At 38.4% G+C, this 117,280-nt stretch overlaps 1 protein-coding gene and 1 long non-coding RNA gene across 2 annotated transcripts in view; one reads left to right on the forward strand and one right to left on the reverse strand.

Moving 5' to 3' along the window:
- The window catches only part of LOC311192531, a 3,585-nt gene extending 2,086 nt beyond the window's left edge, over window positions 1-1,499 (forward strand). The window contains exons 2-3 of the long non-coding RNA XR_014617345.1: window positions 61-139; window positions 1,468-1,499. This is a non-coding gene — a long non-coding RNA (uncharacterized lncRNA). The remainder of the gene's footprint in view (window positions 1-60; window positions 140-1,467) is intronic.
- Window positions 1,500-17,904: 16,405 nt separating this feature from the next.
- COBLL1 (cordon-bleu WH2 repeat protein like 1) lies at window positions 17,905-97,864 on the reverse strand (the record flags this gene model as incomplete). The annotated part of the gene is made up of 14 exons (XM_084265410.1): window positions 17,905-19,427; window positions 22,273-22,455; window positions 23,687-25,308; window positions 26,592-26,677; window positions 29,182-29,440; window positions 34,089-34,157; window positions 34,757-34,901; window positions 42,604-42,843; window positions 42,970-43,064; window positions 43,969-44,007; window positions 45,575-45,803; window positions 46,699-46,900; window positions 51,951-52,130; window positions 97,821-97,864. 14 exons carry the CDS (start codon window positions 97,862-97,864, stop codon window positions 19,341-19,343), a joined length of 3,480 nt encoding a protein of 1,159 aa, XP_084121536.1. The 3' UTR covers window positions 17,905-19,340.
- Window positions 97,865-117,280: the final 19,416 nt, after the last annotated feature.

Genomic DNA, 117,280 nt, shown 5'->3' on the forward strand with positions numbered 1-117,280 from the left:
TTTCTGTTTCTCATGGTCTGTCCTGATGCTTGCTGATTTCTGTCCTTTCTATGGAAATAGCATTGTATGAGGAAATTACAGTCATTGGAAAACTGAGGCACAGAAAGGCTCATATGATTGTGAGCTTTGGAAAGCTAAGGTAAGAATTCAAAACTAAGGTTTCTCCTGGCTTACTGTCACTGCTTGCAAACAAAAAAGATTCCTTGAGCTTGGCTGAAGATATCTGAGAGCATTTGACCTGGACTTTGCTCAAGTGTACCCTCTTTTAACTCCTTCTTTGAACAAGCACAAACCCAGCAATCTCTGGACAATTAATAGTGTTGTTATTAAAAGGCTAGCAGATTTCCTTTAAGTTCTGACACCAAAATAGTTGTTGAGCTGTGATTTGACTTCCTTTTGTGATAAATACACCTAGTCTTCCTAGTTTTTTTCTGATACATGCTGTGCTTCTGCAGTACCTTGGTCCTTGTTCTAAGACTTACATTTCCCTAAATTTCTGGGCATTACTCGATCCTTAAATCAGTATTTTTTTTCTTTTTTAATTTAGTCTTTGATAGCCCTAATCAAGTCCAGGTGTTTATCAAGTGAAGTTATATATATTGAGAAAAATCTCAATGAATTCAAGCTATTCAGTATGCACCCCACTTCCAGAAAAATCAAGCTCTCCAGTTCTTAAAAGCTTGCTTGCAATTTAGAACCATGGCACTTGATTAATGTGTCAAAATTATGCCTTTAATTAGAGTAAACTTTCACCGTTATTACTGACAAAATGAAGGTTTAAAAAATCCAAACTATCTGTGATTATGTCTGAAAATGGTAGAGGGTTTTTGTTGGATTTTTTTTTATTCCACCCTTACACACACACCCCTCCTTACTTTCAGTGTGGTTTTACATGTTTAATGGCTTCATTGTAAAGAGCTGCACTATAATTCTGTCCTAAGAAATAATCCTCTTCTGAAGTACTAGCTTGAAACCATAGGAGGACCTAAAAACTAGCTCCTCCTAATATGATGTTTTCTGTGAAAGCACCCCAAAATAAATTGCATTGTAATGATACTGAGGGCTGCCTTAAAAAAAAACCCATCCCTGATTCATCCAGTAAAAAAGGCATGTCCCAAGAGACAAGCCTGCATTTGTAATTTATGTGTGTTTATTAACTCAGTGTACTTACAATATGGTGAACACATACTATGGTCCTGATAAAATGAGCTGTGCATTCTTGCTCCTTGAGCATTACAAAAGCCAATTTTTAACTTCAAAAAGTGGCCCATCTGTTTGGGCAGTACTTCATGAGAGCCGAATTTATCCACTGAGCACAAGGAGATATCACTGGCTGACTTGGCAGTAGTGCATAACTCTGAAAATTATCTGTCGTTGAATGTTTTGTGAGGACTCTTGCCTATTATTATAGCTCACATTGAATGTTAAGTTTAGAATTACTGTTAAAATGTGTATCTTCTGTTGCAGATAAGGAAAAGGTTCCAAGGGATGAAATCAGTACTGCCGTGTCAGCCATTTCCAGAAGCGGTTTTTCAACCTCATCTGAAACTCCCTCTGTGTGCACTTGCACAAACCATGGCACGGTAATACTCTGGTGTTTCCCCTGACTTAATTTTCCTTTTCTGCACTTACTAACAAGACACAGATTTGCACTGTTTTCTTTCTAGTTTAGTTTGGGCTTGGGGTTTTGCTCTTATGGAAAAGCATGAATACTTAAGCCTCGTTTTGTATGAAACTTGAGTAGGGGGATGGATTTTATTGCTAACTTTGACAAAAGTGTTTGCTATTTCAGTAGCTTCCCAGTGACAACTTTGTCCTCGGCCCAGAACATCCCCCTGCTGGAATTTTGCCTTGAACTGTAACAGAAGAAGAGAATTAAACTCTGTGCAGGGTTTTGAGAAGAGGAACAATACCTTTCAAATCAATCAAATCAAATAAAGAGTTTATGATTTCTGAAAGGTCATTGTAGCTAAAAACAAACAATTAGGTTCAGCATAGGGTTGACTTGAGTGGCATGTAGGGCTTGTGAGATGCAGGTCAGATGACGTGACATACTGACTTCTGGTCCCTCGTACTAAGGCAGCATGAAATCAATCATTCAGCAGTGTTTATAATAAACTGTGATGCACTCTGCACTGGCCAACCCTGAACTTCTATAAGGCATAAAGTTCTTTACTAGAGAGGACTGTAATAGTCCAGACTGAATATTACATATGTGTGGATTACAGCACCTAGGTCTTCATGTAATGGTTCTAAATGTACTGGACTAGATGTAATCTTCTGGGTAGTTACGGATGGATGAACTGCATAATATACTGCTGCAGTTATTTTTGGAAGTGAATTGACAAGTCTCAGGGAACTGATTTAGCAATGCCAAGCATTTGTAATGGTAGTATTGTAATGTAAGAAACATTTTTCTTGTAATACATTTATCTGTTCTTATTAATCCCTTGTAAGTATTTATGATAAATAATGCTTTATTAGTTCCTCTGAAATAACTACGGTGTGGAGTAGATGACCTTAAACATCACATGTGTGATAAAATATTTAGATAAAGAGGCAATGTTTCACAACAGCAGAGTACTGCTGGCACTTTTTACAGACCTTTTTCTGGACCTTTTTACCCACCTTCTACAAAGAAAATAATTTCTGAACTTCTGTACCACCAGAATACTGTATTGTGTAAGGAAAGGTGCAGGTGACTGTGTTATCTGGTACTCCTTGTATTTATCCAGCACAAAGAAGTTCAGTTTCCGTAACATGAGTTGTTGGGAAATGAGATTCAAGACCCTTTAACACTAGTCATTTTGTAGAGTGGGAAACAAAATACAAGCATTTAAAAAAAAAAAAAACCCAAACCAAAAAAAAACAACCCACCAAAAAAACCCATTCCAAAACCAACTCACCAAAAAAGCAAGAAGAAATGTAGAGCTAAAATTACTTTTTAGAAACAGCCACACCGCTTGTAAGTCTCAGCCATTTCTGAGCTGCTGCCAAGGACACTGATAAGAATCTGTAGATATTTGCAAAGAAGAAGGGAGATGTTGAGTTATTTTGGACAAAAAGAAACAGCGTACCTGGTGAGATTCAAGGCAGGCAGCATTCCACTTTTGTTATCAGAATACAAAGCTGATAAATTAAAGACAATATTAATTCTGTATTTTGAAAAATTGATGTGTAGAGATTTCTTTGCCAAAATGCAGGTATCTAATACGATTTAGATATACCTATTTTACCCTGTCCTAAGAAGACATAGGTTTCCTGTTCATCCTATGTCACATATAACAGCCCAGTGTGGATTTTTTAGATAAGCTCGGACATTAAATGTGGTGCCAAACACTTATATTTAGGTGCCTAAATTTTACTCATATTGTTTCTTTTCTGCTTCTGTAACATGCAGCTCACAATAGACTATCCATGACTTCAGGAAACAAAATTCAATCCAGTAACTTCAGACATATTGCATTGTGAAATTGGGTTTTGGAAGCTTTCAATAAATCTCAGGAGATTTTCCTCTTAATTCTGGTAGTGGTAAGAAATTTAAAATGTGATTGTATGCAAATCTTCTTACATGTGAGAGGAGGAGGAAATGTTCTCTTCCAATATCGCTAGAATAACTTAGTCCAGATTTGCACCCCCAAATTTGCACCAGCCCTGATTGAGCAAAGCAATTTCCAAATCAATCTACCTGTGCATGTGCAATTTAGAATGCCTTGAAAATGGGCTCTGAAACGGAAATCTCAGCTGAACCTTAATGATGGAGTCATTATGTTCCTCCCAAATGACAGAAAGTAAAACAAACAAATGCTTATCTGGCCAGCTGGAATTCCTGAGGTAGTGCCACTGTATGATAACATGCCTGCACCGTTTTAATACATCACTTTCTAGGACATTTAGTACTGTTTGGAATTAATGAATTACACAAGTTTTACACAGAGAAGGGGCATTTACTCTGTCCCAGGAGTTTTTCCAAGAAATCTATATTCAGGGAATCAGGTATTCAATAAACTTTTGAAAAAACAATTTACTGTTTATGTTTTAAAAGCATTGTGCTGACTACTTGGAAGTTATTATATTAAAAGGTTATTAATGCAAATGTCTGTAATTCAGGAACACTATCTAACAAAGGCAATCTCAGCACTTATTATGAACCTAATTATCACAACATCAGTGCACCTACCATTTTAATGTATTTATTCCTTTCATACGGATGAGTAAATGTTTGCATGTTTAAAAATTAACCCCAACTGGGTATTCAAAATACCTGACTTTATACGCTATTCCACTTTGGGCTGCGCATTTAACATAGAGGCAGAGAACTTCCATGGAGAGAAACAGAAGACTCAAGAGGTCAGCTGAAAGACACATTGGGTTTTAGTGCTGACAGCCATCCCAGAATAACTTTTTGTTTCCTCTGACTACATGGGAAACCTAGGGAGAAATGTCTTCTGACTTAAGCAGCTTAGTTAGCTGTTGAAAATTACACAATGCAATTAATTTGCTAAGTGATTTTTCTCAAGAACTAATGGAATTTGTGGCTGAGTAAGGAATGCAAACTGTGAGTACAAAATTAGTACTCTAACAATCAGGCCATCCTTTGTAACTATAATGAAGGTTTCTTGTTTCTAAAAATAAAAAATGTAAAGTGTATTAATACTTCAGTACTCCTGACAATAAGTCAGCTTTAAATCTGATCCAAAATGTGATTTTCCTCTGAGCTGGAGAAAAAGGTACCTTTTCTTTTGATTTCATGTTTGCTGAAGCTGTGCCCCCAAGTAATGAAGTAGCAACTTCATTTAAAAAGCTTTTTTTTCCTAATAGTCCTAATTTTGCTATGACAAATAGAACAGTTTCATAACACAGAATGTAAGCAACCTTCTAGTTCACTTTTGTGTATTTATGCAGACATTACATAATACATAAATAATAACATACAAGATAATTCCAGACAATTGTGTTACACACACTGGCCCTGTAAATTCTCCTTAAAAGTCAAAAAGTCTTACAAAATTTTCCTTTGGGGTACACGAGGAAATGAGAAAAATAGTAGATAGTGAGTTTATAATTTGCACCTACCTGACTTCAAAGAAATTTAACATCTGATGTATCTGAAGTATTTTGGAAGCAGGAGTACAATCTGAGAGCCCATCTAGAATTAGGAAAATTGTTACAGCCTCTCAACCCTTTTAATTTCAACCTTCAGCATTCTCCATCAGTTCCATAAATCTAGCTCAATCAATTGTACTTGTCTGGGAATTTAAATGAGAAAGCAATGCACACTTTTCTTTTTTTACATTCTTTGAACTTATTTTATGAAACAAAAGCAACAGAGTTTTAACCCACTCAAACTTTTATCTTAATCACTCAGGAAGAGCTACTGGACTAATACTGTCCCTTTTCATAAAGTCCAGGTTTTTATAAATCCAGACTAGACAAAAAAATCAGTATTTTTTTAATGGCAGATGGTTCATTCCACCTGACATCCCCATTTGACAGAACCAAGCACACAGTCACATTTTTTGTCAGATTAGCCACAGCACCTGATAAAGAATTTCTAGCAGCTCTGTGTTTCTGTGTTGACTTTCTGCAGGCTATAGGAGGCCAGGCAATACCTGATCTGGCAAAAAGCCTACTGGTAACAATTCTCATCAGAAATTTGAACTAACAGTGAGTTTGGGGATTCTCCTGCCTGTGCAAATCTGCAAAGGCCTCAAGCCCATTCTAGCACCTTGTCAAGGTGTGGCCTCAGAGCTAGTACCCTGCCTCTGACCAAGAAATCATATTAAAGCTGGAATGTGTTGCTGAAAGCGACACATGAAACTTCCTAACTGTACTTTATCCAAGTGTTAGATGGTGTCTTAACTAAATTCCAGTTTACATTCTGCCAGCCTGTATGGTTTTAGTTGGGGAAGTTACTTTGTACTGTAGCTGGAGGTACTCCCTTGACTATTGCATTCAGTCCAAGTGTAATTGTAGTTCAGCAATGGGTGAAGAGAGTTAATTGTTGCATGGGCTGTGTTTTGCTACATTGCAGCTTGCATTCTGGCAAAAAATAGCTGTACTATTTTAACAATGTTTCTACTTTCTGTGGGGAATAAGAGGCCACCATGGAAATCCAAGGCATACAAACATGCTCATTTCAAAATGGCTTTAAAAGAAAGATATATTCAAATCTCTTTTATTAGCACAGTCCCTTCAGAGCGTTTCTCCTTTTGTTTATTTGAAGGGAAACATCTACTATTAAGTGATTTGTTAAGATGTTAAAAACCTATTCCATTTTCTACAGATAGTTTGTCTGGCTCTCAGGCAAGAATGTAGGCTTCTATTACAACATATTGGGAGCTTTTAGAACCAAAGCATTTCATAATAAATTATTGAAATTGACACATTTCTAGTTACAATGTCTTCATTATTCCTTCAGAGTTATGAAACATGAATTATATCACTATAATGACAACACTAGTCAAAGAAATCTAATTTGCCATGAAGTCTGTTTGTACAGTCGTGTAGCTCAAGGCATACATTTGATTATTTTCTTGTACTCTTTCTTATGTAGATGCTATTCCAAAGGCTATAGTGGTATACAACCTCATTACATCTAATTTTAAAAAATATTCTTGCACGGCAGGCTCTAAAAATATGTAGCTACATAACAAATTGGAAATAATTACATCACTAAAATCTATTAGGCATACATTGAACAGAAGTGTATTTCAGATTATTTTATATATTTCAAACACTTTGTTTAAGTGGTACATGTATTTTATCATTGTAGCCAACAAACTACCCAATATTTTATTCAATTCAAATTAAAGTTGAACTAAATGAACACATCATAAAACTCCCAAATCATGAGACCCGAATCCTTAAAATGATCAACATAAAAAAAAAATTTCAAAGCAAAATGAAAATATTCTCCATCTTTTTTTACACTGTTTATTAAATTCTTTTAACAAGAACAAATTTAATTATAATTTAAAAACAGGAGCTGATAGCCTCTTTTACAGCTTTTTAGAATGGGAAGATTTTTTTTCTGTCTCTATTTGCTGTCAGAATTGAAAGCCTGAGCTGCAATTATTAAAGGTCTGAATTTGCATTTTTCAGCAATCCAGAGAAATGGGAGCAGCTATTGTTATGATCATTATCATTATAAAGTTCTTTGTCTGTAGATCTTTTAACAAAGTTGTTGGTCAGCTGTTTGTTAGATGCCTTGCCAGTTATCAGATAATCTCATAGTAGATCAAAAAGAACAGCAAATTAAAATGATAGCTTTGTGTACTCACAGATGGTAAATCCTCTATAAACTAAAGCAACTGGATGCAGTGCCTAGTGCTAGAAGCTAACACAGAAAATTTGCAGAAGCTAAAAATAAATTGATGGATTTGTTTGTAAATAGCTGATAGGGTTTTATCTCCAAACCAGGTTCTCTTTCCCTCAGTCCTTTTTGTTGGGACAGCTGGATTATACAACCTCTCAGAACTAAAAACTCCCCTAAGCCAAGACATCTCAAGCTTACTGTATTTTGAGTAGCTGTGTGAGGAGGAATATTAAAGAAAAAAGCCTTGATAAGACCTTGCTGGCCTGAACTACCAGAGAGAAGGATCAATTTAAGAGATACCTTCCGGAGTAGTGGAAGCAGGTATCTTCTCTGCCAAAAGTCACACAAGTTCAGATGGCTCTTTAGGTAACTGAGCTGATGGAGTGAAACAGACAACCCCAGACTTATTCTATGAATGAATCTTCATAGACCTGTCTTGGAACATCTCCAAAGCCAGCTTAAGCAGACACCCACTGAATGGTGTGTCAGGAGCTTATCTGCTAGAAGTACCTGGCAGGAAAAAGTGAAAGCCAGGCAGCTGTTTACTGTTCCTAGGGACATTTAAAATATGCGTATTTTGTTTCCAGTTTTGGAATACAGAGCAGATTTACTTGTATTAGTTTAACTGTGATCAGATATGTGCATGTCCCTGTTCTTCACGTGGGCCCAGTCTGCAAGGATGGAGTCTTTCATAGCATTCCCTGATAAATCTGTGCCTTCTTTCACTCCAAATTCTGCTGCTGCAGCAGTCACTGTGGAAGACCACAGTGGAGGACTGCAATTACAGACAGTCCTTTTGCCACTAGCAGCTTTTTACCGAGCCTTCCCCCTTATGCACACAACTGCCTATGATTTTGTGTCACAAGGTAGAAGAGGAGAGATGAAGTGAGGCAATGGGTCCCCATACTTCTGTAATACTTTGGAAGTGAGACGAGATTATAATTCTCTGCACAGGCTGTTGGGACTCACCACCATGAGAATGAGTGTTTGCTGCCTTGTCCTGCATGAGATAGGAGAACAGCTGAAAGACACTGTCTACATTTGGTGTAGGTTTCCTCACTCTCTCTTTGGCCACCTCTGACAGACTGATGGCATGGTCACTCTTCAGAAGCTCTTGTTCCACCTTGTTATGCTACGTATGCACTGCAAGTGAGTCATGGATGTGCTAGGAGGGCCTCTCAAATACACAAGAGGTGGTGTGAGACTGTGGTGAGTCAGACATTGTGGAGAACTCAGTTCTGAGTCTCCTGCATAAACGTGGACAAGATACTCTGACCTGAAAAGGTCTTCTGAACTGCTTGGCAGGACTCATAAAGAGCAGTTGAGGTATTGCCATTGTTTCCAGAGTTCAGGGAATTAATGCTTTTCCAGTGTCCGGCTGCTGCATAACTAAGGGAACAGAAATAATTTAACAGGAACTGCAATTTCTTTTCATACTAGTATTCTGTTTTTCAGGGAGTAATAGTGAGAATATATCAAATTGTTGACCCTTTGCAAGCAGGCTTCAACATAAATTAATTGTTGTGTAAAAAACTGAATTTAATGTTTACAGTGCCATTTGTCACCGAAATGGAGGCTCAATTAGAGTCTCAATGATTTACTAAAGACATTTTAAACATAATGTCCAAACAATGCTACATAAATTAAACATGATGTAATTGAGTGTAACACTAAGTGGCTCATCGCTGTTGATTCATGTGGAAATCACAGAAATTTTACTGATCATTATGCATTCATTCAGTATTAATGTAGATACCATATGTGCTTCCATAGGGATTCTACTGTTACTCAGCATTCATTAAGTTTTAATGTACCATTAAAAAGGCATCAAAAGACCCATCTAAAAATACTGCCACAAAGGTAGTTCATTTAAAGAGAGTTAAAGAAACATGTTTCACTTTAACAGTGCAATACAAAGGAAGTTAATAATGAATCAGCAGAATTAGCTGAGGAGAAAACACTGTGTTTGACTGCAAGCCAGACCACAAAGTATTTGTACTAAAGGCAATACTTTCTCCCTGTTCTAAGTTTCTGGAGAGCTACCTGCATTTGTAGGGAAGAGTGCTCATCATGCAAGTACACTGTCTTCATTCAACTCATGATTTACAGTAACCTTCTGCATAGTGATTGACTGTAGTGAAAATAACATTTTAAAAAAAGGGGCAAGAAATTATGGCCAGTTTGCCTACTGCCTTCAGTTTAATGGATGAGCACTGAAGAGGGATAAGAAAAATACAGCAGTGTTAGTAATCTGTCCACAGCTCCTTGCTTTTCCTGCTAGGCCTGATGAGCATCTACTAGCAAAGCATATTTCCAGGGGTCAACTCTAGAAGATCTTACTATTATTTTGGTGTAGCTCCTTTCATTCAGGGGCATACTTTCCATCAGAGCCAGGTATTGAGGTCCTAAGCAAATCCTCCCTTATGTTGTGGGTTTGGCTCTCTGAGCTCAGCTGAGGACAGGCCATCTGGGGACCTTGGGAAGAGCTCTTCAGACATGGCAGGGGGAAGGCTAACATCAGGGTTTTCCCTTTCCTAGAGGGCTGCTCGTGATCTGAGGCTCTAGTGCATTGTCCTCACTTGAGTTACCGTTCCTGCTGTATCCATGCACATGACCAACCACGGATCTGCTGGTCTGCACCCAGAGCCACCGACTTTCCTCCTCACTGTGGATTCGTTTGGTAATTTGGACTCTTGGCTGAGACCTTGGCTGCTGCCTCCAGGCCCTTAGGGATGGTGGGATGAGCCCCTCCTCAGCCGGGTCCCTGTGTTACAATGCTGAGCTCTGACTTGCTATCCCTTTGGGAGCAACAGCTCGTAGTGCTCAGGTGGGAGGTAGCATGAATGTTTGCTTGGCAAGTGGTTTTATGTTGTTGTTGTTGAGCTGCTTCATTTCTCATCTCACTGTTGGAGATCTTACATATTTATGCCTTGGTAATTTCCTGGGAAAATTGCTAATGGGTGAATTAGATTAGATGAGCTATTCTAATCAAACATAGTATGTTTGAAATGGATTTCAATAGCAATCTCTGACAGAAGAATGGATTGAAATCTAACATGTAAAGGTGGTACATTTTACCTGCCAATGGAATCTTACTATGTCTAATTGAAACTAACAAGTGACTCTCACACTAAACTGAGCAACCTATGTATCATATCCTGTATCTTTTAAACTTTCTTGTTCACTGATCAGAGAACTGACAAGATCATGTGTGAATCAGCTGATCACATCTGTGAATAAATAGGACTAGCAAGGTTCTGTTCAGCTGGGTACATAGTATTTCAGAAGTAGGACACACAAGCTTCTCTCAAACTCAATCGTGCACAGAAGATAGATAAATCCTGCAGGTGACTCACTATGGAAAATAGCTGCAAAAGGAGACAGATTTGAAAAATAAATCTGGCTAAGAGAAAATACCCTCTTCCCAAGATACTGAGAAGTGATGTGCAGGGCATGCTCAGACCTACATCTTTGTTTTGACAAACTTCAGTGACATCTAATGGGTAAAATGGCAAAAGTGCACAAGTTTCTGATGCCTAAGGTGCAACCCCTTGCGTTGTGTAAAGATGAGCAGCGCAGAGAGCATGAATAGGGATTGATGAGTTAATGTATTTTTCAGAAAAAAAAGAATTGGAAGGGATAAATTAAGTGGAAGTTCACAGCAAACAACAAAAAGATGGTTCTTCAGACAGTGTGTCATTAAGTCAAAGAACTTATCACACCTATCAGCACGCAAAGTTTACAGGAGTTGAAAGAATGAGTAGCCCAGTTCTTGAACAACTATCTAAGACTATTAAATATGTAGAAATCACTTAGCCATTCTCAGAGGTAAAAAACGTTGAAGGTTGAGCATACCTGTGGTATTACTTTGAACATTTTATAATCTTATGTTTTCCCCAGGCATGAATTTTTGATCATTGTCAAAAGCCAGGTAACGGGCTAAAAGAACCTTCAGTTTGACCCAGTACAGCCATTCTTCCATTATGCTCTAAAGCCAGCAGAGACTAACGCTTGAAGATAAAATGATTAATCACTTGCCTTGGTATAGCAACTTTTTTGCGTTGAAACATGGCTATGTCATCCTAATCACTTTTTTTTCTCTTACACTAAACCAACCCCATTCCTTTAATCTTTCTTGACATGTTTTCCAAAGGTCTTATAACTCTTGTTTTATTCTCTTGCTCAAATTGCCTTCCACCTTTAGATTATCAATCTAAAACATCTGCTTTTAATCACTTTTTTTTTTCTTTCTGAGACAAAATTGCTCCTGCTGGGTTGTGGCTGGATTTCTGCTATGTGTTTTCCTTACTGATGATCAGGCAACTTACATTTCACTTCAACACCAAACTGTGGTTTTAAATTAATATAATAATTAAACAAGAAAACACTCACCTACTTTCTTTCCCTGACAATATGGTCTAGCAGGTCCTTTCTTTCTCTATTCAGGCTTTTACCTTTAGTAAGCACCAAAGAATACACCTTTTACAGCTACTGAACTTCCAAGCACACCTGACAACCCAGAATATTCCATTCTTTTTTTATTTTGAAAATTATCTCTTCTTTTTTTTTTTTGGCATACATGCTGCAGGAACTTACTTGGTCGTTACATGCAGTTTGTGGCTCCCAGTGTCCCCCATTGTGATCCACATTTGTGTGGCCACATACACTTTGGTTTGCAGAAGGCAAGTGTTTGGCTTTTAGCATTTGAAAAAACGGAATAGCATCTGCTATTCCACCACACATATAGCTGTGGGAAAAATATGAAATTCTGAGTCCAACAATAGTTTATTAGTTACTTTTTCAAATAGAAATGTATTAACCATTAGTAAGTACACTAGTGGTTAATGTACACCAGCACCAGTACATGAAGTACACTAGTACTTGCAAATACCACTGTTGGCCAAATGTATTCTTTAATTGCTGTTTCATCTGCAGGTTCTGTGGACTTAATTCTGCCCTTGCCCTCAGCTGACTGTATGCTTCAATTCCTTCACTCCTCTGGATGTTCACTATCAGATATGCAAGCCCATTCTTATAACAGTCCCATTCTATTAATTATTCTGTTACTTGTGAAACTTCCCTTGTCTGTACTGTACATTAGTCTGTTCTTGTTGCTCTGGCTACAACGGTATCAAATATTACAGGCTAAGCATGGTCAGTCCTGCTCAGTACTCAGCAGGAAGACTTTAACAAATGCTATTACCCTCTCTGTGTGGCACATGAGAGGATGCTGCATTCATTGTAGCTGGTACTTTGGTTTTCGACTTAGTACCTTAGAGATTGCTAAACAGCATTAGAAAAGCCTACTGCATTAAAATTCTATTATTTATATAAAACAGGAAACAAAAGGAAGGACTGAGAGCTCTGTTCCATCACTAGACATGGTATCTTTTTAGTTAAATCTCACTATATGTAATACATCATTACATTCTATGTTTTCCCACTGCTGCTTCTGTATCAGCTTACTTCAGAATTAACAGATTTTTCCAATATGTATATTGGAGTACACTCTTTTTCCATTATTACCAGTAGTAATTCAGGTGTCTGATACCCACATTGAAATTGGGCACCATTGTGACCATCTAACCCTATGCAGTCATAATACTATTTAACCTCATGCAGTAATCTCTGCCTCAAGTCTGTAATTTGTGATCAAGTTAAATCTCAATTCATATGCAGAATGTAAATAATGGCTAAAGCTAAGTTTCTGTGGGCAGTTGCATTAGTAGTTAATTAATTTATTTCTTATTAGTAATGTTCACTTCCTTATGCAGGTTGCAAAACAGCACTTACTCTCACCTTAGTGTCGGCAGCACACAATGTTCTCATTCATAAATCAGAGCAGGCATGGATTTACATCTCAAAAATTACCAAAGACAGTTGCAAAGGAGCCATGATGACAAAAACAGGAACATCTTAATATTTTGAGAAACACTGACACAGTATTCACATCCTCAGGTGCTGTTCTAGTCCATTTACTGAGGCAACGCCTCCAATCAAAGTCACCGTATACCCTAAGTGCCAGTATTTCATTGATTAAAGTGATTAGTCCACCTAATTATATACTGTTAAACATCTGGTGATCCCTTCATGCTTAAAGGTGTTAAAACATTTTAACAATTGCACATTTGTTCAACATTTAAGTTCAGTATCAAACTCAGATGAAAAAATCCAAGAGACTTAAAACTATGAAAAGGTGATGCCCCATTGCTTTGACATGCTCTGAGCATGGCAACAGCAGAGGCAGAACCCCCAAATTGCTCTGTTTTAAAGTTTAACTTGAAACTCTGAAGACTGAGAATGTTTAATGAGCTCACTGCTCATTCTTATCTTTGCAGTAAACTGAGATACAGGAAACGCCTATGGATTTACAGTTCACATAATCTGATGCAACTAGATACCATAGCAGCATAAAAACGTGGAAAAATAATGATATTAAATCTGTGAATGCTTGATAGATGTAAATACTTTTGAATATTCCACATGGTGGTCTGTCTTCAGGTTTTGCCACTAAATAAAGGAATACGATAATGATTTCATACCCAGCACATAATTAGGTGTACTGTGAAGGATCTTGCCAATCCTATGAAATCAAAGATTAATGCTTTCAATTTTAGGTATTTCAGTGTATTCTGTCCAATAGAAGGAACACAGGAATGGTCCATCAGCAGGGTCACTATTAACATGAATAACAAAACAATGATGCTTTACATTTCATGTAAGACAAGATTAGAGTGTATTCTTCAGAAATGCCTAGTCTTCCAGTCTGATTGTGTATTCTTCAGCCCCCTCATGGATTTTACCAGTTGCTCTGAGGAACATTCAAATGACTAAGAAGGAACCTAGGAATTAGCTTCCCATCCTACCCCTGAACTCCTGTGTTAAGCATTGTTTGGGAATGCCCATGCGCTCATTGAAATCGCCAAGCAGATCATTTGTTGAAACAAAGGCAGTTGTTCTTCACATGCAGCAGCTGATACCAACAAACAGCTACTAAAAATACACTCATCATACAATCACAAACTGGCACTTACGTATAATCACATTTGCTGCAGTAAGTTATTGGCACAAGAGCATTCTCTAAGTTTGGGAAGTTCCCAGAGGAATTAACAACTTGTATCCAAAACCAACTCTTTTGGATTCTTTCTGGCACTGGAGTTGCACTTATTTCTGTTTGAGATGACACAGCCCTTAAGTTACACATGCACAGTCACAGATTACCAATAGATGTATTAAATTTTCCTAATAGTTCTAGTGTCCTTTTCAGATACAGTTGTTTCTCCCTTTCCCAATGAGAAGAGATTTGCTTTTATTGCTATATTGGCAAATGTGGAACAATGCCTGTTCTGCGTAGGACTGCATTTTCGTCATTGTACTGATTACATGAATGGGGATCACTAGTCATCACATGAGTGGGGATCACAAGGCTTTGAGAGTTAAGCTTTTAGTTCCTGGCTTGTACCCACACGTTCCAAAATGGTACAATATTTATAGAGCCCTGAAACCAAACCAGAAAACAAAATATGAAAGCCGGGGTGGGGGGGAAGCAGCACCACTTCTTGTAAGTCATTGATGAAAAATACCAAATTCATTCAACATCTTCCCCTGGAAAGCAAGTGAAGTAATTCATCAAATGATAATTTGCCTGTAGATTATTCCTTTGTGCATTAAGCAGGGGAGGGTCAGAAATAGCCTTCTGCCTGTCACCGCAGTAGCAGTGATTCGCCAGATCAAGAGAAGCAGAACTTCTTTTCCTCAACCTCATCTCCTCTTCTACGCCCAGCCATTAATTTTATTCTCTCTTAAAAGTCTTGAATAATTTAGGAATAACTAAGTCCATTAACAGTTTTAGTGGTTTTTCCAGGGTGATGGAGGGAAGCGGGAAGGAAGTGTTCATCTTCTCTTTCACTGTTAGGTAAATGTGACATTTAATATGGAGGAAACCACATCTTCTAAATCCGCTCCTTAAAGTCTACATTAAGGAACACAAGCTAACAAAAAATAATGCAACTTTATGTACAATACATTGTGATAGCTTCTTGACACACATTTCCTGTGTTAGTTGCCATGTCACACAGTTCTTGGAAGGAAAACACAACAAAATTAAGCATTTTTTGCAAGTGTAGTATCCCATTACTTGTAAATTTCTAACAAGGACACCCTTCCTCTAACAAAGCTACTCAGAAATTGTAAAGATAAAAAAAGAATCCACCCTGTGATTTTCAATTACATTATATAAAATAATCCACATAGCATCCTTTTCAATTAAAAGCTGTGAAGCATTTCCATTGATGTTGCTACAGCTTTGCTAATCATCAAAATAGACTTTGTAAGAAATTAGTCTGAAACATGTAGTGTTTCAGATTCAGCTATCCAGTCAGGAGTCAGCCTGAACAGAACATTGCAGCTTCAGAACCTCAGCCCATCCACAGCACCCAGAAACAAGTATGCCTGGACTGCAACCACCATTTCAAATTCGGCCTTGCTTTCTGTTGACACAGGCACAAAGAGTTCTGTTTGATTGGCTATCAATCCATCAATTTAGACATTTCCAGTTACCCTTCAATCTAGTTGCAGTTGTCCAACATCTGATAGGTAACATTCTGGCCAAGCATTACATTAAAGGATGCGCACTCTACTGCTCAACAGCATCTCTTCTGTCTATTTCATAGAATTCTTTCAACCACCTCCACAACTGTGTATAAAATAGGATTCTAAGCAACTCCAACTGAAACTGTTTGTTTTGGCTGGTAACAGCTGCCTGTACAAACTTAAAAACATTAGCTCCTCACATGTTACATTCTCATGTTTACCTTTTATGTGTGATCCAATGCCTCCTGGTCCACATCCATGTCATTTCAATGTTTTCCTTGCTCAAAGACATCTTCGTGTTGTATGCTACAATATGCTACAGCACAAATCACAAGTAGTTGGGAAATACTAGGGCAGTGATTACTAAATATACTTCACAAAAATGGAGACAATCCAGTGGTTTAACATCTCTCACCTGCAATCGTGAAAGCTCTTACCTTAAAAGCTCTAGTCACAATATGATCTCCAGCTACTACTGGGTGGTGCATTCCTAGCAAAATTGCTCCCTTCCCCACGTATATCTGTAGCCTTAATTCTATTCTTCCATATAATAAATAAAAATATAATCTGTAATAACTAATGAGATATAGTAAGTATCTTCTTTATTCTAGGTCTCCTTTACTTATAAAATCCTGGAGTCTGGGGTAGGGCAAGATCCCACTGTGTTACCTGGATATCTGCTGCTTCTTTAAAACACTCATGACAGTAAGTCACAGTGCACCTTTATGGGGGTCTGCTATTTTGTCTGCACACTCGACTCATATTCATTTCCTTTCCTAAGCATTTTGACTGCCATTCAAAAGCAGCAAGAGGATTGTAAGTGGTAGGGCATAACTAGCTGCCTTCTGTTGGAAGACATCTGTAGTACAGGTTGATCAGACTAAGTATTCTTATATCAAAAAGTCATCTGCTTTCCTTCATGTAAGGCATCCACAATAAAAATTTACTGCTACCTTCAGCTTGTAGTTGCTAGCGAAGTTGTCTTGTTTGAACAATGAATAAAGATGTCTAATTCATCAGCAAGAGGGGTTTTTTTCTGGTAGAATTTAATATAAGGGTATAAGGAAAAAGAAAGATGTCTTTAGATACACAATAGCAAGACTTACAAATTCCTTGTGTGTTGGAGGAAGGGGAGAGAGAAAGTTTTGCCAGCTAGCAACAGAAAATGTCATTCGAGAGTTTCACTGTGCTATTAAATGTAGACATGTCAGTTAATTATCAAGCAAGTTCAGTTACAAAGATAAGAAACCCTAAAATTCAAGCAAGGTGGTTTTAGTTTTAATCTGTTACATAAAGATGTTGTTTGCCTTCAGGAGTGCACAATAAAGGGCAACATACTTTTAACACACGAAACTGAGGAACATACAAGCAGCACAGTTCGGTAGTCAAACCCAAAGAGAACAACAATAAAGAAAGGTGATTTGATCTTTTGACCCAAACCAGAATAATTGGCCTCTAACAATTTGTTTAAAATAGGGAAATGTCATGCAAACTTATATTACTATAGTTGGCAATTAAATTAGTCCAATGAAATAATTTTAGCCATCTTGATGGAGAATACAAAGGTTTGAGAAAAACATGTGACTCCAACCCAAAGTACAAACAAGGAGACCACTTTTGCAGTGCAACCTCTTCATGGCAGTTACAGATCAGCATGTTGTACAGGACTTCAAATATCACAATGAACACAGACACTATAATCCTGGGAGAGTTATAATTTTCAAATCTGTGCCTCAAGACAGTGAAATCGAATGTAAACCCCAGTCAGAAGCTAGAAGAAAACCCTACCTCTTCTATCTCACTGCTTTGAAGTGATGGATGAAGTGTTCTTTTACAATCAGACCCTGAAACAGATCTTTTGAACTACCATGTGGGTTCCCCCTGCCCTTGATTGGAGGCAAAAACAAGGTGGGGAAGGAAGTGGTAATACACACTGACAGGGAACTAAGACGTACAAATGAAAACATAAGAGAACAGCAGTGAACAAATGTTCATCAGCTCTCTATGAATTTTTATTTACTAAAACACTCCTAGAAGGGTTTCAGCATTAACACTGTTATTTGTAATCAATAATTGACTCTGTACTAGAAAAGTAATGAGACCTCTTTGAGATTATTGCACAAAAACCTGGCAGCAAACAATTAATAATCCTTTGAAATGCACATATAGATCAGTTTCTGAAACTGAGTTACAGAATGTTTCTGAAGTACAAAATAAATATATTCTTAAAGAACAGAAACTAAATACAATTACTTTTATTTAAATCAAGTCCAGCAAGAAAATATTTTAATATGGCAAATACCCCAGCACTTGCTGCATGCATCCATGATCTAGCTGTTTCATCATGACTGTGATCATATTTCCACCCCTCTCCCCAAAATGTGTAAGTTCGACAAAAAATGAAGAATAGATAACATAAAGCATGAAGCCTTTTTTTTTAATATATATTCCCATTTTGGTATTTAATGGTTAATCTATAAATAGATGCTCTCAGACACAAGAATGCTTTGTAAATGTGTTATTGTGCTGCTTTAAGGTTAAAATATTTTACATTAATAAGTCCAAAGCAGTTCATTCTTCAGTCATGCTTCCAGTGAAAAAATTCTTCTATTACATTAAGTATCAAAACTGGAATTTGTATTTTATCAGTAAATGACTCTATGCTGATGGCTACTTTAAAATATATCTAGTTCACAAAAAGTATTGCTTATCTGAGCGCTAGGTAAATACTATATACAGGTAGTGAAAGAACAGATGAGAAACATCACATTGTGCTACTGTTAAGAAAAGTTTTTAAGCAGTACAAAAGTTTCCAATAATTTATGTCCTGATTTTTTTGTGTGCTACCAGGAAAAAATTAAAGGAGATTAAAAACAATCAAAATACTTGTCCAGCAACTCTCAGCTGCAGGAACAAAACCATCCATTTTTTAGAGACACAAAATATTGCATATAATTAAGATTTTCTACTAATTACAAATTTAATTTATCAAAGTAACACGGAGGCAGCATGTGGTAGATTTAAATTCATACAGTCTGTTAAAGGAATACACAATTGAAAATTATTGATCGAAAATTCTTAGTTTGCTTTAAACCTGCAGTTTCAGCATAGTGCTACATATTGTTCAGTCTTGAAGGCTAAAATCAAGAATTTTTGAATCTCATTCTAACATAAGCAAAGCTCATCTGCACCTTCTCTTAAATCTTTTTAGCAGCATAGTCAGCTTTATAAAGAGGAAGAGGCAAAGTATTACCATAATTTACATATGCTAATAATCTGCCCAAGGCATCAAGGGACCCAGCTTGAAATTCCTATAACAACTGACAAAAATATATTAACATATACTTGCATTTACACTTTCAAAAATTTGTAGTTAGTATTAAGTTGGCCTATAAAGCAGTAGTAAAGTGCAAAATATTTGGTATAATATCTAGTGATTAGCTTTTGCTTCTGTGGAATACAAAGGAGTAAGTCTGGCTCTTCCATTGACAGATATGGTGTGTGATGGGGGACCAACCTGGAGGCAGAGGAAAGAAAAAAAAGAAATATTAACCTAAGTTTTTACATTCCTCTCCCTGTAATATGTTACACTTCAGTACTTAAGGAAACAGAAATACAAGACTGTTGCTCAGTTGGCATTTTTCTCATCACAATGAAAGACCTCTGATAGATTTCTGAACAAAACCCGTATGCTAAAGTAGATAAATAAAAAATTACTTTAAAATATTGTATCCTGTCAAAAAATTCCATACCTATTCAAAACACAATTTTAGTCCTTCTCCACACTTTAAAGAAATACTTGAAAAAAATGTCTCTAAACCAAACACTTGATATTAAATATTCAATAGAGGTCATTTCTAACTGAATCTTGTGACACTCCTTTATACCGCAGTAATGTTTCTCCGAGCAGGAGCAAACTCTAACTCCTAGGATAGATGGCAAGACCTGATTTTCAGGGGAACTGCATGAACCAAGAACTCCAATTGGAGTTATTCAGAGCTGTGGATGTTCCACATACCACAGCACGCATTTTGCCAAACACCATGAAAACTTCCTGAAGAGAACATTTTTAAAACTAAAAAGAAAGCTGACAACCCATGTTAGGTTAGTAATCACCTTATTGAACTGAAAAAGCCGGCAACAAAAAATGTTGCAGATTTTGGCATTGGATACTCACAGTGTATTAAGTAAAATGGGAAAAAATAAAGAATTTGGCTAGTGGTGCCAGTATTTAAATGATTGACTCCCTCTTCTTTCAGCTCTGGTAGAGATGGCAAGAGGTAAAAAGAGAAGCAAGCACTGGACAGACCTTTTGCAAAATTCTAATGGATCAGGTTATTACTCCTCCCGAGCGCCGCACAATAGCAGAAGCTGAGATGAATGCACTTAAAAAGTCCTTTCCATACTGGAAACCACTTTTAGGTGCTACTAAGTTACTGATACAAAATGTCTGTTTTTCCGACTACTGCCAGTTCTACAAATTAAACGTAGAATGAGACTATGCTTTTATTAAATTTGCCAGAGGACAAAGAAATATCTCCCTGCTGTTAGACATACCTGGACTACAGCATATGTGCTCTGGGTAAGAGTGAAAAGAATAGTGTGTATAATCTTAATGTTTGGCAGTGTAACAGTGAGTTCTTCACTGCATTCTGCATGTGAGTTTCAGGGATTTTTTGAAGCCTGTTTCAGGTTTGTGTTGCAGAATACTTTTCTTCACAGTTACAGCATTTTCAGGGTTATAATTTCTCCTTAAAAGTATAGCCCTCTCCTCACTCCCAGCCTCAACAGATACTATACTGAGAAAGAGTATTTCCCACCCACAGAAGTGAAAGGAAAGGCAAAAAGTACTTGGTCATCATCTTCTTCCCCATGCCATTCTTGTACCCAGACTGATAAAGTCTATATGGGTCAAATCTAATCTAAAAAAATTTCTATTAGAAAAGTATGAATAACAACATAATGCAGTTACAATTTTGTTGCCCTTCTAGTAGAAATAGACTTTTTGAATTGTGAAAATTACATTATGAACTTTTTTTAAAACTTCTAAGCTGCTGTGCCAACAGCCATGCCTATGTATATTCCCCACAGAATCATAAAATAAAGTTCACACACCGCAAAAAAATTCATCATTATTCAGAATTTAATTATGCATTTGAGGGGGGGAAAACTTAATAAAAATATATGTAAACAAAACCCAAATAGTATTTCTGTTAGAAAGATAGATCTGACCTATAAGTGACTCTAAAGAATACAGCACTTGCTTAATCTTACTGTTTTTAAAGCTGCTGTGGTTAGTGACATGTAATTAGAAGTAATACTGTGGTGTCTTATGTGCCACTTTTACTGACTAGAGGTCAAAAACTTGAGCATGCTTGTAGCCTTTCTGGGAAACTGACTCTTCCTATTCAGCAGCCAAGTGATGGAAGGTCCACAAGTCTCAGGGAGATTGCTGCAGTACTACACTGAAACAAAACCTTACACATGAAAAGGATTGTTCTAATACCTGACCGTCCACTGAGAGATTTTGACCTTAGGGAATCAAGTACTTCCATAAAACCAAAACCATCCTCACATCCACCCATCACACATCCTTTGTTTCTTTCAAGTGGAAAAGGGAAGAGAAACAAAAACTACTGAATCTCTTTCACCTTCTGGAAGGGAAAACATTCCTCAATATAGAACACAAAATACTAATACTGGGTCAAGAAAGTTTTCTGTGAGACTATCATCAAATTGTCTGGTTACAAATTCAAAACAATGCAGATTTTAAAGTGTGCAGCGTTTTACCCAATGAGAGAAGCATACATGAATTTTATGAGAGAGAGAAAAGAAAAATTAAGCTACACTTGAGGGGTGGGAGAAGATGGTCTTACCAGAACTGTTGGCAAAACACTGAGAAATACCTGTCTGATGATACCAAGCAGTATCAGGAGGCTTGTAGTACATTTAAGGATAATTAAGGACCCAACAAACATAACCCTCAGTAGTTGTGTTATCTGCCTGCAAGCTACTGCAGATCGAGGGTGAAGCTGCTTCGCTTGTGCCTAAAACAACTTCAAACCATATAAGCACAAATAATTGAATAGGCTCCTGATTTTATTAAACAGATATGTAATTGATAACAAAGATTTCATTTCAGGAAGATTTCTGATTGTACTGTTTGAAAATACAGACAATATGCAGCTTTGCATGTGCATTCACCAGTTTATTCTGCAAAACTGAACTCCCTTTCCATTGTTAAGAGACCTCCTGGCAGCACTGCTGCCAAAGCTAACTGCCTTTAGTGTCAGGCATTAATATGGTAATTTTGAAGGAAGTACCATGAGTTCATTGTTACCAACACAGTGATGAAAACTCACCCTTTTCAATTTGGCAGCAGCTTCTCCAGAGCGGATTGCAGCCAGCAAGCTCTGGTGGATCTGTTCTGGGTCAGAGCGCTGGAACGACATCGCGGTTTGTCTCTTCGTGACAGGGGCTGGGTGGTCAGTGGAAGCACCTGACTGCGCCTGACTCTTCTGCTCACTATTCACATTGCTGCCTTTCTATAAAGGGAGGAAATGGAAGGAAAAACAAAACAAAAACCTTTAATAGGAATTAGTCATAAACAGTCGACCTGGCACAAGGCTGCATATCAAACTGCCACTGTTCCAGTGTTTGCTTCATTCAAGATTTCAGAGATCAGCCACATTTCCACTAAAGCACAGTTTCTCCCTCTGGTAATCATGCCAGCAAAAAAATTTATACCCCCATTCAAGTATGTTTGTGGCATGATCACTTGAAGTCAAACTGGTTGCTCTACTTGGAATTAAATTTGAGATATTGTCCTGGTTTGGTCAGGATGGAGTTAATTTCATTTGTAACAGCAGATGAATGCTGTGTTTGAGAGTAAAATGGGAGTACTGCTGATAACACCCTGATGTTTCTAGTTGCTGTCAGACAGTCAAGGACTTTCTCAGCTCTTCATGAGAAAGGAGGGGCGAAGCCAGGACAGGTGACCGAGCTGACCAAAGAGAGTATTCCACACCAGTTACGTCCTGCCCAGGATATTGGGGGCTGTTGGGAGGAAGGCCTGGGGCGGCTCCGGGACGCGCGGTTCTTGGGGGATGGTCGGGTTCTGGGACAGCTCTGGGTGGCACTGCCTGAGTTGTGGGTTCGGTGAGAAACTGCATTGTGTATCAACAGCTTCGTATATTCTGCTTTGAAGTCCTGTTAGTATTGTTACATTGTATCTTTCTGTTATCTTAGTAAACTATCCTTATCCCAACCCACGGGCCTCTTAATTTCTTGATCTTGGGGTTATTTGCCCCTTTCTCTTCCTTTTCCCTTCCCTTACTTCTCAACCCCATCTCTCCTTCCCTTTAACCTGCTCTTTTCCTTTAAGGAGCAGGCAGCTGCGTGGATCTTGGCCCTCAGCCGGGTGAAACCACAACAGATATCAACACATACAACCATAAAGAACAAATCCATAAGTGTTCCAAACATAAAAACAGGCCTACACAGTATAAATGGTTCTATTTCATTTACTGTTCTTCAAATGCTAGTCATGGCAAGAAATAATTATTTCCAATAATACACATAAGGTTGTTCTCATTTTCACATTCCCTGTATTCCTCAATTGCAATATGATGCTGTGCTACTGCTAGACACCACAAGGTGTTAACACTGCATGAATACAGCACTTTCTGATCAGGCACCAGTAAAGACTGGCCTCTAACCCAGTCACACTGGAAGACAGTGGATCAACGGTCATCCAGTATTAGACATAAAGCTTACCTTATCCATTAGACTATTTTGTGATCCCTCTGCTATGCTCTGTGACAAAGGTGTTTTCACTTCAGGCTGAGAGGTAGCAGAAGAGAATTCAGTTGCTGAAGCAGCAGAGGAGAGTTCAACAGGAAAGTCTTCTCTTGGTGCCTGACTAGTAGCGATTGTACGTGTCTTATTGAATGATTGTGACCTTTTGACTGCAGATGAAACAGCAAGAGCAAATGGGGATGGTCTTGAACTGGAGTATGGCTTTGGAACTGCAAAAGTTCTTAGGGTTCTTAGGTTCAGTGGTGCTGGCGGACAGGAGGGAAAACTTGAAGTGTTATTACTTTTAATGGGAGAAGTGGAAGATTCAAATTTTTTTCCATCATCAACTTTTTTTTCATCTGGTGAAGGAGTAGTACTTGTTTCATGTAAAGACAAAGAAGTTGGATCATGTGATGAGATTTGTTTCTCCACATCTGCATTTTTAGCTTCATTTTGAATGGAATTAGGAGTACAAGTGCTGCTTCTGGCAATTGCAGATGTCACGTAATGACCTGAAGCTCTTCGTTGCATCTGCAGATAAAAAGAACTAGGCTTCGTTGTAGGACTTAATGCATTTGACTTGTCTTGAGTCTGAGAAGCAGCATTATCATTGTCCAAGCTTAGTGTCAGTGGGACACGCTGTCTGAGAGACTCTGTTTCTGTGCGATTGGTCTCAGAAGTTACCTCAGCTCCAGATGTCACGTGTTGAGAAAAGCTGTTCACTCTGTGCAGCAGATCGTTTGTTACTAGAGGTTCATTTTGTGAACCAATCCTTAAGTGACCCACACTTTTTGGAAGATGAGGAATGTCAGCTTGCACTGTGAATTCTTTGAGGTCTTCCTGCTTCCCAGAGCTTTCTGAAGTAGATAGCTCTTGCTCCTTGTGATCTGATGGAATTTCTGATTCCCAGCTTTTCATTATTTCTAATGATTTTGGAGGCACTATTTTATAAGTAGTCATCCCAATTTTGGGTATATAATCTCTTGTAATTTCATTAGAGGGCTTAGGTTTAGGTTTGGTGTCCTGCCTATAAACAGGGTAACCTTTTACAGGAGAGCCATCTGGAGTTTTCACAGTAGTTTCTGCTGAAGCAAAATTACTGCCATTTATAGAAACGTGACTCTGATCTTTTAACGAAATTACTTTGTCATAGGTGACTTCTCGCCTCTCAAGGTTTTGTTCTGTTGGAGTGTCTTCATCCTTTTGTATTCTATGCATCACTTGAAGAAGGGGGTTATTTGTATCCGTATTGTGTTGAGGGACTAGTCCTTGGAACATGGATGAGTCACAAGCTTGAGGAACAATAATTTCTTTCTGTGTAGTCCTTCCAAGATCACTGTCGGATGGACCTGCCTGGATTGCAACGTCCTGAGTTTTTACTGTGTCCAAACTGGTTTGATTTGATTTCTGAACTTGCTTTTCTGGAATCAGTTGAGGGTAATTCCTATGACTTACAGAGATGTCGTTTTTACATGCTTGGCAATTTGATAGTCTGTCAACTTCAAGCTTGTTATTTTCTCTAAAATCTACTGTTTTAATTTCAGCTGTCTGAAGTTCTTCCCCTTCCTCTGTTGTTGAAAGGAGCTTTGTATCACTGTGATCTTTAAGTTAAAAAGAGATTCCAAAATTATTACACATGCCAAAGTGGTTTGCCTTCCCCCTCACATCACAAAGCCCCGCATCCAATGTATTTAACTGCAAGGACTGGCTACTTTAAAGATATATTTATCTTTGACTAATATTGCCAAATAACAGTATTCAAACTCAGGTATTCTTCCTTAATTAAACAGCTACTGGTGCCATGAATTAACTTAATAGAAAAATCTATTCTAGATTGGTTTAAAAAGTGCTAATGAATTTCAGTTGATTATATAGGCATCAGTGACTCAAGAGCTCAAGGACTATTCAATATTAAGTTAGATACAATTTTTATTTAGTTCCACACTGTTGTGGTTTCTGTTCTTTGGTTTTAACATTACAGATTTTGTCAACTATAACTTATGTATTTGTACAAGGGAACAATTGGAAAACATATGGACAAAAGCAATTTTTCAACTGTTTAGCAGTTCTGATAATTTGAGTTTCTACACCTATAGTCCTCTCCAAAACACAGGACTATTTAGGTCAAATGGTTTTAAATACAATATTGGGAAAACTTGACTTTTTTTGGTTTTTTACAAATAATCATTTGGGGTGATATTTTGAAAGAAAAAAGTCCCTATTTCAAGTATGTTACCAAATGGGAGTTAAAACTTACGTCACATACAAATAGGACTCATACAATATGTGGTTATGATTTATAAGGAGAGGTGTACTGAATACAGAAGACTATAGAAAGCCTAATTTATAAATCTGAAAATCTGTGTTGCGAAAGGGTAAAATAAATCAGTCAGGTCATTAAATCCCTGGAAAAAATTTATGATCCATTAGATGCACAGGATGTCGTCATTTCTTTTCAAATCAGCATGTCACTTTCTTCCATGTGTGTTTAAAAATATTTGCATTTTCATGCAGAAAACTCATGCTAATTTCATCAGCAAAGAGCAACTGATGGCCTCTCCTTCCCTGCTGCGGTGTAGCGCCCATGTCCAGCCTTCTCCCTCCTCAGCACTGCTCCAGCCATACCATCCTACAGCAGTGCAATACATCTTTTACTAATGCCACACAAATAGTAAAAGTATTAAAAATAAACCACAAAACCCCAAAGCCATAGTCAATTCTTGTCACCTCATCTCAAAGAGGATACACCAGAGCCAGAGAAAGCATAAAAAAATAATCTGATGATAGCAATTCAAGAGTTGACTGTATTGTATTTTTTTCCAAAGAAAGAGAAGTTCTCTTCAACCTTGTTTTGAAGTATTAAAAATGAGTGGGTACTACTCACCATCGGCTTTATTTTGATGCAAAATTCTAAGCTTCCTGTCTTTTTCAAAAGCAGCTTGCTCACTGCTTATCTTAGTCTGTAGTCCTCTGCAAGGCACAACAGTACATTAAATATGCTGGTATCATTCATTTCAGTAAACACAAAAAACAATGCAAGAGAACTGGCAATATTCTCCAAACACAGATGGACAAAATAGAATCACTCTGCCAAACATTGGAGTACTCAACAGAATATTTTTTTAAACAAGAGGAAATGCTGCTATGATATTTAACTAAAATGACATGCAGCTTCATTCTCTTCTGTGTAAGCAGATGATTGGTTTTCCTTTCCCTTCTTCCCCTCCTTTTGTTTACTTGTGCAGTTTCAACAAGCCCCTTTCCAGTAACAACTCAGCTCCAGAGAGGCCACAAAGGTGATGGTTTATCATTCGTATAACAGTGTTCTTGGTGTGAAGTGTTCTGACACCCCCAACATTTAAAACATGTCCTTGATTTTGTCCCCGACGTGATATGCAGGGAGCTGCACAAGATGCTGACTGCATATGAACTGTGTAGTACAGACTTTTCAAAATGGGATGGAAAATTTTTCTGTCCCTTTCAAGAAATATCTTGAGAACAAAGAAATAGGCATCAAACATCGTACTTGCATACCAAACACTATAAATGTATCCAATTTCTGCGCTCAGATCCATGCTGAACAACAGAACAAACGCTGAAAAAACAACCCTCTTCTTGGGGGGGGGGGGGGGGGGGGGGGGAGGAAACACTAAGTACTTGACTTAAACAGGTAAATTAAAAAGGTCAAGATAGTTAAAATTTCTCCTAAAAAAAAATATCAGAACTTTAAACTTATGTTTCTATTTAAGATGCTTTTGTTGCAAATACTGACATTATGAAGACTCCAATTCATCTGCCACATCAAATGTATTGGTTGTCAGGAATCGGTGCCGGAGTGGAGACTTCTGCTTCGAATCATTTAAGATTATAAATTCCTCAATGACCATCCATCATCATGTTGCTTGTATAGTCCAAAATATATTGTAAGCATCCAATAAACCACTAAACAGAAGCATATGCTCTCCAAATTATAGCTGGAAGAAAGTTAAAGCTGAGTGCTGCACTCTGGACTCTTGCTTATCTCCAGTCCCTTGAACACAGCTCAGGGAAGGAACTACAGATACTCATAACAGGCTGAACTGTTTTAAAACAACAAAACTTAAGAGCCACAGCACACCACAGAATATTGTGGAAATCAGTGGCTTTGACTGCAGTATTACACATATCCCGGGTTTATTTGAAAAGCCCTTCTTCAAAGTAACTAGATCTTTTATATAAGATCTGAATTATCAAAAGGTTTCCAGAAATAAGAGGACTAGGGTTTCTCTGACATTATTCTCGAATCCCTGTGACACTTCAGTAAAAGAAGGATTGCCAAACAATAGAGTGCACTGCTTACTGGATGATACTCACCAGGATTATAGGCCATGAAAGGCTATTACAAGTTAGTGGGGGTGGGGGGAAGAAACCCCCAGGACAACTGTCCCAATAACACAGCTCCAATAATTTCCAAGTTCCAGACAACTGAAAAGTAACATTTGGCTGATCCTCCTCCTTGTAGATTACCATAAAGCAGACACACCCAAGCAAGTGGGTCAGGACAGAACACTAAAGATTTTTTGTGAAACCCCATTTAGCCTTGCCCTGACAAAAATCCCTTGAAATACAAGTCAGAGCTCTCCATACCACCTTGAAAGTTCTCAGCTACTAGAGCATTCACACATTTTGGCTTCAGTACAATAATTGAAATAGTTCTTTCAATTTAAATTGGGAACAGTATCCAGTTTAGTTGCCCCAGGGAACAGCGAAATAGTGAGTTACATTAACACAATGGGACTTCTCTGGACAATCAACGTTTATTTCAAGCAGGCACTAACTCATGCTGGAAACCTGCTGAGTCAGGTAGTTTAACAAACATGCTGAAGGGCAAAGGTACATCATCACCAGAAGGGGAAAAGAGCAGTTAAGAAAACTAATGTGTTTATTCTTAAAAAAAAAAAAAAAGGAAGAATTAACTTGTTTTCCTGAGAGCAGAGGGATCAAGACAGGTCAAGACAATGGGCTAACATACAAGGAAAAGACAAAAGAAAAATTAAAACAGAAACACACACCCAAGCTATAGGTAACTGTGCCAGAACAGAAACGGCCCAGCTACCTGTTTTCCCCAAGTGTAAGAATGAATTTGTAAATTCTCATTTAACTAATCAAACCAATTTTTTTCCAGCACGCTGCTCTAGAAAACATGCTGAGTATTTTAGAGAAAGGTTCAGCTTTTCTGGGGTTCAGCTGTTTGAGTAGTAAGGAAAGGGAGGCTTAAACAAAATAGCCTGCAGCACACTTCTTTGTCATTTTTGTTGAAAAGCTTCATGAATTACTGTGCACAGAAGAGTGCTACAATGAAAGCTAAGCATATTAAGCTCATTCCTTTCTCACAATTCTCTATGCTATGCTCCACAATGAAACAGCACTCTACGTTTTATTTGCCTCCCCCATTCCCTCCCAATCCTCCTTTCTTTGTCACAAAACGTACTTACTTGCCATCTGTGCTCATATTTTCTTGTTTTTCTTCCTCAGAGCTTTGCAAGTTGTCTACAGAAACACTGCCAGGAACTGGAACTGATGAAGCAGGATCATTTTTTTCAGTTTCCAGTGGTACCTCAGCAGAGCTGAGGGCTGCAGTAACTTCTCCTGTCCTGAGAGAGGTATTTGTACTTTCACTGTCCCCTCTCTGTTGCACACTCATCTCTTCCCTTTCATCAATTTCTTCCAGGTTGTGTTCTGTGCTCCTTACACCTACACTCACAGAAAGGAGAAGGGGAAAAAAGAAGAAAACAAGAAAACAACAAAACAACAAATCTCAGTATTTCAATGCAGAGCGCAGATGCAAAGGTACTGTGAACTCAGCCTAAATAGTTTGAAAAAGGAAAACTGATGAAACTTCTCTTCTTATTCAGGAGAAAAAAAGAAAACAAAACAAACCCCGACTCATTCAGAGTTTTAACTTCACAGTATTTTCTAGTTCTTTGCACTTGTCTCTTTTTACATGTGGGAATAGTCATCACCATGCCACTGTCCAATTTCGTGCATGTAACCACTGTGTAACATTTTCATTGTTTAACAAAAGTACTGGATTAGGACAGATCAAAATATATTTAACACTATCATAATCTGAAATTCCATGGAGGTAGACAGTTTATTCTACCCAGATGTCTTAATAGTTTCATTAGCTCTCCAATGGGCTTTAAAATACATGGTTCTTATATCCGATATCTTGTATCTCTAACATATCAGATATCTTGTATCTTTATCACATGTAGGGATGTTAAGGGGACTAAAGAGCAAACCAAATCTCAGTTTTGCCCATAGTTTGAGTAAGTTTGCTCACCACTATCAAAAATTTCCTCTAATTATCCTGAGTGCTAAAAAAGCAAAGTCCATCGGAAAGTGTTAATCCAGAAATAGAGTAAAGTTTTCAGAGCACAGTTCAACTAAAAGGTTTAGTTACTGGATTAGGAGAGACATGTAATTCAGTGTGCCTTAGGTTAAACTAATAAATTCACCTATATTGATTTCTAAAGGGACTAATCATCTCTAGCTTCACTTCTCTGCCAGGAATCTTCCTACAAGAAGATGATGATTCACATTTTTCAAATATTAATAAGTAGACCATATAATTAACCTCTTGACTTTGCAACCTGTATTCTATAACACAAATAAAATAGTAATTCCCTCTATGTACTGCAATATCTTGCCACGGAAGGCAACTGGCAACAACTGACTTGTACAAACAGTGCGCTCTGCCTGACCTGACCAGGGTGTACCTGTCAGCTTCACATGCACCAGCACCTTGGGCTCTTTGGTTACAGACTTTTCAAAGCTATGCCACTAAATTTCCAAGTGTAAACCAAGACTGACAATGAAAATAAAATATTGGCTTAAAGCAAGCAATACTGGAAAGTAGCACATCCCAGAGTACAAAAAAAAAGAGATTGACTTTTTTAGGTTGACTTTTTTTTTTTGGTAGAGTGGTATCCTACACCACTTCCAGTATTTGTAGAGAAGTACACTGTTACAGGAACATAATAGAGGACTAGGTATTTGAGGAAGTCTCAGTAGAGAAACTGTTTTCTCCAATAGTCATTAGCTAAGAGTTCAGTGATGCCAAGTTACTCATTCATAGTTACAGAGCAACTACAAAAGCCAAACATTTTACTATTTAATTCTAGAGGTTTTTATTGCACTCTTGTAATAACGCTTTGTAGTTACATATTAAGCAATGTGATCGGTGCATGACATAGCACTGAATGCAGAGGTGATTTAGATCCCCAGGAAAACAGGGGCAAGACAGCAAAGTGGGGTGGGTGAGCACCTTCCAAGTGATTTAAGCACAGGTACATACAAATATACTACACTGGTATTAAAGGGACTCCTTAAGGCTTCACTATTAGTAAGGGCCTTGTCTTCCTTTCTGTCTCCTGCCAAACCCTTTCACCTTCATCTAGGGAAAAGTCATGCCAGCAGCCTCATATTTTGAGGTGATCTTATTGATAATATAGTTGTATGCGTGCAAAGAAAAATATGTATGTCATAATGCCCAAACAAAACATAACAGAATGTAGGCAAACATCAAACCTGCTGAGACTACTTCACAGCCTGTAACCTGCTCTCAAGAACACTGACTCCTTCACCGATGAGAACTATTATGCCACAGGAACAAAGACTAAGACCTTCAATCTAAATACTGTATAGAAACCTGAATTATACAGCAAAGCACAGCCAGGGCTTCTGACAAGACAAATGGAAGCATTCTGGAGTTGCTATGGCTTTATGCCCAGGCACTGCTGTCATCTCTGTCACTTCTCCTCTGGAGAGGAGTATAACAAAGGATGAGTTGTATTTATACTGATGGGATGGAAACTTAGCTTGGATTGGTAAGAGACACTGCTGACATTCCTGCTATGTGAAAGTCTGTCCTATCCTGTGCTAGGAGGACTTCTGAGCTTTGAAGTGGACTAACCTGACCTACAAATGTGTGATTCCAAACAAAACTCAACCCTCACATTTCTTCCAGAGTATTAAATTTGTCAGCACATCAGCCTTGCTTATGTTAATTCAACTTGTTCTTCATCTCTTACTGGATCTTGTTCCAGAGCTGGGCGACTACTGCCACAGCAGAATAGTCTGAATGCATTTGATATATAAACAACATTTACCAGCCATCCTTCACTTATATCATACAATTAACTCCTCAGTTTGGATTTTATGACTTGTTTCCAGACCCTCAGTTTAGAGTTTTTGCATGTAGTATACTGCTAGGAAGTATTCATGGCAATACTGACTATATACTGTTCTCTTCTCGCGTATATGTTGTAGGTAAGCCCATATGTAACAGAAATGGCATTTTTGTCTGTATCATTTATTCTCTATGAAAATGAGTCACTGAGTTTTCATTAACCCTAAAAGAACATTGTTAAAGCCTACAGGATGACACTGTGAAGACACTGCTGATGAGATGGCTGTCATACCAACTACCAGCATCCTCTGAGTCAGTAAGAACGCTCTGGATGACAGAACAGGTGCACTGTGCTCTCTGAGCCATTAGGCTTGTAAGCCTGACTATGTCATGCACACCTGCCAGTGGTTTTGCTCTGGACTCTGTAGTCCTTAAGTTTCTTGAGAGATACTGTAATCAAGAATATTCTATCAAGGGATTAGTTTGTTGGGAAATTATTCTACAATCTGTAATTTTAATATTATTTAAAAACACCATTTCACCCTCTTCCTAGGAAAAAGACTGAGCATTAGTTAAACATTGGGAAGGGGAACATAAATTGAGAAAAAAAAATGTTTCTAATACCAGATGTTCCTATTAATTCTCCTGATGTTTTTTTTTCTAGTCGATGCTTGCCTTCAAACTACTGTTGCAAAGCTACAGTCTGTTTTTACACCACAGGGAAACTTTTTGCTTATTTGCTCAAGTACAATGTGTAACAGAGCTACTTGGGAATGTCAGACACCACTGGCAAAAGCACCACTTCCCAAAGCCTGACAAATCACAGCGCTATCAATCCAAGCAGAAGAAACTACAGTTTTCTTAGTCCGATTTAGCAGTTAAGGAGATACTGAAGCATTTAAAACAATATCCAAATGTGCAGAATTGTCAGACTAGGTACAGGACAAGCATGCTGCAGGTGAATATTGGTTCTCACAGCATGATGGACTTTGCTAAAAGGACCCTTTTCACATAGGCCTCAGGACAGTTTCAGAGATGCCACCAGAGAGCAGCAGTATCCCATGAGAAAAAGAAAGAAGGCAGTGAAGCTGTGCCGTGGGACTTCTCTCTGCATTTTACAAAACGCATTAAGTTTCTAGCAAAGGACATTGCATGAAGACAGCAGCAGCAGAACTAGAGAACAAAGACTGTTGCTCACTGAAGAGGTAAATCGCAGGGCTCAACATGGACTGTTCAAAGCCCAGTGAAGACAATGGTAATTTTCTATTTCTTTCCATCACAGACTAAATTAAAATATTTAATTACAAAACTTGGATGCCTGAAGTTCAGGGCTGTTTCTCTATGCAGCACTTGGACATTTCAGTGATGGGAAACACAAATTCTGGCGTGGAACTACAATCTTAAGATAGAAACAAGGTCAAGAAAAAACAACTTCATTTTAAATCATAGTATGATAATTTTGCTCATCATCTTACACTCATCACTACGTAGACAAACATAGTTTTCAACACAGAAAGTTAAGTACTAATACACATCTTTAAGAGCCATTCACTTAGAAGTGACTACCTTCCACCTGCTACAACAGGGACAAGTTACAGCTTCAGCCTCAGACTGCACAGCATAGGTTCATACTTCCCATTTATTAAGTCACATATTATTTCTATTAAAAGCCTCTTATGCCACTTTACCTAAATTGCCCTAAACACAAAAAGAGCCCATATTTACTGATTACTCATCTTCCCCCCTCCCCACCCCACCCCCTTTGCCAGAGACCTAGGATGGCAGGTGACTTCAACTTATTGTGGTAACTTGTGTTTTATCACTCCACCCAATTTGCCTGGCATACCAAATAAAACAGCTGGAAAACTACTGAACAGTTTGTGTCAACTAGCACAGAAACTGAGTGTTCAGCCTCATATGATGCCAGTAGCATCCCACATCCTTAGTGCTCATAGATTTCATTCTTAGTGGAGAACATTTGGGGAAAACAGGGATAATATTTAGTTTATAACATATAAAGCAGACAGACCAATACAAAATCTACTGTATGGATTTCTGTAGACAGTAAAACATCTTTATTTCAGAAAGCTGTATTTGTACTTCAAATGTTAATTGATCTGAAGCATTACAATTAGTTCTACACTTATGACAGGTCTACACTACAGTAATTTATTACTATGACTTATCATAGCTTACTCTAGAACCAACCTGTTTTAGACTCCATTTCTGCAGCTCTTTCTTCCACTTTAGTAGGAGCTGATTCTGGTGACGCTGTTACTGTAAGAAGTCAAGTAACAAGTTCTTTTATTGACTTTCAATTTCTGCACCAACAAAAGTTCTAGACAAATGTTAAAATGTTAAATTAGGATCTTACAGAGTGGCAAGTTCTTCAGGAAATGCACCTTCTCTTAAGGTGCTTGCCACATTTCCCAGATATTTTAATCTCAACTCTTATACAGTTCTGAACCAAAGAGAAGTTATTGATTTTATCAAACAGAAGAATTGCAAAAGGACAATACAAATCTTTCTCTAAAATTCTTCTTTTCAGATCATTTCCTATTAAACCTGCTCAGATACATAGCAGCTGATCTTTCATACCTACCCCACGCTATCCAATTAACACAAACACAATTGCTATAGTTAACCTAACTAAAATTAGTTCAGTATTTTCTGATCTGCATTCCCTAAACATGCCTAGTTTCTCACACTACATGAGCCAATCTCATAAAGCAGCATTACCACTCCTTACAATCTGAAGATGTTTAGCACCCATGTTTTCACTTCAAGTTCTTATCTCACAAGGCGGTATTTCTTTAAAGTTCAGCCAAATTGCCATACTTTCTGCTGCCTCTCAATTAAACAGCATAAAATATTACCAGTCTCATTACTGCTTTCACTTTGATCTTCTGGTGCTCTAGAGGGTGGTGAGGGTGCTTTGCGCTTCATCCTCCGTAGAGAGGAGTTCATGGAAACAGTGTCACTGAGCGGCAGAGAACCCTTCCGTACTAATCCTGGAGGGGCCTAAGAAGGAAGACAGGGAGGAAAAAGATTATTAGCAATCAAAGAAAAAACAGCAAAATAGCTCTAATAATTATTCTCCAAAAGCATTTATAATATACATTTGGGAAACAGAGAATATATACCTATTACCAGATGTATTACGTTTCTCATCTTAATTCCTCTGAGGAGCAGTTTTCCAAAAAAAGCATTTTCTAGAGTAATTGAATATATTCACAGAGGTACAAGATACAGCAGTAAAAGAAAAAACAGTTGTTACATAGAGTATAAAGGAGAATTTGAATTCTTCTATGCCCGAAGGCTATTCTACAAAATTCTTTTCTAAGATTAGCTAAAAGTCATTGTGGAAAGAAGCTTCAACTACACTTCACTGCAATAACTTGACACAATATGTCCTTCTCCATTCCTCCAACAACAGCTCGGATTGGGCCGTGTACTTATTAGGATTTTGTTTCTCTACTTGAACTATTTGAACTTTTATAGAAATGTTCTGAATGTCGGTTTTCAAAATTTATCTTAGAAAGTACAAGTGGTCTTATAATACTAATGTTAAATTGTAATCATGCCCTCATTATTGCAGCAGAAGACCAAAACAGTGTTCTTAATGCACAAATAATAACCATTTAAAAAAGGACAAAGGCTACCTACTAAAAGACTTCATAGTTTTATGATACAGCAGAATAATTGTTTTAAATTGCTTTTAAAATACATTCTGTCTCAAAAAAAAAAATATTCGCCTGCCACTCCAAAACGCAGCTTGCCTTGTGCTGAAAAAAAACCCTTCTATTTCCACATCTATTAGAATGATAACATTCAGGATCCCAGCAACAAAGAAGTGTATTTTGGCATTAGACACAGCTGCCTATTTCTGTAGTTAGTCTGACTCCTGTCACTTGTCTACTCGACAAGATAATAAAACACAGCAGCAACATTCATTTCTCACTAGAAGGATCCACACAGCAACTGGATGTGGGGTCATCTTCAGAGAACTTCTTGGTGCTTCACTTAACGAGCCCACTTGACAAGGCAGGATATTGAGGAACAGAGATGGCATAAATACACCTACAAATATTTGCTTTCAAAAAAACCAACCAAACAAATCACTGACAGCAGAACTGTTGACCATGTCAATATCCATGGAAAAAGATGCTTATCACTTAGAAAGCTACCACTGAACAAGTACAAATCCTACAGTAAGTGGGATATTAAAGACCAAGAGCTAGAGTATTTGGTTGTACACAATCAAAACTGTAAGGAAAAGTACACACAACAAAAATACTGGCACAAGATGTCTCTAAAGCAGTATTTGGCAGCTCCTCTTGAATCTTAACAGAATGCCTGAATGAACAGACTGGGACAGTGAAAATCACCCTCTGAGCTACCCTGGGCATATTTGGTCATCTTGTTTGTCCCACCTTAATGTTGGTTATGACAGATCCCTCTGATACTTTACTGTACGGAGCAACACAGTCCGAAATGTTCACACAATTTTCCGCATCACTTCAATGCCAAAGCAAGGAACTCCAACCTTGTACAGCAAGGCAAGACTTGGGGTTTTAAGGCAGAAAAATAAAGCACGAGGTGAACCGTTCTTTTAAGAGCGGCAGATATGGACGTAGCACTCTGCACTTCATTAAAAACACTTGCATGCTGGAATAGTTTTTAAACAAGTCAGTTTCTAGATTAAAATGTCACACAACAAAAATCACTTCTGCACTCTTATAGTTCTTTATTCACAGTTCACAAACAGTTCTACAGGAAAATGAACAAATAGCATTCAGCATCTGAATTTATGCAGGAGGGGGTGTCAAATATGGTATTATTTCCCCAAATGAGACTTTTTTTTTTTTTTACTGTGAAATGATTTTCCTGCTTTCTGCTGGGCAGTTCTATTTTTCAACTCCTTGGTAGCTGCAGCCCTTCCGTTCTGCACAAAGACACTGTCTCTCTGTTTGAAGGTCTGCGCCCTCATCTGCTTCACACAGGCTCCCTCAGCTGACTTGGCTGGCAGAGTTTTCTGCGCATACTCGCTCAGCTAAACAGATGTCACCAGAGTTCCCTCCTGCACAGAAAGAGTATGTGTGTAGGGGGGAAATAATGTTCTCTGCATAAGAGCACAAATGCTACCAGAAGATTTTTATAAGCCTTTCTACTGCCCTTTGCATCCAAAGAAACAAGCGATTTGCAAAGAGAGATTTCGAGAAAGTACTAAATGTTCCAGTTAAGGTTCAAGTGTTGAACAGATTTTCTCAGGAATTATTCAACATATGAATATTAAGAGCTTTCAAATCCTAACAAAGGCTGCAATGTGAAAATAGTACTTTAAACAGATGGAAAAAAATGTTATTAAGATGTATCTGACAAAGTTTTAGAATATACATCTGGGTGTTCATGTGTCATACCAACTGCCAATAGCTACCAATGCTTTATCAGTTACACTTTAAATTTTAGTCACATTAGAATAACTAAAGTAATTAGCTATTCTTGTGCAGAAACACCAGTGAACTCTCATAAGTTCTGCAATATACAGAGTTCCAATTTTTAATTCTGTACACCTTTCTCATCCTTGAACAAGCCAGGGTGGTTATGAAGCTTTTTAGCCTCAAATGTGTACAGACAAATTTGGCATAAAACTGTCTGCCATCCCCAGCAGAGGCCAACGCTTCCCGAATTCCACCCTCTGTCAGCAGTGGCAGACACGGTGCCTGCCTCCTTTTATCCTTTCAAAAAGCACAGGAAATGGAATGAAGGGGCAGTAACTTTGCAGCTGGAACAGGAATCAAACCAAAAAATTGGCTTGGGGAAGAACACAGCGGTAGCAGAGCAGTGCAGTGTGCAGGAATACCTCACACCAAGAGTCACTGCACACACATTTTCATACCATCAGTGCCTCCCTCTTTTGCTCCATAGATAACTAGGTCTAACAGAAGACACACAGGTGACCAGGATGTCAAAGCACATGGCTAGCCATATTGCTAGCATTTCTGTTGTAGCAGGCAAAGGTATGTCCAAGGAGCAACAGGGGAAAAAACAGTATTTACTCTTACGATGACTAACGCACTCAATTGCTGTTACATGACTTCAGCTTCCCAAAATACTGAAACTCAGTTGAAGTGCTAAGTTTATATACACATACACACATACCCCCCCACTCTGACTCAGTGGAAAAAAAAAGGACACACAGGATGTATTTGGAGAAACTCAGCTGGTGTTATTCTGTCCAAACACCTGGTATTACTAGTCTCTCCTATGATTCATCTAGGACCTTGCTGGTACAGAAGTAAATACAATAAAGGGACAGGGTTATGCATTTGGTATACTGAAAGGTAGATGCAATGTCCACCACCCATTCTGAGTCATATCAGAATCCTAAATACCTCCATGAAAACACCAGCAAAAGCAAACGGGTAGTCCTGAGCACTGTCTTCCCCCAGGTAACAAGAGCTCCATTCAAGACCTCCCTGCCATTCGTAGCACTCACTGCATCACTGCTTAACTTCTCTTTTAAAAGGCTCACCATCAAGTTTTGGGCAATGCACCTCTGGTGTAATGTCTAGTTCTAGTTTATGTATGCCCCTTTACAGTAACTGAGAACAGTGTAAAGAGACACCCATTCATAGAATAAGATGAAGATATGACAGTCTAGTTTGGACACAATCAAACACTTTTGGACATAATCAAACACTTTTCTTTAAAAAAAAAAAAAAATTCCTTTAAAGAAGTGTTATTACCAGAAAATTGCATTATGCACTTTTATGAAAGCTGTGAAGATACACACACTGCATTATAAAACTGCACTTCGCAGAAACCCTTGAGAGTCCTCTCTACTTGCTAGTTCTAAACATACTTCTGGCAAGACCCATCTTAGCCAAAATTAGAACTGACAGATAAGAGAGGGATTTCAATACTGGAGACTAACATGCTCATTTCCAATCTGATTTAACAGAAAGTTACTGGACAAACATTAATTATTTAAACTTATTGGTCATCTTCCGAGTCTCATACAGAATAAACAAATTGTTCGATGTAATAACTTGTAAATCTACCCTCACATCCCTTGTACTATTTGCTCCCCTAAAAATAGTAATGTATCTGCAAAATCTAGTTCTATAACCGCTCTGAAATTGAGGCAGAAAAAATTCCAACCCTCATACCAGAATGTAGCTGCTCATATAAAGAGAAAACAGCTTCTTTTTCAAGGGAAAAGACGTGAAGAAGCTGTAGGAGGTAAACATTAAAACCCTTTTTCATACTGTGAGAAGTTGGACTACAATACACTGTGAATCTGAAGAAAGACAACAGTGAGAACACTGTTCCCTTAAAGTTGGCTCATTTCACTGCTGTCTGATGTTACTACTTTGGCATGTTTCTATCAAAACCAGGCAAACAGTTTATCCAAGCAAAACCGACATTGCACTTTGTCTTCCTTGAGACTATTACAAGAGAGATTTGTCCATAATTAGGATATACTTTTTCCCCTCTCCTAAATTTTGTAAATTAACCTAATTGCACAGTGCAGTAACAGTGAAACTCCCAGACACACTAAATATCCCAATATTTATGGTGAGTAAACAAAAAAAAAGACTTCAAATTAAACACCTTTTCAACAGTGGAGGGAAAAGAAAACAAATTCTTACATTGTTTACAATGAAATAATTGCCATCTGTTGTCACCGTCGTACCTGCTGCACTGCTGAGAACTGACTTGAATTAAATGGGTTGAGACCATAAATACACAGGATACAGATGCTGTGCAACCAAATAAAATGGACTGTATCCTACACTGATTATATGTTTCATTCAAAATTCTGTATATTTAGGTGTCAATTCTTGGAATAACAACTGATTCTTACTCCATATATATAAGCAGAGTCCAATTTCCTTTATAAAGTTGCAAATCCTCTAAATGACATTTTTATTTAAATGAAATTATTTTACATTGTCCCGCTCCGAACACCTTATGTTTTTAAAGGAACTGTCCTTTATTTTACAGTTACATGAAACCAGAAATGTCAATACTGGATATACCTTTTTATTTATTTAAAGGCTTCAGAGGAAGCTCTGAGAAACAAGCTTCCAAATTCCCTTTCCAGAATTACTCAAGCAGTGCTTGATCTCACAGTGATAACAAGGATTTGTAGGGCTTCTGTTATCGATGGAGCCCTATTATGTTTTTTGTGTTCTCCTAATTATATGCATGCAGTTTTAATTAACCCATGTGAAACAGAAAATTAAGTTGGAAGGGTCCTTTGGAGATCATTTGGTCCAACCAAGGTCTTCAATTAGGTTATTGCAGGGGCTGGTCAAGACACAGCTTGAATATTCCCAGTGGGGAAGCTTCTACCACTTCTCTTCAGCAACCTATGCCAATGTTCAATTGTTCTCACACTGACTAGTTCTCTTTTCTTTATCTGAATGGAATTTCCTCTGAAGCTACTGGTACCCGTTGGTCCTTATCCTGCCACCGTGCATCCCTGTGAAGAATATACGTCTACTTACCCTGTAACACCTTCTAGGTGTCAGAAGAATGTGATTATACCCCAACTGACCCTTCTTTTAGCTGGAACACTTATCTTCCCCAACCTTTAAACATCATGGTGGCTCTCCACTGGACTCGTCTGCTTTTTATCTCTATCTTGAACTGCAGGAACCAAATCTGGACGTAGTAGTATAGATGTGGCCTAAAAAGTACTGAGTACTCTGGATTCAAGGTGGATCACATCACCAGCCCCCAGTCTGTACTGGTGCTTGGGATTACTCCATTCTAAATACAGAATTTCAGAGGCATCTTTTTAAAATCTCATGCAGTTCCAGGCTGTCACAGTCAACAGCGGCCCTTCTGGTGTACCTACCTCTTCAAAGTTCAGTGTAAACTCCAAGTTTGCCAGGGGCACATTAAATTCCATAGTCTAGGTTATTTATAAAAATACTAACTGTATTGGCCATACTACCAACTCCTCTGGAACTTCACCTGACAACCAGTCTGGCTTTGAACTATTAACAACCACCCTATGTACTGTTTTACCAGTTTTTGTCCTACCTTTGGGTTCACCTGTCTAGTCCATACTTTAATAGCCTTTCAACAAAAAAAACTTGTGGTAGACTATGACAAAAATCTTGCTAAAATAAAGGTAGATGACCACATCCTTGGACTTGCCACTAAGTTACAAAAGCCCTTCTTGTTATTCTCGACATCCCCTGCCACTTTGAGCTCCAGGCTTGCCGTTGCATTCCCAACTGTATCTCTGTATTTCTTTTGGGGAATTTCTCTGCTCCCTTTCCATCCTTCACACATGTATTGTTGCGCTTGAACTTTCTCAGTAGCACATCTAAATGGGACTGTTGGGTTTTATGGCTACTCTTTTTCCCACTTCAGGGAAAGAACCACTCGTGCTGCAGGAAGGCTGTCTCCAAAAATATCTCAGCACTCCTCCATAGAGTAGATTTATCATTCAAGAAACTATCTCCTAGGATCCCTCCAAAGAGGCCCCCAATGAAGTCGAGCAGTATGTATTATGCGGTCTAAATTAATTCATTAGATGATATTTACTGGAAGAATATATTAAAAATACCCAATATTTTACATTCATGAAATTAAAAGCATAAATATTTGCCTATATTTAAGCCCCAAGCTCTGTATTATGATAAACCACTGCATGACCAAATCAGAGTGAAACAGAAGTCATCATAAAAAACACATCAAAGGCTTCACAGTTCTAAGGGAGCTGTACAAAGTAGAATATAAATCCAAATACAAAATAGAAAATACACACAAAAATGTAACTTCATCTGGATTTCTGTCCTTTGTCAGCTATTCAACTTCAGTCAAATAACTTTAGATGAATACGAAATGTCAGAACAAAATAATAAATCTAAGCAATTTTGTTGAGTGACAGAGCCTAGCCCAGCAGTCATACATTACTGTTAGACACAATAGGATATTAATCATTTAAAGCATGTTGACATTAATAAATTATTTTTTAGAATTTTGAGTTCAACTAAAAGACAAACATGATGAGGTAAAAAAAACAACATGTTTTTTTCCCTAAAAAGTTCCTTTTATTACAATACAGAAATAAACCTTTGTCTTCTTCAAATGACAAAGCTTTTCAGCAGGACACAATACACAAATTCAGAACTTCTGTTAAACAGTGCTCTCTTGTGGTTCTATGCATCAATGAAAGATTAAATCATTGTATAAAAATAAAGGATCTCACAGCTTTAAATTTCCTGTCTCCGACTGCAACTACAATAAAACCTTACTTCAAATCGCACAAGGATGTTAAGACTGCTTCCCAAGATACCTACCTTTTTCTTGTAACGCAATGTAGAGAAGAAGCTTTTCTTTACCACATGTAACTAACCACATTAAAAATTACTGGAAATATCAAAACATCAATTGCTAGATATGATAGACATTTAAACATATAAGCTATTTCTCAAAAAGAACACAAAGGTGCTCACAGTACCAACTTATCTGATAAGTTGGTTTTGCCTATTCCGCACGCAACAGCTACTTTGGATACAGGACAAAATTTGACAGGAACCCATCTTTCAATTTTTGTAGTTATTGTCAAATTTTTTAAAAGGATGTACTGTTCTTTTATCTCCTACTTACTTCAAGCCTCAGCAGGTATTAGCAGGGTTATCATGATTATTATGTCTAAACTTCGTGATTTAAGAGAAGTGAAGCAAATGTAACTAACCTGCTCGTTCCTACCGAAGCTGTTAGATTTCACAAGATCAGATGCCGGTGTGACCTGGGCTTGTGCAAGTTCCTGGGGAGCACTCCGAGAATTTGGCATAGGCGGCAGAGGAGCTCTCCGTTTCTTTGGCATTTCAGATGGCAGCGTGCTTGAATCATACTGCTTGCTAACAGTGTTAGATCTCGTGATAAATGTTGGCCTTGGCTTGCTCATCAACGGTGTTGCTGGGGCACTGGCAGCCTTGGGGTGTGGGGAAAGGAAAAAAAAAAGCAAGATAGTTACACTTTCTGGAAATCAACCAACAGTACTGATTGCTCAATATGAACATGATTCTAGAAGATTTGCTTATAGAAAGTTACATCTTACTTGTTCTTTTTTCTTCTTGCTTCGCTGGAAAAAGCTGAAAAATCCTTTATTTTCTTTCTCCTTCAAAACGTCTATGTTTTCAGATTGGTAGGAGTCTAGAAGAGAGAACAATACTTCTAGATATTATTTACAGCACAGATTATTTTTCCTGAATTCTTATTTCACTGTCTGTCATAAGCCTCCTAGAAGGGTAAACAAACACATCATAAATCACCTATTTTAATAGCTTTTCTAAACACTGCAAAATGAGCAGGTTTCCTACCATACATGTTCTTCCTGTCTTTTTCAGAACTTGGAATAGATGAGTTTCAGTTGCTATCAATACCCCCAGCACTTAATCCAGCCCATCTCACTTTTCCCATGTTATGATTCACATCACAGAGGCTGTATAAAAAGTGGGGGGGTGGGGGGGGTAGGGGTGGGGGCAGGAAGGAGTCTCCTCTCTAGGCCCCAATTCCTAACAGTTCAAATTCATGGCAAAAGGTGAAGTGGGACACGTCAATCACAAGCCTGCATATGGCGACAGGACCGTGAATAAAGATCACTGAAATACCTGCCAGGTGCTGCACACATAACTGCACAGCAGTTGTATTAAAGATAGTTCATTCTACTATCTTGTAGAATTTATCCTCATTCACACAGAGGAATTGTAAATCTGAAAGTTGACTCTAAGTTTTTACTAAATTGGACTTTGTTAAAGAAGTCCCATTGAACACCAATGCAGTAAGCAACAGAAATCAGTGAGGCCACTATGAGCTCTTAGTACAACTATCAAATTTACAGTCACACTGACATTAACCAATCAATCTAGGGTAAAACTATACAGAAATACTTTATCTATAGCTGCATATATCCACTTCTGTATTATCTTTTAAAATATGCATTTATGATAGGACAGAGATAATTACTCATGTGACAGTTAAGCAGATGTTATAATAGGAGCGGATGGCAATGTCACTTAGGTGCTACAGTTTCACCGCCTGTTTCAGGAAATCGTACCTTGCAAAGACGGTAAACTTAAATCAACTGGTGATGTGGCTACAGAAAGACAAAAAGAGAGACAGAAAACGTGAATCTGGATCAAGGATGCAGGTGTAAGTTACAAACACAGAAAGCCTTCAACATTAAGAAAAAGTAACTGGGTACTACCCTGAAGTTAAAGGCTGCGTATCTTTATAAGAATCTGAGCGTGAAAACATGCGAGACAGACTGCAACCTTGTAAATAAGGAGTCACGGTCCACTTACGTTTGTTAAGGAAAGAAGAAAACTAGTATATACAGTTAAAATGTAACCTTGAGTTTAGATTCTATTAACGAAAGGTACACCTCACCATTTACTTTTGTGAAGAAAGCTGAAAAATCAGAGTTTTGAAGTTGTCTGCAAAATTGAAATGCTGAACTACTGTGTGTCAAGAGAACTGAAGCATATCTAAACTTCCTAGTGGTGCACTGCCTTGTGGAGAGTGTATATGCCCTTGTATCCTCTCCTAAGCATTTGCGGCTGTTGATACAACTGAAGCACACGTCATACAGTGCAAAAGGCAGCTCTGCCAGTCTGTAAAATGAAAGTAGCCAGACAGCAAACAAGACAATGCACTATGGGTACATGTAGTCCAAGTAACATATTTAGACAAATAAAAATACATTGCTTTCCAGTGAAGAGAAAGACATTTCGTTTGTGTCTTCTCCGGGAGGAAAAGGACATATTTTTTAAATCTGTTGTTCTCCTGTTCTTCAAGATGGCTGGCCTTTGGGAAGTAGGTGAGAGAACTCTTGAAACTGTAACCACCAGAGGATAAGGTCATCTTTTTTAGGTAGAAGAGCAGAGAGCAGGGAAAAGACACAGAGAAAAATCACAGCCACACCCACTCGCTCAAGTTTTACAGCTGAAAGAAAAACAAGCAAACAGAACGGTGATCAAGCACAGGAATGAGCCAGTATTACTACATTCGACAGTTAGGTAAAACTTCCTGTGAGAAATCTCTGAAACAGAACAAACCCCACTGTATAGTGTTTTTAATCACAGCACAATAAACCCTTCATGAAAAAGACAGGCTTAAAGCTGAAGTTCAGACCAGGCATAGGAATGTCAGTACACACATAAGTTAGTTCATAGTGTACCTGTTGGGCCACGATTAAAAAGAGAATTATTCCTTCACAATCTACAGCATTAGCAAACAGCAGTAAGAATCATAAACACCATCAGAATATTGTAACACTTAAAATTTTGACTACTTTACAAACAGAACTAAATTTCTCTCATGTTTCTCTTCTTTTCATCTCATTGTGGTTCTATGCCTTTTCTATGAGCCAGGGGAAATAACAATGTTGGTTGTCTTTTGGGGGAAGGGGTGGGGGAAGAAAAGGAACGGATTGCTTTCAAGTGATGTAGTATGTAGCCACTTTTGTTGGTACCTAACACTTTGTTAGAAAATAAAACATTTACATAGCACTTCTCAAATGTACAGATAAACTTGTCCCAGTTTCAATTTTGTGGAAGGCTAGAAATTAATTTCTTAAGTAAAGACCCCAGGAAAATGTATACATTATTGAAATACTAAGCAATTACCTTTCTTTTAACTGCAATTTAGAAAAGTTATCTTACCTCGACTGATATCCATGGCATATAATTCTCTTAGTCCCAGGTCATTAAGAGATTTTGTCATATCAAGGGGTTCTTGAGATTGGTAATTCTTCAACAGTAGAGTATGTGAAGGATCAAACTCGCATTTGCTACAGATAATTGGTATGAGTTCTTGAAGCGGTGAATGTGGGCTAACTCTTACTACCGTCTTCTGTGCCTTCTTGTAGTTTATCACTACCCTCACTGTTTGCTAAAGAGAAGAAAGTTCCAATAAACACCAGCACAAATTCTGAAACAACTGGCACTTTTCCTAACAGCCTTACAGCAATCGCAGTTATAAAGTTATGGCCAACTTCACCAACACTATAGATTCAGTAACATTACAAGAGAAAGTACAGACTAATTTGTGATTCCTTCCCACTCCAGAAGAGATGACATCAAACAGTTCCCTCCACGCTTCACCTACCCAGCAGGGTACACGCCTGGAGGGAGATGCCCTGCTAGGTTACGCTAGGCAGCTGTAGAAGTCAGCCAATGAGCCACGAGTCTGTGCGTGTGCCCACATGCATGTAGGATGAAGGTAAAAGGGCAGCAGCATTGCTCCCCTGGCTTCAGATCAATTAGGAAACAGTATTTTTTTATACAGCATACAAGGCAGGAGGAAAGATTTAGGTAACAACCAGAAGTTTAGTACTTCTAAAAGCTCCTGCCTTCCTAAAGGTCTATAAAAGAGTAGAGTAATAACAAAAAAGTATGGTATGTATTAAAAGAAAATGAACATACAATCAGTAGGACATATATATCACAGTATGACAGATGGTGTGAGTTGTTGATTTTCCGTTTGTGGAAGGCTGTATTCAGCCACACTTCATCTGCAGAAGTTGTCAAAAGGACAGTAAGGCGTGGGATTTCAAACAACATTGTAATGTTTCCTTCTTTCGGCAGCAAAGATGTTCGCTGCAATGAGTTAATGTATTTGTAGGAGGAGGTTGTTAGGAACAAGAAATCAAGCATTTCACAGGGGTGCATGGTGAGAAGACGAAAGACAGCAGGAAAAGCTGAAACAAGAAGCTGAGCTTCCTATCCAACTTGTTGAATACAACACTGATTCTAATTTCTCAACGTGCTTTGATTTTAATTCTTACCTCTGGTATAACCGGAGCAGGTTTCTTCTTATCCATTTGTTTTGGCTTTAAAATCACCTTTTCCACTTCAAGCATTCCCACTGGTGTGTTTGGTTTGAATTTAATCTGGCTATTTTCTGCTGATACCAACTCTATGGTATGACTCGATGGATTTAAATGGTACTGTGCACAGAGAAAGATCAGCAAGTCCATCATGGGCTTCCTGTAAAAGAGAAATGGAACTGTCACAACAGATGACAATTAAAAGCAGGGTACGACAAACGCACTGCTAAACATTTAACCCAAGTTATCCTTTCCTTCCCATAAGCAATTATTGCTAGACACCAACTTTAAATATCTTCAACATAAAAAAAGCCAACCCAAAAAACACCGCTAAAAAGAAAACGAAAACAGCTTGCACAAAATATGCCAAGTGCTTGAGCAAAAGAGGGAAATTTTTGCTTGTGTGAAGTGAGGTCAGCAGGGAGATGTGGATTAGCCACCTTCTTTGACATTTAATGGGAACTGTAGCAGTGATGATAAATGCCTGCTATACATTAAGAACAGTTTCCTCCCAAAGCTTGAAATTTTTACATCCATTCTGAGGTTACAAGGAACTTCATTTTCAGAAAGTCTGGGCATGACCCATTTGGAGGAAGTAGGAGAAACAAAGTTCGACGAAATTCCCTTTCTAGAAGGTCTTGCATTCAGGATCCCAAAACAAGAGCAAGAGGGTAAGAAGCTAAATGGCAATGGAATAGTTGAATGCAATTTCTTTAGACACTCCCTGTGATGCAACAGATGTGCTTTTCCCAGTGAATTATGGCAAATGGAATTTTTCATACACAGTCAGTAACTGTATGGCCCTGTTCTCTCAGTGCTCAATGAAGAACATGCGCCACTGTATTAAGATAGGCTGAACATTCCCAGTTGCTACTGCAATTAATTTATTAAAGTTGTACTTTAAATAGAAACATCACATAAGTTTGAATAGACCAAAGGTGAGGACAGTATCCTAACTTTGCACGTACAGCAATGGAATAAGGTTATAGTACTATCAGGTCACTGGAACTGGTTATTCCTCAATAATTTTTGAGAGTTGGGTAATAATCTGTAAGGAGCATTACATTTTGACACCCTCTGCATCTTCCATAGCTACAAACATCACATGCTCTGTCTCACAGGGATATTATGAAAATAATTTAAAAGTCTGTGAAGCAATCAAATGCTATGTTGAAAAGAACATGGATATCTCTAAGAGAAAATTAATACAGGGTTTGGCTGCTATGGCTTTATCAGAAATCTTAAATTCTAGATGTAATCTCATAACAGATGCCAGTATTCTGGCAGTACAGCCAAATGAGGAAATAGATAGCCTATACAGTCATCAAACTAAACAAAATTCTAGATAATGTAAAGATTGTGAATACATGTATTAAGTAGGAAGTTAAAACAGATTTTTCATAAGATACAGTTCTGTAAAAAGAATTAGGAATGATTCATGTTAGAAATTGCTGTGAACACTTCCCCTTCCCCTCTAATTAGCAGAAACAGTTTGAAAGCTGACATGTACAATTACTACAGGCCTGTTCTTTCCCCCCACCCCAGAGGAAAGATTCTGCCTGCTTAAGTGGCAGGAGAATACTTGCCTTGGGAGACAAAAGTAGAAGGAACAATAAAAGCAAAAAAAACCCATACAGAAATAATGCTCCAAGGTGTCAAAAAGCAGCTATCAGATGGTCTGAAGAGGTATAGAAAAACGTAACATACTCCTGTGCCTTCATCTAGCTGATATTTACTAGCCTGAGGAATACCATGAGAAATGCATTGAGCATTCACATAGCTAAACCAGAGAGTTTATTTCAATTCTTCTCTCACACACATCACAATCTGCTCCTGTTAGATGAAAGAAGGAGGAACTACAGTATTGCTTGTACTGCTAACCCATAATAGAACAAGTACCTCCATCTCACCCTAGTAAGGGGAGAGCTGCAAATGCAAATCCTGTCATTGGTGGCAGGGAGGGGGAGCCAGAGAAGACAGCAGAGGCTGCTTCTGTAGTGACCTTTCTGGTTATCAGCTTATCTAATGAGTTACCCATTGCTTTTTTTATGGCACATTTTTATACACTGACCAGCTTTAAAAGCTGCTCTTCCTCTGGCCTCCAGTTACTGGAGAAGGGCAAGAACACTGAAGATGACCAGGACAAGAATTCACAAGCAAAGATCACAGAAAGCCATCTACAGAAATGCACCACCATGACAGGGGCAAGCCCTCATGTTAACTAGAGTCACGAGAAGTGACAGAATGATAAGTGAGAAACATAGCTGCTCACAGACAGGTACATGCAAATTAGTACATGAAAACAGTGATTCACTGCAAATTTGCTTTCCATTAGTACTTCCAGAAATTACTTGCTTGACTGGAAGATGCTAGACTTCAAGTCACCCCCTCCACTGGAGGCCAAGACACCTTTGACAACTGCTTTAGACAGATATCCCTGCAGTGATACAAAAAAACCAATCTTTTTTGTAATCACATCCTCCAAAACTTGTAAAGCTTTTTTTCCTAAAGCCTTCAAAGATGGGAGGTAGAAGTATATGTATGACAGTAAATTTAACTACTTCCATAAATAATACTTAGTACAAGTGCAGGCATCAGCTGCCTCAGAGCCCATCATCAGCTTGCCCTCCTTTATCGAATTTCAGTAAAATCTGCATTTACTACTAGTTTAACTTCATTACATAACTTAGTTTTCTGCAAATCTCTGATCATAAATTTATTAACCTTTTCCTGCACCCCTTCATCCTTCACCTACTTTGCTCTGGTTATTCCTACCTGACCAAATAACACACCAAAAAAAGAAGCTAATAGCAGCCTCTCAGGTTACCACAAGCGACAGTTAAATGAGAACCTTCACCTAGAATGTGTCACACCATAGTATGTTTGAAACCAACAGAAAAAGGTGTCACTTCAAACATGGAATCACTTAAAGGAGGAATGCATCAAGTTTCTGTAACACTCTTCTCCAAAAAGGAGGGCCAGAAACTTGCTACTTAGCAGAGACTTGTAAAAGAAACTTTAATGTTCAAACTTCAGGAACAAGGGCTTCCACTCCTGAGACTCACAACAAACACCACTGAACAAGCTGGGGAGGGGGGAAAAGAAGAGTATAAGTGGAAAAAGATGAAAGGAAACTTATACCCAGTTTGCCTTCTTATAGATCTCTGATTCCTTAGGCCTATAGCTCCACGGCCTTTCTAGCAAAAAAATTTACTAATCCTAGTCTTTGAAGAGAAGACGACATTTGTTTTCACAGAGGACAACAACAAAAAAAAAGCCACAAAAAAAAACCTCTCTGAATGCGTTACTAACAAACAGAAGTACAATAGGTTTTGAAAAGTAGGGCAACACCACAAAGCTGGTTATTCACTAGCCAGCTATACGGAGTAAACCAACAGTTTATTAAGAATACCCTAATGACTGAAAATACTCAAGAAGGGATCAAATGGAAGCTCACAAAGGACTCTAAGAAAACAAAACTCCGCAAAGCTAAGGTCTCTCTGAAAGGCATCTGAAACTGAAGCCCTAAGCATGCTACCCTGCAAAACCAGTTGTTTGACACACCATTCCCAAATAAAATACACATCACTGGATCACACTAGAGACTTGAAATCTGCAAGTCGATTTACTGATCCACACCACTGAAACTAACTACTCAATTTCAAGACAACCTTGTCAAACTCTGCATTTCTTACTTGCAGGGAAACAAAAATCTAACTTAAAATGGTAAGGCTGCTACAATAAAATCATTGCCGTTACTTTTTATTCTCCTTTGGCTTCATTCATTCCTTCCTCTGAACAGTGCGCTTTCGCATCCTACTGCTCATTGTTCTCACCACAGATTTTTGAGGTGCTTGTTAGTTTTTAAATAAATGTTTGCCCAGCAGAAACCATAGTGATGGGAGAGTGTGAATGCCACCATCACATTCTGACCAGATGAGCTGAATTGCTGTCCCAAACTACTACAAAATACAGACTAGTATCTAGGCTTAAACAAGAGAATTCCCGCTTCCTTGCCTCACTCTCAAGTTTTTCACTTTCATTGCCCGTAGAACAATAAAAAATTATTCTCTTGTAATGTTTTCCTCTAAACCCTCTTTTGGATTTCATTCTGATCCTTTTCTGCCTATTTCTACTCACTCAGGGTATTATATCTATGTAACAACATGCTTTGGTCTACACTGTTCTTGCTATCCAATATGCCCAAGAAGGGATCAAACAAAACTAACTTCATCTGAGAGCAGTAACAACACTTCTTCTAGTGGACTACGGCATTTGAGTCAGCTCTGCTTTTCCTAATAACACATATAAAAAGGTATTCTCTCCTTGAGATCTTTGAAACAACTCATCTCTGATTATGAATGGAAAAGAGACAAATTAACTATTTACCTGTTTATGTAAACTTCTAGCAAGATATTGCCTATTAGTCCACAAAATCCAACTACCAAGACACTGCAAAACTAGAAGGAAAAATAGTTTGAAGTATGTTTCACAGTGGAATGCGGGCCCTGCAAAGCATCTCTCCTCATTCTGAGTGAGCCTTGCAGTGCTGATACAGGTGTGTGTTTGCCAAAGAGCCATTTATGAAATAAATCACATACAGCATCTTGATTGGAAAAAAAAAAAAAAAAAAAAAAAAAGAAAGAACAGTAACTATGGGGTAATAAAACTGATTGGGAAATGCATGTGCTTCCTGATAAGCCAGTGAGGCCTGTCTTGAAAACTGAGTAATTATAGATAATACAATTTCCCTGAGTAAAGATATACGGAGTATTCTTTTCTGGCCTGTTGTTCTGAGCAGAGCAGGGTAGACAGACAAACAGTACTCCTAATTCTGGACAAAGGGAGGGAAAAGAAGGAAGAGAAGTGCCTGAAAGCATATGCATGGAGTCTCAGAGGAAGGGACCATATTTACAGACAATAATACTTCTTGCCATAAGCATGCTAGCAAGAACACAACAAAGCATCATAGTTGTCACCAATTATTTCAGGGAAATTTCTTCTGAGAAGCATAACCTCAGATTTACATTCTCCATCACATGGAGACGGGGCAGGTAAAAGTATAAAATATATGTTTCCAAACCTACACTAAAACATTTGGGCTTACACAACTCAGGTATTTTACTGAGAGATTAAATCCTGAATGAAGGCTGAACTAAACTAGGGCAAGAAAATAAGATTAAAGAAAAATGACATTCTGCATAACTTACCTCCCGTTAACTGTAGTATACTTGATCACATCTCCTGGCAGGACCACTGCTAGTTCAATGTCTTTATCAATTACATTCTCTTTCTGTTCCATGATGAGGCTGGCCGATGTTGTGTCATCAACTGGAGAAACAGCAACAGGTTTCGTTCCAGATGGAGGAGGTGGCGCTTTAGATTTTCTTCTGAAATAAACGGATAAAAATTACAAGTTAACTATGTATTTATGTATAAGATTTCTAACTGGCAAACTAACAAGCCTCAGAACAGAAAGGAACCACACTTAATTCTTTCCACTCAGTGTGTTATGTGCAAGGAAGAGATTAGAGAATATTTCAAACACATCATCAGCGGTGATGGAAGATACAACAGACTAAGATACCCACCATATAAAAGAAAAGCAAAACCACACAGCAAAAAACAATCAAGCCCTAAACAAAATGGTTTTTTTAATATAAAATTTTTAAGTAAATTAACTGCTGCATAACCCCCTACCTTTGCCCTCTCCAGATTTACTGAATTAATCTAAAAGAAATACTGTACCATGCAGTTATGAAGCCAAATTGCACTGAGAGTATGGCTAATATATAGGATAGATAGGTGAGGGAATTATAACATTTTTCCTCCCCAAGTTTTTCTTTTATCAAAATCCTTCAACAAATCCTGCCAACTCTAGTGTATTTACCTCCATAAAATTATAAAATAGCAGTATATTCAATACAACTGTGTTGCATTATTTCTTGACACTTCAGTCACAATATGCTTTTATATTTTCCCTCACCTATGCCGATTTCCTATTTGAAATTTCTTGCTGTTCTTACCCATTTAGTGACAAGCCAATGTGCTCTTGAACACAGAGCGATCACTAAAGTTTTACTTATTTCACTTAAAAAAAAGAAAGTCCAAAATGAACTCTCTACATCTTAAATATATTTGTGTTACAGTAAATTCTGAAGGCAAGACACTCACATCCTACAATATACAGTCCAGCACCCCCTTTTATTCAAAAAACTTTCCACAGCTCACCAATATCATTCACAAGTAAAGAGAATACTATGACAGATTTCACCATTAGAAACAAAACCAAAACACACTGTGGAGACGCATTACCTCATGAGAAATTTCCACTTTCATATAAACATACTTTTAAAAAGCCTGGATGGAGCCACATTCACAGAAATTTAACACACATGTAAAACATACTACATAAAGGTTCCAGAAATATGCTTGCAATTTAGATTCTGGAGCTGTACCAAAATTTGTTTACTTTAAATGTAACCAAAGAAATTAACTTCTATAATTGTCCTACGGAATTGAAACAAAAGATCTTGCATATGACAATTAGAAACATGCATCTTTCTTGGGAAAACAAAGTTTAAAGTCACTCACAGTGAAAAGCAAACAAGGTCCAGAGCAGCATTGCAAAAGACGACTGTGTAATGAGACTTCACATGACCGATCTGATGCTGAAAGTGCTTAGCGTTGAACTTCAGAACTCTGTGCTGAATAATTAACTATTCAGAGCCTCTCAGAGCTGAACAGGAGTACTCACAGACCTCCAAACACGCTGAAGGAGGATTCACCATCAAAATTTATGCCGCCTCCCTGTTAACGTTTTAAATTAGTTTTGGCACACCCTGGGTACAATTTGAGATGCGTGGCGTTAGCTGCAAATTTAACCTCAGTCTCTACAGCAACTCGCCTGGGTTGTTTCTGGGTTACATGAACATTGCAAAATCTATGAATCAAACTCCTTCGTACTCCTCCCCTGCTTTTTTTTCCCCATGACTTTTAGCTTTGATGTAACTGTCAAAAAGAAATTATTAGCCAATACAGAACATCAACATAACTATATTAAAAAACACACAAAACACCCCTAAAAACTCACCCTATGAAATGTTATTAGTCTTTTTTTTTTTAAACCAAGCCTAGAGCCAAGCAGTACTGCTTTTCCCCTCCTATACTCATTCTTGCATCTTTAAGTGACTTCACATGAACATTTATCACAGCAACTCACAATTTAGATCTTGAAGGCTACATGCCACAAAGCTTTGTTTGCAAATGTGAGTTGATGCAATTTTCCATTAAGCAGACAACTGCAACTGAACTCCTGGAACTCTACTATCACTAGAGAGAGAGATCAATCACACACAGCAATTAACGCATGGCCACATCAGTAAAATACGGCTTTATTTACACAGTGTCAAACTTACACTGTAGAGAGCTAGAACTGATAAAATACTCTTGTCAAAACTTGTGTGCAACAGCTGGATGGAGGAGAGCCATGTATTTACAAAGAACACCCACACCCACATGCGGGGTCAGGGAACCTAGCGAGGTTGGCTGAACCCCCACATGCGCCACTGCAGAGCTATGTACCCGACCTGTCTCTGGCACATCAGCATGTTCTTTATAGTTAGCTATGCTAACACTCCCCGCCCCACACAAAGGAGGAGATGTCTCCAAGTACACTTTCTCCAAAGTTATGCTGAGGTTTTGGCAACCTCTTCTTAAACAACAGGGATCCAAATACTTTCATTTTCTGTTTCCAGATGTTATGTCTCTTCATTTTTAAACTAGCTTCTTCATCTCCCACTCTTAGCCCAAAACATTAACACTTGATCTTACAGCTTTTTCATTTCTCGAGTCTGTGCTCTGCCACAGAAGAGGCTGCCTGAGAGGTAACAGAAGACCTGCATGCCCAGCGTCCCAGAGCTGATATTGGGCACCAAGAACAATTCCAGTTACCACGATTACACAGAATCATACATCTACAGGTCCAAGTCAGAAGCAGCAAGGGACAGATGGTGGAAGTACAGTTGTGGGGTACTTTTAACCTACAAACTCTCCCCATCTATTTTGCATTATCCAAGTAACTCCAAGTCTACACCATTATTTCAAGCAATTATCCATTGTAAAGTACAAAATCCAGTCTCTTCACCTCTACTAGGTATTCAGCAAACTGGGAAGGCTGCTGGTTGTAAAAGACAGTAGTTAAGATTTATTTTCAGGAGAAGAAACAAGCTCTTGATTTTCAGTAAGACAAAATACAACCATAACAGAAAGAATAAATTTCAATCATATAAAAATCATGAATCATTTCTGATTTCCTAGGGCAGAAAAAAGGTGTTCAGTAAATGGTCTTACTCAGAGCACCTTTCATGTTCAGATAGCTTCCAGATGAGCTAGGAGCAAAGCAGATCTATTCTCATTTTCAAGGTAAACACTAGAAGGAGTTAGAACAACCAAAAACATACTCCTTATTTTCACGGCTGCTATAGAACTAAAGGAATGCATTGGGAAGAATCGAAGTACAGCTTATTTAGCTATGACAGGAAGTTAAAAGATATATTTTAAACAATTAGGCCACAAGTAACAATTAGAACTCCTCTGGGAATTGCGCTGCAGTACCCTACACAAAGCTCAATCTTTCCTTGGCTCCACAGGTACCAGCCCCATCAACTGACTGATCTTCCCTACACCAGACTTTCAAACTGCCAAACCACTGAAGGGGTACGCTCCCCGCTGTTTATCACCAGATACCATTCCAGCTACCCATTACACCACAAGAGCTTGAATGTCATCTTCTGTTTAAACAGCTGCTTCAAAGTTGGAAAGAAAACCAAAAATCAATCAAACAAATCTGCAAATCTTTCTTCTCTGCTTCCTCCTAGCCCAGGAAATGGCAGCCAGAGGGATACTCACAAAACTCTCACAGGGTCCCACAAACAGAAACTGTGCCCAGGCCGCACCAGCTTGTATTTCCCTTGTTACCAGTGCACCTAGAGCCCACTGCTTACGCAAAGACTTGGTTAGCTCTCATCTTGTGTGGCAATATTGTTCACAGGATAAGCGATTCATAGCCCTTAGAAATTTAAATTTCTGAAGTCCCACCTGCAATTCCCACCAGTCTTTGTGTCCTGTAAATACATTAAAGAATTCTTTCAGCCAAATGCAGACTTCATTGTTTTGTTAAGAAAAACAATACATCTTTAAAAATCAAATGCAAGACTATAAAGTCAACATTTTATGTGCCTCAGGACAGAACTCTACAGAATAAAGCATCACTGCTGATCTCAACATATTTCCTGCTTGAAAAAATAAAAAAAGAAATTGTGTCAGTGAATTGAATGTGCGGAAGTCCTTCTTAAAATAAAGGTCAGATACAATAAATAAAGTATTTATCTATTTGATTTTCAAAAAATTCCTGTTAGAAAGTTACAAGGAGTGTATTTTTAACTATCAGTAACTAGAGAAAGGCACTTTAAAATAATGAGAAATACTTGAACTGACAGTGACCTGGATGTTCCAATTAGCACCAGCATTTCCTTTTGATAAGGATCACTTTCACCCCCAAAAACAGAGAAAAAAAAAGAAGGAAATATATCTTCTCAATTTGTGCATGACAAATAGTTACAGCATAAAAAAATCCACTCATTTAAATCTTGCTATCACAGATTGTTAATGTTTACAGCACTTCCTGTTTTGAACACAATTACTCAAGACCCTGTACAAACACAGCTTCATAGCCCTCTCACTGAAATTATTTTTGATCCAACCTTAAATAGTAGAACCATCTCACTTTTTTTATAGCAATCACCTGGGACAGAAAAGGTCATAAGGGACCTCACTTGCAAGTCAGTCCTCTCTCAGGTACTGAAAATCTCCATTTAACATAGTACAATACAAACCTCCTACCACACAAGAGAGACTAAATTTGTTCATTTGATTTATAGCACCACAAAGAGCACTGGTTTACACAAAGAACAACTAGACATTATCTGCCAAAACTACTAGCGGCACTTCATTCTATTTTCACTCCAAGTCAGAAAAGGATTTAGCTCTACTAAGTTCATGTCATGAGAGACAAACAGCCACTGCAATAAAGCTTCTTCTAGAACTATTTTTGCCTTTGACCTCTCACCCCAAAAAATTATTAAAATGCTTTTTGATTACTACAGCAACACTGCTCCACTGCTATGCCATAGTAACATGCACCCAAATCCTTGCACTCATCTGCACAACCAAGGTGAACAGATGAATGAGTTCAGGGCTACATTGATTTGGTTTGTTTACATCAGTTTTGGCCAACAGGTATAAAAAAAATATTTAAGCCCCTTGTTTCGCCTGTAAGCATTCCCAGCCTGATGCTAAATTTTAATACCCAAAGAACAAATTTGTCTTCTGCACAAAGCAAAGATCATGAAAGTATGAACTTTCCTCCCGTTTATCCAGTTCCCTCTTTGGGGATTGTGGTTTCACAGCATCACCACTGCACATCAAGATCAAATGTAGTGACTTGCTGGGAAAAAGCTTGGAGCATTACAAACTGATTCTACTCACCACAGTCCAGCAAATGACTGAAGTTACCAATATAAGTCATTCAAAACCACGCTGCTATATGTTTCAGGTGATATGTATAATCTCTTTTTCCAAAAAAAAAAGAAGGGGAGAAAAAAAAAAGAGGAGGGAAAATATTTCATAGAACACGTTTGCTAATCACATTTTAAATTGGAGCTCCTAAATTGGGACTTGATAATTACATAATCAAACACATGAAAAATGGAGTCTCTTACAATAGTGTCTTCTATGAGCTAGTCTGAAAAGTCTGTTTCATCTGCTGTATACTTATGGATAATATTTTAGTTTTCTTTCTTTTAGTGAAATGGAGATTGATTTTTTTGTTGATGACAGGTTGGCCATGAGCCAGCAGTGTGCCTCGGTGGCTAAGAGAGCCAATGGGATCCTGGGGTGCATCCAGAGGAGTGTAGCCAGCAGGTCAAAGGAGGTGATACTCCCCCTCTACTCTGCCCTGGTCAGGCCCCACCTGGAGTATTGTGTCCAGTTCTGGGCTCCCTGGTATAAAAAGGACAGGGATCTCCTGGAGACAGTCCAGAGAAGGGCCACGAAGATGATTAAGGGCCTGGAGCACCTTCCCTATGAGGAAAGGCTGAGTAAGTTGGGACTGTTCAGCCTTGAGAAGAGAAGACTAAGGGGGGACCTAATTAAAGTCTATAATTATCTTAAGCAGGGGATGCAGGAGGAAATGGCCAGCCCCTTTTCAGTGGTCTGTGGAGACAGGACAAGGGGCAATGGCTGCAAGTTGGAGCACAGGAAGTTCCGCACCAACATGCGGAAGAACTTTTTCACAGCGAGGGTGACAGAGCCCTGGGACAGGCTGCCCAGGGAGGTGGTGGAGTCTCCTTCACTGGAGATATTCAAGACCCGCCTGGACGCCTGTCTGAGGGAGCCTGCTTTGGCAGGGGGGTTGGACCCGATGATCTCTCAAGGTCCCTTCCAACCCCTATGATTCTATGATTCTATGATTCATTTTAATTGTTCTTAATCTCAATACCGACGATCACATTGACGTAATTATTCCACGTGGAATATTTTTCTTTTAGCTTGAGAACTGGAATACACAGCTTTTCTTCTCATAGTAGATAAAGAGATATTGTAAAGCCACTCCACCTAATATTGTGATAGTCTGAAATGAAGATAATCAAGAAACAGGACCATAACTCTTTCTATCCCTACCCCACCAGGCACAGCAAAATAGCCTACATATGAGGGCACAGGGTTTGTCTTCTATGCATGTGAAGCTTCTGTCCTATGATGTGATACTTAGCATACGCTCAATGCAGAAAAGCCACTTTCCAGAACTCAGTGAAAACACAGACTTTAACAATGAGTAAGGTGTAATAAGGTATATGTTTTCATTAAAAATCCATAGTCAAATACAAAGTCTTAACAGCTAACATCTTACCATAGAAGTGGGGGTTTCTACCTGTACGCTATTTTCAAAGAGCAAAAAATTCCTGAGCCCCTAAATTATCTGCTCATCATTATGTGGAAACACTGCACGATATCAGTTAAAGTCAACAGTGTCATAGTGCATACAGCTACAACAGCTTATGTACATATTTATTGCAAGCATCTGTCTTAACATGTTGCAACACTTGGTGACTAGCACATCTTTAAATTGTATTTATTTCATACCACAAAGTTACCTGCTTTTCTCATATTCAGAGAGAGACTTCTGTCATATCTTGGATTTACCCAAGAAAACAAACAAGTCTTTTTGCTTTGCGCTGCCCAATGAATTAGGATTGTTCTCACATACACACATAAAAAAAACCCAGAAACAAAAAAACCAAAACAACAAAACCAGACCACAAACATTTTTAGCTTTTTCCAAAAACTGAAAACGCTGTTTATAAGCTTCCAGAACTTCTCCCCCTTAATGACTCTTACACTCAGAAAACAGAACATCACCACTACCTGTATCTACATCCTAACAACCTTTCCCTGCTGCTTGCTGCACCCTACCTCCACCATGCACACGCATTTCTAACATGTTGACTGAAACAGATTTTAGAATTTTTTCAGTCACTTCAAGTTTTAGATCAAGTACTTTAAAATTTTGCTATAGTTTTATCTAAGCAATCCCTGCATAGCTGTATTGTATTGTATTGTATTGTATTAACAAAAGCCTAGGTATTTTAATGTTGGGTAAGAAAAGGACTTACAACATCCTCCTGCCACAGAAAGTACAGCTGGTTCTACACATTTTATGGTATGTCACACTCAATGGCAAAATGCAGTTCACTGCTTAGATTCTCTGATCAGGCCTTGGAATGGGAAGTCACTAAATTTACTTACTTTAACTTTAGAGTTGCATTGTCCTAATTTTAGCTCTAATACTCCTCTCCAAGAAAGAGTGCAAGCCATCCATCAAATCTTATGGAGAACAATGCTTGCAGAAAAGAGTATGCTTTTAGGAGCACCTCCAGATGAAAGAAAACTGGAAACTACCCTTAGTGGAGTCCAGGGTTTACAGCAGAAGCCCCAGCAATGGATTAAGTTAAGTAGCTGCCATTTGAGAATGTGTCCTTTCTTCAAGTACAGCTACTGTCTACTAGTAGAGCTCATCCCGCGTTTGGTTCTTGCACTTAAGACAAATGAACATTTGAAGAGGGGAAAAGACTCAAACTGGTAAAGCTAAGCACAACAATCTGTAAGGAAATCAAGTACCAACCTTGAAATAAACTATAAACTAGAGAAACTAAGCCAACCAACCAATGAAAAAACAGAACAATGAAAATGTGAAGGAAAACAACAGAAAACACTTTTTCCCAGTCATTGTGTATATGTTGTAAGGTGATTGAAGAGGTAGACATCTCATCTGAAACAAGCATGACAAAGCAGCAGACACCAAAAGCATCACCACCACTCCCAGCTTTGACTTACCTCTTTGTAATAAACGGAATTGGTATACAATCATTAGACTCTTTACCTTTGCTTAAGATCTATGGCTGCATGTATAGATCAAACTTCTTTGTTCCTCCCTTCCTACATAAAACAGTCTTTATGCTTTTCTTATACACAGATATTAAGCACTGAAGATAGTCCTGAACGGCACATTGAACTTTTTCTTTCAGTTCCAGCTCTGCTTGCCAAGAATCTAAAGAAAAGTCACAAAATTGATATTGCATCTTCCTCTAGATGTTCATTATTCTGTTTTCTGCACTTGCATCACAGAAAGAGAGTCCTCAGAAGTACATTGCTTTCTCCAGTGCTATGATACATTGTTCACTTTCATCTTTTAATGAAAGTCTTAAAACAATACAGCTTTCTTAATCACAACCTTGAAGACCAGACAATTCCCATTAGACGACAGAAAAGCTATTCCCACACAGTGAAAGCTGTTCTGCATATCGGAAATCTTACAATTTTGGTTTTCAAGTATCAGCAGACCATAAATGAGCACTTCTAAAGTGGAAACACTTCTTCCCACCCACTAACTGAAGGTCTGAACTCCCTACTTAGGTCTGTGGCTGATGTGTTGTAAGAACAGAAAGCCATACAGGACTGTAAACATAGAAGTGATCTAAGAACTAGACTCCTTTCATTCCTAATGGAACATTTTCCACCACATCTGGCATTCTCACACGAGGATTAATGTTGAAAACATTTAACCACAGACTTCCACTAAGTCTCTAACTTGCCATCACCTCAGCTTCTACCTAGATCACGATCAAAGGACAGTTCGCTGTTACTCATGAAATGCACCTCTCTTTTTGGTGGGACTTAAAATTATAATTTTTAACTGGAGTTTGACTAGTTGAAATGCCAAATTCTAGTCTTCTTGACTAGTTTTTTACCCAGTACACATTTCAATACAAGGTTTGGGTTGCCAGAAATGCTGCAAAAAAGATTACTTTTAAGTTAGCTTTAATATACAGTAGTACTCTAATATTTAGATTAGCATTAACCAGTCTAAGTATTTGTTGTACCAGCCTCACAGTATCTGTAAAATGTGCCAATCAGCCCTGATACTCGGATTTCATCTCCAAATCAATATCACCACTTGATACACAGTCTCTATTTCTATGATAAAAGCAGCAGCTGGATGCTAACATCAAGGTATGGATCAATGAAAGTCAAGCAATGTCCATTTTTAGGTTATTCCTTCAAGCCAGGCTTACGATACATGTAGGAAAAAATAAAAGAAAAATATTTGCTGTACCTGCTCCATAGAGAAATATGAGCTTTCAGGTTCTATACTCATTCACTTTGTTATTTTGGGAAGATTCTGAGGTTTTATTGTATAGATATTTTATCTAGCAAGTGGCTAAGTAGGTACCAAAAACCCCAAAGTTCAGAAACACATTTTAAGTTCAACTTCCAGGTCGAAGAACAAACATGAACAATTTGTAAATCTTGTGTGATAACAGGGTAACTTCACAGTGCACTTGCCTACACAGGTTCTCAAGGCTGAAAGGAGACCAACATTGCAAATAATACTGTTATTTAAACAGTATGACATAAGAATAAGATGGTACTAGCGAGGAAGCACTGGAAGCTCTCCCAACACAAAAATATTTATGCAACTGATATACCAACTGACACGCCAGTAGTAATGCTATGGATAGTTAATGAACTGATCTTTTGAAGATTATCTCCGTGACCTTCCAGCAAATTAAAAGCCACTTGCAGACATTGTCTTACTTATGCATACATTCAGATGACTGCTACAAGGAAAGCAATTAAAAAAAAAGGTGAAATTCCTTTGTTTCTACTCTCTTTCCATAAATAGATTGGATCAAGAAACAAGACATCCGTGGATTCAAGACATGTTTTCAAAGCTTTTGCTAGAGAAGTTTTTTCTAGTCAACGGGATGCATGGACTTCCCCCCTAACAAGCCTCAAAGCTCTGAAGAAAAGAATTTTTTTTAAGGAAAGTCTTATCCTAGAGAGAAATAAATCACAGGACTGGGACAGTAACCATGACAGTAAGGTGAAAGCTTAATGGAATCTCTGGATGTCTGGTTCACACTAAAAGCGAGAAAGCAGCAAATGAACCCTCCAGTTCCCTCCAGGCCGTTTGGAACACACTTGCCCGTCTGATTGTCTGTCCCCATGGCAGTGGAAGTGTTGAAAAAAGACAAGACTGTGTTTGAGTCGCAATTCATCCAATGTTGTCTCTTATTACAAGAGAAAAGGGGAGATTCAGAGACAATATAAACACAAACCTCTATGGTACAAGAATGTTTTGAATTGTGCCCCTCTTAGCACTAAGAGCACCAACTCCAGTATAATCTTATGCAGTGTAATTAAGTCAAGCCCAAATTTAAAACTTTTCTAGAAAGATTACTCATATGTTGCCATTCAAAGCCAAATCGTAACTATGATGTTGATGATTTTTTTCAAGCTCACTTAAAACATTTGAAAGACCACTCAACTCTCGAGCACAGATAGCCACTGACTTAGTGTAGTCTTACACCATCCAACAAAGCAGAGTTGGCCCCTCTCTAGGCATGAGAATTGCCTTGCTGTTACTGTTAGGAAGACAGCCAAGAGCTCAGAATCCCAGCAGGCAGAGGATAAAAAAATACTTTGTGCTATTAATTAGCATGAAGTTTGTTGTTATTACTGAGGAGTTACAGAGATGTGCTCTGATACAAAGCTTCCTTTACAGTATATTCTGTTGTGCCAAAAGAACACCTTCCTTTCCTCCTAAAAAAAAGTGTAGTGGAAAATTAGTCCAAAAGATGTTACTTTTAAGGCAGTTACGAGCTTAAATGTCCAAAGTAAATAGGGCTGACACAAAATATAAACTTAGCATATCCATTTGTAACATCCCTCTACAGTAAGCAAATATTTACATCTATTTGTTGCATATTCACACAGCATCAAATGAAAAAAAACCCCAAATTTACTACCAATAGAAAGTACAAAAAACTTGAATGACATTCAGAATTACTAAAACTTGAAGTGACTCACTTAGCCTTTATTATATTTCGTTATGAAAACAGCCTGACAGAAAGGAAGGAGAGCAGGGAAGAGAGAGCAGTAAATCTGTAACAGTAATTGAGTAATATATAACTGGCTGAATAAACAGGAAAAGAAAACAAAGAGCAGCTTGAACTGAAAGGGAGAGCTTAACCTTTGATACACTAATAAATCTAACAAATGCTTAAAACTCAAGCAAACGTATGTTACCTCCACTAGGAACAAACCCTCAAATATTTTTGAAGAACTGCTATAAAAGGATGATCCTACAGATGTTTTTCTCCCATGACCAGTAAGAAAAGTTCAATTAAGGGCTCTCAAATAGAGCAAAACCTGAATCTGCCCTTCTGGCCGTTATCTCCTGGTCATGAAAGCAGGTATAACACCACTGTCTGTTCAAAGCTTGCAGATGAAACACCTAGCTCTGCTCACAGCTTTTTCAGCTGCTATTCTGAACATCAATAGAGGTAAGAATTGTCAATTTATCTGAGCTTTGCTGCTGCTGCTTTTCTCTCCTGTTCAAAATCATGTTTTAGAAGTAACACTGGAGGCAGGCACAGGATGGATTTAGAGGTTGGGAAAAGTAAGGAAAAGAAAAGCAGAGCCACTCAGTATCACAGAAGCGAGGAAAGAGGCCAATATGGACCCTTCCCTTTTTTCCTCACATTCACACATGCCTCAAATATAGGTAGGTAGGAGTAGGTGTGGGTGGGTAATAGATAAAATAATGCAGGATAGCAGCTAGGAAGCTCTGCAGTAACAACAAGGAAGAGAAAAAAAAGCTTTACTCCCTTTTCCTTTTAGCTACTATAGAAGGTTGGATTCGACTGTGATAGTCCCATTTCCCAGCTGAAGATGAAGATTATAGGAAGAGTAATTCAGCCAAGCACTGTGATGCAACTTTGGAAAGCACTGCAGCTCATTTCTGTTTTTTCATGCAGGTGTTTGGAACAGAACAAGTATTCGCCCTTGTAGAAAGCTGTTCAGCCAACAGCAGCCTTCTCTCAGCAGTTACATCCTTTACTTAATACCTATACTTTGGCAGAACTTCAGGATGTTTTGTACATTTGCATAACCAAGAAATAGGAGGGTTTGGTAAACTAGAGAACATGCATGACATTAAGCACTGGAAGAGAATGGGAAGCAGAAAATGTTTCCTATCCAAGGAAGACTCTTAGATGTATATACATACACACAGAGATACTGTGTCATACATGAAGAATGGATGGAGTTCCTACAGAACCATGTCAGCAAACAAGGCACCCTATTTCATTACAGGAAAGACAAGGAAGTACTGAAACAAGCATTTCCTCTACTAGATTGTAAGAGACACATTTTGGCAGTCAGTATCCTGAAAGCTACAATGTAACAAATAGGTTTCTCCCAAAGTATGAACAAAATAGTTCTAGCTCCCCAAGCAGAAACACCCAGCATCTTGCACTAACGCTCCTTGCCCAACTAGGAAGAAATGCTTAGAGTACCTACCTACCTGTTACCAGATTCTCCTGCTCATCTCTCATCTCCTTCCTCAACACTCCCCCCCATCCCTGTATCACCCTTAGAAAGCAAAGTAGGAAACCCTCTTACCTTCAGGAACAGGATTGCATTTCCTACCTCCTCAAATGTCAATGCTGCTGCTAGAATCCAAGCCTGATCTCTTATGCACTGCGCAAGGGGAAATGGGGTGGTATGAAGCACAGCCAGAAGTCCTATCCCAGCTCCCTTCACAGCATAATCCTGACCAGCAGTTTGCATAGCCACCTTTGCTGCTGCTGACAGCAGAAGCTCCCTCCCCTTTCTCCTACTTTAACTCCCTCATTGGTCAACAATTCAGAGCCCCAAATGCATATTAGTTCCTCCCCAAACTCATCCCCATCTACATAAAAGAGCTGTCATTAGCCCCTCTCCTTGCTTTCTCTTGTGCATTCAAAATCCCCTAAATCCATTTCTTACTGGATTCTTGCAACAGGTGAGTATCCTCATTTAAATTAATCTCAGTAACCTCATTTGAGTTTCTAGGCCCCAATCATGAACTTAAAATAAAACATGGACAGCTCCTATACCCAGAAATGCACTCCCTCAAATTTCAGCAGTCCACCTACATGGATCGCTTTACAGGTCTTCATAGACCCTCATCTTTGAGTCAGAGATGGATAACAAAAAAGCTTTTGTACCTCGGATTAGAAGACATTAATTCTTCTTTCTTTTTACTGGCCTACGTTTGAGCTCTGGCACTGTATACACTGCCCTACACCCAAATTCTGCCTTCCCTCAAAGGGCAAGCTGTTAAACAGTGCTGCAGATATAGAATTACTGATAAATATTTTTCCTCACAGCAGGTGTGAGGACAAGATCAACCAAACAAGCAAGGAAATGCTGTGCATATACCAACAGTTGCATCCTTACTTTTGCAAAATATGCATCACTTCACATCAACAATTTCCAGAATTCCCATTTACACCAACCATAACAGTTCTGTGGGTCAACACTTTATCCATGCATAGGAAACACAATTATTGTCAGAAAGACTCTCTCCAATAAGATAATACAAGTATTACTTTGAAGACATTCTACTGCTCATCTAAACAAGGTGAAGGAAGAACAGTCAAAATTGATTACACTACTTCTCTGCTTACCTCCAAGGTAACACCGATGTTTCTTCTCCATTAAAATCAAGTGAATTCCTTTCAATAGCATATGTAGGTAGAAGGGACAGAGTGTGCGTGTGTGTGTGAGTGTGGCCAGCTCACTGTTGTTCCCTTCCGCTACTGGTGACATCAGTAAGCCTACCTATTTATAATCCTACCACCTGACCAAACAGCCTACAGAGTACATCTAGAGATTTGTGTAGTCATTAATCCTGATACATCTACTTCAGCCAATTCAAAAGAGAGTATTAAGTAGCTTTGTTATGCCTTCTGTGGCTTTATACCATAAAAAGAATCCAATCCTGCTTTCTGCACCCCTTTTATTTTTGCAAGACGAGTTTAATGGGAATTTTTAGAATAATGACTCTTCCTCCCTTCTATGCTCTTGAGTCATCCCTATTTCGCAGTCTGTAAGATACCCAAAAAAGCAGGTCAGGTGAACAAGTTTTAGTGATCAGTGGAATATTTCAGGTGCAGATGCAAATACCCATTCACATCCAGTTAATTTGATCATCAGCACTACCTACAAAATTATTTAAGCTTAAGAACTTGATGAATCAGTTTCACAAACAAAAGTCCAATATTTAACTATCAGGAAAACAAAACCCAACTTTGTAGTGTTTGAAGTAATTGGCAATTAAAGCCAGAAGCTGCTTAAAGGCAACTGTCAATGCCTCTTCCCAAAATCAAACCTAATGCACATAGTGATATGAGGACTGTTAACAATTACATCTGCCCAGGGAATGGGAAGGAATGCACTCGTCAAACTCAAGCACTATCACTACTGGCAACATCCTGCAGCTTCCTCTCATTGTTAAATGTTGCTTCTAGACCTCTATCAGGCCACAGTTTTTATGATGTGGCACGTGTACCACTTCAGCAAGAGGTTGACATCTGTGTGAGTGATGTGTGCTGAGAACAGTGTTACTGACGATTTCTTTATCTAGCCCCTTCTAGGGAGAAGTCCTATGACCAGTATCCATCCCCCTCTATGTCAGATGAAACAAACCTTTAGGTCAGTTTTACCTAGTGTGTGTAAGATTGAATGAAACAATCAGATCAATGTTTCAACTCAACTGTACTCTGCAAACAAGTTTCAAGAGTTAACAATACAAAGTGTAGAAATCCTTGCAGAAATGTCATTTGCTTCAAAAGCTGGGGCAGCAATAATTCAGATGCAGCCAGACTTGCAGACTAGACTACCAGGAATAAAAGTTTCAGTGCAGACAGGGTATCAATGTAACCTAAAATACCAACACATTCCCTATGGTTGATATATCCTACACAGGCCAATACTTTTGGGAATTCCACTTCGAGGCATTACTTACAGGACTACAGGCTGTAGTTCGATATACTCAATTCATATTCCTAACAATGACACATCTGATTTTTTTTAGTCCTACTGGTATCTTGTAGCACTAAACTGTACACACTGTTTATCTGCTTTGCAATTCCCTCTTACAGCTTTCACATATTAAGCGGTAAAATTATCACCGTTAAATCATGTGGTTTTCATTCAAGGAGTCACCTGAAATTAATACTATCAACCATGATAAGCAAGTGCCCAACACTTCAGATAATCTGACAAGAAATTTCCATTTTTACAAGTAGGTACTTTGCTGTTTCCCCTTCATCTCATAGAAGTCACTTTTACATTTTCCCCTACCAGTATCCCTCAGCATAGGCTGCATGTTGGGTTGGGGATTTTTTCATAAATTCCTAGAACACTTGCAGAAGGTAAAATGTTGAGAATTTTAAAAGACAGGGTGGGAGGAGAACTTAGGGCATTAAAAAACCCCTAAGGGAATGGAATTAAACTATTTTGCTAGAGTTTCTTTAGGATTAGAATTTTTAAATGCTTTTCTTTTTTTTTCAGAAAGCATCTACTGAAATTGCTCGTCTGGGACTGCTGTATCAGCAAGCATTCCCAAGAAAGAAAACACGAACTGAGTAGTATCAGCAGCAAACACATATGAATGGATCATAAACAGGGAATGTATTTTATTTTGCTAAATACAATGACACTATAGTGCTAAATACCAAAAATTTTCTGAAGAGGTCACTGACCACATTTTTAGTACAGATCTTTCATGCTCTTTAATCCACAGAACTGTTTCCAAGACCAAAAGGATATGAAAACTTAAATATACTAGTGAGGATATTAAAGCAAAAGCTTCCTAATAATATTTTTTTAGATCTTTAACACCTTCAGCTTTACTTGCCTGTAATTACCCAGAGCATTGAGTGTGTCTGCACTGGCAGAAAAAACAAAAACTCCAAAAGCCTAACAGCCTGCCAGAACTCAACTGATGGGTATAAATTATCTCCATATGGAAAAGCTGGTCAGAATTATTATCTGTTTTTTTAAAATTCCCAATAGGGATATATCTGTGAAGCTGAGAGCTGTTTGAATCTATTGTCTCTATTGTTATAAACAAAAGACCGTTTCTTAAAACTATCAGATATTTCATCTAACCCTGAAATAGTAATGATTATTTTTTTAAAATAATATCCATGAGAAACTAAATTCTAAAAGCAGCAAGAATAGCAGGAAACCTGGATTACTAGGCTAAGAATAGGCATTCTTCCAGATTAAATTCCTGCTTTATTAAATACTTTATTTCTTCAGTTACTTTGTACCTACTAAGATGACATCTGATCTGTGATGGATCTACACAGTCAAATCTCCAGGGAAAGGCAATAGTCTTCTTGTATCAGAAAGAACTGGAGAAGAGAGCACAGACAAGAGGCTTCCAAATGGCTTGGAAGCAGGCCAAGAACTTGTTTTTCTTATGCAAGTCACAAATCAACAAGGAAAGTTGATTATAGTTTGTATAATCACTCAACATTAAGGGGGATTTAATTATTTTTCCATTATTCAACATGTGGTTTAAGAATTCTACGCAGCACCTTTAGTTAATTCTGTTGCATGTTCTTTTCACTTACTTGGAACACTTAGAACACAACAGATTGATGCATGTACAAACAGTAAAGAACATCAGAGCCCAGAGCCATGTCATTACGTCCCTTACATGAAAACCATACCACACCTGTCAGTCCTCTCTGAACCTTCTCCATTTCTAACTGTATCCCTCTGGAGATGACAGGAATCAGAACTGTGCACTGTACTGTCATTACAGATCTATATAGTAACATAATAATACTTTATCTTTGCAATGTGCACTATAGTAAGAGGAACAGAAAACTGATTAGCGTTTGAATTATCTAAAGTGAATTTAATCCCATTTTATGAGCCAAGTTTTTTTTTTTAAATCCTTCTGCAAGTCTTGAGTCATGTTTCTCTTCATTACTTTTATACTTCATTACTTAATAACTTTTCACTGTCACTGAACTGCCACCTCACTATTCAACAACTTCTCTAAATTATTAACACATTGAACTAAAAGCTCCAGCACAGATCCATGTGGAACTCCAAGGTGGTCTCCCTTCATCTTCATAGTAGGCCACTTCCCATACCTCTGTTCTTATTTTTGGGCAAATTATTTAGCCATGCAAGGTTTTATGCCATATTTGTTTAGTTTTCCTAAAAGGCTTTAGGTTAGGGACTAGCAGAAACCCTTTGAAAGCCCAGAAAGACTGCACCAGCTAGCTTTTCCTCACCTGTCTGGTCAGCACAGCACACATTCTTTTTCTATTTTTTACAGTATTAACACATTTACACGGAAAAAATACTGCTGTATCAAAGACTTCCTCATGTTATTCTAACTGTGCTGCTTGTATCACAGTCTGCACAGAACCAGATTTTGTTTGTATGTCCAGCCACCAAACCTATAGTTTGTCTTGAATGCTAAGGTAGTACTTTAGAGCCCTCACCAAAGCTGCCCTAGCAGCTGTGCAAATTCAGGACAAAAGGAGAGTGACTTCTCAGAAAACTTTTGGACTCTCTGTCCACAGCCTGACTTTCCTTAAACTGCTGCATGACCCTGCCACCTCTCTCAGTTACAACCTTTTATCCTCATTTTCCAATCACAGATCGCTCCTCTCTCTACTCAGCATAAAAGGTAATATGCAAGCCTGAGCATGTTTTATGACCTGAGTCATACATTTCAGCTGCTAGGGATGTGCCTCGTTACACCACATTTGTCTTAGTCTTTTCTTCTGTGCCAAATCTCCTTCCTAGAGGAATTCTTGTAACTTTTTCCATGGGACCACCACTACCTTCTCACCTAAGGCTCTACCTGCATTACACCTACACCTGACAATCAAGAATCCACAGAATTTTATGGTAAGCTCATGGTAACACATTACAACTTCCCTTCTTTTTAAGGTCAAACAGAACAGGAAAGCCTGTACAGGTTAAGCTCTGTGGAGGAACACAAGGTAAAAGGAGCAGCAAAAAGCACAGCATGAGAGCATGAGAGCAAAATGCTTTAATTCATGCTCACTATTCAGAGAGAGAATATTAATAGATGTTAACCACAAGGTTTTATTTACTTAATCCCAGTAAGTACTGTAAATTGCAAAATGATCCTCAGCTTCTGAGTTTTGGTGATTCAGACATATTTAAGAGAATGTCACACTGAAATTAAGGGGTCATTAACTGTCCAGAAGTTAGCTTTTTGGAAAGTCAGCATCTCTTCTGTCCCCAAATAAGTTACAATATAGAAACTGTAAGCTAAACAAAATGCATCATTTAAAGAGTAAATGACACATTACTATGGTGGCAGTACTGCCACAGCACTAGTGGTTGCCACAAATAAAATACAAGAAACGTGACAACTGGGGTTGTAAATTGGGTGGGGAATTTTTCCTAATATTTTTTGTGTCAACTTGATATGGCTAGGTAACAGATGGTATATTATGTTTCTCCTGCTTCAACACAATTTAAAAAAAACACGCTACAGATGGCTATATATGAAATTCTCATTAACACACGTATTTTCACAGTTTAGTATAGCAATAATGAAACTTTCAGGTCTGGAATTTCCTGTTGGTTAATTAGTGGTTAGGTTAACAGCCTGAGGAAGTGCACAGCCCAAAAAGTTTCCTTATTGTTTAATCATATAATTACTATATTCCTATTTCTGGGAAAGCTCTCAAGACAGATTTAATGTCAGAGTAAAGCTACCTTTGTAACCCTCCCTCTGTTTGTGAAACAACTGCATTACTTTATTTCACAGAGTGTGTAGGCAGGAAAGCCATGAACAGGCCTAATTCAACTGCTTCTGGGAAGTTTCAGCTTGTTTTTATTATAGAAGTAAAACCTCACACTTCCAGAATTCTTCAAATACACATTACACCAAACCCTACAGAAAAGCTAGGATCAACAACTCTTGGCCTATTGCTATACTGTCACCATACGATCATTGATTAATGCGTATTTATTTTTTTAAATCCCAGTTTATAATCCGCCAGAAAAGCTTAAAATAAAACATATGCTTAGCAGCATGCTAAGATATCGCTAAATCTTGGATCTAGAAAGAGAAAAGAAAAAAGAATCACTTGTACTTAGTTTATTTCCATTAGTGAAGCTGCTGCTGTAAGACAGACAGAGCACCAGCTATAAGTAAAACAACATGATTAAAATAGTAGTGAAGGCTGTGGTACTCACAGCTGAAAGCCCTCTGGGGTTTAGTAATCCACACACTAGTTACTAAGTGATGACAGTGCACCTTCACGACAATACAAGATTAAAGGTGCAGTGCCTAACCATATCCACACCCCAGCCATGCCTTCACTGGGTGGTACAGGCGTATCCCCAGATAACCGATACTCATGTTCAGTGCCACGGCACAAGAAAACTGGTAGCTTGGCAGAACCAGCTCCCCAAACATTATTGAATGTTGATGTTCCATTTTTTCTTTTTTTAAACTGCCATCACCAAAAATCTCCACCGAGCAAATGGAGCTCTCCTGTGTAGTAGTACTATACTGAGCTACCAGGCAAAGACCACTGGAAACAGCTGTCCCAGAGCTCGCTGAAGTGCTAGAGGTTCGAAAGAGGACGGCTACGGCCAAGCCCTCCTGAAGGAGCATAATGTGGAAAACCTGACTTGTCACTGAGGTGACATAGTTTAAGAGACAGTACCCAACTATTTAAAAGCTGTAATGCTAAAAATATCTTTTAAACACCCAAACTCACTTTATGACAGAGAACCACAGGGAAAGAAAACTTGGATTTTCTAACAAACACCTTATTATTTAACAGACTATTATTATGACTACTCTGTAAGATTCTGGAGCCCTCCCATATCTTTACAATTTATTTAGAAAACATTAAGGAGAACTGAAACAGTATTATCTTCCTTAGCCAGAGGAAGCAGAAGCCACACACAACAAAGACTTTCTGGAACACTAAATGCCACTATGGAATTCAACAATCAAATGTACCCAAAAACAAACAACTGAAAAAAAACCACAGTGTTTTTTGAGATCTGAGGATAAAGGCTCCAAATAGAGTTACTGTGCTTCCTTAAATCACTCTGAGAGGCCTAAAAAGTTAATCAAAAAACAACAGACCAGATAAAACTCCCACAGTGATTTTCTTCTGGAAAATCCCATGCTTTAATTCAGAAACTTTCGGATCTAGTTTCACATACAAATTTTCATAATCATAACCATTCTGTGACAGAATAGTCTGTATTTCCACATATCTTTTTATGGCACTGCTGCTGTAAGGAATTTAGATGTAGCTCTAATAAGAAATTGACTAAGTTTTTTGTTCTGAATGTTTACACATGATATAATGCTGGTTTTAAAAACCTGAACATCTGGTCAAGTTTAGTGACATTCGCTCTTCTCTTCCCAAGAAAAAAAATAAAATAATTGCAATGTTTTAATAAACAAACCATTTGTAAAGCAAGGACACCTTGGGTTTGCTTCATCAAGCACTCAGTTCTTCAGAACTGCCTATCTGCTGGTGGTGTCAATCTTTTTAGTACATGTGCTTACTAGAAGATAAATTAAAGAAAAAAAAATAGAAAAGAAAAAATAGAAAAAACAGCAGCAAACATTATACCACAGTTACAAACTTCGCCATGCAAATTTCATTTACTTCCTCCAACTAGAGTAAACTTGAGACACTGGAAAAAACAGTTAATCGCATCAGGAACAATACTAAAATTCGTAATGAAAAGCCCTCCCCTTTTAACACTGACATCAAATAGTTCAGATATCAGAGTTTGTTTTACAGGAGTTTAAACCAATTTACAGGAGGACCTTGATTCCAAAGATGCAAGAAGTCATCTGGGGAGCAAAAGCCCACAGCTACAAGGACAGTACATGAGTAGGAACATGCCTCAAGTTCCCTGCTGCCCATATGACAGGAACAAGGAAGAAAAATTAGTATTCCTTCTTACTTAACATGCACACAAACAAGCTTCTTAATTCAGATAAGCACATATCTTTGGAATCAGTATCACGGACAACTGAAGTGGGAGGGTATGATACCAACTTCTGGAAGGGGCAGCTAGTCATACTTGGGGATTACATTGAGAAGAAGCAAGCTCAAATCAGCAAAGTCAAACATGGGTGAAGAAAACATTCCTGCAAAAATACAGACTTCATTCTGGACACAGTAGAGACAGTATGGTACTATACTAACAAAAGTGTAAAATATCTCCAAGAAGATCAAACATAACAGGTTAGCACCCTGAAAGTCACAGTGCCATGATGAATTATAAACAAAACGGCTCAAGTTTTGTTTTGTCTTGTCTGCTTCAAACCATAATTCTACAGTAATACTCAGAAATGTAAGTGTTCCAGTCATGCTCAATCTCCATTACACTTTGTAATACTGGGGAATTTACCTTTTTATTTTTAGAAAATCTACATTCTAATCCTAGAAAAATGTCCCTGCCATGAGCTATTACGTGTGGGGGGGGGGGGAGGTATTTTACAGCAGCAAAAATTGACAAAAGTTCACACTTGATCTTCCACTGTTCTAACACTTTGCTGCAACGCCCACTCGAATGTAGAAACCCTCCTTGCGCTAGCTCAATAGTAGCCGATACTATTTGAAACTGCTACTAGATAAACCAGATAGTCTAGATACTAGGTACAACACCCTGCATTGCATGGGCGTACAGTTCATCACACAGTGCCACAGCACTTCTGCAGCCTGCCTCCTCTGTGCAATAGTTCAAAACAGATGCTTAACAAAGGTTGTATTTTAAAACATCCCAAGTTCTTATAAACTCTTCACAGGGCAGGACTGTCAGCTTGGTTTTCTACCTACTCAGAAAAAAAATTAGAGACGTGATATAAATATTCAAACACTTGTATTTGCATGGAATAAAAATACTCAAATGAAAAAGCCTACAAAGAATAATCCGAATAAAAGCAGGAGGGAAGAAGAAATGCCAACAGCAGAGTTTAATGAAGCTGAGTTCTCCTGGGTGGGGGGAAGAAGAGAAAGAAAAGGAAAACATTTTCTCATGCAGTGAGAGTGAGACACCTTATGCCATAGATAGTACATTCACAGAGGTTTCTAGGTGTCTTGTCTTGATGTGCAGCTAAAAAAACATTAGTTTTTTGTAGAGTGATATGCCAGCCACAGAATGCTTGGTCTGCTTGTCCGATGGTATCTCCTCCTTAACACAGGCATACAATACAGCCCTGTAATGCTTTAGAGCCTTGTAAACTTTGCAAGCCTTCAATAGAAAGGCAAGCTGCTAATGAAGGTGCCTATTTCTGGAAATTATTTTTTTTTCTACCAAACACAAAACAGTCCAAGTTAGACACATTTTATCACAGAACTGAAGGAAAAGCACATATCAGTGCGGAGGCTTTGTGTGAGTTTTGTTTACCCTTACCCTTGTGAGCTGTTCATAAAAACTAAAAAGCATCTTTTCATCAAGGTTCCTGAGGACAGAAAGTTTTACAGATGATCTCATGTGGCAATATGAACGTACAGCTCAGTCACAAATTTCACTTTCACAGCAGCAAGCACAGATTTTTCTTTCCCAGTGAAATAAAATGCCACCATAGGCACCAACAAGCTTTTATTTACAATTCTGAAGTCTTACCACAACGCGAGTCACATGGAACACAAGTTTGTTTAATTTATTCTCCTAAAAAAAAGCCGCAGCCTTTTTGTGACAGAAGGTATGAAGGGAGACATTTTGGTAGTCAAAGTTTCTAATACAGGAAGGATACAAGCCAGGACCTGTGATACACAGGCATGTACATGCAGGTGTACATTTCAATATTCTGTTTTAAGAAAGAGTAATCAGCATCGTCCATACTTTCATTTGAGTCATTTGAAAATCATCCACGGAACAAAACACAGGATCTAAATTACAATGAAGTTGTTCCTTATATTGCAATTTATAGCAGCCTGAAGAGATTCTGCAATAACTACCTTAAATCAGACTCTTTAGTTTATACATCCCCAGGACCACAGCAGTCTGATGTGTGGTAGGAAGAGCAAACAAGCTTCACAAATAAAGACAAGTAATCAAAAACTCCATTACTTTCTCTCACAGACGCCTTCTGCCTTTGGTTGTTACTGCCTGGAAATCCAGGCTTCCAAAATTACGCATTTAACTGTAAGTATTACGCTAATCAAAACAGGTTTCCAAAAATAAAGTACAGTCTTTTAACAGTTTCTTTTTAAGACTTTTGTTTATTTTGCTTGGATACACACTGCAATTATATTAAATGTAATTTCAAAAAATACTGCACTTCTTGTCAAAGAACAGCAATCCTTCTGCAACACTAAAAGAAAACTCTGCACATTTAATTCTCACTAATAATGACCTTCCAACTCCACATAACAAATAGTACAACCTACAGGTACTGACTGTAGTGTCAGATATTTCTTCTTGCTTTAAAATTCCACAAGAACTCAGACCCCACATTCATACACACCTCTATGCACAGTTAACAAGCAATATATGTGAATTTAGAAAAAAAAAACCTCATTTGTTTTCTAGAACAGGCCAAGCGTATTTTCTATAATTAGCACACAAATGTGAATGTAAGCACCTGCTTATCAGAGAAAGCCTATACACATTAGATATACAGGTTGGTACTTACCTTGCTCTCATATTTTGTTCTTCTACTACAGAAAAATACAAAGCCCTGAGTGCAGACACCAAACCCCAGAGGTGTCCGAAGAACACATGCTGAGCTAGCCCAGACTTGATTTGTCCCTAGTCACTCGTTCTGCCACCTCACAGTGAGAGTAGCTCTGCGGCAGGCAGCAAGCACCCTGTGAAAGCAAGGAAACCGAGGCAGCACTGTCAAGCCAACAGCAGAGCAACACAAGAGTAGAAAATTAATTTCATGAAAATAACTACTTCTGTAACAAGGAAATACTGAAAGCACATTCAAAGTATTACAATAAAAACTCTTACAACATTAAAAGCACCAATTTTACACATTCAACAGTGTATCCAAATAACTTCACTTGGACTGGTAAGAGCAGGTCAAGTTCTGGTATGCTCAGGACAGGTAGTGGGCTGTGGTGCTAAGGCCAGGGAACTGCTGCTGAAGCTCCTGAACTCAACAATGACACCAGTGCTGACATCTAGGCAGGAGGAGCAAAAGAATCTGTTCTGTTCCCTACCAGAATGACAAGAAGGACATATAGGTAGGTAAAATCCTGCCTTTCATCCAGAGATGGTAATGAAACTAAACTGGTGGTGAGGTTCTGTTCTCCAAGGCAGACCAGGCTGGTGAAGTGCTAAAAAGTTCCTTCCTATATACTTACTTGGGGTGAAATATCCTCAACATTGTATTATGCCCTCTATGTGAAAACCAAAGGCTTAAACGTGGAGGCACTTACCCCTACAAGATTTAAGTGATGCTTTAAAACATGCAAGGCAAAGCACAACTTGCCCCTCAAAGCACAACGCTGCTTTTAAGAACACAGTCTCTCTAATATCCTTCGACTGAAGTCAACAAAAATGCAAGTCTTGAAGATAAAATACTACAACTATCTCGATAAGAAATGCTGCATCTACCCAGACAATCTAATATTAAATGAAAGCATCTTCCTAGAAAACTGACCACCTGGAAATAAACCATTTGCATTGCTGGAACAGACAGATGAGTCCAGTTAACATGTTCCTTCAATTTCCTTTTGTGAATTGACACTTTTTTTTCTCTGAGGCTCCAATGTAATCTTTCCTTTTCAATAACCAAACCAGTCATGGCTTCGTGATTTGATATGATAGATGAGTGAACTAACAGTGCTCAGAAATCCTCTTACTTGTGCACCTAAGGAGGTTTCAGCAGGGACAAATAATGCTGCCTCACAAAAGTCAGGCGGAGAAATGTGCTGTACTGTCCTGGAGAGACCAGGTCTGCAGTCAGGAATACAGACATTTTAGAAGTTCCTAAGTAATCCTCCCTCTGGGGATGAGGGAACAGAAATTGGCTACTTCAAGAGAAGCCATGAAAAGAAAAGCCACAGGGTGGCACTGCAGGTAGCCTGTATTTTGAAACTACTTGCCTTCTTACTCTTTTCCAGGCAAATCAGAGCATATCTAATCCCATCTGTATAACGCAAGGACTGATTCATTAGTGTTTTTTCAAGTACTGCAATGTCCAGCAACAAATATCCCTAGCACATAAATCACATCTTAAAGGCGCATTCTATCAAGGTATTTTATAAATTCCTTAAATTCTATTTAAGAGCATAACACAAGAATGCTATTGTAAAAATGCTGTAAGAATTGATACATATTTTGGGTTTGTCAGCTCATTTTGGAAAAAATTAAGGAAGCACCTTCATAAAGCATGTGGATTTTCATACACAAGCTAAAGAATTTTCTTTGTACCATGACTTTTTATCAATACTGAGAAAGTAAAAATCTCTAAAGAGTTCCCTCACTCTGAAAGGAAGGACAATATTAACTTCTAAGAAAGTGAATGAAAGTCCATGAAAAAAGGTCTTAATACCACATTTATCACTATCACATCCTTTTAAAGCATTTTTCTTCTCATGTATAAAAGAAACATAAATCATTTTATCTAAAATAGAAGACTTAGCGCAGTAGTATTTCAAAGCTTGAGATAGGAGTCTGTTTCATCTGCTTTGTTGGCTTCTTCTCCCCCAAATTTTAAATCCCTGGCATTTGAGTTAAAAGCTGAAATATTTGCAAGAAAAGCTATTACTGTTCATTTAGCAAAGAAACTGATTTTCAAAGGAGATTTGGAGGTCATCCGGGATTGCAACAGTCACTTTCCACTCTATGAAACAAAAGGTTCCTTCAAGGTTTACACCTGATATTTCGGCAGATTCTAAACCAACAAATAATATATGACTAAACAGGATTATTTTCACCTGAAGTCCTAAATTATTTTAAATTTTCACTTTGAAAGTATGATCAGCAAGTCTTCCTTGTCCATGTTTCCAGTAACAAAAGAAAATAAGAAAAAAGTTGTATTTTAGTTCAGTTACATCATATTATGCACTCGAACACCAATTCATCTGCTATCAGTTTTCTTACCCCAGGGGGCATGAATTCTAAATAATAGAAAATGTCATTCCCTCAGAGAGAAGTTCAAGACTGGATCCTCATTCCCTCAGTTCAAAAGTGGATTGGTAATTGTTTCAACTGCCAAGTACATATAAATCATTATTTCTGCTACAAGATTGCTCCTTCTCTTAAACTATTTGTATATGGATATTATTTTGCTATTAGTGTAACGTTAATATATCGGCAAAAAATAAAATAGCCATGACTTTATACATTGGATAACTGATTACGAAAGAGGATAGATTAATAGAAAACGATTTAAGACCCCCAAAAATCCCCCAAACACCGCACCAACAAAACACCAAGGAAAATAGTTATTACTGTTAGCTATTCTTATTTCCTCTGCTTGGGTTTGGAGAGCAAGAGCTTCTGCTGAAGTGTTTGCCTGCCGACACTGAGTAACTGTATTTACAACACTTCATACAATGACTTCCCAGTTCATCAATTACGTAAACTATAATACTGTTTACATATAACACAGCAAGGTCATGTGCTGATGCAACTAATGAAAGTGAGCTCCATTAATTCTAAATAAAATAAACCATTTAAGTTAAAACCAGACATGCTGGATGCAAGCTAACGGTGCTTCAAATAGGTTTTCTGTCCACCTCTCTTGCTACCTATACCATTATTAACAGAACACTAATGAAACTGTACAAATTCAGGAAGTAGGTACTTTGCCCATCAAGGTCATACTCTTCAACGTATAGTGTCTGAGAAAGTTGTATATAATGAGATGCATGGAGGCAGTAAATAGCATGACTTCTATTTTAGTTGGGGTTTTCTGCTTTGTCGTCTTCTTTCTTACAGCGGAGAAGTGTTGATAGTTCATTTCTACATATTTTGCATAATTTCCAACAATGTCTCGGGATGGCACTAGGAACCCTATGCAATTAAACCACAATTTTTGCAATTCATATTGCTAATAATCAAATTGCTAATCCTAATTTCAAAACTAATGCATCAAGCTCAGTCATTAGAAACTTGACAAGCACTTGGTTTGGTACACAGCATTACAGAAGTTTTCATTTCCAGATATGTTACAGACCCCAAGCAATAAAAAAAAAGCCCAAAACCACCCCCACCAACAAACCCCCCCTAAAATTTTAACTCACAAAACTCAAACACCAAAGAAAGGATTCTGCCAATCCTGGTCCTGTCTTACCCACTGTAGAATAATAACAAAAATTTGGTTTTACTTCTGTTCCCTTCATTTTTAAAATATCCTAGTTCAGAAGTATGTGCTCAAGAATGCAAAGAACAGAAATTAAATGGCTGCATAGCTTTTCTCACTGCACCACAAAACATTCACGCCCAATTCTTAACTACAGTGTGCCACGTTTTACACTCTTCCATGAAAGTGCAAACAATATGTAGCCCAAAATTCTATACAACCCACAGGAATTTAGATACAAGAAAATGAATTTTAATAAGTAAAACAAACCCTCCCACACAACTATTCCTAGCCAGCACTGAGAAACACACTCTTACATTCCCATGGAAAACTAAAACTGAAACAGTACAAGCAGCATGGCCACATGTTCCCTTGAGACCATGCACAACAGAACTGTTGGACAACGAACAAGTTCCGGCCACCACAATTTGCACAAGCAGATAGATCATGGGAACTCATTTTCTCTGGGTTGACTTGGCTACCCAGCTGTGAATGTTTGTCATTTGTTTTCAGATCACAAATGTCTTCCTTTAAACAGCCAATTACTGGAAGATCAAAAAAAAAAAAAAATAAAACCCAAAAAAAACCCCAACCACCCCAGAAAAGACCAAATATCTATATTGCTAGTAGGGTATGCTTGACAGCATAAACTAAAAACATATGCAAAGACTCTATTTCAGTGAAAGCCCAAGAGTATGTAACAACTAGAAATTCAGCCAAATTAAAAACTTAACAGTTTATATTATTATCACCAGATGACTCCCAGAAGAGGTCCACCAACCTGCAGAAACCCCATCACACTTTGACAATCTTGTCTCGGTCTCATGCTAACATATCACTAAAACTTATGCTAAATGTATGCATTTTTCTAGAAGAAATAAGTTTATCATCTACTTAGAGATTAATAACAGCTATCAAGATTATCTAATGCAACAAAAAGTTATTTCCACTCCTGGATTTCTACTCAGCTATAAAATTTACCCTCCATATATTAAGACTTTAACAGGTGGAACTAGGGAGTGAATGTGCATGGAGAAACAGATGTAATCAGGCAACTGCAGCTTCCACAACACATAAGTGGTTTTGTGTTGAAAGTGCTAGGACAGCCACAAATTAAGTTTGTTAGACAAGGTTGGTCTAGTATTGATGCAGTCGTACAGATAGGGATCAGAAAAATGGGCTATAGCTTTGTCACGTCAGATGTACTGAGGACTAAACACGCTGTGCCTTACTGCTAGGAGATACCAGAAGTCACCTGACAAATTAGGGATTACAATAGGTAGACAGAAGAAACAGGTAGCTAATAAGGATACCAGGCGGGTGTCAAAAGCAAGGAATCATAACTGTGACAAGCTTCTGAGGAAACTGCAAGCCAAATTTTACAAAAATGCCAAACTCTCATTTCTCTTTCTGGTCTTTTTTAGCCCAAATTACATGACTTTATCACAACTTTTGTTAAGTGATGCAGCTAAGTGACTAGTGAAGGAAAAGACAATCATGGAATCATTTAGTTGGAACAGACCCTTAAGATCATATAATCCAACTGTAAACATGACACTGAAAAATCCTCACCTGCATTCGAGGGGTGAAACTGCATCTTCAGGTTTTCTGGTCCTGTTCATATCCTTTTATTTTTATTTAAATAAGAAAAAGAAGTAAGGTAGTCATTCCCATTTGATCATAGAGGGCAAACCCACAATATCCCCAGTAACACTGGCTAGAAGTCCCAGCCTTCCACATTTCTTATGTGCAGGGGCTGGAAGTGAACAAAACCTCAAACTGAATCTAGAAAGAATTATTTTTCTGCTCTTGAGCTTATATGAAGCTCCAGACACTGCGGTCAGTGACAGCTGTCACCACAGATTCCTGAAGAACCACATGTACATTGGGTGCACTTGTTTCTGTACTTGGAATTCAAGACACTTAGCTTTCCTTAGCTCTGTTTAGGAAAGTATGTAACCAGAATTAACGTAATGTTTGGCAGATTATTTCTACTGTTGGCATCTACCAACAGTGACAACGCACAACGTGGTTATCTGAAAATATGGAGAACCTGTAAGATTAAGCTCTTGAAAACAAAGGAAAATCTTGAACTCAAACACGGTCAGTGAGTATAGCTATGTAAGTATGTGTAAGCATATGTAAATCAACAAGTCCAATGATAAATGGTGACTCTAGTAGCATTTAGAGCTAAATGCTATCACCTGCAAAATGTACTCCTGCTTATATTAATGAACAAATAAGGTGGATGAGTGGATAGCTGAATTTCATCAGCAGAATTAAACACGATTCCATATATTCACCCATACTAAGGCTTGGTATTGTTATGTTTGGTCTTCTAACCAGAATTTAAGATCAGCCTGAGTTGTTAGCAGTAGATCCCAGCCTCCAGAGATGTACAGTAGAACTGGTTTGGGATATTAGCCTGAAGGGCTTTTTTTTTTTTTTCTGTTTTTAAAACATTTAAAGTACATTGCAAAACTCAAGAGAGCAGAAACATACATCCAGCTTGTTTCAGTTAAGACAAAGCAGACCCTTTTCCAGACATTTTGGAAAAGGTACATACAGGCTTGGTTGCCAAAGGATGCACTTACAGCCCTCACTGCCCCATCCTGTTCTATCACGTAGCTTTTTTGGAAAAAAAATAATATTTTGATAGCCAATTTCCAACCTGAAACTCCCACTTAAGGAAGTTTGAGGGATGTAAATCTTGGCAACCTCTGACTTCAAATGCGACACTTTTCTTCAAATCAGCCCAAATCAGCAAGTCTAGGTATTTAAAGTGACATTAAGCTGACATTATCACAATCAACCCTTCCAATTCTTTGATAAGCTGGTTTTATCACTCACCAGTCATCTTGATTTTTAAAAAATATATATAATAATATAAAAAATACAAACAAAGCAGGTCGCTGAAATATCAGTTATTTCACTGGGTTTGCTGTATATGATTAAGTTTAAAAGCAAGTTGAATGATCTCTTATATTTACTATTTCAGTATGGCAGTAATTGCAGCAAGAATACCACTAGACCAATTTAAAATAGAAGTTGGGGTGTATCAGCTGGAACTAGGAAATGCTATGGAATAATGCAAATAAATATTCTACTTAAAAGGTAATTAGCCAAAACAGATCAGATAAATAAAAGATGGTTCAGGCTAGGTTAAAGTATCCGATTTTTTTTCTGATGACAAAGACAAATATTTCACAATAGGAACCAGTTGTATCCTTGACTGTTGTAGCTTCTATGGAATATAAGACATGCTGTGAAAAATATGCTTCTTATTGGGTTTAATCTTTTTATTTCTTTTTACTACTTTGCAAGTCAAAACAGAAGCTTGATTACTCAAAGAATTCAAAATTTATCTGCTCCTTGGACTTAATTTCTTCCTAATTCCACAGATATCAGTTATTTTTTCTATTAATTGTGAAGTCAAAGAGGACTCCATGGACGTAATAGGCAGCAGGAACTAAATAAACAGAAGACCGGATGTTTAATGCAAATGTGTTTCCTGGAGGAAAGGAGTAAATCAGTGCAGATAATGCAGTACAGAAGCAGGAAAAAAGTTGTCTTGGCTGTGTGGTGGTTTTTTTTTTTTTTAATATCACATGTTCTAAAACAATCTGTTCAAAAGATTTCTCACTGGAACATAAGTAGCTCTTCAAAACTAGTGCCCTGCTGAGGAATTTACATACTTGCCAAAGGTTTCTTGCCAAGGTTTAAGTTTCTAAACAAAAGCAACAGTTATTTGCTTTCTGCATGAAAAGTTGTGACTTGCTCAAAAATCTGAAAAATAAACAAAAAAGATCACAATTATTTTAAGATACAATATGACCTGCACTGTGTGAACTGTATGTTAAGTGCATAACTGAGACAAGAACTCCAGAAGACATGCCTCTTCATTAGAAGTTTTAAGAAAAAAATATTACTGGCAGTATAATTAAGAGGCCTTCAGCACACTGGACCAGTTCAAATAATACTTCACGCTTTTCAAATCCACTAGTTACAAGGTCACATCAGGGCAATTCCATGGCACGTCTCCCAAATACTGCACTTGTGGCCTGTTAAAGAACACTCTGTGTTTACATGAACAGCTAAATTTAAAATTTATCTTTAATCACCGTAGGGCACAACTACGTAAATGTTATATGCATTTTCCAAAAATCACTGGGGTACCCTAAATCATTACCTACCTCTATGTGATGAACTGCTACAGACACCAAGACATCAGATAACTGACAAATGCTTCAAATAAACAAGTTTCAGGTCCTGCAACATCATCCTTTCACAGAACTTCAGGGAAATGTAGACAAACAGTGGTAAATAACAGAAAAGTCACTCTAAATATCAAACTTAATGAAAACCATGCATATGAAAGATGAATTTATAATTCAGTACAAGGTAAAATAAGTTTATTCTGTAAAACCTTCACAAGTGATGATTCTTTCTAGATTGAAGCATATCCACTTTCCCTCCCGTACAGTTCTGCACAACTGACTCACTAATGCTGCCTTCTTTCTTATCAGAATGGTCCTCTACCATGTAGGCATCAGCAGCATGGATTGATTTCAAATCTGATTCTTGGTCGGAAGCTTTACTGCGTGCACACTAACTCTGCACTTGAGCACACATACTAAGAGGCTGACAACTCTCTACTAACCTGCATAAACTGCTATGCTAAAATCACTCTACCAAAACAGATTTGGTTTTAAGAACTTACTCCCAAAAATTTCTATAAAAACTCATCCTGTATTCCACGAACATCAATTTAACCTTTATTCATATACTTGTTGTTCCACATTCAGCTATTGCTTAAGAGCAACTTAATTATATTTCTTAAATAACCACCTAGACTATCCTATAGCATACTAGAGTTCTACTGTGGGATTGAAGTAGGTGATTTTCAAAGATACCTTTCAACACAAACTATCCTATGACTTCCCTGAAGAGAAAAATTAACTGGTAGAAAGCAAAAGCAGAAAAGCAATTTGACATAGCTCCTTCCTGAAGAACAAGTGTTCTTGGATATATTGCTTATGAGCATGAAAAATATTAATGTAGAAAGAAAAATTAAAGCCAATGCTATTCTAATCAGTGTTGATGAACAGTAGAACAGTACACGAAGTGGAACAGAAACAGAGAAGTGCTTTAAAAGACCTTATTTGAATAAGCAATAACAAGCTTAGCCTATCAAGCAAAAATTTAAAGGGGCTATAAGCAAACACTGAAGGGGAAAAAAAAGAAAAAGAAAAAAAAATTAGTTAGGAAAAGGAAAGGTCAAACATCAGTGAGTGGAGCAAGCTACCTGGCCATTTCCAGATGACACAACTCACTGGACACAACCAGAAGTGGCAGGGTTTAACAGGCATCGGAGAAACAATCCACATCCCCCTCACTAAACCACCTTTGGCTTGAACATAGGAAAGGGGGTTTCTATTTGTATTAATCTAAGGAACCATAAAGAGATAAAAATAACTAGAGTCTGTTTCTCCTATTGAATGGGGGATTAAAATAACTGGCAACATTTTCTTTTAAGTCATGAACTAGAGGTGGATTCACCAGGTCACAACTGGAAAAGGAGAACTGCCAGTACTTGATAAGCATGGCAATTACCATTCTTTTATATACAGAACTACTCTAAGGGAGTACAGCTTCCTTACACAGCAATAACAGCATATCCTTTGATTTATACAGTCGTCCTCCAGCAACACAACCAACATCCTGTTTTCATCTTAAGAGTACAGCTGGGCAGTTTGTCTATGGGATTTACTTTTCAGAGTTCCTATAACGGACTGCCTTCTCCTTGTGAGAAACAGCACCCTCCGGTCTAGCAGCATTTTATCTTCCTGATTCTTTACTTCTGAAGATTCTCATTTGGTACCTACCTGATGGACCAAGTACATATACATGTATATATGAAGTTTTGAAACAGTTACTTTTTTTAGTTAATATTTATAAACTTAAATGATATGCCTTTCCCAGGAAGCCATGTAAAAAACCACCAAAGATTCAGAGAAAAGTGATTTTCTTACTTTGTCCTTTCCTCTGAAAGCCATGGAAATACTGCGCAAATAATCTAAGCTGTAGGATCTCATAAAGCTCTTAAAACACATGCATACACACAAATTCCTGTCTCTCTAAATTCTCCCTGGATTTAAAACTTCTCCCTGAATATAACAGAAAATCTCTGTAAAACGCCTAAAATATATGTATAAAAATTTTACTTTAGACTCTTCTCCAATTAAGTATCAAATAATTCTATATCCAGTGTTATCACAGGTCAGAATACTGTCAGAAATCCAGTATTTTCCACATTCCTACCCATGAAAGTAACGAGCCAAATAGCATTTTGAATGATTTACATGCTCATACGCTGTAACCATGCAGTAACTCATGAACATGCCATTCACATGTTGTCATGCTTTAGAAATAGAAAGACCAAGAGTGCTCCACTGTTAAGCACTGCACTTGCTCAGAACAGTTTTATAAGAAATTGTTGCTTGTTGAATGGATTAAATCATTAGAAATTTAGAAAATGAGGAATGTTTTCCTACTCTGGACAAAAAGGCCTGTAGTGGGGCAGGCAGTGGGGTTGAAGGATCAGCAAAATTACCACCAACACAGCTACGGCAATAGAAGTTTCTGTGACAAGGTGCGTAGGTCAGAACATCAACTAGAACAGAGCTGCTGCTCTTGTCCTTAGTGGTAGTTGCTAGGTCAGGGACAACTGCAGACAGTTCATTTGCTAAAATCTGTCATGACCTCACCAAACTTAACTGCAGTGGACCAGTGCTTCACAGAATGTTGCTAATGTGCTGAAAAACAGAGCAGTTAGTCAATGTAGAAAAAAGACAATGGGCAGCTACCTACAGAGATGATAGATGCAGAACAAAACACAAACAAGAGAACACTAGAATTCGGCTGCAAACTCTGTGAAATTAAAAAGTTCATCCTCAACCATGTAAAATTCTAAGTGCCAGTAACCTAAACTCCACTGATCTCTCCCAAGTGCCACATTTTTTTCCTCTAAGTAACTGTTGGGTTTCAAACACTACCCAAAGGAGGAAATCCACGAAAAGAACTCTGGCTTCATATCCGAGAAGAGATTCAAGTTGCTGCTAATGGCCACCCAGCTGCTCTTTTGATCCACACCAAATGATAACAACTAGAATGTTTTTAAATTGTATTACAGGGCAATAAAGTCACTATCATGATGCTGCTAGCTTAAGGCAGAAAGGCTCTCTTCCGATCCAGAAATTCAAGGCTGACACTTCAAAAACATCCTCAACCTAAAAGAACATCCTAAGGTAAATACAAGCAAAAGGAGACCAAAAGCAGCAAAAGCCATGCCTACCCTTAAAAAGAGAAAAAGCAATTACCTCAGACTTTTATGACTACAAATAGCTAATTGACTTCTAACTGAAGAAACGGGCATAAAGAAGCTGCAACAAACTTAGCCCAAAACCTCAACAGCAGCAGCAAAGCTACTCAGTTCAGAACAAGACACCAAAACTTCCTTCCATGTAGACTGTCCATAAGGGAGGAAGATAGGTATGCAACTGCTGTTAATTATTTGACTACCATCAAAAAACCAACAAAGAAATAAAAAAAACCCCACACAAGGGCAGGGGGAGAAGAGTGAAGCTCATATCCAGCACCAGATCTCTAAACAAATGTCTCTCTCCGAGTCAGCAAATAACTTCTCACTGCCACTTCAATATTTAACTGAAAATATGTGTTACTCAAAGCCACAGATAAACACAAGGGTACATAATACTGGTACAGCTACATTAGTGTGAGGATGTGATTCATGTTTTCTGACGGATCTCATTTTCCTGTCAGAAGCCCAAAGTTTTTTAATGGCTGGAGCTTAACAACTGATTTTTTATTTTTACAATTTCAACAAATGCTATGCCACACTGAGCTATCCCTACCTGTCTTTGATGAAGCATCACATGCTCTTTTACAAACAGACTAGAGATCTTTCTACCACATTCAGCATTTATTCACATGATGCCACAAACTGACTCAAGGAAACACTCACTCTCAGTGTATGACTGAGATGTGAAATGTGATGTGAAAGGATGTGGGAAAGGCCAGTAACTGTAGATGAATTTTTCCAGATCTCATTGGCTTTCTGTTTTATTTTTAAATGTAAGTTAAAACTCATAAAATGATTACTTCTAATCTTAGAGCTTTTGTTTGGCTGTAACAAAAGTACTCTACACACTCAACCATCTTCCTTCTGAGAGAATGTTGTTGGCAAATGAACTGCACAATTCTCAATTAATTAGGGTAGCATTTTGCAAGGGTATTTCTACCTTAAATCACTAAAATTCTAATAAGTAGGTCTAAAAAACATTTGTTTACAAAGCATACAATTCACTAGGCACTTCATTCCCTACTACAGATCTCTGCACTAGGAGCAGGAAAAGGCAACATCAGCTGGTTGGAGAACAGATGTATTTAATCCAGAAAATGTGAAAGAAAATCTGGTGGTTGTTCTCTAGTGGAGACAGCATGTGGGACACCTGTCTCTTCTGCAGAAGGGCAGAGCTTTGACTGAAAACATATACATATTTCCATGAGACCACTCAGTCAGTGTACCAAGTAACTTTAAAATCTCCATCTACAGTCAGCATGTGTAAAATACTGCTTGGCATTGTACAGGATGAATTTCAGCCTTTATGTGTCATTATTTCCAAACATTCTCAATTCTACCATAAAAAACTATTCTGGATTAAGTGCTGGCAAGTAATCTTAAAAAAAAAAAAAACCACCAAGGTCCCATAAACCCGTTAGCTGGCAGAGTTTTACTTACTGCATACACAGAATCCAAGAAAACATTTCGGTAAGTTAAAGCAGAAAGGAAAAAAAAAAAAGACCGAAGCCTATAAGCAGTATCTTAAAGAATGCCATCAGAAAGAAAAAAATAAGAACTAATTGATTTATTTGACTATCATAGCACCAAACCCCATTTTTTTCTAAAATAAATCACTGCGTATTTTTAAGGTTTCATTTAACATTTACATGTCATTACGTTTCTCTCCTTCTCCTTTATTCATTCGAGATTTATGGCATTGAGAGAGGCATTACAGCAGTGTATTTTGGGAGGAAGACTGGAAAGTTTGTAAGAATGTTTGGGCAGTGGAAATATGAGAACAGTCAAAGAAAGATGCTTAGAAATAAGACAGAGATTCCAACAGTTCAGACAATGATGTCAGATCCTCATTACTTTTCCAAAAATGAGCCACTTCAGATTCTCTCCTACCCCCTCACTATTGACAACCAGCTCTGAAAGACTGCTTAAAAACACTTTGGTTTTCCATACCTTCTAGATTTTCACCTTGCCTTTCTTTAACAATGAACAAGGATTGCCTTGGTGTGTTGAGACTATCTCAATACCTACAGGGGAAGGGAATAAGTGATGTACAGTGCAGAAGGACAATTGAAACAAAACCCAAAAGCTACCTATGTTTCAAAATCCCTGTACCTATCACTTGGAAAAAAAACAGACTCCTTTCCCTACCCTCCAAAAAATCCCAACCAACCAAAAAGAAACAAAAGCAAAGCATTAAGAAGTTGAAGGAATAGACATGTGACCCAGTGCCAGCAGTTCATTTTTTACAACAAACGTCCTTGTCATGCAGACATCAAATTAAGTAAACATAATTTCAAGGAAGGACAGCATATAATATATTAAGAAAGGTACTGCTACCAGCTCTAAGTCATAAGTAAACTCTGGCTCATGTCTCCTGCTATCACTGCTGCCTTACAATCTCAGCTCCAAATCCTGTGATATCTGCAGTAGAGTAATGCCTCAGACAAGTGAGCAGACAAGAAAACCAACTGCAAAGACAGCTCATGACTCCTCTTTAAACCACCATATGAAAGGACCCAGGTACCCCTTTTCCCCTTGAACACTGCAATGAAAACAGTCTCTATGCCCATGTAAGTACAAACGTGATACATAATATTTAAAAAAAGGCATATTTAGAAAAGAGAAGAATCTGTAATTTGAGGGTGAAATCAGAGGAAGAGAAATCAGATACAAGCAGAGTGGGACATAGGAAAAAAGTAACAGATGGAAGGGCCAAGACAAAGGGCTAGGTTCTTTTTAAAAATCAAAAAAAAAAAAAAAAGCACAAAACCAGACAAAAACAGAACCCAAAAAGCTAAAAGCAGGACTCAATGAAAGAGTTGAAGTATCGGGTCATAGATTCCGTAACAGTTTAAGGTAACAAGAAGGAGGAATCTCCTCTCCTCCCCTCAAAAGGAATTAAAAAAATAAAACCAAACAAACATCTATAACCCAAGTGTTGACTTATCTGCCACCAATAAAAGCAGATGAGGAAAGACCACTTTAGCTTCTAAATGTTTAAAACCAGTTAAGGTGCCCTAGAGAGTGTTAGAATTCTTCGAAGTTCCTAAGCCTGATCTATGAGAAAGAGTTTTAGAAAAGAAGTGGTAAACATTGAAGTGTAAGATTCAGCAAACCAGGACTTTCCCCAAGTAGTGAGTACTTTAAAAGCTGAAGGAGGTGAAAACAGCGGAAGGAGGGCACCCAGGGTGGAATTAGTAGGGCTACTTTGTAGTGTGGGGGAAAGGAGAGTATCAAAATTGCAGGCAAGCCGAAGTGAGAGATCATGAGACATTACCAAGAAGTTGATGCCTGGAGACTTCACAGAGTAGATGAAGAAAGCAGTAACTCTTAAGTGAAAGTTTGGTAACCTAGGGACAACTTTCAATACATAGAGGTACCTGATTCTTGAGGAATTAAAGTTTAATTAAAAATAATAAATAAAAAATTGCCAAAGTCCAGATTTCTGTCACTGTTTGAATTCTGATTTTACACAAACTCCTGATAATCAGCAGAAATTCCACCTTCAGAAATTCCACCTACTATACAATCTTCATCAACTAAGTGGAGTCTTGTTTGTCTTACAAGCTAAAGAACTAAAAAAACATCCATCCATGCAAATAGTTTCTATGCTCTCAAAGCCAGCATGGTTTCATATTTAATTCTGCACAACATGCATTTTTAATGAAAAGAACAAAAGGTCCACAGTTAGTAGTGAAGAAAGATGTACTTCATTTTTGCCTGAAGGGTTACAACCCAGCATGATGAGTTGTAAACATTTGTTTTCTCGACTTTGTTACTAACAGACAATTTGGCTCCTCTATTTTTTTTACTGGATCCAGAAACAAAACATCGTTCCTCCCAAGTAAAAAATGCTTTCAACATTGCTGTGACAAGACCAGTTAAACAACAGATACCTCAGTAGATCAGCTTTTACCTGCAGTATTACATCCAGTTATTTTGGTGGTCTGGTTTGACAGTACAGGACTAAATACTAGATTTTACAAAGGTCAAGAGCAAGGAAAATGATACTTAAATATACGGTAAAACAGTAAATTACAAAACTCAAACTTGACTTGCTATTCTTCCTTAATGACCTTCTAATTACCTTGTGACCTACACATACAAAGTGTCTGGGCAATAGTAACACTGTTTCGACTGCTACTCTACTGATTGTCCCATATACCAGAACATTCTTACCTAACACACTTCAATTCAGCAAGGCTCCCAGCCTGTCAAACTGGAGGGGGGAGGGAGCAAAACTGTATGCAACATATAATAAAAACCCAATTAATTTTACAGAAATTGTAGAAAAAGCATTTTAAAAAATATATCTCAAAATAAAAGTTTTAGAAACTTGGGTATAGTGCTGAGTTTGTGGAGTTTTTTTAATCAAGATGGTATCACTTTGTAGGAGAACTATAAGGCTAAAAACAAAGTGTAGCACTGTTGGTATCTCAGAAGAATTCAAGCTCACAGTATTTCTTGTTTAGCATAGAGTAGTTATTTGCATTGTTTGGGGAGGAGGATAGGTTTATTTGTTTGTCTGTCTGTTTGTAAACAAGACCCATCTATGTTTTGCAAACCAATTAGCTCTATTTCCAGAACAGAAATAAAATTCAAAGGACGTTTCAGAAAGGACTTTTAAAGTACAGCTAAGGAAGTACAGCTTGGAAGTGATTTCTTCAGTGAAACCTCTGTAGAACCGAAGTTTCCAACAAAACCAGTTCTTTCTCACAGAAGAAAGCTTCTGCCTAGCTAAAAATAGTCATGTGCTTTATTTTCTTTAACTGAAAATAGCAATCCTATCGACCCTAGTTGTGCAGCACAGGCGACATACATGCAAGCTCCCCAGGGAGACATTTAATACATAGATCAGACATCCATTCCTTAACCACCTACAGAACTTTGATGACTTAGAAGCGCCGAAGGATACATACAAATGTACATGCGCCTTCTGAAAAGGGTAACCTCCTAGCAAACAAAACCAAACCTTCAGTATGTTTTTACAAAAACAAAGCCAGTTTGTTTTTATCAAACCCAAAACTTCAGTTCTGTAAAGATTCCCATGGCATTCCACTTCCACTGCATAAAAAATGTTTCTTAAACTATGAAAAAAATGCACATTTATTCACTAGTCCATCACCATGCAGATTTTAAGTCAGAATGCATCTACTAGATCTCCAGTTACAAAATGTCTAAGTTTAGCCTCATACAAAAGAGCTTCATTTTTAATTGTGAGACCTTGCCTTCAGAGAGAATTCAGGTGAAACGTCAAGTTTTTAATTGCTTGTTACAGGTCAAAACAGCAGGGGTTGGTTTTCCCCCTTGAACTCTCCATTGTCACACACTGCACAGTCAGTTTCCTCTTCATTGTGCTAATGCTGGGCATGGCCACAGAACACTACAGGAGCTTAGAAGCCAATGTCTCAGCTTCTTGTCATCCTCTAATGCCCTGACGTCAACTCTGAACAGTACACAGTGACAGCAAATACTCACAGTAAAGACCAACTCTTTCTCAAACACCATGCAGCTGTGAACTTAAGACACAGCAGCAGGTCAGCTGTTGGAGAAGCAAGTGAGAGCCAGGTGAAAAGGAAATAAAGTTCACAATCAGATCTGTTGTGCCTTGCAAGCAGCCATAAGAGAACACCTGACATTGCTTCTATCCACTCCATTAATAAAACAATTCATCATATTGATTTGTTAATTTAAAAAAACCCAAAAAACCCCCACAATTCCAATAACTAACCAACTCCAATAACTATCTGCTGCCCCTCAGTATACAAACTGTAACACTGGCAGCCAGAAACAACAGCAGTCAAGCTAGTGCATGCTTAGCAACTTTCTTCCAAGCTACACTTAAGAGAGAAGCAGTACTGGACGTCATAAAGGGAAACCTAATTACATGTTGCTATTCATTTGTGACTTTTAAATATTTCCAGACAGTTAATTTATCTGTCAGGTGACAGGAATCCTGTACAAATCCTCAGTTTCCCCCAGAATGTAAGCTTTCGGCCCACTATAATGGGCTCCTTTCTTCTTCCACCCAACACAGATGTGTCTACTGAACATAAAGAGTGATCTCCAGGTCTACATAAGCATTTTAATCTCCTTCAAAGTTGGACACACACACCCCCACAAAAAACCCAAGTCCAGTAATCACAGAAAGGAAAAACCCAAACATAACACTGAAACTCACCTTCCAGTCTCAAACACTCCCCATCCGTCCCCCTCCCCCCATAATTCTGATACCTCACTAAGGACTAGTTCTCACTTTCCCTTTTTACAGGATACCATCATACTTGGACAAAGCTTTGCAATAACTCTGCCGATTTCTCTATTTTTGTACTGCCCTCCCACACATTTTTTCACCCTAGTATCCACATTCCTCAACCCCCTAATGTTTCCTTGATCTCATTCCCACAGCAACACACTCCAACAGCGAACGTTACCACCGACTACACGATAGGCACCCAGCTATGACTTCAGACTTGGCAGTTCGAGTTTTGAAATCAGCTTTTAATTACAATATCAGCCCATGGCACCAGCATGTCACGCAACTGTTTTGACACTGCCTTGGTTAAGGCAGGTACATGAAAAAGAACAAAAACAATCACCTCAAGAAATTGTTACATATATGTTCAGAACTCAGTCAGCAAATTACCCCCTGGAATGATTAGTATTCAAGTGACTCCTGATGGGGATCCACCCACAAAGTAACTAACTCCCCATTTTAAACATCCAGCAAACTCTGTGGCCACAAATTCTCCAAGTTCTTTCCATCTTGTTATTGTTCAATTAGTTGATCCTCATCAGGGTCATTGGTGTACGGAAAAAAAATGAGCTAAGTATATATCTTGAAGTCTTCAGTCTTAAGGCACATCTAAGACTAGACTATTAGTTAGACTCATGCCAGCCCAGCTTCTGATCCTAAATAGTTGTACCATATAGTGGCACAAAAGGTCTTGCATTAATTTGTAAATATGTACCTGCAATAATGTAGTATACAGAGCAATAGCAACACCTAATTCATTTCAAGATAAAAATTAAGTTTCAGACCTGGCCTAAATTTCACCAAACAACAAATTCGGACAAACACCACCCTCCACCCTCATCTGCTGCTCCAGCCTGGCAAAAGAACGCTTGGTTTGAGGCTACTGCTACACTTTCTGTCCCATTCCATAACAGGGAAGACTTTAATTTATACCTGAACAAAACCGTGGCTATGTTGTGAACCGACTCAACTGACAACATGAAAGAGAGCTCATATCAGTATTCTTAACTTGATGACAGACACTTCTCAACCCTGAGCCACAGTTGATTTCTCCAGAGATCCCTAATCTGATTGAAAAAAAGTTACACACACACACACAAACCTAAATTTCTTGTTCTTTCTGAAAATCTCTCCCTTCTTCAGACAGTCCTAACCATGGGAAAAGGACTTCTCTTCCCTTAATTTTTTTCAAATTTATTCACTAGGCCAAGCAACAAGAGAATGGAAACATGAAGACACACGCGAGGAGTGTTTCTGGCAGGAAACTAACTAAAGTTCAGTTTGGCTCTGCCTCCCCACCCCATCATCTCTACCTGCAGCCCCTGGAGAGCAGCTGTACCTCCTAATCATGTTTTCACTGGACACACAAAAAGAAAATGACAAAATAAAGGGAGTTTACTTAGGTAGAGCAGGTGAGAAGCTGCTATTTTAAAAGTAAGTACATAGCTTTAAATATGATTTACGTGAAAAAATGAAATCATGGCAAATTATCAGAAACTGATTAGAGTTCAATTAAAGGTAGACCTCAGTGTACAATCTAATATTTCAAAGGAAATCAATCTTTCATTTACCAAAAGCCAAAGTTGCTCCAGTATTTTAACAGCATAGTCATTTCTAGTAATTCAAGGTAGAAATATGTATCAACTAGTGAAACCTTGTTAATGTAAAAATTGATTTACTCCCAGTCCAGGATTGCTATCCAGCAAGAGCAGGAAAACCGTGTTCAAGAGATGGGATTCCCACCACCACAGCCACTTTCTATTTTTTCAGCACTAAAACACACATTTTCCTATCATCCCGTAATGCAGCAAATTCAGTTCTGTGATGAACAGGAGCACAGTGTCATGAGTACTGCTCAGACTCAAGGCAAGATAGATGAGCAAATAAAAGGCCTTAAAAGTAGGTCCAGCCAAGTTTCTGCTGCTACCAGAATAAACTATGTGTCATGTCCAGCCAGTTACTGGGCACACCTCCTATTCACCATATTCAAAAAAAATTCCAGTCAGTTACTGGGCACACCTTCTATTCACCATATTCCAAATAAAAAGATGCCAACAGGAGCTGTTTTTTAAAAAAAAATCTTCACTGATTTACCTCATTGTCTGGTGAGAATGACACTGGCATATTTTTCCCCTCAAGCAAACATTTTTAGCCACAACCAGTTTTAATAAACCATTTTTCAATAGGAATGCATAATCCTGCATGCAAAAAAACTGTCTTCCAGGATATAGTTACAGGATCCTTTCTCAAAGCTCTTCTCCATAGAATTTATAACAAAATCATATACTGAAGAGCCACCAAAGATTAAGTTACACAGAAGATCCAATACTAAATAAACACCAATACCTGAAAACTCCCAAAACACCTTCAACCCCTCTGGCCCTCCTGGCAATGTAGGCAGACTTTCTAAGCTGTAAAGAGTTGTCAGTAATTACACCACATCTTTTCAAAGAGCGATTTAAGAACACAGGTGCTGGTAAACAGCTTTCAGCTGCGGATTAACAATGTTCTCCACCTGGCTAGACACACTAAGAGGGATACTGTGATATCATATTATTTGGCAACTCATTTGTAGAAAATTGCTATGTCAACTGAAATTCTTCTCAGATTGCACAATTTTTCCTATCATCTCAAAGAACCACAATACTGCTTACAATTAAAAAACCTATCTGTGGATTCTTCTCAGTAAACGGGGAGTTGCTGGTTTTGCTAGTATGACCACATTTTTTTCCTCAAATCCAGCTTCTGGATGAGCAAATGAGACCACGTTCAGGAAATAATTAAGACTGCTAATAAAGAAGTCTTGCTGTAACAAGAAAGGAATGATCCACTGATTTCTTAAGTACCAAATTATATGGGAACAGCTGATAAAAGGTCTGAAAATGTATCTGCAGGGCTAAGGCAAACAGGTACTGCTGTTAGCTACGTGTTTTTCAAGACTGAGATGTGACTTCAAGCACCTGTCAGCATTCATATTAAGGGAACAGGCTACTTTTTCTGACTTCAAAAGTCAAGCAGCAGCCAAAATTCAGTATAACCAACAGCTTTATGGCAGGAGACAAGCCTAGAGAAGCCATCAGAACAACCAACATTTCAATTGTGCCTTTTTACTTGTCTTCATTTTCCTGCCCACACGTAAAACTGAGGACTGTCAAGATGCTATATTTTAGTTATGTCCTAACCTGGTATAATGCTCTATTACTGTATGCTCAGTTCTTTCAACTGTGCTTATGGACCCAAAGCCTTTAAAATGCAGCCGTTATCTATACTGTAACTACACCTTCTCCATCGTTTAACGATACAAACTTTGTTTCTCAGTGGCCATATCTAAGCATGGAATTGCCACAAGGCCATAGGTGAATGAACATCCCTCCTCTCAGTCTTCCATATTCACCACAGCCAAGACTTCAAAGTGATCTGATTGCTACTGCAAGCGCTGCAGTTGCAGACTGCAACTGCTCCTTCTGTAGTCACTCGGCCAGAAATCCAGTGCATCCATTTTTTGATATAATATGGAAGCTTCAAGAAAGTCTTGGTGTGAAAGAGCACACTCACCATGTATTTTGTCCCTCCGATTTACAGGCAACTCCAGCAGTCCTATCAGTATTTTGAACCCCCCAAGTTTCTGCCGAAGTTATTGAGCAGATTAACTCTCTTCAAACATATCTACTTAACAGCAAGTCCCTCTCCTGATCTAAAATTGGGATAGTTTTACTTAGATTTTTAAAAACATCCTTTCAAGTGACATTTTCTGACAGGCTACAAGCAATTGATCACAGGAGCCTAACATTTCCAAACAAACAAACCCTTGTACTTCTCCCAACAGATGCCGCTTGTTTGTTTTTTTTCCCCTTCCATCGTGGGCAGTTAGCAAAGCACTGAGAAGCGCCCAGCTCTCCCACAGCGCTAACACCGCTTTCACACAGGGAACTGAGAGCTGGCGCGCACACACACCCTACAGATGGTCAGGCCGGTAAATGTTGCGTTTCAGAGGTCTCCTAGAGGAGCCGTTCCCGGCAGCGAAGCGCTCCCGGCCAAATACCGCACTAGCGGTGTCTGCAGCCCGGCAGAGGAACCCGGCCGGCAACGCCCCCGGGCAGGTTACGGCTCGTCCCTGCGGAAATGCCCCCAGCGAGGGCTGACGGTACAGCCCGCGCACACACGCCGCTGCTCAGCCAGGCACCGCCGAGGAGGGCGCCGGTGACCCGCGGGCCAGACAGACTTGTCCCGCCGGAGAGCCCCCAGCCGGTCAGGGCAACCGGCCGAGATGCCGTCGAGGCGCGGGGGGGGGGCGGCGCTCCTCCCGCCTGGTCCCGCCGCGCCGACGGCCGTTTAACGGTCGCGCCGCTCCATCTGCCCCCGCCTCCCCGCTGCCGGCCCGGCCGAGGCGCTGCCGTCCCGCTCTGAGCTCCCGCCTTGCTACCTCCGTCACGGCAGCCGGGGGAAGGGGCGCACACACTCGGTCCCCGGCGCTGGGGTGTCCCCTCTCGCCCCTGGTCGTCTTTGCAGCGCTGCACCTCACAGCTGGAAGCGCAGAGCGCCTGTCTTCCCGCCCCGAGCTGCCCCCTCGCACCTCACCTCACCCGACCTCTCGCACACGGCCCGGTGTGACCGCGGCTTCCCCCAGCCAGGGGGTGCCTGAGCCACCCACCCGTGCGCTGAGCCGCGCTTACCCTGAGGGCGGCTGGGCGGCCGCCTGCTGAGCGCGACTGTCCATGCTGGCGGCTGGGTGAGCGCAGGTCGGCTCTCGGGGGCAGGGCGAGCGCAGCCGCTGGGATCCGCCCGCACAGCGCCTCGGCTCCCCGCCTCACCTGCTCGGGGCGGGCTGTGGAAGACGGCCCCGCTCTGCCGCCGCCTCGCCCCCGAGCCCAGGCATTCCCCGCTGTTTACGGCGCAACCATGGGGCGCCTTCCCCGGGCGGCGGTCACGCACACGGCTCCCCTGGGCTCCCTGCGCCGGGGCGGCTGCTCACTGAACCACACCTTGGGCGGAGGGAAAAAAGAAACACAAACGCAGGAAAAAAAAAAAAAAAAAAAAAAAAAACCTTCGCGGCGAGAAACTTGAAACGCGGAACCTTCCCGTTCCGGTACCCGCGGAGAAACAGAGACTCCCTGTTCCCGTCCCAGCTCCTCCTTCCCTCTCTCCCCCCACACCCTCCCCTCCCCGCCTGCTCACTTCCACACAGCCGGCTCTCCCTCCAGCGGCGGCCTGACGCCCTGGGACTCTGCTCGGCTCGGCTCCGGCCCGGCCCCGGCCCGGTGCTGTCAGCGGCCAGCGGGGGCAGGGCCGCTCCTCTCGGCTGGAATTTTCCTCTGCCCGAGCGAAGCGTCCCGGCGGCCGGCCTGGACTCAGCCCTTCCCCATTCCAGCCACCAGGGCGCGGGCCGATATCCCTACAGGTGGGGAGAGCCGAGCCGGGGCTGGCCGGCGGTCATAGCCCGCGGCGGGATCCAGCGCTCTCCGGCAAACTGTTCTGCGCTGCCATCCAAGCTCGGTCGCCTTGTGCCCCTTGTCGAGCGCGCCGAGGGCCTGTCCCGGCTTCGTGCGCTGAAGTTCCCTCACAGTTGTCCCCGCATCTCGAGGCTCACGCCCGCTCTCCCTCCCGCCCCCCTCCCCGCCGGGGACAACGGCGCGACCCGCGGGTACCGCGGCTGAAGCACAGCGTGACCTACCCGTGTCACGGGTAACGAGTGACTTCAGTTTGCTCTTTGAGCGTGATGGCACTTCTGTCTTTTCAGTCTGACAACGTGCTCCTTCGCAATCTAGCGAGCGGATCTGGCCGTACGTGCGGCTTCCTCGTGTCAGCACTGAGCACCTTTCCCGCTGTGCCGTGTGACCGCGGGATGATACTGCACGGTCAAATACAACCCCTTGTGCAGGTAATGTTTTGGCCAGTGATTACCACAGGTTGAAAGGTAGCCAGCAACAAAGCATTTAAACTATTTTTTTTTTTCATAGGGAAAAAGTAAAACGTTGCATTCCAGGTATAAATGTCCTTTTCCCAACTAGTTCTAAGATCATGTATCTGGGAAATACAAATTCTAATTGACTGTTCTATTTTAATATTATTCATAATATGGACATTGCCTAGTGTACCACTCTATGTAGTATACTAATACTTTAATAGTATTTTGTTTCTCCATGTATAATTCCCTTCTTGTTTGTACAGTGCTGCTTCAATATTCTACTTGTATTTTCTGTTTCTTCAATAGCGGTTAAATAACCCTGTTTTGACAGACCCTAGAGGTTGTTCACACCCTGAGTAACCACATGTGATTATTAGGCGCACCCCATTAATCTGTGTACATTTCTTAAACCAAAAAGAAAAAGGTTAGTCAGATTAATTTTCCATAGTCCAGTTTTCAAAGAGACCGTGTTCAACAAATTGACTGATAAGAAGAATCTCAAGAACAACCCCAATGAAGACCTTCTGTAAGTCTGTGACCTTTTTCCTCTTTTAAGAGTCTGCTTTCTTTTCTCACGCTCCTCAAGTTATTTGGCCACTTCCTAGTTAGGATGAAGGTTGACAAGTAATTCCTTTGGTATGTCAACTGCTCCTGCAGTAAGGGCAGACTCTGCATTCAGACTACAGCCCCAGTCTAAGTAAAAAAGAACTTCATGTTTCCAATCAGCTACTTCTTGGACAAAACCATTCAGTGACTTCAAATCGAGACCATCTACCATCATAGCTATCTGTATAGTACTTAGAATAATTAAGTAAATTTGTGGAATGCTATCATCCCTTCTAGTAAACTTTGTTGGATCACCAACAGATAACGTACTGTTGTACCATCCTCTTTAAGATCTCATTTGAAAATCATCATACACTGTAGCTTAATTCTTTCGGCAAGAATGCATGAAGATTGCAATCTACTGACTAGCTTATGTGGGCTAATAAAAGAAACAGCAATGCCAAGGTGAAAAGTGCATTGGGGAAATAAACTAAAAAAAAAAAATTAAAATACAATGGTGGCAACTTCCAAGAGAGACTGTGGAATTATCTAAAAACAACCAGTTCACAGAGTTATGCCAATCTCACTTAAGAGAGGAGAGGTTATGCTTATCTTCTTACACCACTGCTCTTAGTCAAATCTGCGTTGTTAACTAAACACACCTGAAATGCTGGTGACTAGAAACACTGCCGGCTCTAAACTTGGGTGCCTGCAGGCTGTGTTCTGCAGTGAAAGTTTTATGATGATGAGGCTTAAAATAGTGGGGTTTATGACACACTGGAGATACCATTTGTCCTAGGGATCTGTTTTTTAAAACAAATTCTAGACTGCTATGGCACTTTTTCTTTTAATGATAGAGAATTGTCTCTGTGTCCAAGCTTCCTAAGATGTTGACAGTCAAACTCTCTTTTTATTTTTCCATTTTTAAAAAGTTCACAACTTTGTCCTGAACTCAAAATGTTGCTCATATAAGGCAAATGTAACTCTCATACACAATAACCAGAAGGCTGCAAAGGGAATACCAAGTAAATGGGTTATTAATACACTATTCTTTCTCCTCTTGAATAGTGGGAAGAAAGAACATTTAGAGAAAAATTCCCTAGCTTATTCAAGCTGATCTGTAAAGATATCATTGTAGCAGTTAACGAAGTGGCAGGTTATTAATTGCACAGTTGCAATAATGTCATCCTTTGTCTATGGTTTGAGGTAAAACAATCATTTAGCTGGAGGCATTAATCCTCCGGACACGCCACCACCCACTGCACTCAGCGAATGTACTTGGTGCCATTGTATATTCAGGATAAATGTTTGCAGATTACTACCCAGTTCTGATTACTGTTAGCATAACCTTCAAGTTGTGCTTGCAGTGAAAACTGCTAATTCCAAGTATCTGAAGGAGAACTTGTATCTTAGGTAGAGACATGGAGTTCCAAGCAGTTTAGTTAAGTATGGGGTTTTCATACATGTTAAATTACAAAAAACAAAGTCCTGCCTGTTCTAAAAAGCAGTAATATCCTGTGGTATTTTTCATGACAGTCAGGAGTTGTCCTAGATGGCTTTGGGAAAATCTCCATGCCTCCACCCACATGGTAGGATAGTGCTGGTGGTTGCTCTCCCCCATTCAAGAAGTTACCAGAAATCTGGAATACAGATATTTTGGGATGAAAGATGCTGTAGAAATGTATGGGTTTCAAACACGTATGCTCATCATTGCCCGTGGTGAAAGCTGTTGAAAGGACCACAGGAGTCTTACGGTATTTTTCCCTGTTACAGAGGTCTTTTTACAAGGTCTGGCATGGCATGGCATTTCGGATTTTAAGCATGCAATCTGAATAATCTCTTAATGCAGTTTCATACATAGAAAATCATACTGTATCACACAGAGGTTGTTTTGAATAATAGTGTGCAAACTAGGTGTAAAACCATATGGAATTGAAAGGTATTTTCCTCATTAATTTTACAATACGTAAGTAAATGAGAAAGCTGAGCTGTTTTATTCTGCAGACATGATAAAAATCAGGGGTATACCCTTCAAGTATAGATAAAGGAAGGAATTATGACTCTTGCTTTTGTTTAAACGAAAACTAAATCTGTACAGTTTGTTGGTTGGGGTTTTTTTCAACAGAGCAGGCAATCAGCTTACAGTGCATCCTGTTGAATGCCTTTTCTGTGTTTGCATTCCAGCATGTGGGTGAGGTTTTGGGAAGCGTGCACACACATGCATGTAGTCACTGAAAGTATTGCTGCAGGCACAGGGACAGTTTTTGTGCCTATCTGAACTCTGCTTAATTCAAGAGCACTGTACACATCTCATCTATAAATATACAAGAGGAATAGCAGGCATTTTGTAAACACCTTTTTTCTGAGGAGTTTGGGAAGTATTTCTAAATGGGAAAATGGTAAAATATTACCACCATAAAGAAGTTAAAGTTATTTTTCCTATTTCTTCGTTAAATAACCTGAGTGCCTGGAGATTATGCAATTTGCTAAAGTCACAGCTAGTTAAGAGCACAACTGAGATAGCACTACTTTATATCACAACTAATTATATTCTCTACTCTCATCAGTACATTACCTAAAGAAAATTAGATGATGATAATAAAAGGCATCTGCCTGGGAGGATTCTATATTTTTAAGTACATAGAAAATTATAAAACTGTTTTTAAAATGGGGCTCAAAATTTGCATCAGAGATTTATGAAGTAGTGCACTGATACATGGATTTGGTAAGCACCTGAGCATAAAGATATTCTATGCAATATGTTGATTTATATTCCATTTATAGTATATATTTTTTTATATAGGATAGGAGGAACCTGCAATGATCATCTAGTCCAACTGCCTGAACACTTGGACTAGATGACTGCTGAAGTGCAGTGGAATATATAAAAGCATGATTTATCTCCTCTTACACAAGGAAAAAGTAGAAAACAGTTCCAAGTTAGAACTGTCCTATGTGACCCAAAGTAATATTCAAATTACCCTACAGCTGGGTTTGTACTGGTGTAGTGCTTTACAACAGAGTCCAATTACAGTAATTAAAGCATCATAGACTCTGCTAACGCTAACAGGATTACAAAGATAGCACCATTTAGTATTTGTTTAATTTTATATTTTAATAATTTATATGTAGGACATATCTGTGCTGGTCACCTGCACAAAGACAGGTTGCACCCTGAGAAGGAGACAGATCATGTTGTTCTAAATTTTATGCAATGCAGTTTTCTCTTTAATACTTTGGCCCGACAGATGAACTACAAAGACAACTAAGAAAGGGTACCCTGTATATTGTCAGATTTAGGACTAAGTAATTTTTTGTAGTAGTTGCTACTACATATAATAGTAAAAGCAGCATCAGATCCAAAAATATTTTATTTCTTTTATTAAAACTGTCCCAAATATATTCTTCTCCTAATGTGTTACGGGCATTTACTTTTTAGAGATGTATTGTCCTTTGGGGTCATATTTAAGATTAGTATAGTATGATGCATTCCCATTGCTACCATTGTGTTTCTACACTGTTGGTGTTTTATTGGATCATCACGGTGAATGTTTTACAATACATGTCATGATCTTTAAGTTCTTTTTCTTGTTGAACAATATTTTTGGGAATGCATTAAGTAACAATTAGTGAGATATTCATGAGGAGTAACTTTGCATTTGAGTAATATTAGAAACATTCAGATGATACAGAGTAGTGAGTGATTTAACATACAGAATCACTTATGCCCTAAAGTATCTTGTTGCAATGTTAATTATTTTTTGAAACAGCTTTGACTGATGCTTTCAAACCATGTTAACCACAATCGTTGTCATAAAGGCTAGATAAGAGTGAATTTAAATGTTAGTCTTAGAAGTCTAGAAGAAACTGCAAGTTCACTAAAATACTATTGTGCACTGAATTTTAGAACTATGTTCATGTGTAACTAGGAAAGTATGCTGTGTAAAAATCCTCAGCACTGAAGTCTGTAAAGTCTAAACACTAAAAATACTTATGAAAAAAAGCACATTTGGAAAAAATGTATTCATAATGTATGTTCAAATGATTAGTAATGCATTAGCTTATGTCTTACTGTATTCTAACACTACAAAAAACAACCTCCTTTTTCTATTAGAAAAATATACTTACATTTAAAAGATATTTTGGAATCTCTCCAAGAGATACAGAAAATGTAGCAATACCTAACCTATCAGTGGAGGAGTTACCTTATGTCCTGAAAGTTATATTGCTATGGTTGTACTGTATCATGAAAGCAAGATACATTAGCCCAGGAGAAGCTTTATGCCGAGTTTGTATCTCTTGGTAGTTTGGCTAGCTCACTCAGAACTTGCCTGAGTAACTTCACAGAATCATAGGGGTTGGAAGGGACCTCAAGAGATCATCAGGTCTAACCCCCCTGCCAAAGCAGCTCCCTAGCTCATATGGCAGATAGGCATCCAGACAGGTCTTGAATATCTCCAGAGATGGAGACTTCACAACCTCCCCAGGCAGCCTATTCCAGTGCTCTGTAAACTTCACAGGGCTCACGCTTTCTGTCTGGACATCCTCTGAGGCCCTACATATATTAATGTGGAATCTAGTGCCATACATTAAGATGCTTTTGGAGCATGGAGAGGGAGTTAAGTTAAATACTTGAATGTTCTGAAATTTTAAACACAAGATGGTACTGAGTAGTTCAGCACAGATAGATTCAAGAGAATTCCGGTCACATATCTACATACGGTGAATTCTAGGGCCCTGGAGGAATCTATTTGTCAAAAAAGAAAAAGGCTCATACCACCTTCAAATGGCTGCAGTTTCAAGAATGCTGCACCGCACCAAGTTTCATTTAAGTCACGCTGCACATTTGCAGCTTCATAGATGCAGAAATTTTCAGTGTCCTAAGCTTTTAGAAATCTGGATTTTTTTTCAATAAATGTTTGAATCAAAGTAATGAACAGATACTTACAGAAGGTTTTAGTCAGAGTACCTGGCAGAGTTTACCAACTGTGAGAATTCCCACCACCTTTTCAAACATGTTTTCCATGCACATGGCTTATCGCTGTGATTCAAGCACGAATGAACACAGATGGGAATGCAAGGCTATGTATGTATTACAGCTGAACGCAGCTTTATGTCTAGTATTTGCTTCATCCTGGGGAGATGAAACATCAGTTACAGAAAATCTTTTAAGGTCTTCAGCTGAAGATTATTTGAGATTTTGCATAAATGATTTCAAGTAACTTCAAAGCCCTGTGTTGACTCTGGGTTTTTTGCTGCAGTTTGCCAGTGTCTCCTTACAGAATGCTCACCTTGTTAGTGAGCATCTATGTGTAGCCAACACAGCTTTGTGCAGACATGTCTAAGACAGTCTGAAACTAGCAGCTGTGTGGGGCTAACAACTCATTTTCAGAGCCAGTTTTTCCTGGAGAATGCAGAAACTTAATTCTTTATGTCTTTGGCTATGCTTAGCAGCAGAACACAGGACAGCATAGCTCAGTGGTAGCACAAGTATATTCTCTGGTACGTATGTACCAGTATAAATATCACTGTTTCTGCCCTGTAAACAAATATGGTAATTAAGCAGCAAAATAGTGTCACATAAAACAATAAGCCCATGGCAACACAGACTGAGAAAGCTGTCTTGCCTTTGAGTGTGTTGTAAAAAAGCATAACTTGTATGCATAGCTATTTGTTACTGATTTCCCAAACCACAGTGTGTATATTCAGCACCTTGAAACACTTCTAATTTAAGGAGTTAAGTTTCAGCTAAGTTTACTTTTATTTAAGGAATACATTGAGCATTGTACAGCACTATTTTTCCCACTTTTTTAGTTGAGGGATTGTGTCCATACACCATGGAAGTGCTCTTCTGGCATCAGAGCAGCTATTCATTTTTCTTCCCTCCAAAGTGCTATGCTAAAATCACTGCTTACTATCCACTACATGTGGCGTGTCTTGGAAAGTTTCATAAGGTTTTGTTCTGTTTACTATTGCATGAAAACAAATAGAATAATGCTTTGAATTCTCAGATGCTAATTACTATGTATACAAGCAGCAGTTTACGTTGCTTTTTAATGTACATTAACATCTATTAATTCACTCTAGTTAAGTACTGTGTACTAATCAGAGACAAAGGCTGCATGAAATTATCCAGGTATTTTAATCAAAAACAAAGTAATAAAATAAAGAAGCTAGGCTAGAGCTCTAAATGCTCCACACAGAGCCAGCAAACAGAAATGCCCTTAGCGCTACCAAACTGACTTGGGTATTAGACCAGATTTAGAAGATTGTGCAGTGTTTTATGCATAGCAACACAATTACACAATTAAAAGATTTGAAGACTGAACTTTTAAGTAGCTCATTAAAGGTGTTTTTAACTTTTTACTTTGAAAATATTTAAGTAAATTCGGCAAAAAGATTTGGAATGCATCAGTCAGTTCTACTCCCTGACCAGTGTGTAGCTCCTGTGTCACACATTTAAGCCAGGGGATGTAAAACTCCCATCATCATTCTATACTGGAGCCATAGGCTAAGCTCCTCTAACAGCACTACAGCTATTTCTGACTTTGTGGAGTAGGGCCAATCTTCTTTCCAGAAATAAAGTTTAGAAAATGAAAAGCGCACCAGTTTTATCTCCTGTATCTCTTCCTGGAGGAGACTGAGCAAGTTAATGGAAAAGAAATCTATCAAGAGTTACTAAATACAAAGTACCATCTCTGGCTTAGGAAGTTTCTGAATCGCAGATTGCTCGATGATAGGAATATCTGTGGAAGTATATATGCTTTCCCTTCATTTAAAGTGTTTCCTCAACTTCCATTTTTGGACATTGTCTAAGACAGGATACAAGGCTAGATAAGGTATTTGGTCTGACAGGGAGAGGCTATTCTTACACTCTGAGGTTCTTTAGATATATTTGGAGGTCTGACTTTAAAGCAGAAAAGTCTGATTTTTAATAAAGGTAAAGGAGCCCTGTAGGGGGCCGTGGTTTCTTTCAACCTACTGTAATTATTATTTCTAGATTTTGCCTTCAGTCTTACTTTGTACATCGTAATGCACCACACCTTTCAAGCATTAGGCATTAAAAGAGCTGGTAAAGGCAGTTTGATGGTGTTAGAAGGTAAATTACAGCTCTGCTGAAAGGCTTCCTTGGGTTTTGACTTTAGAAGCTCTATGTAAACCAGTGATGCTGAATGAGCACAGTGTGTGTGAAAGTGACAGTACTGGGACAAGGAGATGTTTTCTCTCTCCCTAGCAGTGTATGAAATGCTTATTAACCTGGTTCAACCTTAAAAGTCAGCCTATTGTAGCCAGATACAAGTTCTGGGCTTCTTTCCAGGCTAAGATTTACAAAGATAAACATGCATATGCTAATTAAATGCATCAGAGTCTATTTAGGGCCAACAGTTAAAGAGAAAAGATTGAAAAAGCATTGAGCTGCCCAGATGCAGAAGCTGGAGAAAACAAGGGGAAACAGTTACCCTAGATGGTTTGTACTCTTTTTAAATTTTACTACTTATGAAACTGCATTTGAAAAATAAACAGTTGTAGACTTTGGTCAACATGGTATCAATTTAGGTTGAGTCACACAACCATTTTTCAAGTGAATGACCTTGTGTCTCAGTTTTACAGACAGAACCCTGCCGCATAACCTGTTTTAAGTAACTCAAGATGCACCTTAGAAAATCCTTGGCCCAAGGGCAAAAAATTTTTGAAACATTTAAAGAGAATGAAAAAGTACAGGGAGATAAAGCTGCACAGTGGCTCAGCAGATAGATTCCTATGTGAGGGCTGAAGGAAATTGTTTTAAAACATAAACTGTAATTATCAACATTAAAAGGATCCATGACATTTTTCAGCATAAAATATGAAGACTGAGATGCAAGGAGGAGAAGTAAGAGCTAAAAATGTCTGGCAAGGCCAGGCTACATGGTTAAGGAACATGAACATACAGGAACAGATTCCTGGTGCAAGTAAAAACAATGTTACTGGGCCGGACAGATGGTTAACCTTGCATAGTGAGGCTTTAATCCTCAAGACATTCTGTTCTCTCAGGCTCAGTGACTACTGGGGTTAGACTGTGTAACTCTCTGTCATCATTTCTAGCAAATACAGTTTTTTTGGGTTTTTTTTTTACTTTTTCAAGCCACCTTTTTTCCTCTTCACATGCCACTGATGGAAGAAATGCAGAGTGCATAAACAAAAGTACAGCATGAATTTTGCCACAATTTCATCTTTAGTCAAAAATGAGAGAATTTCAAGCTGGTACTCTTCCAGGTCTGTGCTCAAATGACTTTAATCAACTAAATCCAGAAATCAGATTTGCGACTGTCTTAATGTATGAAAACAACAGTAGCAAAGTGGTGCAGCTTCATCAAGCAGTTACCATTCCCACATAAACCTGAAAGGTAGCAAATGTGAATCTGAACTGGCAGAGACAACTAAATTTCTAATTGTTCAGACTACTGGAACTTCTGGCTGGGATTACTGAATATAAAATGATTTTTTTTGCCCCATTTTTTCAATAAAATAACAAATTTTAATCCTTATGCAAAAAATTATACGTTACCTAATAAATCTTTAGCTGCGAAAAAGTAAACTAGTTTTTAAAGATTTAAACCACTGATAGTTACCCTGAATACATGTTTATGCAGTTAACATGAAGCTTATGAATTGCAAATCGCACTAAATATATGTTCTGTTGAAAGCAACACAAACAATAAAAGTGAATCCATTGTATTCCAAGAGTCAGTCTCACACAGAAACATCTATTGATTCTCCAGTAAAACATAACAGAAAGTGCTCTCTACAAAGAGGAGAACCTATTCTACTGAATCACCAGTGCAGAACAGACACCATGGATGAACTCCAACCTACTAGCTTGAAGGGCAAGATCCTTTGTGATTCTTAGAGATGAAAATCTGCCTGGTATTTCAAGGATCAAGCATAGGTGCTTTCAACATTTTCCTTTTTCCTACCATTCAGGTTAAGGAAACTAATTTTTGAAAGCTTATGGGTATTTAAGTACCCATTTATCTTTAAAATATTTCATAAAGGCAGGTGAAGATAGGCACCACTTAGATGGGAAATAGTGAGGAAGGAGGAATTATCTTAAACTTTGTAAAATTTATTTGGAAGGTTTTAACTTTTTTTCCTCTTTTTCCTAATAAAGTTTATTATTGCAGAAAGGTACTTTGCTTTATACATGACGTAGTATTATCTTGTATACTTTTCCTTTAAGATTTACAGCCCTGATGCTTCTTACAGCCATTTCTCCATGTATAGTTTGTGACTGAGACTCTAATCGGAAGCCTGTTCTGCATGAGGTAGATGGCTGGAATCTTCTGAGTGAATCTGTACCAGGATTTCCACCTGTGCTATATACATGTCTGGAAAGGTACCAATAACAATTACTCATCATTGTGAAGATCACCCTGATGGCTCTTTCGATGTAGTTTTTGAACACATGCCACAGTTGTCTCTAAGTTCAGAGAAAGATTTGAATTATAGTGCTAAAGGAGAAAAAAAGCCAGCAGGCTTTTCAGAACAAAAATTTTATAATGTATTGCAGGTCTATCCTTACATATGTCCATTCTTCTAGGATTAACTGAATGCCTCTCACCTCCAAATTAAATCACGAGATATATATTCTGAAAGTTACTTTTGTGAAAGAATCCTATATATCTGCAGCCTATGATAAGAAGAGAAGCACTTTGCAATCTTCAGCAAAATAGAAAAGGGATGAGATAGTGAGACTTGTGTTCAGAATTTATCACAGCTACTGTGCAGAGTATCATCCATTAAGAGCTGTTGCAATTACACATAACTAACTGTTCCAAACAGGAATCTAAGTTGGAGACCGGCCCTTAAAAAAAAAAAAAGACTAAAATCAGGAAGCTTTCTCTGATGACTCTACAAGTCAAATATTATCCAGTTAATAACCAAGAGTACAGCACAGAAAAGGTATCTAAATTCAGTATGATATGACAGAAACCACCAGGAATCTGTAATGTGCCTAAATCATGACATCTTAAACCTGATGCTGGGAAGAAGAAACTGTAATAGCATTTCTTAAATCCTTCCATGCAACAGAGTTTACTCCTTATGTTTACCCAGCAAACCTGCCTTTGTGGAGATCTCTCCAGGTTTCACCAGATATCAGCAAGTATCACACGCTCCAAAATGCCACAGTAGACAGCAATCTGATTAGAACTGTAGCATTTCATTTCCAAACAGTCTACTTCAGTTACAGATTAACAGAAAGGATTTAATTTATTGAAGGAGAAAATTAGCTGGTAAAAGCAAGGTATGAAAAAACACATGTTGAAAGTTGAAAACCTCAGGACCTGATTGTAGTATATGTTTTAGCTTTTCTATACAGCTTACAGTTTTTATGTGAGAAGTCTCATCAAGACCAAATAAGCTTTCCAGAATTTCTAAATTTCACCTTGTCCAATGAAAAAACACAGTGATTGTACTGATTTGGAAGTCAGCTCAACACCTCTTAAGTGAGGCCTCAAATATATATGTCAAAAAGTGGGATCTATTTAGAATAGTGGAACTATATTAATCTTTTAATGACTGCCACCATGCGACTGATGGTAAAGAGATGGGATGGTAATGCCTTTTTCCACTTCTGCTAGAAAGTTCACTCCTAATTTGCTCCAGGATCTACTTCACCAGCAGATCCAGCTTGAATTAACGTGCAGTACTTAGAAAAGAGGAATAATAAAATGGATAGAATCCCCTGCCACGCAAAGCAGCAAGTTCCAACAACTCCTCCCATCCTTTCACTACCCAGAGGCATACAAAAGTAAGGTTAACTGTTGCAATTTAATCTCTTTAGCAACATTGGACCTGGCAGTCCCCAGGATTATTTTTTTTTTTTTTGTATTCCCATAGCTAGATAAGCATCATAAGCCTTATTTACTAGAATATTATAAAAGCCATTGTAAGGATGGGAGGAGTCTACAGAAGGAGATCTCTCTGTCAGCCAGCAAGGAAAAGGTTCCCTGAATTTCTTCCACCTGGCAATCACTGTAACCCTAGTCACTTTTCAAATTGTTAAGGCTCAAATTACTTTACTGGAAGTGTGAATGAGCGGAAAGGCCTCTCGATTGAAAGCAGCAAGTTTTAGCACACCATCTGCAGTGATCACACTCAAATATTTATGAGGTAAGTTTCACTGAGGAATAGCCAATAAGCTTTGTCAGAGAGCTGATGAGAGTTCAGAGGAGAATGTTGTGTGTCAAGCAGCTTGTGACAGTATAAAGAGACTAGAGAAATATATGCATCCAAGGGGAGAGCTGTCAGGAACTTAGAAATTGGCATTAGAGCATTCAGTCACTCTCGGTTCCATGAATACGCACTGGATTATGACATGAAAGGAAACTGCAGTTCTTGTGATACTGTGTTCTGCAATACAGCTGCATGCGTCTGCTGCCAAGGATGACCTTCCTGACAAGCACCTTATCCTCATCTCAGTGCCCTGGATTCTTGGTGACATACTTCACAGTCACTTTACTGTAATGAATACAGACTTCCCAGAATATTGTTTCATGGTAGAATGCAGAAACTCCTCATTCCTCTCTTTCTCTGTTTCTTAAAGCTCTATTCTCTAATAGTCATCTTCTCTTCCAGAGGCATCTAAGGATCAACACCTATCTCATGACAAGGATCTCAAGTTCTTTGCTTCAGCTTGTTTCTAGTGCAGACTAATACTGCCCTGCCAGTGTTTGTTCAGCAGTTGCCATTGTCTGATACAATGGGCCTGGGTTACCATTTATCAGACCTGTTCTTCCAGCTAGTCTACATTCCTTGCCCTCACCACTTCCAGGATGGGGAGATCTTTTATGAAGAGACTTCCTAAGCCTCCCAAAAGGGGTATGCTCCCTCTTCAAGAAAACAACAATCACTTCATAATAAATTTAAATAAAGTGCTTTGAAAAATATTTTGATTAATAGCTGTGATATAATGACCTCTTAAGTTTCTTGGTTCCAAGAAAATAAAACACTGTATTCCTTTGCTTTAGCTTGATTTGTTTTGTCCAAAATTTTTGTATTTGCAACTTTTATGGCTCTCTGTAGCTTCAATGCAGGCTCTGCAGAGCAGCTTTATTTAATAGGAGTTTAAGAGTGTAGCACTGTGCACAAACTAAGTGTAAAAATTATTAAAATACAAATTATTCAAAATTACTAATAACAATTTTTAAGACTTTATAACTGAAATGAAAAAATAGTTCAGCAAGCAACATGGTAGTTTTGCTTAGGAAAATTTCTCACCATCTCTTAGAACTGATCTCACAACCACTACTGCACTACCCAGCTATAGATTCTCAGGGTCTGTACAGGAGGCAAGTATGCTCAAGTAAACCAAGTACCACAAAGCTCCTGATTCATGCACCTTTAACCGAGAAATATAGTCCCTTGAATTCAGCGTGTACTACTGAGTGCTATGAATGCCCTCTGCAGGTAGAACACGAAACAGCTATAGATATGGGATTGATTTCAGTTTGTCTATTTATTAAGTAGGTACTAAATAAACCAGTCTATATTAGTCTTTATTAGCCTGTACTGACATTGTCTGAAAATTTTAAATGTGACTGTAGTATCTCCCTGATATCATAGAATCATAGATATAGCAGATAGACAGCTGTAATCTATAACAGACTTTCTACCTGTCATAAAGGCAGGCTGTATCTGTACTGTTGAATTATACAGGAACACGAAGCAAGATTGAACCCTACATCGAACCTTGTTCATCAATGCTGCTTAACTGGTACAGCACTCCTGGCGCAGTTTGACTGTACCAGCTAGCATCCTTCCCATAACCTCTCTGTATAATGCTGTCTGTGTTTTACCAGTCTCATGAGCTGCTGCACATCCTCCACATTATCTTAAATTGAGCTGAAAAAAAGAAAAAAAAATCACATGCACATGTGCATGCACACACAATTAATCCTAGAGCCACAGCAGTACTCTGTTTTGGCCAGGGAACATCATGGGCAAACTGATACGTATAGTGTATATAATCAGTTGTGTGTCATTTGGCCTCTGATCTAGATTCCAGTTTTCTCTCCCTAAAGCTTCAGTAACCTACTGCAAGAATGAGGTTTTAAGGTAATCAGTACTGCATTTTCCTGAAGGGCCAATTTAGTGGCCAATTTACCTACATATGTTAGGTAGCCCTCAAGCATCAGGTCAGAACAGCTTCCTGTTGAAGCAATTATCATAAGCAAATTATCATAAGGCCTGCTCTGAGCCTACTGCTGTCTCTGGCCACTACATGTTGCCAGAGGTTTCAGAGCCTCTGTCACAGCAGTCTCCTATTCTCCACTGAAAAACAGCAGTCAGCAACTCTTGCATGCCTGAACTTCGTGACATTCAGCCCCATGACCTCCCTCTCAGCATATCCATGCTGGTTTTCCATTTGGTCAATTCTACGTGGGTGAGATCAACAAAAATATAAATACAAGCACTTAGTTTAAGAGAAGAGTGATCTCATACCCTAGCCAAAGATGAATGTGAATAAAGCTGTTTGAAGACTTATGAATTCAGAGCAAGAAACAAGGCTTTTGAACACAGTCCTTACCTGGGGTAAGAGGACTGATGGGCACCCTGTGGAGCACAGTAAGTGTCATATGCAACAAGAGTAAAAAAGGAACAAAAGTACTAAAAATCAAAACAAGAAAGGATGGTGATGTAAGAAAGAAAATTCTATGGCTGAGTTTAATTTTGATAGTCACCATCATCCCAAGCATTACAGTGCTTGTCTGTTCACTAAAACTGTAGGAATGAAGTCATTTGTTCACATTTGAAAAAGCAAAGAGAGCTGTTCTACATACAGGAGCCTGAGCTGCCAGCAGACTAAGAACCAGGGAGCTGAAAACTGTTTGATCAGCTTTAAGTTCAAAGAGATGTCACAACATACCTAACTTCCAAACTGGATTATTGTGACACTGGCAGTTACAAAAATACCTTTCTCTGTTCATGCCTGCAGCACACTTGAAAGTCAGTCTCCATATATATTTGGACTTGCTGAGTAGTCTGATTCATTCTCAGTCTATCAAAGATCTTAAGTCATATTTAAGGTCTATGAAAGTGACATTGCAGATATACATACACAGTTTTGAATTGAATCCTAATTTACATTTAAGGTTGTTTTGTTTTCTGCATTTCCAGGGGAAAAAACACCAAACAATCTCAGTAGTTTACAGCTGCAGATCTAACATAGAGTCATGCTTCTCATGGATGCTGCTGCTGTGCCCAGCACTGAGGACTCTACAGATCAACTGTAACAACCATGTTTATTTGAAAATGCTTTTCTGAAGGTCCTACATTAAGGCCCCTCCTTTTATGTGCAACCTAACAGAGAGCAGATAAATCTTTAAATTTTCCCCTGATTCATCTGTTGAAACACTACTGGGAAGTTTAAGAGTAAGTCTATAACAATAGGCTTAGCAGCAAGTGTCAGACTGGTACATGGTCTTATTTGCATGGTGTAAATAATCCATTTTCCAAGGTTTTCCTAAATGGCACTTTCTCCTTTCCAAAGAATGTACAGGTGGTTTTGGTTTGTGTGTGCATGCACACACATAATTTCTATGTCCTAAACTGCACTGTAGTGCACACTCTACTTACATTTTCCTGGAATTCACCTAATCCAAAATTTGTTATTTGCCACATACTTACATTAATTGTGAGCTTGGTAGCTGTCTCTACTGATATGCAAACTAGCACTGTACACATTCCTGTCTGACCAAAGGCCAGTCTAATCATCCTTCCTATGCAAAGGTCACGGCCAATGTACCATTTGTCACATTTTTGATTCTTTGTGAAATCTCTCCTTTCAGTACAGCCACCTCAAGGCAGTTACTGCCAACATTAAGCTTTTATTATTCAAACCAACCAGCTTCATCAACTTGCCAATACATTTAATTAAAATCAGATTACAGGCCGTGGGTGGGGCTTACCAAAGTTTCTAAGCCTCTTCACACACTGTTGCATAAACCAAAGTGGGTATTTATCAAGGTGTCTGCAAGTAAAATACTCAATAAAGCAGGGACTGTAAAGCTGCCAGCTTTCAAAGTACCTGGGCATAGCGTTCACAGCATCTAGTATATAACATGTCAACAGGTTGTCACAACCATAGCCTGAGACTTAACAGGATAGGAGAGCATGTTAAGTTTATTGCATTTTTACACAGGCCAATGTTAGCTTTGTGAATATGAGATTAACATTGAATTTTCTGATTTGATGAAGGTTTTATGGTTAATGTATTGTGTATAAAGATCCCAAAGCTCTTAAGATTACTGGTATATGTTTGTAGCTTAATGTTAGTTTAAGCAGGGCTTTTTTCTATTTTTTTAAAATTTAATAACTACTATGCACAGCTTCCATTGCCCCTCCAAATGTAATTATTCTTAAATCTACAAGGCAAACCATCTCAGTCTGCTTAGGATGAAAGCTAATTTTTTTAGGATAAAGCTGTTAACATTTGAACTGATATTATGTAAAGTAATAAGATAAATTGTGAAATTAAAGCCAACAATTATTTCTAGAAGAAAACTGGTAAGGATTCAGAGATTGATTTCCAAAAACTGTTGGGTATTCTGATCTTCCACTCTTATTCACATTTCCATTTAATTAGGAAATGTCTGTAATGACCATCCTATGAAGAACAAAAAAAAAGAATGAAGTAATGGATAACGCACCATCACAATTCAATTATTCTGCGATTACTTTTTGAGCACCATCTGCTGGTCTGCTCCTGAAACAACCACCACATTTCTCAGCTGCTGGTAACATCCAGATCTGTACCAGGTTTGTATTGATTTATCACTTGTTTTTTTTTTTTTTTTCATATAGAGTAAAATTTCCCATGAGACATAATCATCATACTAGAAGAAATAACAGAATTCATGTAATAATGGAGAGCTATAGAGCTATAGTGTGTATATTGTATTGGAAAGGTTAAAATAGCTGCTCTGTAGTTAACATAAATTGAGGTAAGCCTGTCACAGTGATGTTTTTAAGCTGAAAAGGTTTCTAAAATGCACTGAAAAGGAAAGATACTTGGCCACAGTTTTTATCTTAATGTACCATATGTCACCTTAACACAACTCTTGTCAGCAAGAAAAGAAGTATTACTGACATCTTATAGTTCTTGCAGGTTCTTAGATACTACTGGAAAGACCTGTAGAGAAACCTACAAAGGCATAACCCCACCCTCAGATATATTATGATTACTTCTTGCTTGCCTCTTGCTCGTAGCAATACCATGCCATCTGCTCATTCTTGTCTTTCTCCTTACTCCATTCCAGAAAAAGGCCAAACATTTTCTCTAAGACAAGATGACAAGGTCTCATGTTAGGAGCCTGGAATCTGACAGGGTTAACTATTAGCAAATCTGGACCCTTATTCTTTTCTCCAAAGAACACTGAATAACTGCTTGCTTAATTTTGCAGTTACCAAGATATTTTGCAACATAAGAAATCTGTACGTGCTTTATGTTAAAGATGCTAAATATATTTCCAGCTTGAATTGCTTTGTAATGTCCAGTTTAGAAGGGACCTTTTGAATCTTGCCACTTTCTTCTCACATCTGACAAATAGACCTAAATACCATGCACACATATAATGAACTAAGGAATTTTTAAAATATAAATTAAACAAAAAGTAGTCTCAGCAGTAAACTGAAGGTATAATCTTCAAGGCCTAGATATAAATGCTGGCCCATTGATACAGTGAACAATTATTTGACTCTGGTGTCCTGTGGAGGCTCCCAAAAACTTAAGTCTAAGTAAAGGAGTATGTAGAAGACTACTGTTCATGAATGGAGTCTTTTCACAATTGAAATACACTTAACATTTCAAAAAGCATTTCACTAGCATTTCAAACAGGAGAAAAAAGTCCAGGTTGTTTGTCTGGATCAGGATGGTTCCAAAAAGAGAAAGTGCAACGAATTCTTAACAGCCATTAGTAATTTACAGAAATCTCAAGGGCAGGGTGTCATTTACAAGAATAATGATAGTAGAGTTAGTCTAAGAGTGAAGATCCTGGAATAGCATAAATAGAAATGCTTCTGTAATTCCTTTAATATTCCAATAAAGACATTATTTTTGCTTTTGCAAAACAGAAATGTAAATGTAATGGTTTGCCAAGTGCTCTTTTTTTCTAAAAAAGGTAGGTATACTGTGGGGAAAATGTTTATAAAACATCTAATTTATCACTGTTTTATGAAGGAAAATGAACTAAACATTTTAACTCAAGAGTTTAACTAGATGCCTAGTTATATCTATTTCTCTTAATCTCTTTACACTAAAAACCTCTGAGTTGGGATTTAAAAGGACCTGGTTCAAAAGACACAATCTTTTCTGTGGAAAAAAAAAAACACAGAAAGGATGAAAAGAGAAGTAGCAAATTAGCAGATATAAACTTATGTGCCCTGAACATTATTTAAATATGCTCACATTTTATCATCTCTTCATCTTTTTTCCAATTTTTGGTTGTTTAGGGGTTTTGTTTATGTTATCAAGAGCTTGAAACTTACTTGCTGAAGTTTATAGAAACATTCTATGATATATAAAGGTAGGATGAAAGCAAAGAGATAGCGCTCAGGATACAGGGAAGAGTTGTAAACACAAGTCCAGTAATCATGTAACTTTTTTGTATGTTATGTCTTAGTAATTTAAATTTTACAAAA

This window comes from Gallinula chloropus (genome assembly GCF_964237585.1).
Source record: "Gallinula chloropus genome assembly, chromosome: 5".
NCBI lineage: Eukaryota > Metazoa > Chordata > Aves > Gruiformes > Rallidae > Gallinula > Gallinula chloropus.